At 46.6% G+C, this 121,896-nt stretch overlaps 2 protein-coding genes and 2 long non-coding RNA genes across 6 annotated transcripts; 1 reads left to right on the forward strand and 3 right to left on the reverse strand.

The window, feature by feature from the left end:
- Nucleotides 1-19,331: 19,331 nt before the first annotated feature.
- LOC135580698 (uncharacterized) lies at nt 19,332-30,607 on the reverse strand. 2 transcript variants are annotated; one of them, XM_065077521.1, is made up of 4 exons: nt 30,216-30,607; nt 29,599-30,029; nt 29,061-29,247; nt 19,332-20,281 (listed from the first exon to the last, which is right to left on the reverse strand). In XM_065077521.1, the coding sequence occupies exons 1-4, from the start codon at nt 30,395-30,397 to the stop codon at nt 20,242-20,244; spliced, it is 840 nt and encodes a 279-aa protein (XP_064933593.1). In that variant the 5' UTR covers nt 30,398-30,607; the 3' UTR covers nt 19,332-20,241. The 2 variants fall into 2 exon arrangements, with proteins under 2 accessions (XP_064933593.1, XP_064933594.1); XM_065077522.1 differs by having other exon boundaries at nt 20,054-20,213.
- On the reverse strand, nt 30,515-34,223 carry ZIC3 (Zic family member 3). The gene is made up of 3 exons (XM_005500568.3): nt 32,881-34,223; nt 32,077-32,240; nt 30,515-31,591 (listed from the first exon to the last, which is right to left on the reverse strand). Exons 1-3 carry the CDS (start codon nt 33,923-33,925, stop codon nt 31,409-31,411), a joined length of 1,392 nt encoding a protein of 463 aa, XP_005500625.2. The 5' UTR covers nt 33,926-34,223; the 3' UTR covers nt 30,515-31,408.
- A 1,140-nt stretch (nt 34,224-35,363) lies between these two features.
- On the forward strand, nt 35,364-62,576 carry LOC110357494 (uncharacterized). 2 transcript variants are annotated; one of them, XR_010475633.1, is made up of 5 exons: nt 35,364-35,670; nt 58,132-58,238; nt 59,090-59,226; nt 59,527-59,617; nt 61,461-62,576. It is a non-coding gene; the product is annotated as an uncharacterized LOC110357494 (long non-coding RNA). The 2 variants fall into 2 exon arrangements; XR_010475632.1 differs by lacking the exon at nt 59,527-59,617.
- Nucleotides 46,548-121,017, reverse strand: LOC135580699 (uncharacterized). Its single transcript, XR_010475634.1, has 2 exons — nt 120,796-121,017; nt 46,548-47,853 (listed from the first exon to the last, which is right to left on the reverse strand). It is a non-coding gene; the product is annotated as an uncharacterized LOC135580699 (long non-coding RNA).
- Between the last annotated feature and the right edge of the window lie 879 nt (nt 121,018-121,896).

Raw genomic sequence — 121,896 nt, forward strand, 5'->3', positions numbered from 1 at the left:
TGAAAGTATTGATGTCCAGTCAGGATCAGTCAGCTTGGATCTGACCACATACTATTACTAATCAAGCGAAAGATCCCCCCCAGAAGTTCTTTTAATAGCTTCTGCTTCACATGTGTTACACATCCTAAGGCCTCCATCACAGCACAGCATTCAGCAGGGAGCTGCCACCACACTCAACCCACAACAGGACAGCAAAAGTCATTCTGTTTGAGGCAGAAAAAAAACCCAACATCTGAATTACAAAGCACTTCCAAAGACAGACAATGCAGCAGCTCCCAAGGGTGAGATGGGGCACCAGAGCCCTTTCTGGGTCACAACTACCTATCTGCAGGAGCAAGAGTGACAGTCCCCAGAGCCTTTCCTCAGCAACATCATAACCAGCTCCCCATGGCACTATACCCCAATGTTGCTGCAGCAGTAGAGAATGTTGTCATCTTAGGAAAAACCTGCCACAAAACAAACCAACATGCAGCCCCACAAACCCTGGGCTCTGACTTCTGAACCTGGCCCTGTCACCTCCCTTTATAGAGAGGACAGCCCCATTGTCCTGACCACAGTGCAGCCCCCTCTTGGGTCTCCGAAGTGTCTCCTACCTTCCCTGTTCGGCAGGATCTCAAGGCAGCTGTGCCACCACTGAGGAGGCAATTAGGCCCTTCCTGAACCCTTTCCAGGCTGCTGCCATTGATGTGCCCCACAAATGCATTTTACTTCACTTGCCAAAAACATACAGGAGCTATGAAAGAGGAAGATGTCCTTCAATAGCTCCTAAAATGACTGAAACATAAAGCTGAAGCATAAATTAGGGCAGAGATGGGCTGCTAAGCAAGGGTCCTTTGTCCCTGTTATGATAGAAGAGAAAAAAATAATTGTTGGCTTTCCATCGGCCAGCAGGAACAACTGCTGCAGTGCATTGCCAAAAGGATTAGCACCTCTCTGTACTTCTTTATGGACAGCTCTTATCAACTGTTCTCCAAGTCAGTGTTTCTTTATTGTGGCATGTATCAAAAGAGCACCATTGTTTAGACTGTGCTCCTTATTTCACATCGGAAATGGAAAATGATAGGAACACAAGGGCTCAAAGTTTGGAAGATTAAAAGAAAAACACAATAAAGACAGTCATCTTTGAGCTTACGAGACTCTGACATGTCACAGCTGTAAGCACTGAATCATCTCCCTGGTATACCTTGTGAACCACACTAGACAAAATCTGCAGTGCGTGGCATTGAGCTGTGTCACATTATTTCCCTTACAGGTGACCTAGGAGAGGTTTTCAAAAAATTTATTTCTGTTTACTTTCATTTGTTTCTTTACAACAGATAAAGTCTAAATAATCCTTCCCTCCCTCAAAATCTAGTTCTGTTCTCACTCTGCCATCAATATACTTTATTCCTCAATAGTAGCAGGAACATTAAATACAGCCCCATCCCTCTATATTGGCTGGTCTCACACATATATTGTGATGTTTCACGGCTGAAGAAAGCGCTAGGAACATCAAGCCAAAAATGTATCTTTCCCCCAAGCATTTAAGAGAGCCCAGTATTGACACCTGACTGACAAGCTAAGAGCCCAGCTGTGATGCCTCCTGCCCAACCACCTCCAGTAACAACTTGCACAGGTTCTGCAGCTGCTCACCCTCAGCACACTGCAATGTCTCACCACACTGACCTGCAGGCAAAGCAGCTGCTGTTGCACAGAGCTTTACAGAAGCCCATACATTCAGCTTTTCAACAGCATGAACTACCTCAGGTAGGGTTCTGGACACTAAACAGACAAACCTGCCATTTCTCTTTGGGAAGGGCAGAGGTGGTAACCAGAAAATTTCTGGTTTTGCTTCCAAGCAAGAGACATTTCAGATGTGTCTAAACTCCAACAAGCAGACACAAATCCACTAAACTAGTGCAGCAAGCCCAACATCCAGAACTCCATTTTTTCAACATCTAGGTTTCACCTGGACCTTAAACTTCATTATTTTTGTCTCTATATGAGTATGAGGCAGTATTGGCCTCCTCTCCATCAGAAGGCTCCAAAATACAAGCTTTGAATGCACAGACCAAGACACAGACCATCACAACAGCCCAGCACACAGTCCTCTGAACCCCACCTGCTCCCAATTCAATAGAAACAGGGTGAGCATATCCTAGGCCGCTGCAGCAGGTTTCTAGAAGAAAACATCCTTTCTTGGTATTAAAATTTCCAGCGACAATGAATTCACCACACTCCTCAGCAAGGATTTCCAATGTTAAGCACTCCTAACATGAAAGTTGTACCTTTTTAACCCTGGGTATTCCTGCCTCAGGGAACTGAGCTGCATTATGCCTGTGTTCACAAGATTGAAGAGTCCTCTATTGTAAAATACCTGTTCCCATGTAAGTAGATACAAATCATAAGCACCTAACTGGGCCCTAATTTGACTCTCAGCTGAAAGGGACCCACAAGGATCATCGAGTCTGACTCCTGTCCCTGCATATGACAACCTCACAGTTCACAGCGTGTGTCTGAGGATGTTGCTTGATTCAAAGGTGTCTTATGGTGCTTTACCTTCTCTCATGGCTGCTCTAAGCCCACTGCAGTGCCCTTCTTAGAGAGTGGACACCAGCACCAGGCAGCATTGCAGCAGAAACCAGTGCAGTAATCCCCTATTCTGAACAAATAACCACTGGCTGGTAGCCCTTTCCAAGCATTAAAAACATGTAAAGACCTCAACCATTTACAGACAGACCTTTGTGTCCATACACAAGAGCAGAGAGGCCAGTGGAGTTTACTGGGTTGGCAGGAAGGCACAACTCCTGGCTCTGTTTTCCCAGTGACTAGCATCTCTACTCCTCTCATTTCTGCTGGAGATTAACAAGTTGTGGTTGTCCCTGTTAATGCCCACATGCTCCCCTGGATACAAGCTGCCCACCTCCAGGTCCATGCCTGCTCCCCATCCTGCCACCATGCCCAGATGTTCCCTCCTGCAGCTGCCAGTCCCTGACCTACTCCCAGAGGTGAGATAGTAATCAGGCACAGCCAGCTCTCCCCAGTTGTGTTTGCAGGGGCAGCTGTTGTCTCTCATTATGGGTTTACCCTTGGTCTTATCAGCAATGAATGGGGAATGTAGAAGTACAGATGCACTCGTCCCTCATGTACCACGAAGCAGAAGGTAGGGAGCTGCAATGGAGAAGGGCCCCATTGCTGCTGGGTCACCAGCCCACAGCTGCCCAGGAAGCACAGCAGGACTCCCCCGGGTGACTGGCTGAAGGAGTTCTGAGGGCCAGAACAAAGCCCAGAGCACTAACTATCTAACTGGTAATTACTTTCTGGTGAAGACTCAAAAATGGGTCATTAAAACCATATTAAACTGTTTTCATTAATACAAAAACCTGATTTACATTTTTTTCCCACAGAGCCATTATGTTCCAAACACGCTGCACGGATGATTTGTTTAATCACAACCACATGGAACAGCAATTTTAAGGGCCTGTGACAATCACTTTTTTAACCAGGAAACCTGGTTTGCAATAATTGTCATGTTTTCTGTTAGCCACCCTTCTCACTGCTGTCATAAACCCGCTCCTTTCTAAACACACTGCCTTCCTAGTTGCACATAAAAGCAGCACAATCCACTGATACAATTAATAACACTGAATATTTAGGTCAACGTCAGTTCTATTAATTTTATCTCTCAAAGACTCACACATTTTCTAAACAAGTCTAGCCCTTTGGGGTGTTAAACTGTAATTTGCAGTCTGGTTGTGAGTCCCTATCACATAATAGATCAATTAGGTTGAACACTCTAGTATATTAATCTTATTCACACATAGTAAAGGCAAATATGGCTAATTACTGTATTACAATATTGCCTACTTTTCCCAAATACGTATTAAGGAAAAGAGGAGTTTATTACATTGAACTATCAAATAAAATTATCTTGATATTAAACTGACAGTGAAGATGAATGCCTGTATTAATCCATCTTATTTTTCATAAATCAATAACCATTGGAAGATCTGTTTATCATTACTAATGTGTTGGATCTGCAGAAGAGGCTTTCTCTTTCATATCAGGAACTCAGCATTTCCACTTCAAGCACAGCCCCTCTATCACAACATTCTATGAAACATAATAGAGTGATTTCTTTTGCCGTATCTACCAGCTTTATATTTACACTTTCAGGTTATGAATTAATGGGTATGATTTCAACAATTCAAGAGAAAAGCAGGTGGTGATCCAAACCTATTTTCTATGCCTTTCCCTGTAAGCTCGCATGGCCAGAGGGCTTGTCTCAATGGTGAAATTAACTGAATTCAGTTTTTAAAACTACTAAGTTCATCAAAGATTGGCACAGCATCTAACTGGTCAGTGGAAAAAAGAAAAGTCATGATCAGCATTAAGTTTACCCCAGGCAAGCTGAGGTGAGCCTGAGCAGGGTTTATCCTTGTCTGCATTAACTAATTAGCAGGTACCACCTAACTCATCCATGGGCTTGTAATAAAATGGGCCAAAAAAGTACTGTAAGAAATCACCTAGTCTGCCTCAAGGCAGTGTGAAAAATTAGTTTAGATGTGACTAAATATCCAAGCAGAGACCTAATTCTATTGCCTGTTCTGTCACCAATGTGATTTGTGACCAAGTCACTTCTCTTTCCCCGCTGTGATGATTTCCCCCACCCCTGTCTCATCATTCCCACTCAGGACCCCAGAATGCAGGAATCTCCTCCTCCCACCCATGTGGCACCCACTACAACAGGGCTCAACAGAGCCTGGTGCTCTAGGCATTACTGTAGTCAGATGTTACATGCTATTTTGTAGCAAAGACAGAGCACAGAGGATGACTGTGCTTAGTGCATCCTTAATGTTTCGCAAGTTTGAATCTTCCAGCAAGAGCTTGCAAGCTGTGAATTTGTTAAAATGGAAACCAGGCCAATAAAAATACAGACAAAAATTTAAATGCTCAGACTGCTGCAACAGAAGCCTTGTACAAAACACCTGACAACAAGAGATTAATTTTCCCATATAACAGACAGTAAACTCAGCAAAAATACGTTACTTTAAAAAGGTGCTATTTCCTCTACACTGCTGCAGCATATGGAACAGCTTGGATTGCAGGATCATTCCACAGAACACCACTGAAAACAGGTTCTTCAGCTTTTCTAAGAACATGCAAGCATTTATGCCAAGCACCTACACATCCCAGAAGCCAGTCACCCTGAGGCAGCCTCTACACCACACAAAACATGTTGGCATGTGGTTATTTATATGGTTCCACATACATGCACACTCCCCCATACTGGAAAGAGCCAGAGCCATGGACGGTGCAGGAGCCAAAATGTTGATTTCCTGTCTTCAGCTGACACAATTGGTTTACTATTTGCTATTGGAAACCGCCTTGCTTGGACGTGTTTCCCAGACTTCTTGCATCTCTCCTCCGCAGGCTTCAGGAAGATAGGCTATTCTCAGTTGATCTACAAAATAAAATATTCCATAATTGACTCTGCTGAGAGCTTATGCAGCTGCATGCATTATAAATTATTATTATTATTATTTCTGCCTTGAAAAGCATGATTACAAATTCTGAGGCTACACTTTGTCTTTTCCATGGCTCGACCCATTCCCGGGTAGAACTCCTTCAAATATGTAGCCGTTCATAAGCAAATGTCATTTCTTGATTGGGTCATCAAAGGTCAGGAATACTTTTGGGTTCTCCTCCACAACCCCTGGGCCTCTAACTTCAAATCCTCTCTAGATTTTTTGTCTTTTAACTGCCACGTCTAAGGAATCCATAGCCAGAGAAATCCAGATGTTTGTTACAAAAGATCCAGAAAGCAAATAACGTGGAAAAAAATATCCTATTTGCTTATAGCAGAATCATATGACCTCTGCACTCAATTTACAAGAAGTCAATTATTTAGTTAAATCTGTTCCTGTTGTCTAGAAGGGTGATTTCAGAAAGAAAAATCAGTCTCTCTGTTCTAGAAAACCTGTGCAAAGGACCACTTTTCTCGCCTTGATTGGACCAAACTGTACAAATCAATAGTTTAATTATATCATACGGAGCCAATGCTTGGATTATCACACTGACGGAAGCATGACCAGCAATATGATTATTGTGTTCATTGTGCCAGATGTTCCCAAGGACACAGACTCACCCCATTCAAAACACCAAGACTGGATGCCTGGAGACAGAAAATATTCTCCAGGAGAACCTCCCAGACATGAAAGTGATGTATTTCCTGCTTCCCAGAGACACTTCGACCTGGCAATAACACCCAAGAGTGCACAGTCAGTGCTCAACAAGGACAAAGAGCTGGAAGAAATGCCTGAAGGAGCTGGAGATGACTTATTTCCGTAACTGTTCAGGGTGAAAGGAGTAATCAGCTCTGCCAGAATCATCATTTCAGGCAAGAATGCATGCTCTCTTCAAAGGACAACAACATTTGGGGAGCACCAAAGGCACTCTAGACCCACAGCCACTGGAATAAGGTTTGTTCATGAAACAGTCAAAGAAATTTGAGGCTTGCTAGCTTTTACATTGGCTATATTCATTTGTATATACTTCATCTGTTTTCCTCCGAAATTTGGCACCTTTTGCCTGACACAAGCAGCCCATTCTACAGTAATAAGTTAAGTGAGCCTTGAACTCTGTGACCAGCCAGGTATGAGCACATCCAGCCAGCCTCTGGTCCAGAACAACTCCAAGCAGAGGTTTACAAGCTTGGTACATCTGTTGGAAATTAAGTGGGTTTTGGAACTGCAAATACAAGGTCTTTAAAAATTATTTTTGTGTGCTTTAACAATTAAATCACTTTGATGAAAAATGTTACTAAGTTGCACGTGGCCTGCAAATGTATTTCCCGGTCTTTCCTACTACAGTGTAATTTTTTCAGGGAATACAAGGATTAAATAGGAAAGACATAGGCATATGAATTGTTGCTACTGGACATTCAAACGAGCAGTTTTCAAGATCTGCCTTTGTTCTGCAGAAGTTCTGCACTGCATATTACTTTTAAGTATGCAACTAACCATCAACACAGCAGGACATAATTTTTAAAGACTCCAAAGGAGCCAAGCATGTCAATAATCTGGGAATCAGAAGAAGACTCATACAAAATACACAGGAGATCATGCTGGGGGCAGGGGGGGGTCAAGTATTCTACAGAAGAAAAATTAATGCTCAAAAAGGAGAGATAAACTAACATAATGGTTTGCAACAAACTGTAAGGGTTAATGCTCTCTCCATCCATTAAGCACAAGAAGAGTGTTCTTTTCCTAATGAGTTAACCTCTTATTATTCAAGTTTAATGGGGACATATTTGTTTAACCCTATAGCCTCAGGAGTTAGAATTTCCTGATGTTAATTATATGGTGCATATGCAGAGTCTTTGCAAGCAATGTGAGGTGGCAATTCCTGCCAAACCTTGAGACCAGGAATCACCAGCAAGCCTTGGTCTGCTTGACAGAAGAAACACCCCTGAAGGCTGCAATTTCCTGCAGTTCTTGAAGTCCAAATCTGGCCCTCACTGCAGGGCAGTGGACAACAACCTTAGCACACATCTTACTTCCTAGAGCTAAGTCAGACTTGTGCAAATCAAACAGGTGTGATGATACCAGAAAAGCGCTTCACAAAGAGCAGGGCAACACTGCCTTTCTTTTGTCAGGAAAGGGAGGTGATACAGACAGATTGCACACCCGCGCAGAAATTCCACCTGGGACTTCCTATTTTAATTCAAGAGCATGAGGAAGTGACTGTGCATGCACAGCACACTCTGTTCTGCTAAAACAACCCTACCTGGGTGGTAGTGTTTGGTGGTGGGTTTTGTTGTTGGTTTGTTTTTCCTTTCAAGAGAGATTTGTTTTGTACCAAGCCTCTCAGGAAGAGCAGGACCCACACCATAACAAGATCTCCAGCACCACTACAGAGTGTTGCTTTGAGCAAGAAGCCAACCCAGGGCATTGGGAACCATTAACTACCTCACAGAAAAAGCAGAGGGTACTTGTGGCCTGTATCAGCTCTGGCTCAGGAGAGGTCCTCTCTACCCATATTCCAGCTACTTCATCTAATGGTACTGAACAGGAACAAGAGATGCAAGGGCTTAGGGATGAAGACCATTACCCACCTCTCCTCCAATAACCTGCTGGATAAAATAGGACATATGCCTTCACCTCTCCCATACCTCATGTTATCTGCTTCTGCTTAGTACAGGCACACAACCCTTCACACAGAGCTAGCTTTGTCGAAGCAGACAGGCAAAGTGCAGAGTTCCACATCCACCCATTGCTACCCTTGCAGGTAAACCCTGCTTGACCCTCTGTCCACCCTCTGTGGGCCTGAAGACACAGTTCTTGTGCTTCTAAGGACCTGTAAAACAGGAGAAGGCTCAGCACAGCAAGGTGTTGCAGATATGTGTTTGCAAGGAACCTGTCCTACAGCATGACTACTGCCACTGTACAGCCCACTCACCACTTCATAATAAGACATCCTGAAATGACAGCAAATGTGTTACTGTTAAAATGGGATATCAAGCACAATTGCCTCCAGTACACAAGAACACATGAACTCTGGCCTTCTCTGGATGAGGGAAGAAGCTGTACTTAACCGTCTGGAAACCAGACTGCACCCTGAGGTTGTGTCCTCCTTTGCCATTTTAGACTGCAGACAGGATCACACAGGAAAGCCTGCCAGAATACATTTAGGACTCAAACTTATTTCCCTTCCAATAGATAGAAGGTACACAGACAAGCTCCATCTAATCAAATCATAGAGATGTTACTGGGCCTGGAAAGGTGGGACTCCTCCAGAGTCCCATAAGCAGAGCAGAGCTGCAGGTCCAGTGGCCACCTTCCTGGGATGATCACAAGAAGCCACTGTACTTCCACTTACAGATCAGCCAAGCCTACCATCACCCTACTATTTCCATCTTGCTTTTGGCAACAAATAAATATATCAACAATTAACAGCAAGTAAGAAGACTATTTACACTTCTGTAAGGCACTTCCTCCAAGGAATTTGTTAATGGCACAACGGTCTTCTGAGAGCCCGTTTTGTAGACGGGACACGCCACCACATCCAGAGTGTCTCCTCCGAAGGCCCTGGAACAACCCACCAGCAAGGGGAGGTCAGTGCTGAATACCCATGGCCCACCCAGTAGGCTGCACTTCAGGGAAAAAATGCCAACAGCACAGGCTGTGTCCCCAGTCACCTTCAGGGCAGTAGTTTTCTTCAAAGCCCTCTTCTTGCAAGAGAAGCAGATTCCTTTTTGTTGTGCAACACTGAAAAGACAAGATTTTTGGACTGGTGGGCAGAGTTGAACACCGGGGGAAAGTGGTTATTTCTAAATAACCATACAGCCATGCATGTCTTGTGAACCATGGTTAATTTAATACCCACACATGCTCATTAGAGCCATTTGTGCACCCACTGCAATCAGCTTGTTTACACACTTATCAATGACAACTTTCAGATTATTACTTTAATTAGGAAAACCCCTTCATTCATTCGAATTATATTACCAAAACACTTCCACTTCCATTGAGGGAAAACTATCACTTATGGAAGACAACAAGCTAGTCAGAGCAGCTGCCAGTTGTGATGTGGAGCTCATGCTTTGAGGAGAAAGGTGAAAAACCAGCATCAGATGACTCCACCACAAACAACAGAAGACAAGACTAAAATGAACCTGGTATTTCCCAGGTCCCCTACAGCAGCGTGTTGCAGAAATGTCAGAACTCAGCTCCTGTCCCTGTGTGTGAATCTGGGGTCTCCTCAGGCAGGGCCGGGCAGGACACGGGTGCTGAGCAGGGGCTGCCCATCTGGTGACCTGCTGGTAAATGGAAGTTGAATGTAAATTGACATGATCTTACCACAGTAGTCAAATAATTCCTTACAGGTCTTATTAGACATCGAGTTCACAACAAAACTGCCTGCAAGTCAAAATTATCATCTGATTATCTTCATTTTCAGCTGGAGCAGGACTCAGCTGCAAATGAGCAGCTGATTAACTCCACCAGCATTTCGTAAGTTCCTCGGGTAGTATCTCTCAGTGGCATGATATGTGACATTATTTCCCAGGAGGGGATTTTAACATTGTTACCATTTTATAGAGCTAAAAAGGCTGTGTTAATAAAATGCATAATTGAAATTCACCCATCTTTTCATAGTAAGAAGCTATAAAACTTTTGCACTGTCTGTCCTAAATTTGTTTTGTATTCTACAGCCATAGCTGTTTCCCTAAACAAGTTTTAAACTGACACAAATCAGTGTATTTCTTTAGCAGCTATTTCTTTAAAGGCAGTCAAGTTAATCAAGGTTATGGCATCTGACTACAAAGTATCCTACAGATCACTTTTATACCTTTGCCAAATACTTTCCAAAATGAAGCATGGAATAAGTAACAGATAAAGAACATAAACCTCTGAAAAACACTAAAAAAAATTGTCTATTTTTCCAGCTCACCAATTCTTCTGTGTTTTTTTTTTCCATGTATGGTTCCAATTTTCCAGTATTAATCTCAAAATCCACATTTCCCCACTTCTTTTTGAAAAGTAAAACCTCAGCTAGTGACTCAGAGGAGATTCTCTCACACTCTCAGCAGACTGCAATAACAAGTTGTTGAAAGAAGGAACCTCGTACAAACTGGCATGAACGAAGGCGCCCAGCTCTGGGAGCAGGGGCTGCACAGTCTGTGTATGAGCAGGAGCGCTCCAGCCACCAGTGTCTCTTCAGCCTGATTTTCCTCTGCATTTTCCAAGGTTTGTTCTACATCCTCAAGGACAAAACAAGCCAGAAATCACTCAATTTCCCCCCTACCTCCCCTTTCATTTCAAATTTGTATTCACCTTTAATGCTGACACACAACTCAAAAAGTCAAACTACCAGGGCAAATTGGACACGTTACTGCCCCGAACAACTACAAAACCTCCCCTGATTTTAGCAAGCTCCTGTTTTTCTCCACACAGAGTCATTGCTCCAAAGAATTCACATCCCAAGGGAATGAGCCAGAGCCCTCAGAGCATCAACTTCTGGAGCAAATGACTTTGTATTAATAAGAATCACATCTTCTCTGTACAACCAACCCCTTTCAAAACCTATTTCCAGGTTACTAATAGGTCACCATGGAGTAATTTGTAAATACGTGTCTACACTAATAATTCAGGAGAAGAAGTCCTGAAGAAGCCCACCAGGTCTGTAACAAGGCCCAGAAGAGATGCAGTGCTGCCTTTCAGAGCCATATCTGTCTCCAGGAACTGTCTTAGACCTACAAGCTCTAGCTCATGACCCACACATATCCAAATAAAGTTATTTTCATTTCAAGGCACTCTGTCTCTAGTCACCCATTCCTGGGATCAGGGTTTTGCCCTGTACATACAATTACACAGATATCTATCCCCATCTTAAAGAGGTTTGAGCAGGGGCAGGAAACCTGTGAAGCCTTCTCCCCTCTGCAAGGCAAGGACTTTGCATCCAGCTCTCCCACTTCCAAGCTGCTGTATCTAGAGGAAAAGCCAAGAGCTTCATGAAATGATGGCATGCACTTGCTGATGTTTTATGCCTACGGAGTTCTCAGTAGATGCAGAGCTTATGCAGCTTCTGAAAACTGCTCAATTCTTTGCCTGCCAAGTAGGAGGTGAGAGTTGTCATGACCAAGTCACTGGAGTCTTCTGACAGAACTTCTTCACAAAGTTCACTAATGTAGAGAAAACAGGCCAGGAGCTGTTTTCTGTAGCTTGGAAAGGGTGAGGAAATACCAATCTGAAGACCCTGAAGAGGGGAAGGAAAAAAAAACAAACACATCACACCACCCCACGCAAAAAGACCCACACCACATTCCATAACAGAAGTACCTGAAACAACCTCTACTTGTCCAGCCTGCTTCTCCCAGTGCCAACAAGAGCTCTGCTCTAGACAATTACCTCAAGTGGAAACCATAGCACATGCACTGCAACTGAAGCCACTGGAACTGCCAGGCAGAAATAGAAAGCTACGGGCCAAATTGTGTCACCTTATTCAATGTTCCTTCCCCCACCTCAAGCAAGCATGATCCTGGCCACTCTAACAGCCCGTTTGCTGCTGAGCAGATTCTTGGTCCTTGACACCAGATACCAGGGATTCACAAGCCATGTTTAGACATAGAGATCAGTCTCTAGGCAGGATCACACAAGGGCAGACCAAGCAAAGCAGCCTAGCACTGATGACATCGATAGCAAAGGTACACTGGGAGGAGTGACCCAGCAGGAGAGTAAACCAGCACTGTCACAGCCCTGGCACCAACGCCAAGTGCAGCAGGAAGACTAGGACCCAGTGAGCTGCCCCGGCATGAGAAAGACTCTGGGCACTTGCAGTGCCCCATATGTCACAGCGGAGCAGTGCCGGGGGTAGCAGGGGTGCTGCGATCCCGGGCCAGGGCTGGATAACAATGCAGGGCACAGACAGAGCCAGGGCTGGTCATTAAAGCTTGAATAGGCAGAAAGGAAAAGGAATCTCCTAATCATTTCCTTTAGCCATCTCAGCCCCCCTCCCATCCTTGCCCCCCTCCTGGCCTTTTGAAGATGCTTGCTAATAAGTGTTAACGAGTTTCCTGACAAAGGAGGAGGGGGAGGGGGAAGACACTGGTGAGGAAGAAAAGGGACCAGACAGAGGTCTGTGAATGCCATGGCAGATTCTGGATGTAAGGAATCCCTGAGACAGAACTCCCACCCTTGGCAGGCCCATTTTTTTTTTGCACATCACATACATCTCCTTTCCTTTCTTCCAGTCCATCTGAGACGCCTGCAGCTCACACATACCAGCTCACCACTCTGCTGAGGCTACCACCTTCCTCAATTCCACCATTTGTTTTCTCTCCCTCTGTTTCAGACCTCTCTGATGTGAGCCAGGACACAGCTGTGCACACTGAGCTAACCTGGGCTACTCTGTTTACCCTGTCCTTTCTGCCAGCCACACCAGGAGCACAACTCTCCCAGAGTCCAGACAAAAGACTCACAGAATACTCTGCATTATCCAATCACCTCTACAGCAGCTGCTCCTTCCACCTTGGAGAATCTACCACCTTTGCGAAGTTCACCCCTTGCGGTATTCAATGCCTATATTCCCATTTCTCACATTATTAGTCCTTTGTCTGGAGGAGTTGCACCTCCCTCTAGATGCAGGGTGCTTCTATTCCTCTGCCCCTCTGGGAATCATTCAGTTGATCAGTATTTCATATCACCTTTGCACTGGACCAGAAGCTACAACAGGTTGCAAGAAAGCACAGACTTGAGCCCAGCATCTTGCTCCATGAGAGAATTTATTTCAGCCAGGTTCTGACTTGGCTCTATAATTCAAGCTGTCCAACCCACCTTCTCAGCAGGGAACTGCAGCACCAAAACAGATGCCACAGACCCCAAGGATCACAATCATTTCACTCTCACCTTAAAGAGTGGAGTCTTTCATTGTAAAGCAGCATCTCAGCCCTTTTAGAAGCACCACCAGGATTCCAAGTAAAAGTGCAAAGCATAGTTTGCCTCACCCAAGCCTGTAAGAACAGTCTGAGGCACAAGTTCTTGTAAGCAAAGCCCCCAAGCAGCAAAGCCACCTCTCTAGTGGAACTTTCTGTCTTTTATACAGCCCCATCAAGAAAGCAACCAGCTCATTTCTCCCAGCTGGCCTATCTACTCTCCTACAAATCACTACCTGCTGCACGGGTCCTGTTTGTGACATACAGCTGATTAACTCCTTCCCTGCCAGTCACCAGAGGTTTGGACCAGCTTGTGACTGTCCCCATCTGCATTTTTCTCTTCCCAGTGCCTCTAAGATGATAAAGGTGTCTCCCTGAAACTAGCATATATGGGGCCCTGTCTACAGAAGGAGGTCATCTGGATGTTCACTTCATTTGGCAGATCATTGCCCTTATTTATATTCCTAAATGCAAATCTGAGCTACTAAATGTAAGAAAGGGTTCAGCTTGAAATCTCAGCCCTGAGGAATCTCCCCCACCTGCAACTGTGCACATTGACTACAGACCTCTCCCCATTTCTTGTGCCAGCAGAGAGAAGGCGAAGGCAGACTCACGCCCTGCTGTAACACCATTTGGAGATATTTGTGCCAGCTGAATCCAACCTCAATGGAGCTAGAGAGTAAATGACTTTGACCCACAATTTTGTTTCCCACAAAATACAACCAAGACCATCAACATATGGATATTTCTTAAGGAAGTGATTTTCTGAGAACAATAGTGAACTTAAAGAGACTGACAATGCCTCTCCAGCAGTTTGGCTAGTAGAAGAAGGTTATCAAGTTGTCCCGGGTGGGGAGGAAGTTAACTCTAATCAATTTTTTAATTGCCAGAAAACCATTAATTTAGTATCTAATCAGATCATTGTGTTTTTACTCATTCATGCTCAATTCATCAAGAAAAGCGGTTCATTAATCTGAAGAACTAGGCATAAAATGTATATATTGACTACTCTGCTTTATTGCCAAAGCCTACTGTATTATACTTCAGTTTTATGTGTATTATAATAAAAAGCATGTGTGAATTCTCATATATTAAAACAGTTGTGCATCCGTGTGGTTTGAGTTAATGCTTTTTAAAACACAGTCTCCACATGATGCTATCTGAAAATAGAATCTGCCTATGATAAAATTTTAACTCTTGGGATGTGGTATAACAGCATTTTGTGATAAAAAGGAATTAATTATTGGAAAAGGGACTTTAGCCATGTGCTCAGAAAATATTACAAACAAACAAACAAACACACACCTTCTAAGGAGGCAAAGATCAATTCATTGCCACACAAAACAATCTCACCTCTACCAAGGAGAAGAAAGACTTTAGACGCTAGAGCATGGGGAAAAAATTGTCAGTCCCAGCCAGGCTGAAAGGCTAGAGTGAATTCATCAATAATTAATCTTTGCACCTTACCCAAGTAGGAAAAAAATATTTCAGCCCAGGTACAGGTTAACATTATTGTACAGTTGCATGTGAATACTACACACTGGGAAACTGGAAACGTGCTGTTGGCAAATGGCAGGATTAATCTCTGTATTCTTCGTATATAATGAAGTCTGCAGTTACAGGAGGACTGTGAAACAAACATTTGTTCCCATTTAACTGAATTTATTTATAAAGAGTAAATATCATCAGCAGAGATAAGTATAATATCCAGTTTGTTTTTTTCAGGACACCATCAGAGAGCCAGACCTACTACAAACAATGAAAACAAGATGAAGGTAAACGAAGCTCTAAATATTTGTGCAATATAACATTCACGTTACTTAGGTGCTGAAGAATAGTGCTCATGTCAAATGATGGGTATGATTTTAACCATTTGTATTTCATACTTTTTAGACTAGCTCTGTGTACATCGAGGATGTGCTAATGCAAGAAGCAGTATGTGTACAATGTTATATAAATAGAAGTGATACACCATCTTCATTTGCCTCACTAGTAACAGGTGCCACCATCTATAGTCTTCACCAGAGGTCAAATGCAGCTTTCTTAGAAATACTGAGCTCTATTATGCTAACAGACTTGAATGCAAATGTGTTTTCTGCTAAGGGAAAATCAAAGTCACAGTATGGCCTATTGTTAGAACAAATTACCCAGTCCATTAATTAAAAAAAAAATACACCCAACTATATACACATACTGAGTGACCTGTTGTTTCAATATGGCCAAAATGAATGGTGATGTAAAAACAGTGGTGTAACTCCCCTGGATCTCCAGAAGTGTAACCAGGATGCTTTTGGCCCATTTGTCTAAGGAGAGCAGCACTCTTGGGTGACTGATTTTTAGTGACAATTCTTAAGTAGTTGTCATATTCTGAAGTTACTCACCCTGCCCTCCAGGGACAAGAGGCCAGCTTGAATTAATATTTGTATTCAAGCAGTGGGAGCCTGACTCTGTTGTCCTCCTGCCCTGGGGTACAGAACCAGTCCACTGTCAAATCACCATCTTGATGAGCTTGTTTGGTTGTAGCACCTAGACATTGTAGTCATGGATGTCCTTGAGTCAGGTCTCTGTTTCTCAACTCTCTTTGTGTGTAAAACAAAAAATCCTGCAATGAAGGACCAGAACCTGGAGCTTCCCTTTCCCAGGAGTGACACTTGGGCTTCTGAGTCCACACTGGATCACACTCTGAGGCTCCAGAAGTATTTAGAGGTACCACACTAATGAACTTCTAGCAATCCAGCCATCACACAGTGATAGAAACTGCAGTTCCTGGTGACATTGTGTCAAAGCTTCAGTTTGCTTCAAGTGACTCAAAATGACACTCAGCCATACAAAACACAGTCACCTTCAGAACATTTCTGAGTAGTCCCAAAATAAATAGCTCAGGCCATGCATCCTTTATTTTCAATAGGTAGACTTCATTATTCCACCCAAAAAGCTGCTAAAAGGAACCCAAAGTTTTGTATGGAAAAAGCAGTACAGAAAGTGGGTTACAACCATTAGAAGAATGAGGACCTAATGAAAAATAAGTGTATGGTTCCCCCTGTGACAAGATTTGAGATCTCCAGCAAAACCTGAAAACGCTTCTGCTTACCTCTGCTGCATCATACGTCCCCCAAAACACGTTCCTCTTTTGACCAAATGGGAAATTTTTACTCCTGAACAAATCTAGGGCTGTATCTAATGACACAGCCAAGCAAGCTGAGCACTCCACCCTCCACAGGGCACTTAGAGCAGCCGACGAATATATTAGCAGTATGTTTGCAGGAAGAGGCACAGACAGAAGCTGCCCCTCAGACAAGATTACCAGCTGAGACTCAGCACCGTGCTACATTAACTCTTCCTGACCAAGGCTGTCCTAGTTTAACCAGCTCAGAGTAAACCACAGGACATGGGCCTTTCTCCACATGCCCCGAGGGACTGAGCCAGTACCTAATGGAGACTGCAGTCCATATGAGATCTGCATTCACAGGACCTGAGCTTCCTATGCAGCTATGGGGAAGCAATTACCTTCACCTGATGATTCCCTGCTAGGCTCACACTAGAAAGTCGCATGATGAAAATAAGCCACAGAATATATCCGATGGCTCTGATGGTGTTGCCCTTTTCAGCCTTTCTGGTTGAATCCTGCTCTTATGGTTTGCTGTTCAGAATCAGGATACAAATGTTTTCCGGGTGTGTATTTCAACCATCCAATTGCTATCACTATGTGGCGGGATTCACTGTTCACAGAGCACTGTTATGCAGTGAGTTTGGAGACCTGTATCACAGCACACCGCATCATACCTGAGCAGTGCAGATAAGCTCCATCAAATACCTGGTTTTGTCTTGGTTAATACCTCTATTCAGCAAAGCAGGGGGCATCAGGAGGATTTAAGCATATACATAAAACTAAGAATACATCTAAGAGCTTTACTGAATACGTCTCTTGCAGCCTTGTGATAATAATGTATGTATCTTTGCAGAAACAAAATGTTAATGAGTATTCGTCAGAATCCTTTTTGCTTCACATTAAAAATACTCTTTGTGCAAGTGTTCCCAGGAGAACAAGGAAGAGAAGATGGAGATTTCACAGCTCTCTGAAGGCTTTTATACCGCATTCATCCTATTTTGTCCAACTCAATAGCAGCTTCTGCTGCAACCACAAGTATACGTCACCATCACCACCACCCCCTAAAAAGGCAGATATGGATTCACACTAAAAATGACTATGATGAAGACAAACTTGGCTGAATATCGTCATGTAAAAGAAGGACAGAAAAGACTGAGTGGAGGTTGCAAAAGAAAAACAGTGTATGATCAGAAGTATAGGCACAGAAAAGGAGCAGAAAGCCAAACTGGTTTAAATAAGCTCAATGACAATGTCAGACAGAGATTGCTTTTGGGAGAGGGCTGGCTGAAAGAGGCTCAAAGTGGGAACAATAACTGATTCTTGATGTTTTGCTTACTGCAGTGTCCAGGGGCTGGTGCACCTTCTTGGTGAAGACATAGAATTGCATCAAAGTAATTCGTGTTTTCCCTCTTGCAAGTCAACAATCTGCATGTCCCGAATTTTGACTAACCACCTGATTCAAAAGCAGTGGGGCTCCAGATCTGTGACACGATGACTGAAGTTGAAAACACTGAAGCCAAAGAAAGCCTGCATCTGGACTTCAGGCTCATGCTCACATTTTAACAAGTTTCAATGTAAATCTGAGGCCATTTGGTGTCCTTGACTCCACTGAGTCAAGTTTTACTAGGCAGTCAGTAGTGTGACACCATCCCCCGGCACGCAGCCACATCCTGGGGCTTTTCAGCTCTTCTCAGACATTTGGGTCCCATAAAAAGTGACGTTTGTTAGCCCTGGCTGTCGAGGCTCCCTGGGGAATGCCCTCCACCACCCTTCCCACATCGGGCACCCTGCCCTTTCCAGCTCCCACAGCCACCTTTCAGCACACAGAAAGTCAACAGGCCTTGAATTTCAGGCATTGGGCTTGAATTAATGGCCACAACTTCCTACTAATTCTTCTACGTCACTTGGGGAAATGCACCACCAGAACAAACACTTCCCCAAATATTCCAAGGGCTTTGCAGCATCTCCTGACAGGCACTAAAAATGGGAATGTTTGAAAGGCAAACTGTGCCCTCAGAAAGAGTGGCCACTTTGCTGTGATAATGCTGTGCAGGCAGCGTTTCTCCACACAGCCTTTCATGCAGTCCCAGTGGTGAAGCAGGACACAGATTCCCATTATTAGCATCTCTCCAAAGTACAAAATACAAATTATTGCCTGATAATAATTATTAACTAGGAGAATACTTTGTACTCTAAGATTTTTGTTTCCAATCTTGCATTGCAAAAAGATTTTGAATAATCTCCCAGCCAAAGGAGCAAAGACACAGGTACTAATGTGGCACCAAAAAGTTCTCGTTTGAACCAGGCACAGTTCAGAACCTAAGGGCTGTCACCATGTCACAGTGCAAGCAAAGCCACCAGCCCATGTTGTACATATCTGCTTTTCAAACACAAGGAGTCCTGGCAGTTTGAGTGCAGCCACCACAGAAAGGATTTAGCAGCACTCGTGTTTGCTGTTCCCATCACTCCCCGAAGTCGGGGCTCAGACTTGCAAGGCCTGTCTCCTAACTGCGGGAGCACTGTGCCCTCTCGAGCCCTCCCCACCCCTCCCTCAATACCCTAAACTGACTGATGGAATTAGATTTGTGGAGTGAACTCAGCTGCTTTTGATCTCTATTCAAGGTGCCATCAAGGGATCTTAATAGGTAGTATCTTAGCAAACGCTTTAAGGCCTGAAACCGTCATTAAAGAAACTCCTGATTCTCACACTTGTCTGAAAGAATAGAGGAGCAAGCTGGCTTCAAATACCAGTTGACAGATGGGAAGACATATGGACTATAGGATTGCTGATCTAAAGAGTCAGAGCCATGGTCAGGCTGAGGAAACATACATCTTTATTTTGATGTTGACCTCAAAGGGAAGAGGTCTGAGTCAACAGAAAGGGGAAAGGGCAGAAAATATCACAAGTCTGAGGCCAGGATTGCTTTGAACTTGAGGACACATACACTAAACGGTACCAAGTTGACAAAAAGGCTTCCTGACACTCCGTGTCTACAAATTTAACAGTCTGACCCATATAGCCGCTTGATGCATTTTCAGTAACGAGCCGAGTGAGGATCAGTAACGCTGATGCAATCTCCTGTGGCACCAAAGAAGTTTGTCATTTCTTCCAGCGCCAGCTATTCAGAGAGCCCCAGCACAAAGCGAGGGAGGCACATGGGAGCACTTTGGGTTAAAGCCCCTGTGATCCTTCTGCCAGTCTTTGGAGGGGCTACAAAGTACAGGTTCACCCCGTGACACACATCGGTGGATACTTGCAGACTGTTTCTTCTTGAGTCCCGTATTTGTTTCTGTACTGGCTCTGTATGGAAAAACGTATGAACCCATCCCAACTCATTAACATTGCACATAGCATTTTCTATAAAACTACCCCTGGGACACGTAACTGTATTCCTTTCCAGCACTGAAAAAGTGCTCAGGATAAAGTTTAGACATTTGGAGCCTTCTGCTGAATTTAAATGGCTGTGCAAGGAATCCATGAAACAAATGAAGGCATAGATATCCTATTGTTTCCATAGAAAAAAGCAGGGCCTTTTAGTTCACTGTCTTTCTTCATGTCGTCTTTTTATCACAAGTGTGCACTGATGAAACTACTTTAATGCAGTCTGTTCCAAGAGATTAAATTGAATGTCTGTGTAGAGTTTCAGGGCTCAGCAGCATAGCACGGCAGCTTCGTTTCACATCTCCGGGACACTGGGCAGGCATAAAAATAATTGCAGACTCAGAAACGATCAAGGAATGTATCCCGTCTGCAACAGATGCTGTATTAAAAGGAAAGACAAAAGCCAAAGTGCATAATGAATTTAAAAAGATTTCTTTATCAAACATGTCATTTGTTTGAAGGACTGAATTGCTGGCATCAGATGTGGCAGATCAGCTTGTTACCAAAGTGAAACATGAGGACAGCTACGCAACAGCAATTGATGAGTCAATTGAAATCACTGATGTTGCTCAAATGCGCATCTTCATTTAATATGTCAATGGTCAGAAGTTAACCAAAGACCTGCTGTTTTTGTCACCACAGAAGCAAACCAAAGGCTACAAAATATGGTGTGCTAGCACTGAACCACACAAGCCCTAATGTACATAATGGGAGCTGACACTCCAACTACAGTTGTATGTGAAAAATAATTTCTGACATACCCCCAACAACTAAACTCAGGCTCATGAGCATCAGTGCCTTGTCCATCAAACTGTTCTCTGAGCTGCTTAAAAAGCACAGTATTAAAATGGCATTAGATTACCCAGAAACACAGTCGTCTGTCTAAGGCTGACACCTATTCCTTGTGCTGATTATTTCAGCTTTCTCTTTAAGGGGATGTTGTTGAAGGGAAAGGTTTGCTAAGTACTCAGGTAGAAATACAAATAATGCTTGGTAAAAATATTTTCAGAACTCTTCATCCCTCCAAAACAAAAACTAATCAAAGGGGAAAAAAACAAACAACTTTCTTCCATCCTTCCTAACCATTTCTAGGTTACCTGTGCAGAATTTCTTCGCCTTGGTACAATAAGCCTAAATAAGCTGGTTGAAGTCTTTACAAGGTTGAATTTTCATACTTTTGAAACCCAGAGTGAGAAACCAGCAAGGGTGACTTTATACAAGCCAATTTTCAACAGAAGCACCCAGCTGGATTCTTTCACTCGAGGAAACAGCAAACTGACCAAGAGAGTGTAAAATCTCTCAGGGTCTTTGGGACATATTTTGAAGGTTTTACTGCAGAGAGGCAATTCTCCTCTGAGCTCGGTAAATAAGCCCCTGGCTAAACTTGCTGGGAACACACAGGCAGATTTAACTAGTCAGGAGAGGTTTTCCAAGCGGTTTGCTCTACAGACTGCGCTGCTACAGCTTTTCTCTGCCATGAGATTTCCACCTCCCCTGCTGACAGAGGCAGAGTGGGGTGGGAGATGAGCAGCCTGGGGGTCCCATTGGCAGGGGAAGTCTCTCAGTGTCTAACGAGACAGAGAGAAGGCCCCACGCCCCAGCCCACGACCAGCGTGCAGCCTCCATCCAGATGCAGCACGAAGCCTAGTAAATGCTCTGGGATTTGTTAAAAATGAGGCTTTTCTAATACGCTGAAGATGACAGACCTCAAGTTGTCATATGTTAAAATGGTGCGTACATTCCTTCCTCCAAGTAACCAATAATGGGACAAAAATCCCTGCCAACTCCAGTCTCTCCCTCCTGCCAAGGATTGTTTGAGCTCGGCTCATCCCGAGTGCCCCCATTGGGATCCAGATATAGATTAACACAGTTTTGAAATGCACAAGGGCCACAATCATGCAAGGCTTGATCCAACCCAGACTGGAGTCCGGGGAAAGGTCTGCATTGACGTAAGCGGATAGAGAGCAGCACCATCTCGCCTGCTGCTGAGAAACTAACCCAAGCTGTGGCCTCCGAGAATGGAGGGGAGCGTGGGGGAGCAGGAGGGCAACAACAGCTCCCGGAGGGTCCCTCTGGTCCCAAGCCCGGTGGGCACAAAGCTGACTACAAGAAGCCAGCCTGCTCCTTCCCTCTCGTAGCTTAGGTCTGGATTGCCAGCGGCCACATCCCACAGACCTGGCAGGGGACCAGTGCCCAAACCAGCGATGCCCAAACACCACACCCAGCTGATAACCATGCACAGCTTTATCGTGGGAGCCGAAACTTGTGTATCATGGAGAGTACCTCACCCTGAGCACCACGCGCTGCTTCCCACAGGGCAAATCCCATGCACGTCTCCAGAGACTCGCACACTTTTGTGGGGCTCTGCCTGAACAGCCTGCAAATGCAAAAGGCTCAGCTGGGTGTATTGACACACAGCGACAAGGAGCAGCTCCTCGCTGCTGCACCAGCCTGGCCTCCTTTCACTCCCCTATTCCTCCTTCGCCAACCCACATCTCTTTTGTTCCTCCTTTCCTCATTCCCATGTTTTTGTGCTGCCTTCCCAGGCATCCCCTGCTTTACTCGACAGCCTGTCCTTCCACACTCTTCTCAAAGTTTACTTCTCTGCCACCATTTCTTTGGGAATTGCCGCAGTCACCGCGAGCAAGAATCAAAATGAGGAAATACCAGCCTTGGGGCCCTTTCCCTTTTACAGTCTCTGGTGCTGGTTCAGCGCTAGTAGGAGACTGTACCAAGCGAGGGGGACAGCATTCATGCATGCACTAGCCCCCAGCTTGGGGCCTTCTACTCTATCACAGCAATAAAAAAAACTGCCCATTCAAGTCCTTTGTCTTAAAAGATTTCCATCCTGGCTACAGCAGGCGCAGATTTATTGGTGGGAGCAACTGCAGGAGGAATAGTAAACAGCAGGCGCGTGCGTGCCTATGTGCCAGCGCACGGTGCCTCTACCGAGCGCAGCAGAAACTCGTGACAATCAGGATTAAATATGTGACTAATATAAAACGGGTTTCCTGGTGCATTAAAAAAATAATAATAAAAATAAAATAATTTGGCATCTTCTTTCGTGACACACGCGGCGCAGACAGAGCATTGTGGGGATGCACCGGTGGGGGAGAAGCGAAGGCAAGAGAGACAGCTGACTACACTGGATCTGCAGAATAAGACACCTGCCTTATTATGGACAGGGATGCACAGCGTGGCCTCCGCTCACGTAAGCTAAATTGCACAACCCGTAACTACCGCTGCCCACTACCATCCTATTTTAAAGGCGCAGCCTCACACCCACCACGAGAGCCCGGCCAAGGGGCAGACCCCAGCCTTCCCACCCCAAACTTCGTCCTGCAGCCTCCCAGGCCTTCCGCGGCGGCGCACAGAACACTTCAACACTTGTTGACACTTCAAAATAATACGTTAATAATGATAAAATCAGCAGCCACATCTTTCGTTGACTTCTGTAGGAATTTTGCTGGAGAAAGGATGGCAGGACACGACTTCCAGCACGTTGAGTGACATCTTATACTTTCCAAACCATCCTTATATTTTTCATAACATCTAGCAAGCAAGTTGCTGACAGAAGCAGGATGGTTCTCTGTTTGTTAGGCCAGAATACTTTGTGATTCAGTAGAATACCAAATTTGGTAGAATGCCTTCCACTTTGGTAGAAGATATTACAAACAACTGTGCATTTTAACACGTTTTCGCATTACACATCATTCATTCTGGGGAAGGGGTGGTGATCATTTTCTGCAGACAGCTGGTAATACTTCCAAGAATGAAAATGTTCATCCAAAGATAATGAAAACCAGATATTTAGTAACATTTTCATTTTGCATGTTTAAATATTTATAACTATGTTCATAAAACCACACATTTGCTCTCCTAATGCTATAGTGATTGTGTTTATGAAATGCAGTATTTCTCCAATGCCCCTTCCTTGCGTCAGCTTCTCTGCCGGCCGCGATTTACTCGTGCTGCGGCACTGCCGACTGGATTTTATATAAAAGACTGTCCGAGATTAAGAACAGAAAATTAGTGAGAAGAAGAAAACATATTTTCAGGGCATTAATGTTTCACTGATGCATATGTGATTTTGAACTTTGTAGGGGGCATTTATGCTGGTTTAATTCTTTCATGGCAATTTATTGTCAATCTGAAACGAAACTATTTCTTAATCTACAGTAAAACAATGAAATCTAGAAATATAAGTGTGATAAAACTCAGGTGCTGATCTAAATTATTGTTCTCTCTAGAACATTTTTTCCCCCAGCTTGGATGAAAATTAAATTACAACAAATAATTTTGCTTTAATACTGCTCAAGTTTGTGTTATAAATTTCTAAAAAGCTGATTAAGTGGCCACAGCCTGCAATTGGGAGTATTAGATTTAGCAGGCCCAGATGTCCTCTGATTACAGACATCACGATACAGCTTATGCGGTCTGTTCTGGCATATTAAAGCTTGCCCGCAAGGCCAGGCTTGCAGAGCTCAGCCCTACAGCTCGGGACCCAGCAAAGGTCTCACTGAAATCACTCACAGGATTCCATGGGCCCAGTAAGTCCTTCATCAAATCATAATTTTTAAAATGCCCTGTGCAAACTTGTAATTTCAAAAAAAAAAAAAAGGAACTGGTGGCTACACAGGTTTGGTTTTGTTTTAATTTTCTTGTTATGTTTTTAAACACCTCCAACCTGAGATTTTTGAAAAGGAACTCTTCTGAAATCAAGCCCTCAGCAACATTAAATGGGCACCAACAGAATGGTTTTATTTTAATCTCGGCCCAGTGTCCTCCCAAAGGTACAGGGAGTATCTTCAAGGCGCAGTTTCAGCTCCTTTGGTCCCTTGCCTGCCTTCGCCATCTGCAGCAGCAAAGAACGAAAAGGAAACAGAAAGGAGCAGATCGCAATGCCACATTGGTATCTCATTTTAAAAACTAAAATAGTGGTGCAAAGTCATTAAAGTGAAGCCCTCTACTTACTGCATTAATTTAAAATACTTCTGCAGGCCAAGATTAAAAATTAAATATATATTTTACTGCTGCAGTGTTGCCAGTTCTTACAATGTTATCAATAGCCTCATTTTAAAAAATATAAGTCAAGCTCCAGAATCAGGCAATTGCATGAAAACTCGAGCTCCACTTTAATACACAAGGATACGCTCCTTTGGCCTTAAAAAAAAAAAAAAAGAGAAAAAAATAAAATTACAAAATCTGGCCAGTGAGGTTCATAGGAGAAAAATGAAGAAAATAATACGAATATTTCCACTTTGTTTTTCTTTCTGAATCTTGTCAAATTAAGCAAGTCCATTTCAGGGGTGCCCAGCACACGATTTTTAAATATTTGTGATTTATAGTTTCAGGAAGTTCCTGCGGCATCTTCTTTGTAAGTGAAAATAAATCTTACAGGAAAATGAGTTTTCTGGGGCACATCTGACTCTCCCAGCACCAGGAGCACTTCGACCAGTGAGCGATCAGAGCGCGGTCCTTGCAAACCCTGTGTGCATCACAGGAACTTCAGTCACATCATCTACTGCACAAAGATTTTTCTCTTAAAGACAGTATTTGAATCCAAATTCAAATTTTTCCTATAGTTAAGACTGAGTTTCTCTCACCAATCCCAACACAAGTCTTGCTTTTTACTTAAGGTTATGAATAATTACTGAGAAGCTCAAGTCCATGGATTTATCAGGGTGCTAACGGCAAACAAAAGAAATGTTTATTTGCAGTAAGAACACGGTGAAGTGATGGAAACCCTAAATTTAACTGCATTCTACTAAAACAGGAAAAAAGCTAAGAGAGAACAGCATCATCTTCTTGCAGTAAAAGAATTATGCTATGCAAACTACAGAAAGTGGAAAAAACACTTAAAAAAAAATTGCACTGGAATAATATCTTAGTGAAAGTGAGGAGAAATTTAAAGAAGAAATAAATAAGTAGGTAATTTTATTTAAAGCAAACACTGTATTCACTGCCTCTCCAGCCTTTCTGCCTCTAGCCTTGTTTTCCAAAGTGCTTATTCTCTGTGGCACACAAATGTAGCAAGCCCACGGTTAGGAGCAACCCAAATCCTGACGTTTTCTACCCTGCTGTGACCCTGCCAGCTAAAGGCCACGTCCCAGCCTGGGAATAAAACACAGCAACTCATTTCTGCTCCAAACCCCCACTCCGCCCTGCACTTGCCTGGGCACAGCCCCCTGCACAGCAAAATACTGGGTTCTTTACCCCCCCTTCCGTATCAAACCTTACCCATATTCCACTTTTTCCTGCCCACAGGCCAGTTTCTGCCCGAACATCCGAGATGCTGGAAGCTGGATAGGGTACAGCCCCTCCGAAAGCTTCGGGATCTCTACCCGGCCCCTTGTTCTGCCGTGACAAGTCCCCAAAAAAACTCAGTCTACAAGCCATTTTGTATCTCTGGGACTACCAGAGCCCCAAACCGGGATTATGCAACACTCTGAAAAAGGACAAAACCACGGGAATAGCCCTATTCTGCACATATCCTTTACACTGCTCGGCCATTAAGCCTCTCCCAGCTTCCCCGGCCGCTTCCCATGCTGCAGCACCGCCGGTGACTTTTCCCCTCTCTGAGTTTCCCGGCTGTCCCAGGACAGGGGACCATGCCCAGCATAGGAACGAATCCACAGCCCGAGGGCTGGGTCTCCCTCGGAAGGAACTTCACATATCACGCATTCAACCATTTCAAAGTCGAGCTCTGACAATTTCAAAGCTGCCACTATTGAACAAGTTGCCAAAACAAAAACCTTTTCTTTTTTTTCCCCCAGCCCTTTTTATTGAAGTTTCTTTTCACACAAACAGATTAAATGGAGAAACATTACCAATGTGTTAGCTAGAAAAAACCTACACAGCACACAACCTTCTTTACTGATAATAAAAATTAGCATCTTAATATTAAAATATATCTATGACTCAGACAACTGCCTCCTCTGGTTTCTGCAGAGGGTTTTTCCAAGGCTAGTACAGAACAGATGTCTGTAAAGCCATCCTAAACCGTTTCCTATCAAGTCTGCAGGGCCGGTCCTTGCTTTGCCATTCTCACTCACCAATGGAAGCTCTTACACAAGCATTTTTACTGCCTGCAGTTATGTCCAGGTGAGTAGGCACTTGCAAGACATAGATCGTATTTTTAACCCATACAAATGGCATAGCAAGGTTAACCAAATGGATGTGCAGGTTAATCAGTACAATACAAATAATTTCCTTCTGCATGCTCTACAATAAAATCAGATTTCTGCAAAGAATTTAAAGCTTTCTCTAGTTTTGCCTCTCTAAAACAAGAGTGCACCTCTGCAGAGGTATTTTCTATGTAGTTTGATCATATTAACAGCATAAATAACAGGAATGGTTTATCAAACAGTCATGAAACTTAGGCTCGGCTCAGCAAAAAGAGATGGTGTCAGTGTGTGGTGCTCTTAATGTGGGAACATTATATTAAAAAAAAAAATAAGGTAAACATGATACTACACCCTATCCACTGCTTTGGAGCTTTACAGAGTTACTATAGGAACTTAATTCCTGGAGCCGTAGCACCAAGACACTTGAACAGAACCTGATCAAATGCCTTCAGGACTCTGCTTTCACACTGTGTGCAACCCCCAGCTGCTAATGGCATGCACAAAGCTTGGAAAAAAATATATTATTTTGATAGGATTACACCAGACACAGAGACAGATATGCAAAAACAATGACACCAAAGGCATCGAGATATTCATGGCTCATAAAGCATGGTAGAGAAGGAATGGCTTCAGCTCATCGCCTGTCTCTGCTTAGCACAATGAATCAACATTACCCCTTTCAGAAAACCATCCCAAGTTCTGTTTATTTGGGGACAAATCCACCTAATCCTGCTCATACAAGCAAGCACAGCCACTTCAAGGGAGCTACCAGTCTGGGAGAGGATGTCAGAATACGGCCCCTTTTTGTGAACAGTCCTGGGACTCTTCTGGGGTGCGACACAATATCCATTATTAATGACATACTAAAAGCTGAGCTAATATGGCACCTGCTTTGCCAGCACTGTCCCGCCTTGGATGGCTCTGTCATGCTTTCATCCAAGCTGTGAGCAGAGGGAATGCCCACGAGTCCCTGCCCTGCCAGGCATTGAAAATCGTAACCTGTCTCACCCCAACTCACAAAACCAGCCTCAGAAATCTGGGAAAAAGGCACAATCTTTCCTGCTCGAGGAATCTCCGCATCTCCCTGCAATGGACGAGAACAAGGAACAGAGCCTTTCTGCTTCTTTTTACTGAAAACCCCTTCTTATTTGTCCATGAGACCAGAGGACTCAGCAGCAGGGTGAGATAGCTCCTCCCTGGCCTTTGCTTCTGAGGTTTGGGGTCAGCAGCAGCCGGTGGGGCAGAGGCACAGCATGGACGGCAGCACCCACCAGCACCACGTGCCCTGTTTGGGGGGACACAGCCCTCCTGCCCCACCTCACAGTGCTGGTGCTGACCCCTGTGCTTAGCAAGCATTTCACAGCAAACAGGTCCCCAGCCCTTTTTGCATCCGTCATCCATCCCAAACCATACACACACACCCCCGACTTGCCCCCGCCCCATGCATGCCTCATTTTGGGGTGGGGAAGGGATTGCAGAGTAGCACCTCAGTGGGGTGCAGACAAGAGTTTGCTCCCCTCTTCCCTACACTGGGTGCTAGCCCTGGCTGGATGGGGAGGCCTTAGGGTAGGGGACCAGCTGGCTACACAGGGGAAGTCAAATGATCCAGGATGCTGTTTTCAAGTCCTTAGTATAAACATATCTGGGGCTGCACTGTAAGCTCAAGGAAGAGACTGTAGGGGCAGATGGATGGCTGGTACACCTGCAGGGCCTGAAGGCCTCGGGAACCAGCCAGAGCCACTTCAGGGCTGGGAAGGGCCCCTGCACCCAGTCCCTGGGGGTTCTGTTCCTCCAGGGCCTGGAGCTGCTGCATCCTCCCAGCCGCACTCAGGCGGGGCTCCCCAAGCTGGACAACCCCGTCCACAGCAGAGCCTCACCACTTTAGGACGGTGTTTTGGGAACCGACAGCAGCAGACATCCCCGCGGCACCCGTTCCGGGGCGCTCCACCACGCAGCCCTGCGCACCCGCGGTGCCCTGTGCACCCCGCTCCTCCCCGGTTCCGAGCAAAGCAGTAACGAAACCGAGCCTACCGGCATGTTTCCAAGCCCGGCGCTGTCCAGAGCGACACAGATATGACCCGGGTGGGTGTCCAAGGAAAACCTGACGGCCCCTGGCGGCTCTGCTCCTCCTCACCCGCTGCAGCGCGGGGCGGCCCCTCTCGTCCCCCATGAAAGGCCCGGGCCAGCAGCGCTCGGCGTCCAGCCCCCGGGCTCGGCTCTGTGCACAGTGAGAGAAAGACTTCACAGCATAAAAGAAGCAGAGATCCGTATCTTACGTGGGTACCTCAAAGTTAATTTTAAGGGGCCGGACTGGGCAGGGAGGAGCGGGAAACCTGCCTGCACTGGGCTCAGGGTATTTTTTTTTCCACACACAGCTCCAGAGGCCACGATCCATCTTCCACCCATCTTTTCCTGCCTGATAACCTTTTTCTTTTTTTTTTTTTTTTTTTTTTTTGAGGGAGAAGAGGGTAACAGGGTTGAGTTCTTTAAAGTAATTTTTAAAGCATACAAGGTTTTGTGGGCTGCTTGCCCAAGCAGACCCTGCGGCAAGTTGGAAGGGACAGCCTACCCCATCCTCCCGCAGCGACCCACGTCAAGTTCAAGACGGGTCCGTCTAGGGTCTCTCTCGGTAAGTGGAGGTGCAGAGCCCGTGGTGCAGGTCCATGCCTCCCCCCAGAGCTGAGTTTAAACCGCGGTAAAGTCCCTGCGCTCTGGGAGGGGATGAGGCCAAGGAGTCGCACGCCCGGGCTGGCCACGCTGGAGGGAGTACCGGTCGCACTCTGCCGGGACCGGAGGCCGCCTGCATCCCTGCCAGAGCTCCGGTCGGCCCACTGAGACCACCGGCGTCTCCCAGCAGTCACAGCCACGGAGGTTTGCCGAGGAGGGGGTTTCCTCTGGCTCCCGGAGGCTCCTGAGTGGCGCCGGAGGAGAAGTTTCTCGGCTGAGATGTCTCTGCTCGACCCGTTTACTTTCCTGAGGACAGGGAGGCTTTTCCACATCCTAGTCAGAAGAAAGAGAAAAAAACCAAAAAATGATAACGGAGAAAATCCGGCACACTGTGGATTCACCCCGGGGTCCCCCCGGCAAGCAGGGTGCTGGTGGGGCCGGTCCTGCAAGGCTTGCGCGGCCCCCGCACCCCGCGATGTATGCAGGGGGCGGCGGGCGCTGCGCCGGCGCGGGACTCACCGTCGGGGATCCCCCGTCGAGGCGGCCCCGCTGCCTTCTGCGCTCTTCTCCCTCGGCCGCGCCGCTCCCCGGGCTCCGTGCGCTCGGGAACGTGGCGGGCAAGCGAAGCCGTTGGGCGGCAGAGGGCGGGGACAAAGGGACAGGAGAAAAAGCAGCGGCGAGGAGGAGGCTTTACCCGGCATCGCCAGCCCGAAAACAACGGCCCGGCCGCGGCGGCAGCGCCGAACCGGGGCCCGCGGCAGCACTCGCGGCGGCACCCGCGGCTGCCCCCATCCCCCGGAGGAGGTCAGACCCGGCTCTTTCCAAAACAATAAACTTTTAATGCTAAAGCAGTTATAACCAAAAGCTGTACAGAGTTGGATTTTTTTGTTGTTTGTATTTTTTTTTTGTTAGAAAACAATTTTTTCTCCCCCATAAATATTGTTCAATTCCCGGCACTTCGTATCAATAATTAAATTACGAACGATAAATATGGCATCATGGATATGTATTTACAAAAAAAGTTATTACAAAAAGGCAACTGTTATACTAAACGTCACAATCTGGGTAGAATAAACACCACATCCTCATCCTGAAAAATACTGACCGACCCCATCAGACGAGAATACATTCACAAGTGTAATGCTTGGAGAGAGAGAAGGAGAAAGAGGAGAAGAGCAGAGAAAGAAGCAGCAGGAGAGCTAGAGAGGAAAGTTCAAGACATAACAGGACTTTGGCACGGTTTAAGACTGTAAGTTTAAACAATCACCGCTAAGGCGAAGGAGAATTTTCATCCTCATGTCAACATCCCACCGAAAGAAGGAAAACCAGAACAAATTAAAAATAATTAAAAAAAGTCGGGAGTCGGAGGAAGAGGGACTCGGGCAGGGAGGAAAAAAAAAATATCAAAGAAACAACTGCAACTGCAAAAAAAATGACAACAACAACGACAAAAAAAAAAAGAAATCCAATCCTGAGAAAAGGACATGGCTAGTCCAGCGTCTGGGCTTGCAAAAAATAGTAATAATTATAATATAATAATAAAAGACCCCCCCACTCCAGATCCTGGCAGTTAACTAGGTGTAGCCCTATGCGGTTGTTGGTGTGAAAACTCCATTTCCGTGGGAGCAAGCTGCAGTTGGCTTGGTTTGTCCTTTTTTTTTTCCTCATTCCCAACACATTTGGTCCAGTCTCTGGCCGGGCACCAGCTGCCTTTACACATACCACTCATTAAAATTGGGGGGCAGTCCAGGGTTGTGGCCGGGGTTACTCTGAAGGGCGGCCGGCGGCGTTTTAGTGGAGTCCTTACTGCCAGCAGAGCCCACCGCAGGGGGGGTGGAGGACTCGTACCCCGAACTGGCTGCAGGGGAAGAGTCTGATCCCTGGGATTCGTGCACCTAAAACCAAGAGACAGAGATGGGAGCGAGCCTGGGGTCCTCACCACCCCACTGAGCTGAGTTGGGATGCACCCCCATGCAGCAGGGACACTGGAGTCCAGCGGCTCGGCCTCTGCCCAGCCACTCTGAGCACCAGTAGCAAACGCCTGCCTCGGCTCCTGGCCACTTTGCTGCAGCATCCCGCCATGGGGGGCTGCAGCCACAGGCCAGGTTGCATTTGCATGGCCTTCCAGCACTGACCAGCACTCTGGGAACCGGGCAGTGGTTGCACCAGTGGGAGCACAAAAAGAAACTACGCCATTTCCTCGGGTTGTGCTCCAGCCACGGCTTAAACACTGGGGACAGCTTGGGCCATGCCAGAACCATGGAGCTCTGTGGCAGGCACTGCTCAGCTCTGCCCTGCCCTGGGGAAGCGAGCCCTGAGCACACCAGCGACTGAGCATCCCTGCTCAGGAAGGAAAGGGCTGGGGCGCAGGGGTGATTACCTTCATGTGTTTCCTAAGTGAGCTGGGGTGTGTGTAGGATTTGTCGCACACCTTGCAGATGTAGGGCTTGTCCGAGGTGTGGACGTGCATGTGTTTCTTCCTGTCACTGCTGTTGGCGAAGCGCCTGTCGCAGCCCTCAAACTCGCACTTGAAGGGCTTCTCACCTGTGAAATTTAGAGAGGGTGAAGGAGGGCCTTTCCTCTCTCCATCTCCACCTGCTTCCTTCCAGGACAGCGTCTGCCCCGCTCACCCCACCTTGGTGATGCACAAGCATCCCAAAAAATGAAGAAGGGGAAGATGAACAGCAGGGTTTGTTACATGTTGGAAAAATTCGGGTCAGCCTTTGTTACTTTTAATTCGTCTCCCGCCAGACCCGCGCCGTGCTCCAGCGGGGACAGCGGCTGGGGCGAGCCTGGGGAGGGAGAATACCCGAGATAAATTCAACGGATCAGACAGTTTTACAAGACATATTCAAGGATACAAGCCAAAATACGTTTGCTTTCTGCCTTCCCTGTCTCTTCCCTCCACCCGTGCAGGGAGCTGAAGGGAAGACGGGGCTGAAAATAAAAATACTTTGACAAAAGTATCGCTGATTTAATTAGGAGACATGCCAATCAGGCCTAAAAATAAAATAAAAAGGAGCGGAAATCACCGAAAATGAGATTTCATTAGCATTTCAGTGGTTCGCTCCGCAGAGGCGCGCAGCGGGCCGAGAGCCGCGGCAGCGCCGCGCACCCGCCCGCGCAGCCCCGCGGAGACCCGCGGAAGTCCTATGCCTCGGGGTGGGGGGGCCGCGGGTCTTACCTGTGTGCGTCCGCTTGTGAATCTTGAGGTTCTCGGAGCGGGCAAAGATCTTGCCGCAGCCCGGGAAGGGGCAGGGGAAGGGCTTCTCCCCCGTGTGCACCCGAATGTGGTTCACCAGTTTGTATTTCGCCTTGAAGGACTTGCCTTCCCGCGGACACTCGTCCCAGTAGCAGATATGGTTGTTCTGCTCCGGGCCCCCGACGTGCTCCATGGTGACATGGGTCACCAGTTCGTGCATGGTGCTGAAAGTCCTGTCGCAGCTTTTCTTGGGCCGGCTGAGCTGGCTCTCGTCGAGCCACTTGCAGGACAATTCTTGCTTGATGGGCTGGCGCATGTACCGAAAGAAAGCCCCGGGGCCGTGGTGGTGATGGTGGTGGTGATGGGCCGCCACGTTCATGCCCATATTCATGTTCATGTGGTTGTAGTTGTGGAACTGGGCGCCGGCGTAAGGGTCCGTGCGGGGGCTGGAGACGGCCCGGTAGGGATCCGGCCGTCCGAAGAGGTCCCCGCGCAGCCCCAGGTGCATCTGCCCGTTGTCCACATGCCCATTGGGGGACGTGTGGGTCGGGCTCTGCTCGTGGAGCCCCGGGAAGAGCAGGTAGCCCGGGGTGTCCGGGATGCCGCCGGGGCCGTGCAAGCCGCCGGGCGAGCCGCCGAAAAGCCCGTGTTGCGCCGTACCGGAGGCGGCGTCCGCAATGCCGGAGCCTCGGTTGCGAAAGAGAAAGTCGCGGGTGGAGTTGAAGGCGGCGGCCCCGCCGTAGGAGGGCACCTGGCCGGCGTGGTGGTGGTGATGGTGGTGGTGGCCCAGGGCGCTGGCGTAGCCCGGTGCCTGCGGCGTGAACGCCGAGCTCTGCCCGGCGGCGAGGTCGTGCGGGGCCGCGTTCAGCTTGAAGGCGGCGGCGGCATGCGAGGAGTCCCCGAAGGGGCCCAGCCCCATGCCAGCGGCGGCGGCGTCGCGGCCCGGCATCTCGTGGTGGCGGGGTGCCGCGAAGCCGCCCACTCCGAGCGCCGGGAACTGCGGCCCTCCGTCCAGCAGCATCGTCATGGGCGCGGGGCTGTCGGCGCGGCGGCAGCCTGGCTCCCCCCCCTCCTCCCGCCCGCCCCCAAAAAAGTACAAAACCACCACAAAACGCAACCCCCCGCCCCCCCGCTGCGGGCAGGCGCGGCCCCCGGCCGCGGGCGGGCAGCGAGGCAAACACCCCCCGTCCGACACAAAAACAACAAAAAAAAACAGCCCCAAAAAAGCCACCCGCCCCCAGAGGCGCCCGCCCCCCGCGCCGGGCCGGGCAGGGCGGCGCAGCAGGGCGAGGCGCAGCGCGGCCGCGCTCCCGCTCGGCGCCGTCGGGGCACTGACGGGGCGCCCGCCCGCGCCTCGCACATAAACCAACTCCGGGGCCAGGCCGCGCCGCGCCAATGGGGAGCCGCCGGCCGCCGCGTCACCTGACCCGCCGCCCGCCGTCCCATTGGCGGCGACGAGCTTGATTGGCACGCGCCCCGCTCCGCCGGGGACGCTGATTGGGCGCGGGCGCCTCGCAGGTAAAAGTGTGTGTGTGTGGGGGGGGTGACAGGGACGCACACGGGATGGGACGGGGGGAGCGGCCGGGAGTTTCCCGGGCTGGGTGCTGCCGGGGCCCCAGCGAGCCAAGGGGCACGCAGCACCCCCAGGGGCACGCACGGTGCGTGTCCCTGTGTCCCGTTGCGTGGCCGTGCGCGGAGCCCCCGCTTCCATCACAATCCCCGCCGTGTCCCGCCGAGCCGTGACCCCCCCCACGCCGCTCAGGACGCCCTGGGCGAGGCGGGTGGAAGCGTAAAGCCCCTGCAAAGCCGCCGCGCTGCTGCAAAAATAAAAACCCGTTAAAACCCAAATAGGCGCCTTTGAGGTGGATTTTCTATTTATTTTAAATTTTAATTTAATTTTGATTTTTACTGACTAAACGGGAGGGCAGAACCCTCCCGAGTCGAGCGGGGAGACCCCGTTTCTACCCCGCCGCCCTGCGCAGCTTGCTCGGACCGGGGCGAACTTCGCCGACCCGAGTTCAGCTGCCTCTTTCCTCTCTCGCTCCCCGCGGGGAGGGCGGTGGGGGCAGCGCCAGGCGGCGGGGGGGTCGCACCCCACTCTGCGGGCAGAGGGGCTCCGTCCCCTCCCTCCCCGCCGGCCCGCAGAGCAGGGCTAAGCAGAGCTCGACACGGAGGCTCCTGCGCCGTATTTTTCGTACACTCGTTTGTCTTTTTTTTTCTTCGTCTATTTCTTTCTTTTCCTTTTTTTTTTTCTTTTAAATTTTATTTTGCAAAGGCAACATTCAGCCTTGGAATAATTATCAGTTGCAGACAGCGCTATAAATCCACTCATTTTCTGTTCTGGAAAGCATTTGCAAAGAACTATGGGGAGCAAGAGTGGAAATAAAAGGCAGAAAGAAAGATGGCTGTAATTCTAATATCCTGAGATTTGCTGAGCCCCCAAGTCTGGCTATTGGGCAGGTCTCAGGCTCGCCGCCGGCTCTCTGCAGGAAACGTAAAATCTGATCAAGTTCAGAGACGCATTGAGAGCCCGCTTCAAGCAGCGCTTTATAACCGCGGCCCTTTCACATCGTTCCCCCCAGTCAGCCCCGAGAAAGACTTCGCATTCTTTATTTTAGGTTTTTCAGGGAGGGAAAAAAAGAAAAAAAAAAAAAAGAAAGGAAAAAAAAAGCCACCACCGATATAAAATCTCCCCGAGAGGTAACACCGGTGCCCGTCAAACACTCAAATTTCCCAGGCCACGGCCGCCAAGAGCAGTTCCAAAGTTAGAAGGTGAGTCCCTCGCTGCCGTTAGTGCACGATCGCAAACAGAACAACACTAGGCGGGAGCGGGGGGGGGGACCCACCCAGGGGGGTCGGGGACGCTTTCTCTGCGTGCCTGCGCTACGCCCCGCGGTTCTTGCACGGGACGGGGGGTCCAACAGTAATCCTCTCTGCGGTGCGGCCGGGAGCGAGGGAGCCGGGGCTGGACCGAGGACACCCGGGCACCGACCTGCGGGCCCCGGGGCCGCGCTCCCCACCTACGTTGCTCCGTGGCGGCTCTACCTGCCTGTCTCCGGAGGGCCGCGGCGGGGTAATTAATTACCTCCCGCACGCGTTGCGTTTTATCCGCAACAACCCCCTCCCTAAAAAAAAAAAAAAAAAAAAAAAAAAAAAGGCATAATTCAATTAGCCCGTCAGCTGAGCGCCGGGGAGGGCAGCGCCTCTGAAGTCGCAGACCTGGGGCGACCGAGGGCGACTGACCCCTGCTTGTGCAGGAGGCCTCACGTGTAGCCGGGCGCATTGTCTGTCCTTAATGGGATGCGCCGGGGCCGGGCCGGCAGCGGCGGCGGCGGGAGACGGCAGCGAGTGGGCGCCTCGCTACGATGCCCGCCCAGGTGCCCAACGCTGCGGCTGCCCCGGCCGAGGGGGCGTGAAGTGGGCTTGAGAAACCCTCCGGCCAGAGGAGATAGAACCAGTGTGGCTCTACGGCCGGAGAAGCGCGTAAAAATAAATAACTAAATAAATAAATAAATGGGTTTTTTTTGGTTTAGAAAAATCCCTGCGCGGCGGCGGTAGCGCGGGGCTTTGGGAAAAGCATCCCAGGGAGAGAAGGGGGGGTAAAAAGAAGCGATCGTAGCTTTGGACGAAGCCTCGCCGTTTCGGGGAGGCTTTGGCGGCTTTGCAGCAAGCGGCGCCCGTAGCCCTGCCATGCCGCAGTGTGCTTGAGGATCGGGCTACATCAATTAACCTATAAATCTTTTTTATACGTTTCCCGTTTCTACTCTGCCAACTTTGCCTGGCTGCGTGCGCCCAGCAATATCCGCACGGGTGTACAGGCACTGTTTACACCCGATCCCTTCCTGGCTGGAATTTGCAAGTTCGGGGACCAAAAATGGCATAGAACGCGTTCGGTTTTTTTAAAGGGCATTGTTAGTATGGCCTATGAATTTTTCCCCACCCCGTGCTTTCGTAATTAAAAAAGAAAAAAAATAACATATTTTGTACGTATTTTACCACTTCAGTAAATTCCATTTTATTCAGCGCTATTTCTAGCCAATCTGCATTTATTTTCCAGAGGGGGGGAGCTTCGCATTTCTCTCCTTTAAAAATCTATTTCAGTTGCAAACGTGCAAACAACAGCAACCGGAAAAGCAGTCTCGCAGACTCCCCTTCTGCCGTCGCGCTCCCAACGCGAAGGCGGAGAAAGACCCCCCGCTTTATGTCAAGAACAGATATTCCTGAAATTCTCCTCTACCACTTTTTTTTTTTTTTTTTCCCTTTGGGATTATTTGGGAATTTAACAGTCACAAAATTGCAAAATCCCTGGAAAGACGTGCTGGCTCCTCCGCGCCCGGAGCCCCGCCGGTGCCCGGCTCCCCTGCGTGTCCCGCACGGCGACGGACCCGAACTGCCCCCCGGTGCTGCCCCTCGCCCTGGCCCGGGGGCTCCCTGGACTTAACGCAGCCTCGTCCGAGCGCCCCGGCACGGCGCGGGGAGCCTTGCAAAGGGGAAGATCGCAAGGTCTGGGCCCTACAGCGCAGGGGAAAAAATGGTCCCCAGTGAGTGCCCACTCGTTACGGTAGATTTCGCAGCGGGGAGGGGCCAGGTGAAGTTTCGGCAACGGGTCTGGGAGCGAAGTTCGGCGGCTCCCTTGGTTTCCCCGTCCCTTCCACTGAGAGTGTGGGGAAAAAGCAAAATAAACCCGGATAAAGAGCAAGAAAAAAATCAAATCCCCCGGGGCCAACCTGCGAGCCGGGCGGCGAGGAGAATATTTCATACGCCCTAAATACCTTTTAAACCGCACTGTATCGTGGATAAATGAATATCTCTAACAAGCGTAAAGACAAGTAGTTTTTCTCCTGCCATAAACATATTGCATCTCCAGTGTAATTAAATGCAAACCAGGAGCGAACGAGACATTTCCATTGTAGCTGTCACTCAGCGGAAGGGGAATGACATGTACATTTGAACTTCAGAGATACGGGCTGGAGTAAACAGGTCTGAACTTCGGCAAGGGGAGGGGGTGAGGAATATCAAAGGCCACTCGGAGGCAAACAGAAAGACCTGAGTGGCGAGGACATGTTACGTGCCAGCAGACTCCGTCCTGCAGTCCGGGAAGCCGGGCTGGCACTGGCATCCTCGCCCACGGGCCGAGGTTTGTCGAGTATTTGGTGGTGATGGGGAGATTTCCCAAAAAATGAAAATCGCCGTTCAGCTCCGTGGAAAACACGCGCCGGGCTAGGAAGCGAGTGGGGAAAGCACGAGGACGAGTTAGAGCTGGTGCAGAATTAATGGCTCCGGTCGCGGCCGAGGCAAACCCAGAGGAAGGCGATGGCGGGGGGTCACAGACCCGTGGAATGCCCACGCACCGGGGTGACCCCGGAGAAAGGGGGGAAAAAAACCCTGCAAAGCCGTTAGTACGAGGCGTGGTGCAGACCCGGGAGCAGGCGGAGGAGGAAACCGGACCCTCGGTACCCCGATCCGATAGAGAGTATCCTCGCCCTCCGGCCGCCCCCTTGAAATCTCCCCGCGCCTCCGGGGAGTGAAGGGGGTGGGGGGAAGTGGCGAATATCTCAATCAGCGAGGAGGTGACCTGTGACCCGGAGGGTGGCTCTATTGTCCCGCTCTCGCGGGGGACACAGACTTTAGTCAGCCTTTCTGCGTGACTGAGCCCTGAGGGGCAACCACAAACCCCGGGCTCCGGGGAGGCATCCCGGTCGCGGGAGTCGCTAGCCCGGCGTAAGCTGCCGGGGCAGAGCTGGCCTTTCTCTGGCGTGCCGGGGCCGCTGCCCCCGCGCCCTGGCTGTTTCCGAGCCCGCACCCGGGGTTCGCGGCCCCCTTCTGCCCCGGGCCTTTCTCCGGGGGCCGGGCAGGAGTGGGCAAAGCCTCTCCACCCGACGGCGAGCCAAGGTGTACCATGAGGCCCCGCCGGGTGCCCCCGGCTGTGCTCAAGCCAGGGTTTGACCTGCAGTGAGCACGGCGATGCTTTGATGAGTCGATAGGGATAACAGGAGGCGAAGGGCAGGAAGGGTCTTGCACAGATACCCGGGAGCAACCCCCGCGCCGGTTCTTCAGCTCCCTCGCGAAACCTGCCTGCCCCAATGAGCAGGGTTGAGAGCGGGGCTACCGGAGCCGCCTCCGTCCGTGCGCGCCCGGTGGCGGCTGCCAGCTGGATCTGGAGCGGAGCCGGGCACGAGGCGGCGCTGCGGAGCGGCCCGGCCCGGCCCAGACGGCTGTCAAGACTCCGGGCGGCTCCGGGCACCCCCCGGGGCTGCCCCGCGCCTCTGCCCCGGCACGGCGGGGAGCCCCTCACCCTGCCCCGCAGCCCCGGGAGCACCGCAGAGGACGGAGCAGCCGCGGGACATGCGTGTCCGCCTCCAAATCAACCCAGGTCCAGCCCGTCTCCGGGCCCCAGACGCTGCTAGCAGGCTCGACCGCCTTTCCCCGCCGAACCGCCCCGGGGCCTCGCAGCAGGTGTAAAACCCGGTAACAAGCCCGTTCCCTGAGTACAAATATCCCCGTTTGAACCGGCACACCCAGGGGTCAGAGACAGCGGTCTCTAGCTGCCGGGTGCCAAGCGGAGGGACCTGCCAGGCTGCAGAAGGGCGGCCCCAAGCCCATCCTGAGATCCCCCCCAAAGCCTGCAGTAGGTCCCTGAGACGGCTATAGGGACACCTGCGCTCATGACACTGCGAGCTTCGGTGTGTGCCGGGGCTCCGGCGCTCCCCACTCCGCCGGGAGCCCGGGGAAGGGAATGTTGACTTTCCTCTCGCTTCCAGCGCTTCCTCCCCAGCAATGGGCACAGCCGCGGCCCGGACACGAAGGGTCGTCAGAGGGAGACCCCGTTTCCCGCGGCACCGGGCTGGGAGCTGCGACTGGCCGGGACTCCCCGGAGCGAAGCTGTCTAGTGCCGCCCTCGCGGCGAACTGTGGGGCGGCTCGGTGGAGCAGAGGGCCCTCGGGGGTGGGCCGCAGGTGGGCTGCGGCCGAGGGGTGCCCGGTGCCCGGTCGCCCGGTGCGCCCAGCATCGGCTCCGGCAGCATCATCCCGGCGCATCTACGGGTACACTGGCTCGGGCACCGAGGGTGCTTCCCGTCGACCAGCATCTCCTGGAGATAGGGATAAGATTTCGCTAGCCTCGACGTCGTGTTGGAACAACGTGTTGAACGATTCAAAATCTTTAAAATCTTAAAACGGCAGTGACGCCTTTTCCACCGATCAGCTTTCTGTCAATCCTCCCTCCGGCCACATCACCCACCGACTGTCCCCTCAGCCACCGTCATTTTCCCTAAAATGCCGGGGAGAGAACCAAGCTCCTCTTCGTCCCTCCGGCCCGGGTACCCGTACCCTCCCGACCCCTTTGCGATGATCTGCCCATTCCTTTTTCCTCTTGCTTTTTTAATTCCCGGGAAGACCGGTATCACCGAAAAACTGCGGGGTAGAACCCTTTCCCGCTCCCTTCGCCAACAAGGGGAACGAACTGCTCCAGCGGTGCCTCCAGCCCAGAACCCCAACGGGGTCCGGCCACCTCGGCGAGCCGTGGAAAGGGAGCAGGCTGGGCGGCCACGGCTGCCTGGAGGAACCGGGCTCAGTCCTCCGGCACTTCCGTGGGTTAAAAGCCCCTCAACGGGAGCCATTTTCGCCAGTAAAACCTCGCCCGAAGCCTTGGGGCCAAAGCGGGGTAAACAACAGCAGTGGGGCGTGGGGGGGGAGATCGTGCCCAAATGCCACCCCCGGGCCACGTTTGCACCAAGGCGGTTCACCCTCTGCCTGCGACCGCGAATCTTCGGGGAGAGCCAGCTCCCCTCTTGCTGCCGAAATCCATAGATTGCGGGCCGATAGACACCCCCACGCCGATCTGACCCCCTCGTCCCTATTTTTCCTGTCGAATACCTCTAGACAGCTCGTTTCCTCCGCCGCCCCGCGCAGGCCCCGCGCTGCGGGACGCGGGCGCGCAGGGGGCGCACCCCAACCGCAAGGGGTAGCGGCGGAGCCTCCCCGCCACAATTAACCCCCCCTGTAAAAGGTGTGCTTGCCACGGGGTGAAGGAGTCGATGCCTTTTAAATGACTTTTATTCCCCTGCCCGGAGGATCGGTTCTGTAAGGGGAACCTTGTTGGGCAGAGGAGGGGGCGATCTCTATAGAAAAGGTGCCTCAAGTGATCAATCCCGGAGCGGGTAGTGCCAGAGGGGAGGGAGGGCTTGTGGTAACCTGGGCTTCGATGGGGACTGCACCGAAAAAAAAATAAATAATTAAAAAAAAAAAAAAAAAGAGAGAGAGAAAACAAAACAAAACCAAAAAGCGTCTAAGCAAACAGAAAACTCAATCGCAGCCCCCCATTTACGGCTCCCAGCTGAAAGCAGCTATTTTGCCGTCGTTGTGTTTAAATTCCCTCGGTAGGTCTGCGAGCCCGCGGGGTCGACGGGTGAGGGGTGCGGGCAGGGCTGGCCGCGGGACTTCACGTCCTCTCAAGTTTTCAAAGCCAGAAAACAACCATTTCCCACTACCTTCGCCGGTTCCCCGATAGCTTTCAAGACGTTCACGTTTATTTTAAAAACTATTCTGAGAGCTGTAGTAAATTGCGTTTGCTTGTAGCTACAAAGGAGAAAGTTAAGCATTTGTCTCTGCTGTTGTATAGGCAGCCAGTTGTTTTAATTAAAGGGTGGGGATCCGTGATATATACACCAGATAAAAGCAAATGCACAGAATAAACTAATTAAAACATTGTGTTTGGAACACATTTTATTTCTTTTTTTGATCTTAGTTGTGTTTTAAAGAAATGTCAGCGCACTATAAAGCAACCTTATTTCCCTTATAGTGTGCGGCGCTTTTCAAAGGCTAGTGTGATATATTTTAGAAAAGAAATCCCGCTGTGAAAGCTTGCGTGTCTTCTCTTTACCAAACTAAGCTCTTGTCAATCATGCCAAGGCATATCCAATCACCAAGTCCCTTTTTGGAAAGCAGCTCATCCCGCTGTGCTTTTATATATCACACCGCAGCATGTTTAGATGCATTTTTACTATCACTTCAGGAGCGGTGACTGATGAGAGCGCAGTTACAGTACCGGCTTCCCCAAACGCCGGAGTTGCTAACAATTTGCCTGACTATTGTGTGCGTGTCTTTCTCTCCCTCCTCCCCCTTTCCTGTCTCACGTTGCCTCTATTTGTCATGGACACTAAGATGCAGGAGAGTATCGGGCGGGGGGGTATTAGCTTTCGACGTGCCCATCACCTGCCGGGAACACGGTGACAGGAGGCTCCCAGCCGCGGGGAGGGCAAAGCCCCGGCAGCCTGGGGCTCCCCCCCATGGCACTGGGAAAAAAAAAAATGGGGGCATCCCACCTTGCAATGAACCACCCGCCCCGTGTGTCGGGGCTGCGGGGAGCGGCTGTGCAAAGCCACCAGGTCTGCCCGTCCCGTCGCTCCCGAGCCCCGCGGGGGTCCCACGGCCCGTCGGGGGTCCGGCTCCGGGCGGAGAAGCCCTTTCTGGGGAGGAGTGGAGGGAAAGCCGCGGAGCACGGCGAGGTGTGTGCCAGGGCATGAGGCACAGGGGGGTCAGGAGCGGGTGGCGGTCACCCGGGCTCGTCGCCCTCCCCCGCAGCCGGCCACGCCGACACGGATCTCGACAATACCGCCTGTATTTTCTTTCTCTTTTTAACGCGAAACCCTGAAATCGTTGCACGGGCGCCGCGTTTACCTCTTGATCCCGAGGGCAAGTGAGAAAAAAATAAATAGACAGGTTTTTTTTTCTTTTTGCTAAATTTCTGGAATCTAATTGAAGACAAGTGGCAAATGGTTTTTATTAAAATCCCCCTCCTTTTCCGCCGCCTCCAACTCCGGGTGTTTTCAGACAAACTGTGCAAACCTCTGGCAATGCGCACGTACAAGAAACATTCAACATTTCACCGTTCAGTAATATATTAATATCGCCTGGTTTTGTCTCTCTTCCCAGGCACAAATTTCGGGGACACAGCTGTGCACACAACACATGCACCACACCCCCCCCGCGGTGGGTCCTTTGATGTGACCGTGTCAGAGACCTCAGAAAGGGGAACCGCGAGGGACGGGCAACCGTGATGCCCCTCCGCCTTCCAAGGCGACCTGGGCACAAAGGCTCACGGTGCTCAACCTATTCACAGAGATTCTCGCCCACCAATCTCTTTGCTACATCATTTTATCTCAAAAGATATCTCACCCCTCGTTTGCAAGAAAGGGCTGTAAGTTTTCCCCAGACGCTGAGGTCTCCTCACGGTCCTCGGGCGCATCTGGCCGGACCGGGAGACACGAAACGGTTTTGCCGTTTGCCTTAAAAACCGGACAGATGTGGGCATTATTTTCTATTCTATTTCCCGTTTAACGCACCGGCGGCGGCGGCTGCTGTATCGCAGCCCACCCTAAAACGATGAAAACTAAAGGTGCTAATGAAGTCGGGGCTTACTGGTGCAGGAAAAAAAAAAACAAACAATCAAACAATATATATATATATATGTGTATATAAATATATTATACCCTTAAAATCCATGGCACTTCGGATGCCGGGAGCCACCCGTGCCCTGCAGGAAGAGGCGCTCCAGCACCCGCGCTGCCGCTCCGCGCCCACGGAAAGCCCTTGCGCGGATCCCCTCATCCCCCGCACGACTGGAGAGTCCCCCCCAATCCCAGGACCCCCGGCAGGGCATTTGGTGTATGTGCCAGCAGTGCCCGAACCCCCTGCCCCTCTCAGCTCCCACCCCACCACCAAGGGGTCTGCAGCTTCCAGCCTCATCCCAGTCCTGTTATGTTCCTCCCTCCCATGTGAGCAGTAATTAGCTGTTTTATTTGAACGCTTGGGAGCTTTCCTCCACATCAGGCAGAGCAAAGATTTTACAGGTCCAGCACTTGTCCTGCATTTTCCCCTTTCCCCCCCAAAACTTGTCCCTTTGACCCTCCTCAAAAGCAATACTTTGAGCAGGGTCTCATCCTGTTTGGCCACAGCATCAGGTCACACAAGGGGACCATCCACAGCCCCCAACATGTGCCAGAGCTGCATTCCTGGAAGGCTTCTGCTGAGCCAAGCTGGGCTGTTCCTCCCTCCCCAAAGGGGACTTTCTGGCCCTTCACCTCCAGTCATGGGAGGAAGATTTGGAGCCAGTCCAGGGGCTGGGGTAAGGACCATGCTGAGAGAAGGTGGCTGGAGGGGCAGAGACCTCCCAGCTGGAGGTCAGTCTTTGGGGACAGGAGGCCACTTGGATAGACACATGTCCCAGGGCATTCTCACCCATTTATGACACTGAAGACCCTGACACTGGAGAGCAGAACTCTTATGTGGCACTTGGCAGGCTGGGGCTGAGGGGCAGCACCCCATGCTGAGGCCAAGCCCCTCTTGTATGTTGATGTGAACCACAGACCTGTCTGGAGCCTGGCCACTTGGCCCCACTACCACATGCCTTGACTCAGAAAGATCATCACTATTGCTACTCCCAGGGGCTCTGTACAGACACAACGTAGGGGCTTTGACTGGGGCACCCCAGGGGAGCAGCCCCCATAGCTTTGCTGACAGAAGGGAAAGGGGCTCTGTGGCAAAACTACCCACTGGGATTGCAGCAAAATAGGTACAGCTGCAGGTGCCAAGAAAGCCTCAGCATCACCTGCATGCACCTGCCAAAACAGAAATCACTACCAGGTTTCTGATACAGACAAGACTAACTTAAAATAGTTTTCAAATACTGGGGTTTTCAGAACAGCACTGCTGCTTCATCCCTTTCCCCCCGACTTCTTTGCATTTCTTGAATGTTTACAGGGCACAGAGATACATTTACAGAGGTTTTCTCCTCTAGAAAATGAATTTAGTAATAAAAGGAAAAGGACAGATGCTAGAAATAAGCATGCAAAACTAATCGAAAATCTGGGGATAAAATTCAAGATAACCTCCAGTCCCAAAGCTCCAAGCGGTATACACAACTCAGTGTTAAAATAAGCCACCTCAAATGCATGGACAAAAAAAATCCAGCTCCCCAATCAGAAGTAGAAAACATTATTTCACCAGCCTTCTCCCAAGCTGCCAGCAAGGCCTGTGCCAGGCACCCCTCACCACTGCCATGACCTCCTCCCCACAGTACTCGAAGCGAGAGGTGGTCAAACACGAGGCCTAAGAGAATGGAATTTCACTTCCCAACACTAACTGTGCTATTGATCTCTCTAAATGGTAGGATTTGGACCTTAAGGTCTTTAGTTCATTTTTCAGTGGGAAAGGTTTTTCCAGCTTTCCCTTGGTGCCACTCTGGGGAAGGGAAGCAGCTCCTGAGTGTGGCTGGCAGGAGCACACCCTTCCCATCTTGGAGCAGCATCAACCACTACATGAGTTACTTGCAGATTTGTATCAACCCCACTCACAGAGAAACACCCAAGCTGCCCTAGCAGGGAAACATCCAGGAGAGACACAGCAAAGTCCAAAATCAGTGGTTAAATACCTTTGAAAAAGTCTCCACTTCAAATACTTCAGGGTAATCTTGATGCAAGTCCAGCCAAATTAGTGAGTTGGAGTCACGCTGAAGGTGCAGCCATCCCCTTGCTGTCCCAAGTGGTGGCATTCAGAAAACATTGCATTTTCCTATCACACACACTACAAAAACCTACCCATGAGAGACAAGCCCGGGCTTAACTTGTTCAAGTCAGTGATGCTCCTCACCTGCTGACAGCTAAATCAGCACCAAGGTGCTGTGCAGGTGTGAAATGCTGAGGCATTAGCAGCATGGGGCTGATTTGGTTGCTGTAGACCGAGCCCAGGGTCAGAGCCTTGGCAGAGGTAGATCTCCCAGCCACACACTGCCACTGAGCTGAGATGGTTTGTGCCCATCAGCTTTAATGAGTAATCAGCTGGAGGACAGCAGGCAAAATTGTAGCCTGGTATTTGGAGACATGGGAAGCCTTACACTGTAAATCATATCAATTTTTCATTTTCAACATATGCATGTTAGATTGATTAATTCTTAAGTGTAGATTTTTGTTGCTGGAAATTATTTTACACACTTTTAATATGAAGACAGGAAACTAAAAGCTCCCAAATCCGTCTGTCTGGAAGAGCGTGTCAAGGAACAACACACAAATGGCTACTTCAGCTTTCTTCTCCATGGGGTGCAAAATTATTTGGGGTCCTCAAATCCTTGCTAGGAAGATAATAATGTATAAATAAAGTGCATGGCCTGAGCTCTTCAGCAGTTCCTAACTCTTGCTGATATTGACAGCAACCAGATGCATAAATACCTTTGGAAACAGGGTCTTGGGGCCCAGAACATGAGGCTGTGTGTGCTCTCAGCCCACCAAACTGGATGAGTTTTTTGGAGGTGCAGATGTTGGCACCATTTAGCTGATATTTTGCAGATGCTGCTGGAAAGTTCTGACATACTTCTTCATAAATTCAATATAATTTTGTATTTGTTATTGAACTCAAGACAGTAGACAGAAAAATTATATAGGTTGGAAAGTTTTCAGGGTATGAAAGCAGATGATAGCCAGATCAGCTGTGATATCACTATGATAATATATGTCATTGTAATAACTTCCACCTTGAGAATTAGGAGCTGCATAAAATAACAGCAGAAAATTTATGTTTAGAATATAAACTCAGCATCAAGTTCTTGCTGTAGCTGCTGCAAAACTGCACCCAAATCTCACCACAGGAATAGTACTATTGTTTTTAATGGATTACATTTTATTAGATTTTGAAGAGTGTTCACATCATAAAATGCATGCAGGAAGTACTGTGTATGTAAAACACAGCCACATTAATTATGAAAGCTAGTAAATGAATCATACATTACTGCAAATATATTATGCATTGCTTACATCGCTTTTCCGTGGCATGTTTTCACGACAGAAAGAGAAGCTAGAAAGGAAGGCTGGAAAAGAAAAAATAACATTAGTTGAGGAGGCAAGAAGAAAGAGGAAAAGTACAGAGGGAAGTTGTGATACTGGCATGACCTTATTTTTACGTGAAGCCAAACTAATTGCCCTTGTGATGTTTGAGTACCTGGGCACTGCAAACCCGGGACTCAAAAAGAACTCACAGGGTGATTTTTCTGACAGTTACGTATGATTTTGATGACTGATTATTATGGCCTATCTCACAGAGCTTCATTAGAGCTCACAGATTTCTCTGCTTTTCACAAAATTACTTTTCGTGCCTATTTGCAGATTTTAGCAAAGAGTTGGTGGTGTACTGTATGTGGAGAGCGAACTGGCTTTTTAAGACGATAACTTATTTCCTGCCAAATTTGCTTTAAGAAACCACTTCAGTTCTATGCATGAGACTTCGTGTTGCTTTGATTTATTATCCAGGATATAAATGGAGAGCTGTCTGGTTATAGTGGAATTCAGAGCAAAATTAATTTTTTCTCCTACAGGGTGAACATAGCCATTTCATGCAGCTGATAAACATTATCTTGTCCGTAAAACTCTTGCTGTATATTTGTATATCAGGCAGGGAGGGGAGGCATACCATGAGCCTATGCAGATAATAGTGGTTTGGCTCAACTCGCAGCCAAATCGTGATGCGACGTAAGGCTGCTGATCCATTTTATTGTAAAAACTGCAGAACAGGCTCCTTCAGTAGAGGAAAACACAAACCCTCTGGCACCTGCAAGCTCGATCTCTCACCCCTCGCTCGGGTTTGTGCTGACGTGGAGCTGATGCAAGGAAGGCAGAGCTAATGCTGGCGAGCTGGGCTTTTCTTCTGGCAGCTTTCTCTCCTAAGCAAGAGGTATTTTCCAAGTTGGTTATCGCATTGCTTGCGTTCCCCCTGAACCTGCCAGGCTTTTTGATGTCTGCTGGTGGACCGGGGTCAGGGCTGCGCATCCAGAACCTCAGCTCTGCTCCCGGGCACAGCGCTGTTGGCCTTCCTCCTCCTGTGGTTTTTGGAGGGGGCCCTCTCTCTCATCAGCATCACACTGCTGCTGGCACATGACTGGTCTCATTTGTCTTCAAGGCTCCAGTGCAAACTGCAAGAGAAAACAGAATATGCACTTGGTATTGCATTAAAACCTTGCTGGGTTCTGCCCAGGCAGTGGGAAACCAATCTGGCAGTGCATTCCCTAAAATAATCTACACGGAATTTTAAGAAGGATGTTATTTTAGGTTCAATTTGGCACACATATGTTTAACTGAAAGAGCTGCTCCACCCTGTCCCTGCTCAGCACTCGCCTCCATGCCACGCCACTGTAAAATACTGCAGGGACAGGTTTATTAAACCTTACCCAAGACTTTCACCTTTTTTGTATATTGAAAGGACCTTTCCATTAAACAACTCATGTTAACAACCCTATGGAGATGTCCACTGATTTTTACTCGAGAAAAATCTTTGAAAGAAGGAAACTTGAAACAGGGAGTGTGGGTGAGCTAAGCCCAAGGAGGAGGAATGTTGACAGTAGACAAAAAGGCAGGTGCTTGCTGTTGGCAACTTTTCTGATAACTACAGCAAACAGCACTGTTCAATAACCTGTTTCGCATAGCCAAGGGACTAAGACTGTTCTTGCACCTCGTATACACAAATAGCTCAGAGAAGTATTAAAGCTTTGATGTCAGGTCTTATTGACCTCCAAGTCTGAATAACCAAGAAAGCCAGTTTTGTACTCATTTCAGTGTTAGACCTCACATCACCTCTCTGAGATTAAATAATGGAAAAAGGTTGGTTGGAAGTGACTTCTGGAGGTCTTGAGTCCAACCTCCCACCCCAAAGCAGGGCTAATGTTAACACCAAATTATAATAAGCCTTACAGTATGCAATCTGGAAAAGTCATGAAGGAATTACGTCTCAGTCCCTCTCCCCAAGAGACTTTGGTGAGATCTTTCACATCAAATTCTACCTTTGGCTCACTTTTGGCTGGATAAACTATTCTAGGGAAGTCTCAGGGACTGTTCTGAGCACAGAACTGGATTTTGCGCAGACTATAAAGATTTTGCTGCTCCAAGTACGATTCACCATCCATTCTTAAAACCTCAAACACTGATGTGTCTGTCCTGGAGAAGGACACCGTGTTTAAATGGTTTGGACTGGGAAAGGGCCAGAGCCTACTGAAATCTGTCTCCGTTGATCCTGGTGGGTTTTGGACCAGATCCTGAAGGAGAAGGATAGGGCCAAAACTCGTGGTGTGTTTTGTACTTGGAAGTGCTCCCTCTTTGTGCCAGGCTGTCACACAGCCCCTGGCAGTGGTAGGACACAGCCCGGGTCCCCGCACAGCCTGCCCTGGCAACAGAAATAAAAGAAGAAGAAAGAGCAAATAAAAGAAGAGAAGAATAAAGAGTAAATAAAAATCGTTGGACATTGCAAACAGACCAGGGAAATGAAAACCTTGGGGATGTGTCATTTCCATTTGACAAACCCCTTCCTCCTTGTCCATATTCAGCTCTTGCTCCCAAATCTTTCAGTGTCATCCATGCCAGAGAATGGCTGCAATGCCAACACTTCAAATTTAGGGACTTAGGATCAGGGTGGGAAGCTCAGTGGAGTGACTCTGGGGCCTGTGGGACTCTGCAGAGCATTTATTTTCCTTGGGACGCAAATCTGTCCTGCTTACCCTGGTCAGCTGGAGAAATCCACCCAATGGGGGATCAGTTTGGTGCCCTTTAATACCATGTGGCTCACGTTAAGTTATTCACATCATAAGGAAAAATGCTGGGGTGTTCGTGGCAGGCAGAGACCAGGCGATGGCTGGCACATTGAGCACCGGAGAGGTGGGCACGTGGGCTGGCGTCAGGCTCCATCCCTCCTCGCCCCAGGAGGCTCCGGCACAGAACCAGAGCTCTGCTCCCTTCTGCCTTATATTTCCACCACCTTAGAGCCAGTAAGAATAATAAAGCCTTTGGACGATTTCCGCTAGCTCCAGGCAATCTGGAACCTTTGCCAAAGAATTACATAGAGGCAGTATTAAAAAACAGGGTTGTCTCCAAAGTCTTTTAAATACAGAGGTTGCAATCGGCATCATTCCTGGCAGGCAGGCAGGGAGACCGACCTGCCCATCAGGGCCCCATTTTGCGACTTACAGAGCCTGTCAGGAAAGATCGATAGTTGGCATGGTAACAAGCTCATTTCCCAAGAATAGAGCTCCTTTTTATTAAATTTGGCTGCCTATTGATCAGTTCCTGATCCACGTATCAAAACATGACAAGCACTTAATGAATCGCAGATTTTTATTGAAGCAAATAAAAAAAATGCTACTATCACGAGGCCGCTGGGGGCTGCTGCCTGCTTCCGAAGGCGGCTGTGGCCAGAGCCGGGCACAGCGCAGGGGTGGAAAACAAACACAAACATAACCTACTCATATGGCTACTTCAAGACCTCTTTTCCCCTGCCATGAATGTCTCTTAGATCAGCATCCCCAGTAAGCAGGTTTTTTTCCGCATGGGGTTTTGTCCCTCCTCCCCACTCACTCTCCATGGCTCTCCGCTCTCTGTTAATACACAGTGAAGCTGTGCCGTCCCTCCCCACAGCTCCGAGCCCTCCAAAGCCAGCAGTTTCCCAGAGGCTGCTCTTTGGACATTCAAACTTTTCCCTCCTCAGTGAGCTTCCCAGTTCCTGACACATCTGCAACCCATGCCATGCTGCAATGAAGTGATCAATATGGTCAGCCCATGCAGATTTGTTGATATCATCTCTAAAGTTTGTGTTAAATTTATTTACCTTGGTCTTCCCAAGCAAAGCTGTTTGCTTTCCATCTTTGAGCACGTGGCCACAGCCAGGCAGCAGCTTGGCCAGCTCTTGCAGCAGCCTGACATCCCTCCCTTTGCCATCCTGGGGGTCCCTACTCCTCATATTTGCCATCCCGAAGGGTGGGTAGCTCTGGTGTGGCACAGTACAAAACCCCCAGCATTTCCACAGATGAGATACAGCCCATCAGGAAGATGATATGCCTATTCAAATTGCTTTAACATGCATTTACATGAGAGATAATAACAGCTCCAAAGGCTTCTTCCAGCCTATTAAATAATACTCTCTTAAAATAGTGTCTGAATTCATGCTGAAATGACAGACTATAATAATCCAGTCATATCTATTCAGCATATACAGCGGACTGTAGATGCTTAGAAAAATTGCAAGATGTATTTATTTACATGATATGGTATATGATAAACGATTTTTTCAGGTCATCTCCTGTGTCTGGTCTGATACAGAGAAGTTGCTGCAAGAGGTCTCTCTATCTTCCACTGTCAGATATTTTAAGAGGAGAGAAAATAACCTGACCACACACAGAGATGTGTTAAATCTTCCAAAAATCAAATGGTTCTGCAAACTATTATAAAAATTTCAGACACACACTAAATACCCCAGCCATGCCCCTACACACCCTGGGGGCAGCTGCTGCATCATAACCAATCAATTAATGGTGAAGGCCACCATTTCAAGCAGTTTCAGTTAAGGAAGTTCTTAAAAAAAAAAAAAAAAAAAGCCAAAACTTTTAACAAATCAATGCACAGATTTCAAAAGGGCTCAGGTTTTATGGTCAGGAAACATGTAAGACTTTGCTTGGCACCTGGGGAGTCTGAACCCCTCTTCCACTGTCTCCGCAAAGAGCAGGACCCCAATGCAATGAACCGCAAGACAGGTGATGGTGTTCCACTGAGGGTGAAGGAGCTTTCTTCCTAAACCCTTCATCACTGTGTGCCACATGGTACCAACCCACAGCGACACATGGCAGTCCCTGACACGGGGATTTGTGTATCTTCATAGTGTCTATCCCCTCTCCAACCATGACAGTTCTGCTCTGCACCACCAAAGCTGAACAAAGGCAACTCCTCCTTGAGTCACTGAACACAGAGCAACTCGTGAGGCATCTTAAAACCTTCAGCAGATTAAGCATCATGCAGCGATATCACCATACACACTATGCAGCCAACAATAGTCAATTTGTTTTACAGGTGGGAAGCAGAGGCCAAATGGTTTATCTGCTGATCCTTCACCATGGATAGGACTCAAAAATCATAGACGCTCAATAATGTGCTTGGTGTACTTTGCATGACCATACCTATATATACACTGCAGGGTGCACTGCTATTGCTCATGTTCCTACAGGACCATCACCATACATCATCTGGGCTTGCTGATGTTGCTTGAGCACCAGTCTGAAAGGTCACAAGAAGACAGGACAGGAAGCAGCAGTTGGGCTTTTGAGAGAAAGCGATGCCTAGAGAGCAGAGCTGAGCAGCCCTCACAGTAGCTGGGGATGACAGAGTGCCCCAGGTCTGCAAAGTCGCTGACATTCTCCTCTTAGACTCAGAGCGAAGGATGAACTTTGTCATCACATTACTCATGTTTTTTCCAGATGCTCAAAGAACAGGAAGAAATCAGGTTAAATCAGTAAGTAAGTGGACAAGAGCGATTCTCTTTGTCATCAGCTCCCTCCAAGGGCAATTTTGGAGAAGAAAGGAGAGAGCTGCCTTGTCCTTTTGAAAGCTTATGAAATCCTGCCAACATTTCCACAGAAAGAGCATCACTTTCCTATTTGACCTCTATTTCAGACTGTGCTCCTTGCCTTGTGTATTCCCCTCCTGAGAACATTCAACCCAGACAAAGCTACTTAAACAGCCCAAACACCTGAACATAGCAAAACAGAAACACTGCCAGGTGTATCTGGAGATACATCAAGCCCATCATGTCATTCAGCTGCTCCTGAAGTCTGACTCTAGAACTCCAGATTGGACTTAGGCATTTGGTTGTGGAGCAGCGGCCATGGATTGCCTTGAGACTGAAGAGCTGAGCTCAAGGTAGAGCCTGGGAGCAGGATGAGACCTACAAACTGGAAGTGTTTTTTCTCCACACAGTCCCTAGCTACCTGGTGGCAGCCCCTGACAGTCACAGAGCCGAAATTCAGCCAAAACAGCTCAGCGATCCTCAGGTGGAGAGCTATGGCAAAAACCTAAGTATTTCCCCTTTTCCCCAAGATGATTAAAATTAAGTCAGTAAGGGTGGCACTTTCTGATTACAAATTAACCTCCAATTATTCAAGCTGCCAATAAAAATTCCTAAGGAAAGCAAGCAGTGGTGTATGTTTGTGGGAATCGGCCATTTGCCACTTTGGACTGTTTTTTGCCAGAACAGTGGGATTTCAACAGAGCCCTGCACTTCATGTCGGTGGGGGGCACAGTGATGCCCACCAGCTCGCTGCTGCTGTGAGGGGCTGGGAAAACCCCCCAAACCTACAAACCCACTGCAGAGCATCCTCATTCCCCTCTAAACTTTCTAGGGCAGGTAAATGCAGCAACAGGAGAGCAGAGCCAATGTTCTTAACAGCCTGATTGCACACTAGGGTTTAATTTAAGTTAGAAATAACATCGCTCTTTCTCATCTAGATCATATTAGGATTTTGAAAGGGCAGTCACGCAACTTCCCCCCGGCAGTTGTGGCAGAACCGCGCTCGGAAATGAATGGAGCTCGTGGAAGCATTCAGGACCGAACAATCGGATTTATAATTAGGCCTAAAAAGGGAAGAACGCTGAATAAAAGCAGCACAGCCAGTTTTAGAAGAAAAGGAAGTTCTGGATGGAATTCATTGGGGTAGAGCACTGAAGTGGAAATGGAAAGTGTTCAAAGATAAATGAGTTTAGGCCTAAGAGTTTGCTTGACATCTAGAAAATGTACTAGGAACACAGTGTCAAGAAAAGCTAACGTGAATAACAAAGAAACACAAGAAGTGAGAGAAGATAGGAAAGAGCCATAAAACTTTGGGACAACAAAGAGTTGCAATTATACAGGGAAATGTAATGAAGTGTAAAAAATCATAATGAAAGCAAAGATAGAGAATGAAAGGATGATTGCATATTTGCTTAATGCACATCAGAGAAGTGTCAAAGACATGGGGAACAAGAGGTCACTAAATGAGAAAATAAAGCCTCAGAGGAAAGGCACTGAATTTATTGCTTTAAATACAGATTTATTTGCCTGGGATTTACCACTTGAGGGTCAATGACAGATGCAAGCAACAGAAATGTTTTCCTAAAGGAGAGGAAAAATTTCTGAAGGCAATGGAGCTTTTTTTCTTAGACAACTGATCCAGTAATGCAGCCTAACCCACCAGCAAAACACTGGAATCTAATGGGGTCTCATAAACAGAGGGAAAACTCAGTCTAACTGGCCCCCAAGTACAAGAGGATTAACTTTTGCTTATTGACACCATCCTTTACTGGCATCAGGAGTCCTGTCTCAGAGTAGCTTACCTTTGCAGGTCATCTGCATGAGAGAGGGGGGGCCCCCTGTGAACCCTGATGGGAATAGCCCCCTTTTCCTGATTTTTCTGACAGGATGGTGCCCAAAATACCTGCCACATCCCACTTACCACTTTCCAATACCCTTGCATCATGGGAGCTGCATACAGTAGATTAATGCCATGGCCCACAAGACTTTCTTACCAGGTCCAGATCAGCAGGACAAAGTGTGATGAAAACCATCCCAGGTTCTCCCACACAGTGTCCTATAGGCTTTGCTACCTCCAGCACCTCTGTGTTTATCAAAAGGCCAACTCAAGGTTTCCCAGATCCGGGGAAAATTGAGCTTTGCTGCTGAACGAAATACAGACCAAACTCTGCTACCTGATGTCCTGCTTTCAGCTGGGATAGAGTTAATTTATTTTCTAGTAGCTGGTGTGGTGCTGCGTTTTGGATTTAGTATGAGAAGAATGTTAATGATAGACTGATGCTGGGTAGTCAAGAACTTTTCAGCTTCCCATGGTCTGCCAGGTACACGATCAGCTGTGAGGGAGCAAAGCCAGGCCAGCTGACCCAAGCCAGCCAAAGGGGGATTCCTGACCATATGACATCATGTTCAGTATATAAACTGGATTTGGCTGGGTGGCAAATACTACTGCTTGGGAATGAATGGGCTATTGGGTTGTGAGTGGTGAGAAATTGCATTGTGCATCACTTGTTTTGTATATTCTATTATGACTGTTACTGTTTTCTCTTCCTTTGCTGTCCTATTAAACCATTCTTATCTCAATGCATGAGTTTTTCCCTTTCCGATTCTCTCCCTCATCCTACTTGGTGGGATAATGAGTGAGTGGCTGCGTGGTCCTAGTTGCTGGTTGTTGTTAAACTACAACACCTGAGAATATACCCCTTCTCAGCACAAGGCACAGCCATGGCTGTGCATTTATAAAAAACTGTGGCCATTTTTTTAATCCAGCAGAAGAAAAAAGCTCCTTCTGTGGAATGGTGTCACCAGACATCCTCTCCCACACCCTGGGGACCTGCAGGGCTTCAAATACTTTTTCTGCCCTGGAATAGTAAATGGCCATGGGCTGGGGATTTCACTTTGCTGGGGCAGCTAGGAGACGACAGCACTGAGGAAAGGTGCCAGCACCATGCCAGCAACAGGGCAGTTCCTAAAAACACTGCACGGGGCAGGAATCAGAAGCTAATGGAGAACACGGCTCAGACCACTCCATCGCAAGTATTAAATAGAAGCAGTGGATGGGACATGAGAGGAATGAGTCCTCACCTTATCTATATGTCCCAGCAGTGGAAGCCTGTGTGGGGACTGGATCACCCCAGCTGAGAGGTCAGGATTCATATGGAAACATGGCATGTTGCTGGGCTGGCCTCTCCAGGGCTTGGTGCCTACAGAAGAGGGGCTGAGGAGCATCTGACAGCCTGCAGCAGCCTGGGACGTCCATGGAAAAAGGGGTGGAACAAGGCTGCCAAGTGCATTTTTCCCTCAAAAACTCCATAAACACCAGAATGACATCCTGTGAGCGGGATCCTACTGATGCAGTTAGCAATCAAGCGATATCTAGACAATTAGTTGTTTAATTTAGGACTAATTTTGTCCCACCAGTTTAAATTAACCCCCCCAATAGAATAATTTCCTCACAACCATAATTTTGTTACAAGCTTTTCACTAATCCAGTCGCAACTTCTATAGTATTATTTGGCTGCTGATTGAGACTCCAGTAACCACAGGGGTTCGTGTGCATTGTCTCATTTCTGATAAAAAAAACGTAAAATGAGTCCAATTAAAAATTCTTTTAGTACTGTCTAATATGTGAAACTCCCTAAAGTCAGGACAGAAACATCATCATTCCAGCCACGCAGCCTGTCTGCGGGTGACAGCAGAAGCTACATGCTAATGTCAGCCATACGTAAGTGTCTGTCTGTCTGTCTAGATGTCTGTCGCAATAATATATTTAAAGAGAATTGCCGGGATGGAAGTATTCATGCTTGAAAATATTTGTCTATGACTTTGGGGAATTTTCTCTGGAGTATTTTGGATTGGCTTCAAGTCTGTTTCAGCTCCTTGAAGTCTTATTCAAAGCAACCTGGGCTGTGATGCAAATATTCAGCACATGGCAATTCCCTACAAATCTCATATTCATAGCAAGAAATGGAAGAAAGAGAAACCCAGTGGTGGAAAGGTCTTGTGGCAGTAATGACACACACAGCATTGTCAGATGGGGAAGCTTCAGCACAGAGATGCACTAATTTGGAGGGGAAAAAGTAATAGAAAGCAGTGGGAATTTTAAAGTGAACTGAAGTGCTAAAAATTGCACTTTTTTCAAGTCAACGTAATCAATCCTGACAGAATTTTTTCAGGCACATTGAAGTATAGAAGGGAGGTGACAGAAATCCCTTGACATAAACACAACAAAGGAGCCAAAAGAGAAAGTAAAAATTAATCTAGGCTGTATAATAGAAATAATAAAGCCAACGGGATCGGTTGCCCCCTTCTCTGCAAGCAAAAGCCCCAAGATGTGGAAGGGCAGCTTCAGCCTTGGGGGAAGAGGGTTTCCCTCTTCACTCCACTTCTGAATTTGGGCCAAACGTGGTAAATGTTTCTGGAGAAAAACAAACAGAAAAAGAGTGTATTTTAACAAAATAGAAACATTTTGCATGGACATTTCAGAGACAAATGCTCCTACTTCCCATTTTAAGGCTGGATTTGCATTTTAAAATAACATTACCCCAGGTGAGAAACAGGAAAAAGGTTTAGATGAACCTGGGGATGAACCACAATGCTTTGTTTCTCCTTCTTGTCTTTGCCACACACCCTTTGAGCATGTTGTGCTGGGCTCAAAGGTGGTCTCTAGATTAAAAAACAAAACCAAAAAAACCACAACAACAACAAAACACCGTGAATTTTCGAGCTATTCCCACACAATGCTGCTGGGAGGAGGACGGGGGCTGTGCCTTTGCCCCCGCTCTGTACACAGCACGACAGTGCCCTGGCACCTCCATCCACAGCAGGGGCACGTGAAGTCTTGGTCACTGCCTTATTGAAAGAAGACAGCATCTGCATCCTGCCATTTCCAGCGCACTCAGTTCTTAATTAAGCTCTCATTAAGAAGCATACCTGCAGTGGCTGAATGCCAGCACAGTACAGTGGCAAGGAGCCTGGCTTCCTTCTCTGGCTTCACCATATAGGCAGGAGACAGAACTGAGCAATGCCAGAATTTCTATTCTGTGCTATAATTTAACATTTTGAAATACACTTTCTGTGCAACTCAGGGACAAGGCAAGATCCAGAAATTACCCCAAAATAAACACAAACAAGAAAATATCTCTTGGGGATACCCAACTGTTCCCACACAGGAGACATAGAGCACTGAGAGCTGGTAAAACACAAGCCCAAGGGGATTCCCACTCATTTTCGTTTTCCATATTTTCCTGTTCATGCTTTCAGGGTAATTAATCTGTTTCTGCTAAACAGACTGTCTCTGACAAATCTGCCTTTTTTTCAGTAAAACCCTATTCTGCCAGAAAACGTAGAAGGTGAGCATGACAGAAAAATCAATATTCCCAACCTGAGCTGAGCACAGGGCAGTTGTCATACCTGAGGATGACTGTACAGACAGAGAATAAGTGGTTGTGCCCTTTTGTGCCCCCTTATGCTGAGCTGATAAACTTGGGAATTACAACTTTTCCACCTCAACAACACGTTTTTCTGGTGTCTTTGTTTCTACCCAGTTTCTACCCCAGGTTAAACACATCAAGGCTTCCTTGCTCAGATATGAACATTGAGCAACTTCTGCCTTCAGAGAGGGTCAGGAAGGCTTACCTTCACACAGTGCCATCGCTCCTCTTGCCTGCTACCCAAGTGATCTGAGCAGATCTCTCATTTTGTCACTACAGCTCTTCCTTTTGTGTCCTCAGCTAAAAGGAATTAACTTCTACTAGGCAGCCGATGAGGCCCAGGTTGGTAATTATGGGTTCAGAGCTTCACGCTACCATTTCCATACATCTCAGCCAACAAGCATAAGAAGTGCCCAAGAAGTGCTGTCTTTCTTGCCATGCAGGGAGGCAATCGAGTCCAAGGAAAGGAGTACATCAGAGATCGGTGGAGATGAGGGGAAAGCAACAGGAGCAACATGTGAGCCAGGCACCTAGGACCTGTATACAGGGGGTATGTACATAGCAGGCAACTATACCAGTCTGATTTTGGGGTGCCACTGGGTGCTAGAATACCCTAAAATCTGGCAGAATTTAATCCCAATTCAAATTAAGAGCAGCCACACCGAGCTGCATGGGGCTGTGCAGCTTTGCTGGCTCAAGACCTGGGTGTTGAGAAGAGGCAGCGGAGCTGGAAATGCAAGGTCAGAGCAGTTCAGCCCCATATTCAGAGGGACTCCAATCCTAGTCCTTGTTGAAATTAGTCTTTGCTTGGATACGTATAAATAAATCCAGGACACTGCTTGCGTAACAGTAACATTTTGCAGTATCTGGCATTTGCCGCTAGTTGAAGGCTAAGCAAACCATGCTTCAGTGGAGCATAAAATTGCTTTTCCTTTGGAACAAGCAGGGCATTGTAGTAATAGGCAAAACTGTACATTGTGTTAACGGCTGTATTTTCACATTATTGATTTACATTGTGTAATGCCATGCAAGACCTGCTTTCAATGATATGTGCATCTGTCGTATCACAATAACTGCAAAAGGCTGGGTGCTGCTAGGAAAATGAAGCGCTGGGGATCCCCGGGCATATTCACATCCATGTGCCCATCATGCGGAGGTGATGATTAGGGGGATGTTGTGGTAATGAGCAGGTCCCAAGCGTGCACTATGTAAATCAAGGCTGCTCGGGTCAGCTTCCACCTACTGTGCACATCCAACTTTTTCAGCCTGCTTGCTCTTCTGACAAGGAGAACGTATGGAAATGGCTTCCCCTTGGCAGCTCCCCTCAGCTATACGTGTTTCAAGGCATCCGAGATGGATGGGCTGCAATTGTTTTTTCCTCTCCTTTCCAACTCTGCGCAGCTCTGGCATGGCACTCTCTACAAGGATCACCAGCCACTGGGTGAAAGCAAGCAGAGCAGTATGAGAGAGAGACATTCAAGATGAGTGAGGGTTTGTTGCAGGAAATGTCATCACTAAATACACCTTTAAATAAGAGGGTAAGTACTCCACAGATACAGTATTTAGAATCTAAGAGAATTCACCTCAAATATGCACTAATAAAGTGTTGATATCAGTGTGAAACATTTTTTAAAATCACTGTCTAGTTAATGCAAAATTTGGTTTTATATCATCTAGCCTGGTAAATCTGGTAAGCTTTCATTTATCTATAATATCTGATTTCATTGCTTACATTGGCTCCAGGTGCTATGTATAATATCAAGGAATATTAAAATAATATTTTTCTTCGTTTTTATTTGGTTATTTCTAAACAGACTAAATTGTCTCTTTGCTTAAAGAGGAAGGACAGTACCAGATCCCACTTGCCAGACCAAGAATTCAGCAGTCAGGCTCCAATTCCTTCCTCAGCTACAGACTTTCTGGCCTCAGGCAAGTCACTTGGTCTCTTGTGCATCATCCCCTCCAACTGCAAAGGGACCAGGCTCTTTTCTGGAGGACACTGAGAGCAGCAGCCTGGTAATATCTAAGGGCTCAGCCACCCAGAGCTTGCAGAGGGCCATGGGACACCAGGACAGATAGACTGCCCTAAAACCAAACATCACCTAAATATTTGTCTAGAATGTGCCAGATTTAATAATCAAAGGTGTTTGTTGTTTTCTTTGTTTGTTTCTTTTGTCAGCAGGTAATGACAATCTGGAATATTTAAATATTCCAAAGAATATGGTCTAAGAATCACTTTGCCAGCACCTTATGGGGGAGACACAATTCCAGAAAATTACTTCCAATCCCAGCTGCTTACTACAATGCACAATCATTTTTTAAAGCTCAGACCAACGCGCTGCCTATCTCCTGCCTGTCTCTGCTTCAATGCATTCATATCCCCCATGTGCTTGTCACATTACTGAAATGGAAAACCAGGGTTAAATGGCAGCTCTCCTTCTCAGTTCACCTTTAACTGGAAATTAGGGGGTTTTATTCCTTCCTTCCAGAGTTCTTTTTTTTTTTTACTCTCTTCCAGTCTTAATCTCTTAGTTTCAATTGAAAAAGTGGGGGACATTTTACCAAATTCATATCTCACATGGCCTAAGATAAAAATCAAAGATGCAACATAATCACTGCTGCCATGGCCCAAAAGAAACCATTTAAGCTAAGGAAAGTTTTCACTCTTGATGTTTTCTTTACTAATTGTTCTAGTGCATTTGCATTGATTTGAGTCTGCTCTATTCTCCAGACCTAAAAGTCATTAATGATCAAGAGTTTAACATTGTATGTTGTTTTAAATGCTAGTTGTGTAATCAACAGCCAACAGAAGCAATGCAACTCTGAACTTGGGTCTCAGAAGGTAAAAGTCTTTTGAGTTTGTCTTTAAATACTGAGATAAATCCCGTTAGCTTTCTCCACACCATCAAAGCATTTGGATAGCATAAAGCAACTGAATACATAAAAATGTATCTAAACACCTTGTAAATCCCTACACAGAGCTGTTGCCGACACTACTTTTAACCCTAGGAAAACATTTCACCAATTACTGATCAAATACAATACAGCTAAATTTCACCGCCAGCACATCATTTTGATAATGGGTATGGAAATTATCCATTCAATAGCTATTCAGAAATAACTTAGAAAGATTGGTTTTCAGATACTTCTGAGAATCCTAGAATAATCCCCTATAATCACCGTGGTGAGACTCCACCAACATTTTTCCCTTTGAAAAAGGCTGTTTGGGGCAAGAGCGTTGGTGGTCTCTGCCCGTCCTCCGACGGATGCGTTCAAACAATATATCTGAAATCACCAGCACTTTGCAGACAGAGGACTGAGGGGTTTCATATTCTTATATGGCTCAGTCAAGAAAGTCTGCCAGCGAGGGAGAGACTTTAGCTCTCCCCGATCAGCTTGGTTTCTCAGGTGCGCCTCAGCAACTTGTCAATATAGATTTTCTCCCTTTCTCACAAGGCAAACTTGCGTCAATTTCTATGCAGGCTCTGGAAGGAAAAACAAACAAACAAACAAGCAAAAACCCAACAAAACCAAACAAACTAAAACCAGCCAAACAAACAGCACTGCCACAAAACAAAATACCTAAAATAAGGAATAACTACACTTTGCACTTCCCTGTTACTCTGTGCCAGTTGCTAAATGAAGCCCAGGAGTATTTTAAAATGTTTCAATTTTATGATTTTTCTTGCTTCTTGGTATGAGGCTGAAATGATTAATTCTTTCTTCTTTGGGGGAAGATACTATTTTCTGACTTACTTTATTGCTTTAACAGATGTAAGATTTGGCCTTTCTTGCCTCACTAGAAGAGACAAAGCCAGGGGGCTGTTGGATGAGAAATGCTTCCCTTCTCCAAGAGTCGCTGGACATAAGCATAACAACAAGAAACCCCAGATAATTCTAAAGCTTTCCTTTCCCCTCCAGTAACTCAGCTTTTGCTTCCTTACAGATTTTATACTGCACAGGTACCACAGAGTCTTTTAGACAAGGAGAACAACATTCCTCTGTATTTGCATATAAAACCCTCCAGGAACCCTGTACCCTTGTGCTCCCCCTTGCTACCCCACAGCAGAGGCAGAGGTGTCCCAGCTCCCTGACCTGTCCCTCACCCTGACCATGGTGGCTGTCCCAAAAGGGAGACACAACCTGCCAATCTAAAGCAAAGGGCAACTACTGGCCAGCAGCACCCTTCCCCCCATCCCAGGGCCCGACTGCTTATTTCTCTGGGTAATCATGCAAAGGGTTATTTGGGGGCTTAAAAATCTCCCCTGGGAAGCCCAATCAAAGACAGCAGCCCTGGCTTTCACCCAACAGGTGAGAACTGCAAACACCCACATGGGTTATCTGCATCACTAGTCTCTGCAGCATTTTGCCACCATTCCAGAGCAAAGAGAAATGGGTCACCCACTGAGGCACCAGCCCAGGGGAAGGCTGCGGCACCACCAGGACCCATGTGCTCCCAGTCCATGCTAAAATGGTTAAGTCATCCTGTGCCTAACTCTGGCACTAAACCGTCCCTTATAACCTCATCTATATATCTTTTAAACCCCTCCAGGGATGGTGACTCCACCACTTCCCTGTGCAGCCTGTTCCAGAGCTCCACAACCCTTTCCATGAAGAAATTTTTCCTAATGTCCAGTTTAGGGAAAAAAGGGCTACATGTGGGTAACCCTTAGAGCAGGCTGGGCAGCATTCGGGGCAGCCCTGCTGTAGTTTTTTTTTGTATCTGCTTTACCTTCAATACAACATTATTGATATTTCCAGTCTGGTATTTAACAACTCTCATTCATTCCCACTTTTCTCTTCCCTTCCACTTCATTCTCTTTGTTGCTCTGTAATAGGGGAGGCAACAGGGCACATATTTCTGCAGAATAAAGCATTATCATCCTAATTATAGTTTCCTGGTGTTTTCTTCACTTTTACCATTTTATTAAAAACAATTAGCTGAGAGGAACCATCTTTTTTAATCTCTACCCTATTGTTCTCATCTCTCTCTGAATCCAAGGAGGTCTTTTTCAGAGGCTATTTTATTCATAATTACATATATTGCAACAACTGCTCAAAAAGTGAGCCCAGAAATGATTCTGACAATCCTTTCCTAGCAGGCTTGGTTCTGTTGCCTCTGAAGCATGCAATGTTAACAATTTAATAAAATGTATGTGAAAACAAGGGCTTATTTTCAACAGTCTGTGTAAATGATGGATGTGGCCATTCCATGAGCATTAGTCTAATGGGTTGAGGAGGACCTGGAGTCAGGCAAAATGAGGAGCCAAAGACTTTTGTTTTGCTGCCAGACTTGGCTCCCCCAACTCTTCTCAACCTGGCTGCAGGCAGGTGTGACTGTGAGGATAACACAGCAAGGGATGGGGACTTTACAAGACAAAGATCCCAGCTCCACCCATTTGCACTCAAAATCTACAGGACTTTGTTACTGGTGTAAACTGGGGGAAGGCTGACCCCATGGTCTAGTTTGGCCCTGATGCTCCAAGCCTGATTTAAGCACACACCACTCTAGCTTGAAAGATGCCTGCTGGATTTTTTACATATGTACAATTCTTATTCCAAAGCTTCCCTCTCAGTTCTGTTTACCCTGATTTTTTAATTTAAACTAGTACAGCCGCAGCACTACAATTTTTAATTTGAAAGAGGTTTTTAAAAATGGTTTTATTTTTTACACTGGGGAAAACTTTCAAATGTATCATAGTCAGTCAATTGGCTCTTCACATTTTTTTCAAGCTTCCCCTCCATCACCTTTGTTAATTACCCACCATTTGAACAAGGGTCTTCTCCTGCCTTGATCCTGCCGTGAAATCATGATGCTATATTTGTCTTTCTAACATCAAAGTCACTTCCATGGTCACCAACTGTGATGTCATAAACACATTTTTAATGGCTTGTTTACAGCAGGGAACAGAAGGAGAATGGAGATTATGGGTAGAAGGAAACTCTTATCGATACACAACAGTTTTAAGCACAACTGTGAGGCTGAAGCATGCAAAAAACTTGAGGCAAAAAAAAAATTCCTTGCTGAAACGGTTTCTCTTCTGAAGTGCATCCCAGCACAAAAATCCCTCTTTGAGTTACTAGCAAACAAGCAATCCCAACAGATTACTATTGTGTCAATCAGCCCAGACTTGTGCAAGGTGCTTGGAAGGCAGTAAATCCCTGTCCTAATCCATCCAACTCACTGTGTAAATGAACACACATAATACATCCTCAGTGACTCCTGCCTGGGCAGGACACAGTGGGATCTGTGCACCGTTGCCCTATATAGTTTTACATGTCTTGGGTCACAAGAAGAATCAGAATTCCCTCAAGAGACATTTCAGTGTCCTTTCTTTGTCCACTGATGGCTCTAGGACCCCGTATCTGGTCCTCCCTCTATATGGAGGGCTACCAGCTTGAGCTTGGGCCACAGCAATATCAAGGTCCATCAGGCTGTGCGACCCCACAGCCTAGCATAGCTCCTCAACAAGCCCAAAGTAACGTGGACTCCTGGCCAGCTCTCTGCTTTGGTCTCAAGGTTGGGACATAGACAGCTGAAACAGCAGGGCTGTCCATGTTCTTCAGTTAAAGTACACAGAAAAGCCCCACATGTCCGGCATTTCTCCCTCACATGGCACAGCACAGAGATGGTCTAACAGGAGTTCACCAACACATCTGGTCTCTTTTGGTGCCACTTCTATATGTCTTGCCTTTCTTGGTTACCTATAGCTCAAAGTCAGCATCAACTGTTGATTTCCAGTGTCTCCTCAAGCCAACCCTACTTAGGTGCTGCCCATTCTCAATAGATTGAGTGGAGCCAGACACACTCCATATTGGAGGTCGGATGAGGCAGGGCCTGATGCAGCACGTCTTGTCCCACCCCAGGGCAGATATAAGCTGCTTCAGCCCTAGCCAGTCACAGCTCAGGAGAGGGTGGGGAAACCAAGTCATTCATCATTTCTTTTAGAGGTAATGTGGATATTTCCTGTGGCCTCCAGAGGTCAATTGTTTGTTCAGGCATTGGGTAAGCATCATCTTTTCAGGTGGCAGGACACTGACACGGAACTCAGCACTGCTCTTCCATCCTGGAGGCCATTTGAGAGAGCCCAGCTGATGATTTTATGATAGCCATGGAAGATCCCTGCGAGATAGAAATTGCTGTGGTCAGCTGAATAAATCAACACTGAGCACAGCTCTTCAATGTAGGGAAACATAAAACTTTCCTGCTACCTTCTTGGGGAATGTCAGGAATGATCAGAGAAGGGCCAACACACTCCCGGGTCAGCAAAGGAGCTGCAGCAGTGTCTGCTTGGCAAGGGTTTCCCAAAACTGGGGTCCTGCTCAGCTGCAGAGTGTCCCTGTGTGCCAGGACCAGGACTGGCCCAATGGTACCCCCTGAGTAAGCTGAGCTCTGCATAACCTGCCGGCTCCCTCTGCACTCAGCCTCTTTCAAGCCAAATCCTCAAGTAAAATTCAATCTCAGAGCCTGCAGGAGGAAGGATTGGGGATACTTGAAAACAGGGAGCCATCCCTGGCTATTAGCTGTCTTAAAGGCGTCACGATTCATTCCTGTACATATACTCCAAGGAGATTATCTCCCTCCCCTATCCAAAGAAAACACAAGAGAGGAAAAAAAAAAACAACCACTAAATGATGAAATTCCTAAATCCTCATCCCAAGAGAAGAATCAATGTAGCTCTTTTCCCAGTCCAACACTGGGAGCTCCCCAGTAGGAGATCCTATTGTACATTGACCATCAGCAAGGGCACATCCTTCAGCGAGCTCTTTACCAGAGCCAGTGCGGTCCCTGGCACAGGGGAGCTGGGATTTCACATCACTGAGGTATGGAACAAGCAAACCACCATTTTGCTGCAGTCCCACAGCAGGAATAAAATGGTGGCAGAGATGAAAACTGCCAGATCAAACACAATCCAGTTGTCTGTCACCACCTGCAGCTCTTCTCCGCCTTACATGTAACGCTGAATTCTTAATCAGGTTAATATTTGATTTCTGGGTGCTTAAACAAACAAAAAAGACACCACACAAATATAACAAAAAAATTATAATACTATAACAAATTATTAACGTTGCAGCCACAAAGTAAAGAGACACAAACTATCAACGTTAGAATTTACATTTCTCTCAGAAAATGGCAAGTCCTCAGCTCTGGTGTTTATTCACATAGGTGACTGGCTCACCCAAAGTCACCAAGAACAGCTAACTGTACACACGTTTAACATACAAAAGGCTCAATCTCATTTCTAGTGTCTTTAGAGAAATGTTACAGTGGCTGAGAAAGGCAAAAGTGTTCATTTAATTGCTCTTAAACAGCCTCCTCCCCCCTTCCTCATGTTACATCAAATTGCTGCTTAAACAGCAACGGTTGGAAAGTCACTCCTGGAGGATGGCAGGGAAGCAGGCAGGCACAGGCTTTCCAGGGAGGACAGTTAATACAGATCAGATAGGAGAGAGTTTGCTCTTTTTCTTTGTGATTTGCACATTTCTTCTGCTCACACACATGGTAAACTCAGCCTAAAGATGACCCTGAGTGCTAGAACAAGTCCCAGGTCCTTGGGACTGGGACAGACACAGATTCCTCATGAGAGACCAGCAACAAAATGAAATTAATTTCTGTCCATGGAGAATCCTGCTCTGTATTCAGCTTTGAGTTTAAATAACAATTTTGATCTACCATGGATTATTACAAACAACTTAGTTTTCTAACCAGAAAGAAGCAGTGTAACAGCTAACAGCAGGTCTTCTTAACTATATAGATTACCTTTAAAATTAAAGCATAGATGGTCTCTTTAGAGCCCGGAGCACACTTAAGATTCCTTATTTATTTATTTCAAATCCACTGACTGGAACAAAATATTTATTGACTCACAGTTTTTAAGCAGTTTGGTTTGTATAGGCTGTAGATCTGCTGCATTCTGCTCTCCTAACACATATTTCAGTAGTGGAACACACTTCTGCTAGGTTCTGTTTAACAATTACATTTTACCTTCATTTCTAAATACCTGAATAACCAAATGTTGCAAAATGAATTGATGAAGCAATTTTTAAAGGTTTTTGACTTATTTGTAAGACATCTGTTGGTAATAGTTTATGTCATATATATTTTTACATCTCATAGTTGAACCATTACAGAAAAATAAATCCACAGACTGCACAAACAGCTCAAGACTGACTGAATGGATAGGGAAAAAGAAATTAAAAAGCCACCATGCTTTACTGAAAATCCTTGACTGACCAGGTGAAGCATCCATCATGCAAGGAGTCACTGTACTCAGTCCAGTATTCTATTTCAGACAACCACCAGCATCTAAATCTTACATCTTTTCAGCTTCCCATCTAGTAAAAAGCACTATATAAAACGCTCAGGAAAAGCAACAGACCTGATCTTTTCTGCATTTTAATCAAGAGCAGCCTTTTGTTGGGTTCAGTAGAGTCAAAACCAGATTTTAGAGCAGCTCTTTGGATGTCCCAGAAACAGGCACAGAAAACTCTCCCCCCTTCCCCAATACCCCTACATGTGCCCAGCCCCGACACCAGCAGGAAGTGCAAAGAAAGGGAGATTCCATCACCAGCATTGCCACTTTTAGGGTAAAGATGATTTTCCTTAAACACAAGCCTCGAGACAGGGGGAAAAGTTCAAGATGGATCATTTCACAGCATTATCTCTGCTGGAGAAGGTACAATGTGAGCTGACGGGGACTTTTCACAGGCGAGAATTAGGAGCAGTGCTTTTTCATTGCTTGATCTCGCAGACTACAAAAGCCCAGTCTTGCAAAGGGCAGGCATTGCCACTGTATAATAGTCCAAGTTTAGCCTAAAACATAAATGGAGCCTATACAGTGTTAAACAGGGAAGATGGTTCTGATGTATTGTGTTCCTGCATTTCTTTTTTTCAAAATACAGCAGAAATTCCAAATAGAACAGGAGATCTGAGCAACTCGTGCCCATGTAGAAAAATGGCTTGTAGGTATTTGCCACAGTTTTCAACAGTGGAGTAAAACCTGGCTGGAAAGTGAATTTGCACAAAACAATTTAAAGACACTAATGGAATTTTGTCTTTAATATTAATCAATCCTAAGAGAAAAAAACATCAGCAGAGGTGCACACCAACAGGATGGGCCATATGTGGCTGTACCTTCACCAGCAGCAGAGCCTCTCAGAGGGGTTTATGAGGAGATCTGAGTCCAGCTAAAGAGCCAGCAGGATTTCCCTCAAACTGGGCCTGACATAGCCACTTGCCAGCCATATTCATCCAGATATTCACACTAGAAGACCCCTCATTTCCTTCTATATGCTGCTGGTTTTGGCTCTCCCTAATTTTTGCATCATTTCCATAACATCCCTAAATGAATCTGTTGGACTTTTAACATTAACTTGGGCTTCCTGACCCAGCTTGCTTTAAGGATTTCAGGGAAAAGAGAAATCAGACAAAAGGAAATTCTGGCACCAAGAAGCTCTTCTGCAGAAAATATCACACAGTTGGGTTATTAGCCCAAATTCCTTACCTCTCGCCCCAAAGACCCTCACGGTGCTTTGGGAGTGAAGGCTGGCAGAGGTGAAAAGGAAGGCAGGAGGCACAGCAGTCATCTAGGAGCAGGAAAAGTTGTCCCACGACCCATCCAGCAGGTACCAGGTCTTACTTCCATTTTGTTATTTATCTTAACACAATATACCCACATGCATATACCTGCAAAGTGCTGGGGGAAGGACGTGCTTTGAGGAGAGGTTTGCAGAGGAAACAGAGATAGAGAGAGATAGAAGGTGTCCCAGGGGGAGGTTATCAGTCATTAGCATCACCCACAGGTGAAAACTACTGTTCATCCTGATTTTCTGTCTCCAAATGCTATGAAGACATGGAGAAGAAGATGCTATTGTATTAAAATATTTTACAATAACATGATGGACCATCAGGTTATTAAATAGGACATTTGGTGTAACAAAAACAGGCGAAGTTTCAGTGGAGTGTTATGCTGTAAGAAATAAGTAAGAAGGGATGATGAAAATTCTCCCATATATTGAGCAGCACCAGCAAATTCCCATTAGTGGGCAGATGGGCATTTACACTGCACTCTGGGAGAGCGGTTGGATGGGCAAAACTCAGTGGCCAAAAAAAAAGAACACCAAAAAAACCCACCAAAAAACCAACCAACCAACCAATCAAGCAACCAAATTTAAAAACTCCCAAAGCAACAACAAACACACACAAGAAAACCCAAGCCAAATAAAAAAACAACAAGCACCAAACAAAAAAACCCCAAACCAAACCAAAACCAGCCTCTGATTTCAAAGGCAGAAGGGTTAACCCCTAAGTTATTAAATTAATAGGAACCATGAAGGAAAATACCAAATGTCTTTGCTTTGGCTCACTGTGTTTTTTCTGAGAAGGCTGCAAAAGGGTATTTGTTGGGAGAAACAGTTTATGCTGCTGCTGGAGGTGGCCATCTGGGATGCTGAGATTAGTATTTTAGATTTCTATTATCTGAAACTCCACTGGCAGACTCCGTAAAAAGGAGTTTATAAATTCTGTAGTGGGGTTTAAGTAAAACTATTTTATCTAGGGACTAAGAAATATGTGTAATTACCGTAGGTGGATAATGCTTTTCATTGCCATTCACCAAAATTAGTTTACCAGATATTATTCCTAAGAGGTATAATTAAAATCAACATAAAATCCAGAACACAGTGAAAATAAAACATTAGGAGATAATGTCTTTAAAATTACTAGACCAAAGAGTCCTCTGCACTGCAGTACAAGCATAATCACTCTCCAGCTAGTAGTGTTTGTTTTCCCTGTACAGAGATGCTTTGAACTCCCAGGCTTCTCAGGCAAGCTGTTACTTTGCAGCCCATTGTAAGAAGCAGTTATTTAATAACACTCCAAATTAAACTCTTTCTCTAAAAAGCAAATGAGAGAACTTTATGGAATCCAGGGTCTCGACACCACATTTGGTCTCAGCATTATTTCCTAAATTCCCATCGAAAGCAGACTGGAAACCTCAGCTTTCTTTTTGGCAGGACCCATGTACCTGTCATTAACTCCTGCCCCGGGAAAAATGTCCAGGGATGTAAACGGGACTCATGCCAGGGGGAAAAAACAAACGTTAAATCCCACACTGAGTAGCAGGAGGGGCATTTTAGAGCCAGGTACTTGCACCAGATGTTTAATCCTGTTTTCTGCTCATACAGAATGCTTAACCTGATGCTAGATGCCACCTCTCATTATGAATGTCTGGCCATCCTTGTTAATGAAAGACTTTGTTTTCTTTTTGCAAATGTTATTAAGCAAAGAACAAACTGATTGTCTAAATTGATTAAGCAGATTCATTCCAGTGAAAAATTTATTATTTGCCTAGTTCATTTCATCAAATCAATTCAGAGGAAAAATGCTTCATGAATTAAACTAATCACAAATATATATTTTAAAAGCCAGCCGTTACTGGCAGGATACAGTTAGTGCAGTCAATCACTAGGACAATAACTGAATTTTAAAGCAGCATCTCACATTTCTTCTCAGAGCCTTCTTTGCCTTTTCCTTCAGAAAACTGCTGTTTGGGGGCCAAACTCTGCCTCTGTTTAGTTCCATACATTCTCATTAAACTTCTATGGGTGCTCAGAAGTCATTCTTGGGGGAAAAAACCCATAATATTCAACTGGCATTTCCTATAAAATAGCAATCATACATTAATTAGAAAGCTAACTCTGATAGATTAATAAGAATTTCTGAGTGCTTCAGTACAAGCTCCTGCAAAACACATATTTTAAAAAATAAAATGTCATTAATTTATTAGACTCAACACACACATTCATTAGGCTCACTCACATCACAGTCAGAGAAGGTTTATTGTGTAATCTTTTGCAGGACACAAATGGAAAAGTCAGCCTGGAATGCTAATATCCAATTCAGTTAAAAAGAAAGATCAACCATCACATTTATATTTCTCCAGCTAATTATAGACAGAATTTGGGTTTTTTTTGAATGGATATGTGTGCACAGACACACACTTATTTTATAGATTTTTTTTTCCTACAAAGATAACTTTGCAACCATCATTCAAGAAAAATCTTTTGTTATCATCCACATCTTTGTAAATACATTTGCCACAGATGGCTCGCTAAAAGCACCAGGGTCTCACTTAACAGTTGATCTAGTAAAAATAATTCTCCAAGTTTTTCTTCGTTATACGATTTGAGCCCATTGCTGCCAGGATCCCCTCTCCGTGCGGCCATAACTCCTGTACCATTAACAAGGGTTAAGCAAACACATTACGAGCACATGGTGCATTGTACAGGCTGGAGATACCTCTACCACATTTCCATCCCAGTCTCAGGTTAACAATTTGGAATAACATTGCTCTGCCAAGCACTCACATTCAGTACCACAGCCCTTTGATGATGCCAGTTTCAAGTAGCTCTAAATTTCCCTGTCTTCAGCTGAACTTCCCGAGAGCAATTTGGCTGGCACCCATGGTTCAACACACAGGAACATGTACATGAAAAAACACTTTATAATGGCAGCTGACTGGTCTCCTCTTCCTTTTTCAGTAGCTTTTCCTAAAATCAAGGGGGAATTTTGCCTCTGCCCATTGTGCCACTGAGGGCTGAATTTGTGGGTGGATGCTCGGTGGCACAGCCAGTGCCTCGGCACCCACGCTTGCCATTGGGTAGGCCTGGGGAAGTTAAACAAGAGAAGATTTTACAACAGCCCAGTGTGAGAGCAAAAGCTATAAACACTGTAGCATGAGCAATAATTTAAAAGCACGTGGCACAGACAATAACAGCAAAGCTCAAAAAGCTCACCGCTAACACGGTAAAAGAAACCTCATACACAGAACAGCATTACAAAAAGAATTTAGTGCTTTGAAAGACACAGTAATGACAGCTCTGAAGACTTCATTCCTCCCCTTACCCTTGGAGGAGGGGTCCTCCATCCCCATCCATGGCAGCATCACGTCATGGGGGTGCTGGGTGGGAGGGAAAGGCTCTCCCCCAGCCATGGCTTCACCTGGAGCCCCTAGACCACCTCCCTGTCCCCCTTCACTGGGCATTTACCACAGACCCTCCACTGAGCAGAGCTGCAAAAAAGCAGCAGAGATGGGCTGGTGATGCTGAGATGAGGCTGAAGCCCATCAGGGTTCACCATGGGGCTCCCTGCCAGGTCGTGGGGACCACTGGGGAGGTACCCACCCCAGCAGCACCCTCCAGCACCCCATGAGCTGCCTGCAACGAGTGATACAGGACCCTGCCACCATTGCCCATTGCCGAGCATGCCACCGAGGCATTTGTGAGCCTGTTCTTTGGATAGGCAAATGTTTTGATTAGGGACTTTGAAAAGACAGTAAGCAATGACAGTTGAGTTAAAAAAAAACAAAAACAAAAACAAAAAAACAAAAACCACAACCAATCAAACAAAAAAACCCATAACAAAAAAACACTCCAAATAACAGAGATTTCTTTCAAAACCCTTGTCTGCTACATCGTGCTAAACACCCACAATACATATTTACGCTGTCACTTGTGTTTTCCCCATCTTGTACTGAACTGGACTATATAATATCTGTTAAATGGTTTCTTGCATTGCATCCCTGTGGGCTCAAAGGATCCAGAGAAAATCAGGCCTGGGTCCATTTTTTTTTCCTTCTGTTTTGTTTTTTTTTGGTTTGCTTTTTTTTTTTTCTCTATTTCACACTTTTTAAAGTTATTCCCACAATGTCGCATGGCTTGGCTTCTGCCTCTGGTTTATGGGTTCAAAGTTAGCAAAGCAGAGGGACATGGACAGTGACAGAGAAGCAGCTCAGAAGAAAGAGCCTCATCTCCTTTGGAAACCAAACTGAAATGTCCCATGGCAAGAGACAAGCTGTGGCCTAAAGACCCTAAGACTTAAGGAGCTGTTCATTTTTAAAAATAAACTGGGGGAGGTGACAACATCAGAGGCAAATTCCACTTCATAGAGCAAATACTGAAGCAGATGGAAACAAGCATCAGCAACACGCCCACCCTGGGCTGCCTGGGACCCTGTCTGGGCAGTGTCCCACAACACATCAGGTCCATCAGACCTGCTCCAAGAAGGGTGATGCGACGGGAGGTTTCAGTCATAGGCTGGAGCTCACCATTCCCATCACAAGAATGGCTGCTGCCAGGAGATGCTGAAGGCCGTAACAGGTATTTGATGCAATTCCCTGCCCTCCATCACTTCAAATTCAAATCTCAGGTCACTGGAAGAAAAGCAGATTTATTTGGGAATGTGCAAGTAGCTACCTAACCAGTTGCCCAGTGACATACATGCTTGACTACTTAACTGCTCTGAGCAAAAGGATCTTTACTAGGTTTTTTCATTTTAAAACCTGTGTATTCGCCATTCTGATTCTTTTTAGTATCCCAGGGAATAGAAAACACTTTTCAAATCACATTTGACTGCTAAGCCAGCCTCCCCCTCCTTATGGCATCAAGGTCCGGGGTGTTTTTTGGTAAGGTGGGAAGGCTGGAGCCCCTGGCAAGCAGCACCCAGGGCAGAGTGGAGATGCTGAGATGCCAGGTAAGAGCTCTGCCAGCTCCTACTGCGCCGGCTGACAAAACCTGCTGCCATCTGAGGAGCAACACAAATTGGAACTGACAGAGAAATGTGACAAATTCATTATTAATGGCACAACTATTTTTTTTTAATACGTAGAAGGCTGTACTAGATTAATAAAAACAGGTTTTTATACTCTTATCCGACAGCTGCGATGGTGTGTGATCTCTAGAAAAAGCGAGCGTTACCGATGCCATCTCTGGCTCTGGCTGGCATCGGGATGCTGTGGCGGATTCAGCAGGGACAGGATTTCTCTCCAGGACATTGCAACTCCTGCACGCTCCAGAAGGTCAGGCGGGCTGACTCTGTGGCAGGGGGAAGCACTCACACAAAAGGTCAGCGTGCCGTGGAAACCCGCACACAGCTCCTCCTCAGGGGGCTGCAAACCTCTGGGTGTTCCCTAGCATCTGCCTTGTTTTATCTCAGCCTACAGTGGGTTTTAAGGGAGCTTGTGGTTTTGTTTTTTTATTTCAATAAAGAGCAACCTGGGGGATGTATCAGGGGCAGAGGGATGTGCTCACTCCAGCTGACCCATTTGCAAATCAAAGCTACAGCAGCACACAGGTGGATTTCTGTCTCTCTCTCTCCACCTACCTGTACATGCAAACACACATCCACACACATGCAAGCTCTCAAGCAATCTATATCTCAGTGTATATATATGTATACCTACATTTAAACACATATATATTTACTTTTATTTTTACTCCAGGTATTTTTACTCCGGATGTACAAACAAGACCCATCAGTATGTAATATATATACTTCATTTAACATCTCATTAGCATTTATACCCTCTACCTCTGCTATTTTGTTTTACTTGTTCTCTTCAGAGGAAAGAAAAAACATTGTCAGGGAAAAATATTTCAAGCAAGTATTGAAAAGGATGAATAATTAAGCAAAATTCTTATTCTTGCCTTATTCTTGCCCCCTTTAAATCTAAATGTTGTTGAAGTGCACAGGCTACTTACAAATGACCCTACACAGTTTCAGAGGAAATATGTGGCCACAGAGAAATACCACTTGACTTTCCAGATTTTCCTGTTAGAAAAGACACTGGTTTATTTCTTTAGAAATGACTATTCTCATAACTGGCTGCTTGTTTTCAGTCTCCTTATCATTTTGTGAAACTCTACTGCACATAACAGATGCAGGTGACCTTACCCCTTCTGCCTTCCCCGCAGCCAGTACTAAAGGTCTTGGCATCGCCTGGCTCACACATAGCATCCCCACACAGCATCCCCATACAACATCCCCATACAGCATCCCCACACAGCGTCCCCACACAACATCCCCACACAACATCCCCACACAACATCCCCACACAGCGTCCCCACACAGCATCCCCACACAGCATCCCCACACAGCACCCCCACACAGCATCCCCACACAGCACCCCCACACAGCATCCCCACACAACATCCCATGAGTCCTGGGGCTTGGAGGACAAGACAGGTTTCTGCCAACCTTGCTACAGACACAAGGCTGAAGCCTGGAGCTCCCCAGGACAAAACCAGGGCAGGGAATGTGACTCTTAGAAAAACAAATGTGACACCAGGTTTCAGCAAACATGGTCCAGCCATGAAAATGTTGCCATGCAAACTGGACCCTGCATCCCCCGTCTTTAAGAGGGGGAATCCACCTGTGCACTGGGATAACCGTGGGGTACGCTTGGTCGAGCATGGCAGCTCCCAAGAGCAACCAGAGGCTTCCCAGGGGGATGTGGAGCAATAAAGCATGTGGCATGCTGTCACCACAGGGGAAAAGGGACAATGATGCCTCCTGTGAGAATTGCAGTTTGCAGGATTTGAGGGGGAGCAGGCAGCAAAGCCACTGCAGGGCCAGCTCCAGGGATGTCAGGGTGAAGTTTAGCGTGGGAATGAGCCACCGATGCACATTGTCACCTGCTGCCCTGCCAGGACTCCAGAATGGAAGGGAGTGCTCCTGCCCCAGGGAGTCCACAGGCAAGCCCCCTGCACATCTCATGGGGCAGGAAAGGCCAGTTCTCAGAGCCTGCTCTGTACCAACAGCTCCTGCCATACAATAAACAGCAAATTCCACATATTCTAAGTAAAAGCTCCCACAGGAAACTACTTCCCTGAATGTCTTAAGTTGAACTTAACACAAAAAAAGACACACTTCAGATAGATGGTCCTGAGAGCGAAGGGTACCTACATCCCCGTGGAGGTGCGAGTCCTTTCCTGTGGCTCCTGCCACATGGGTGCCAGCACCATTGTAAAGCCCCAGTGTGGCCCAAAACAGCCTGGAAGGCCACAGTGCATCTCCAGTTTGCCTCGACGCCACCCTCTCCATGGGTTCTCCAAGCTAACTATGGGGCATGGTGCACTGGCCACTGGGACAGTCCCCTCCAGACCACGGCAATCATGTACCCAGCAAGAGGGGACCTATAAACATGTCCCATGAGTGGGTGTCAGTCACACCACATGGTGAGATGGCCAGGACAGAGAAGCCTCCTTGGTCCTCAGCAGCTGAATTAAAAACCAAAGGGCGATGGCAGCAGAGCAGCGGCGTTGGGATCCTTTGAGTCGGTGGCAGTCAGCTATTAGCACACAAAAGCGATGCCGAGCAGGCAAGCGGGACAAAAGGGATGTGGGGCAGCCAGACAAGAGAGACAGAGGGTGGAGGGAGACAAGAATGGGAGAGGAGCCTTGCAGACAAGAAGGAGGAGAGTGAGACACGCAAGCACACAAAAATCAGAGAAAGGGAAAGACAAGGGGATAACAAGGGGGGAAGGGACCACATGGGGAAGGGTGTTCCTCACCTGGCCCACGGCCACTCTCCTCGCCCAGTGCTGCTCCTCTCACTCTCTGCTTGCCCCATGCAAGGACACTAGAGCAGAGGACCATGCCTTTGGGTTGAACCCCCAAATCTGATAGGATTTTTCCACTCACCCAGGTTTTGCATTGCTACCAGTGAGGCTCTGATCAGCAGATTTTCAAAAGGATCTGGAGTAACTGGGTGTGTTTCTCACCAACAGCCATATTACTCATCCCTATTCCCAAATATGTGCCTTGAATGATACCACAGCTACTAGCATCCGCCTGCCAAACCAAGAGCTGTTCCTAGTTGATGCCAGCTTATGGTCAGACATGGATCAGCCAGGGCAAACAAGCAAGAATTACTACTCTTGAGCCCAGGGAACATAAGATATGGCTGCCTCGCTCAGCCTCACCCCCCTGAGCCCCCAGCCTACAAAAGGAGCCTAAAAATCCTTCTCCACTTGGTATGTTTTTCCTTTACAAGCACCCCATCAAATGGGGGAGCCTGGGGGGAGATGCTCCCCTCCCTCCTGCAGCCAAGTGGCCCCAGTAGCCTTGCCAATATTTTAGGAACAGTGTGGCAGAAGAGCAACAAAACTCCAAAGGAAAGGTCCACATCAGAAGACGCTGTGGAGCTAAAACACACATCAGCTTTATTTTCCCAATAATGGTCCTATAAAGGATGGAGTAAACGACAGAACAAATGGAAAACTCTCATCTTTCTTGAGGATATTTGAAAAGCTCTCGTGTTTCTAGTGTTTCATAAAACAAGAAAGTCAGAAATGCAAACCACATTTTTAAACTATGAACTTTCAGGGAATTCAATAAAAACGCATTTTTCTAACTGAAAACATTTCTTTATCTTCAGGAATGAAAAATAACACCAGTAGCTAAAGTGTCTCAGGCTGGCAGCACTCTCAGCTTCGTCTTCGAGCTCCAGTACCCTTCACACAACGCAGCAGCCAGCACTCGCCCCGCTTCCCTTCTTATCCCATCTGCCTGCCTGATTCCAAACTATTTTCAATACAATCTTTTTTAAAAATTATTTTTAAATTAATTTTCAAGACTATCATCTTTTTATTAGGACTTTTCTAATATTATTTCTTTCTTTTTCCAGAACACCAGCCCTCTGGCATCCCATCTCTAAAATAAGTGTCATCACTTTTCTTTCTAAGGCCACTGTTGCACATTTGGCCACATATCTCCTGGTTACCAGCACCACCATGAGAGTTGATTTCACAGAAAGTCCCATTTCTCCTCTGTATGTGCTGGTTGCTGCAACCTGCATCATCCAAACAAGATGCAGCACCAGACTGGTCCTTCTTGGGTCACAGTTTTCCAAAGCAAAGAAAATATCTGAGATGACCAAAACCTGGATGAAAGTAACCGAAACTGAGTTCTGACTTCTCCAGCTCTCCTTGTTCAAGTCTTTCCATGCCAGTGAGAAAACGGCTCATGTAAAAAAAAGACAGAGAGAGAGAGAGAGAGAGAGAGAGGGAGGGGAAAACAAAAAAAAGAAAAGGATGGGAACTCCTTGGACTGATCAGGAATTACTTACATGCACGTTCATAGCCTAAAACAGGGATCACTGAGCAGTTAAACCTTGACTTCGGCTACAGCCTAGCTGGAATAAGGATTCCATTTCCAAACACTAACTTGCACATGGTTATTTATTTCATAAAGCTGGGGCCATCGTCATCTCTGGCTTTCCAATAGGACTAAAGCAGACAGTTTGTGGGTTCAGGCATCAAAATGTCCACAACACCTTTAAAATGTTTTTTAAAGAACCCAGATATAGTTGTTAGGTTTCAAATGTGCAAAGTGTTAACCTCCCCACAAAAGCAACTTGAAAGAAAGCACCAGTATTGAGAGTAATTCAGTTCATATGCGTTGAGATAGCTGTGGGAGACAAAATATTTTAGAAAACTGCTGCCCAGTATCTTTTACAATTTCAATTTTCTTCTCCTACAGAATTATGAGGTCTAATCCAAGGATAAGCTGCACAATGTCAGGCAGAAACCAGCAGCAGGAAAAGAGGGAGAAAGCAAAGACCCCCACTCATACACCCACATGCACATGTGCTGGTGCAACATGTTTCAGGTGAGGGGGAATTCGTCCCTTCAGCAGAGATACTTTCTGCATAGGCTCCGTAGTTTGTACTTTAATTTTTTTATCCTTGCCTTTTGGCTTCCAACACTAAACATTATGGGAATGCTACCATTGGGTAATTTGGTAGCTAAGATAAGTGATGCAATTTGAAATAGGAGAGAAGACTAGGATCATTTGGATGTGAGAGTAGATCAGGGGAAGGGAAGATGGGTTACGTTTTGGGAAAGCAATAGGGATATGGTTAATGTTGCCTCTAGGCTAATTCCAACATATTTTTCCTCCTTTGTATTTGATCCTGTGCAACTCAGGATAACCAGAAACACACCAACTGGATTCTCCCCATGCAGAGTTTAGGTGCATGACTTCAGATGCAAAAACTTCTTCCTTGCCCAGACCATGCCAGGGGAGCCAATACCTAAGCAGCATGGGAACATCTCCACATTCAAATCTTTCCCAAATTCTGTCAGGATACTCCGAGTCTTTGTGATCTAACCGAACGTATGTCATGCTTCCTCAAGTTAATAACATATGTCCCAGGAAAGACAGCTCTTGAGGTCAGGGTTTTCTTGGTTGGTTGGTTGGTTGTTTTTTTACTGTTGTCTTATCTCTCCCTGTTTGGAAGGGGTGGGGGAGTCCGAGAGCAGCCCCCAGAGCCACTTGCCCGGTCACCTCTCACCCACCTCCTTGGGCAGCAGCCCTGCAGCCCCGTGTCTGCGAGAGCTCTGTTCATCTTACACAAGTGTCCCTTGAATAAGAAAAAATAAACAGAAGAAGCAAACATACGACTCTCCTTAGCACAAAACCTCCCCACCTCCTCCTCGCCCCTTTTTTTTTTTTTGTATTATTATTATTTTTTTCCTCCTCCTCTGGCGACATAAAAAGAGGCTACGTCTGCCCCTGTTGAATGTAAATGCCTTTGAAGTGGAACTAATCATTTCAAGGATAGTTTGCGTTGTCCTAACAACGCAGCTGAATTGCGAAGCCCCGCTTTTTGTTGAAGATATGTTTTCTTTCTTTCAGCCCAACCTGAGGATGATATACTGCTTTCACGCTCTGTCCTCCCGCATCGTAAATCTCCGCTGCCGCCTTCCCCAGCCCGAACTCCCACTCCACGCCAGCGGGGGACCGGCTGCAGCCCCCGCCCCGGGCTGGGCTGGACCGGGCCGAGCCCCGGCCGCGGCACTGCTGGGCAGCACAGTCCTGGAGCGGGGCAGGGGGCGCGCTGCTGAGCGGCCCCTGCGTCCGTAAAGGGGGTGCAGACCCTCAGCAACAGGCCCTGCACCCCTCTCCGTGCCCGCCCCGGGCACCCCTCCATCCATCTCCCCTTGGGTATCCTTCATCCCCCGCCCCAGGCATCCTGCATCCCTCTCCGAGCATCTCTCTCCGGGCGCTGCGGGCACTCCCCGGCTGCCGCCTGACCTGGCCCCGTAGCTCCCGTTAATGCCATTAGTGACAGAGGTCGAGTTTCAATCGGGGCTCGGTGACACTGCGGGGCTGCAGCGGGTGGTTCGGAAATTCAGGTCAAGTGGTGCAGACTACGGTTTCATGGTCAAGGCTACCGGGAGGCAACCTCGGAAATGCTTCACTGGATGGACAGACAGACAGACAGACGGATGCACACAGCCAGCAGTCGGTCAGGGAGCAGACAGTGGACACCCCCAGGGCTTCTGTCCAGTGGCACAGCTTTTCTAACCCCCCTCCCCCTAGCTCTTCTGGGCTTGGATGTTTTCCCCACCAGGTCCCATTCCTGGCCAGGATCTCTGCGGTGGGGCAAGTTCTGGGTTAACTCCCCCACCGCGGGCATTTGCCATCTGACAACTCAGGTTTTTTTTAAGAACACAGAAACATATTTTATTTACTGCCTCCTATAAATTATTTACTAGCCAGGCTGAGGTAATTCCATTAAAGCCGCATGGTTTGCTTATACCAAATAGTTATCTGGGGACCGCTTCTTTTGCTTTTCTTTTTTTTGCCATTGTAAAGCCACACAGTTGCCAGAGACCAGGCAAAGAGGGGGTCAGGAGGAACCAACTGCTGGAAAAATGGGCCTCAGGAAGCAGCACAGGAACAGAAAGGGAAGAAACAGCTTTGCCCCCTCTGTTTACGAGGCCCTGCAAGCACAGAAACAGCTGCCCTCTGAGTGGGAGCCAGCAGTGGGGCTGGGAACAGCCCTGGTTCATCCCTCCTTGCCCCTGAACTGAACTAAAGATGGAGCAGCAACACTCTCCACCATGCTGGCCTTGGGACAGCCCTGTTGAGATGTCACCCTAGGAAGCCTTACCCCCACCGCCCCCACTCCCAGAGCCACAGTGGGACATCACCAAGCACTACAGTCCCCAGTGCTGGGGTGTATGGGCAGGTGAATGGGCTTGGAGACAGCCCTGAGCAATTCCCCCACTTCAGTGCCCCCCGAGAACACAGCTCTGCCTGCTCCAGCCCCATCTGCTCACATGGACACCCAAACCCCCAGGCTCAGCACCTCTGGCCACTGCTCCTGATAGCTCAGCAGTTGGGGACAGGATGGCACCCACAGTCCCCATGCTCATCCCTCCCTCACAGCAAAGCAGCCCACCATAGGCCCTCACAAGTGCAGCTCAGAGAACATAAGCACCCAAACCTGTGTATGGTCCCCAGGAGGGAAAGAAAAGCGATGCGAAAGAGTGAGATAAAGGAAAATTTCAGGTGACTATCAAGAAAATGTTTACTCTCAAAAAGTGCTATATTACAATCATTCCCAGTCTATTAGCATCTTCCCCTAGAAGAAACTCCCAGTTTCCTGTTTTAAAGTAGAAGGTGTGAGGATTAAAGAGGTCACCTCTCCCTATCTAAAGTATTTTTCCCCACCATGTGCAGGGGTGTTTGCTAGAAAAGAAGCAGAGGACTTGGTCCTGCAGCTCTAAAAGTACAAGTCTGAGAAAAGCAAGGTGTGAAGAAGTTGGAAAGCAAACTGCTGACTCCAAACATGCAGCGCTGCCTCTGGCTGAGATGCAAGATCTATGAACCACTGAAGTGTTTATATTTATTTAAACAAATAACTCAGTTGTGCACAGGTATCTTTATTGCAGCTGAAGTTCTCTGCATTCCCTGTCTGTTACCTTCTAGTCCACGAATCCTCTCATTCCCCTCAAGCTAACACAGGGCCTGTAAGGAAAGGAGCAGAAATTGCAGTTGGCTGTGTCACCACCAGAGAGATGTAATAATGTTTCTAATAAGTGAATTAAATATTTTAAATTGCTTTAATTCCTTCAAGAAAACACTTCACTTTCACATGGATTTGGTCACACTTTGTTGCCATAGTCTTGGCTCAAGAACATTAATAAATTCTTTATATTGCATTTTATGTATAAAGCATGGAAAACCTGTTTCAGTGTATATTAGACCAAGGTGTTGCTGATTAAACATGGATACACCAACTTCTGGGAGGCCAGAACCTGAATGCTGAAGATCCAGCCCAGATGTAGCAGATGCCTGCCAGCCCTCCCCATGCTGTCCCACCACCCTGACAGCAGAAAGGCAGGAGAGATCCTGTTACAGGGACTGGGGTTTTTGTGATTTCTCTGAGCTTTACAGTAGCCTCAGAGCAGCTGAGCAGCAGATGCTTCACCATTTCACCTTGGTAGGCAGATACGCCCCAGCCATAAGTGCTGCCTGGCTGCATGTGTCGTCTCACAGGACTTTTCAATGCTTTTAAAAGTCAGATTTAATAGCAGTATTTATAGAGCAGACAGCAAGCAGGCAGTCTTTCCACGTCAGCTCCTCCAGGTCCTCTCAGACATGAGCTGCCACACTGGAGGCTGAGATTTTCCCTCTAAGAGGACAGCCTGTGGAAGCGCATCCCGTCTTTCCCCATCCGCAGCAGCCACTGCCTGATGTTCATGAGAGACCCAGGGATGCTAGGTGGGGTTCTTATCTTGGGAATGTGACTTCATGTCTCCTGAATCCAAAGGTAAGCTTAGAAATTACACAGCTCTTTCTGAAGAATGCATTTTATCCTTTTAAAGGCTTCTGTTTTTTTTGATCCTGCAGATCACGTTTTTGACCCTAAAAGCAGGAATTCTTATATAAGGTCCAGAACTTTAGGGTGACTCTCAACAAACCTCAAACACTGGGAGCATCATAAGTCATTTCTCAAGTATCATCACAAGAAACCAGGTTTCTCTCTTTTATTGAATATATTTGTGACATTTGCGACTGCTGGTGACAGACAGAGAATACACTCAGGATTTGTGATGGTGCAAACCAGAAATATTTGCATTGATCTAGGGGTTAGATACAAAGCTCCATGAAATCAGCAGTTCCAGCTGACTTCGGTGGCCTCCACTGAGCAGTTAGAACCATTCACAACTGCAAGCAGGCTGGCAGGATTTGCACGAATGTTCACATCATCAGAGGGACATGCTTGAGACCCGGGCTGTGAACAAACACAGAGTTTGAGCCAAGGGACATGTGCCTCCCCTGCTATAATCAGGTGCGATACTGTGTGCACCCCTGGCTCCAGGGCTGTTGGACATGCTTGCAACAGCACCAGATCACGTACTAAGCTTCCTAAAATAATATACTTGAACACAAGTTACCTTTGCTTTCATTTAAAAGAAACCTATTTTTTCATGCCTTAATTAAGTACTTTGATTTTTGTAGCCACATCACCTTGGTAACTATGAAAATTGTTTATGAGAACTGGTAAACCCGCTACTCTTTAATAAATGCCTTACTCAGTTACAGAACAAGTGCTTTATGATACCAAACAAAAATGTTCAGGAGTTGCCAAAATATTTGACTATTTCATTTAGCATGTTCCCTCTATGTCTTGAAAACACACAAAAAGCAGCCACTTGTAAAATACAAAACACTGATGTAAAATATGCATACATTTGGCAACATGTGCTTTTGTTTTTCCTTTTTCCAAATCAACTTTTCCAAAACTATCCTGCAGGGAGTTTGCAATTCTCACCCAGCCTTGGTCAGCTCTTAGTTTACTGAGTTAAGACAGAAAAGAGGCAGCAACAAAAAACCCCACCCCAAAATGCAAAAGCCTGCACTTGAAGTGTCCTGGGATAAATTTTAGAGGTTTGTAAGACGAAAGAGTGCAAACAGCATGTAGCATGAGAAAGGCTTAATGCTCAAAGAAACACCCTTGAAAATTAATACGTCTGTTGGAGCTGCAAAAGCTCCTTTAGTTGCAGCTTGCCTGCATTAACACTTTTGGACAGCCTTGCGCCTCTGAGACCCAACAGAGCAAATATTCCAGATACATTTTCTTTATGATGCTCCAGACTGTCAGTCTTTACACCGCACCAAGAGTAGATTCTCTTAAAAAAAAATACAATGTGAATCTCGGTAAGCAAATTAAGAAAAAATAAAATCTGAAAACAAAATAACAAACAAAACCCCAAACCTAAAAAAGAAATGTTTTTTTCTACTTTAAATATGGCTAGATTCTGATCAGCGATAGTGATCCAGGACACAAGTCTTCGAGGCATGTTATACAGTGAAATGTCACTGCAGCAGACTATGAAGACATTGCTTGGGTTGTTTTTTTATGCTACGAAAGACTTAACTAGATCTCAGCTCTTAAAGAGTGATGTTCATTCTCCGATTAGAAGAGCTGCTGAATCAAAGTCAAAACGTTTTAAGTGCAGTGGAAGGAGAGTCCCAGCCGATCACAAACACAATCCACTCTCCTGGATAACATGTATTAAGCGATAACACACACGCAGCGATGCAGCTGGGTGCTGCCTGCTCCTGCGGGCAGCCTCTCGTCTCCCTGCCTGTTCTTTTGGCTCCCCCACTCCTGCTCTTTCCTGACAAAGCAGTTTGTAGCACCAAGCTGCAGTGAGACACTTGAAATTTCACTGGTATTTTATATATATATATATATATATTTCTCCTCATTCAAACAGTCCCAGCTTGAGATAGCTCTGTGTATTACTACGCCTGTCAGGGAAATGAGGAGAATAATACAGGCTAAAAGGCCAGGCTGCTCCTGGTTGAGTTTGTGGCAGGGAGGACAAAGGGGCTGGCAGGGGGTGAAGGGCACATGGCCCAGCATTTCCACTCATCTACCTACCTACGTGTCTAATTGCTGGTGAAAAAGGCTGCAGCAAGGCGGCTCCAGGCTGGCTGAAATGGGGGAGCTTTGAAGTTGCCTGCATTGGTTTCACCCCGCACCTCTAACAACATGGGTGGACACATCCTCAGGGCACGTTCTGCCTGCACTGCACCACTGCAGCTACTACAGAATCGCAGAATAGTTTGGGTTGGAAGGGACCTTCAAAGCTCATCTAATCCCACCCCTGCCATGAGCAGGGACATTTTCACCAGATCAGGTTGCTCAGAGCCCAGTCCAGAGCTGGGTGTGCAGCCCAGTAGCCAGAGACGTTTTCATGAAAAATGCTGCACTTGCTTAGGTACCACTGAGCTGAGATGCCGTGATCCCACCACCAGAGACCCAACATCTGCAGCCCTCCTCTTCCCTTCCCTCCTGGGTCACGGGGAGGGTTCAGGACCAGTCTCTTAACTGTTAGAATTACAGCCCATGTGTTTCAAGCACTTTTGTACCTGAGAAATTAGTGCCTGAGTTAACTGATTAGGTCACTCTGAACCATACCAGAGTGTCATCTGCACAGGATTGCCTTGATGTCCTCCATATTTACTCATTTCTTTAATTCTCTATTACAATTGTACACTAAAGAATTTTCCAATTAAAATAATTTACATAAGCCAATGTGGCTTAGTGTAAACAATTAGCGTGATGTTATTGCATGAACATGTGTAATTAATCCACAGATTCTCCTAAAGACTATTGTATTAAGAAAGATGCTGAGAGCTTCCTTAGTTTCCTGTTTGTGCTGTTGAGATGAGAGCGGCGGTGGTGCTGGAGCACATGTACGCTCCATCCTGACAGCACACACGCACACACCCTGCCCTTCGTTCTGCATAGGTAGCCGGTGTTTTATGCTCTAGGATTCACCTCCCAGAACAGTAGGCTGACAGAAAAAAAAATCACATCACTGACTAACCTTTAACACTGTCAGTCTATTTGTTCTTCTTCCAAATTGAAAATTACAAGCCAAATTGTATTAAAGTACCCTTCACAAATATTTTCAAAAGGTGAAACAAAGATCAAAGCAATATACAACACAGCTTCCTAATTTTGCTTTGTTTTATTTGTTTTATTCAAGCATCAGAGGGGCATTGGGAGGCAGATTGTGATGATTTTTAATGATTCTGTCATTCCAGTGCTATCCCAAATCTTTCTTTGCATTTTATTTTTAAATGTTTTCTATTATGGGGCAACAAAGAGCTATTCATTCTGCCTAGCATAAACCTTAGTTTTGATTAAGCACTTCTGGTAACCATTTAGGGTGCTAAAATCTATCATTGCATTTAATTATCCTTGTTTTTTTATAGTCTTCTTTATTGCTCATTAAATTACTAAAGATGCTCTGCAGTTTGTTTTTAAGGAAGGAAACAGCAAGCAACATATGCTGGTGAAAGGTTGCTCAGGTTTCCGCAGCATCTGAAGCTGTCAGCATAAATTCACTGATTTTGTTTTATCAAAGGATAAGCAGCTCTTGTAAAACCCTGGCACATTGGTCACCAAAGTAATAGTCACATAAAAGAGCCCTTTAAGGTAGTAGGTTTGGTGAGCAGCGTTATTCCAGGGTTCAAAACAGTTGGAGAAACATTTCTCTTATTCAAAGCTGAGCAAATTATTTTGGCTGTGAACATGGATGTGAAGGCATTTGTTTTTCCTGGGTCAAGCCATCTTGGCACCTTTTGCAAGTAATGGTACAAGATACGCAACACACCTGGGTGTGTGACCAGAGGCTCCCCCACCCTTCAGAGCTGAGCTGCCACGGAGGCAGCCAGAAGACATGTACTGGTTGGAGACCTTGAAGATGCCCAAGCACTGGAAATACTGGCCGCTGTTCCTGCACAAGCATCCTGTGCTTGTCCCTGCTGCCAACTGTAGCCCCAGTGGCCCCTAGTTTGACCAAAATGCATAGTTCTTACCCTATATCACAGACATAAGTGGTGACCTTTCGGACAAAAAACGCACTAAAAAAAACCTCACAGTTAATTTTTATTGCTGTAACTCATCTATAACTTACTTCCCTCATAAACTCCTGATGCTCACTGCTCATTACTTCCTCCTGGCTTCCTTGCGCTGAGACTCTGCTGCCCTCAGCGATGCTGTGGCTGGATGCGTATGGGGCCAAGGAGCATTTGCTCCTCCTACATGTGCTGCTTCGTCACCCTAGGATGCCACAGCAAGGATGGCTGTGTTAGAACTGTGCATTGCTCGGGGAAAGCTCGCAGCCAAACAAGGGGGATTTTTCAGTCTCACAGTAATAACAGACTGAGCAAAGCCACAAACCCCCAATAAGTTCTTCACAGACAACATCCATCACGGCACATGCTCTGCCCCAACAGGCAGTCTCTGCACCCATGGGATGTCCTGCCTCAGCCCAAAAGCCACGTGCACCACAGGAGACTGAAACACCTGGGATATCCCTTTGAAAATCAGCAGTCAATACACACCCTCACCCCTTTCACTTCCCTTCCCTCTTAGAATTAATTTTATAGTTTAAACTCACGTTCCCTACCGAGAAACACAAAATCTTCCCCGTGCTACATGAAGGCTGACACCAGCAGCATTTAGCATCCTCCCAGCCTCCTCCAGCTGCCCCAAAATCCAGGCTTCTCTCCTGTCCCATCCAATGTGGGGGCAACAGCATTTTGGCAGCACAGTGTTGTCTGGGTCATCAGGCTTTGCTTTGCATCAGGCTTTGCAGCTTTGTGAGCCTCAAAACCAATGTGTGCTCCTTTTCTGACTTTTTTGTCATTCCTTCATCTAGTCTGTCAAGTTAGGGGAAAACTGACGATCATAACGGATGTAGTTATATTAATTCAGTAATAAGATTACAAGCCGATGCTGGGACAGAGCAGTGGTTTTATCTCTGTTTGGTTATTTTATGTAAAATTGAAGCCACATTGGTATTTAAACATTATATTACACTGTGTTTTTATAATCTCAAATGAAAGCTGTTCAGTTAATTCTCTGAGCTTCATTATGTTCTCAAATTCCCTTTAAACTGTTCTTATTCTGAACTATATTTACTTAACTCTGAAACCATGAGCAGCCCATGTGAATACAGCAGGGATTTCCCCTGTTCACAAATTTATGCACTCTACCTTTTATCAGCTTAGCAAATAACATGGCTCAAAGGTTTTACAGGTTTCCACCTTCTCAGCTGTTACCTTTTTGCATGAGTTTGCCTTAGTTTTCTATTTAAGCCACCTTCTAGGCATATTCCAAGTCTCAGCAGCTGGCACTTGAAGCTTCCATGGGGCAGGATCTGCTGCAATTTTCGGAGCCCCATGCTTCTGGAGCTCTGTGTGCCACCAGCGCAGGAGGACATCGCCTTCCTGAACAGGAGGCTCTCAGGACGGTGGGTATGTGAGATGCCAGGGGTGGTGTTGGCAACATCTTCCCCACGGGCTCTTTTAAATTTAGTTTTTCAGATGCTGGACCAAATACGGCCAAACCCTGCCATCCTCATCCAGGCAAAATGCCTTCCCTTTTCTTGTGTCTCTGAAATCAGCCATGCATAAATAAATATTTTCCCATCTCTGCCGTCAAAACATTTTGACTGAGCAATGAGAACATCATCTGAACTGTGATGTCCATCACCTCAGTGTTCCACCATGTGCCAACAGATGCCCTTTTACACCTCCTGCAGGGCAGAGATGTTGCTACCAGGGCTACACAGGAGGTAGAGATGATGTGACCAGGGCTGCAGAGAAGGCCACCCTGAACAGCCCAGCTGAAGTGGGTCCAGAGGGACCAAGTCCCACTGGCTTCAACACACCCCATGGCAGCGGGGCAGGTGCCAGCACAGGGATGCTCAGCTCGTGCTGTGGTGCCCTCTGTCACCACTGAGCACATCTCCTGTGCCAGTGAAACATCAGAAAGTAGCAAACCCAAGCTCGGAACAGAAGAAAGTGGGGAGACAGGAAAACATCGTTAATTGCCATGCAAGGCTGACCCACGTCTGGCCTGTGACTGCAAAACCAAACCAAAGACTGTTCTGAATGGCCCTACTCTACTCCTCTCCCTTTGGACCTCGTGTCTTCAGAGCCTGAGCCCACCTTCAGGGCCTGAAAGGCACAACAAAACAATTAGCCATGCTCCATAAAGCTGCTCCATATGGTCTCCCACAGCTCTTCCCAGCACCTGGAGGACACCAAAAGCTGGGCTGGCAAGACCCAAGCACAGATTGTCCCACCAACTGCAGTGGTGAATGTCGACATGGCAAAGGGTCCAAGATGACACCTCCAAAGGTGGGAGTACCAGGCAGCCAGAGCTCCATTCCTTTAATCAAGGCACCAGCAACGAATCACAAAACTTGGGTAAGAGGGTTTAGGGGCAGTACTGAGCAACCCCACAGTCATGTCCCCACCAGATATCTCTGCGGCTCTAGAAGGTGAGCCAACAACTCTTGCACGATGTTCTGGCATTGCCACCTCAGCAAGCAGCACTGGGAAGCAAAGCCACATCACTTGAAGGAAGGAGGGGCGGAGGCACAAGAAAGAGAATATTAATAGGCAATTACTGTCAGGAGCGCACATGTTGGAGAAGTGATTGGTGCTCTCTTCTCTAGAAAGCTTCCCTTTCCATCTCCACTCCTAGCCATCCTTTGGCAAAACCAGGCAGGGAAGCACAAACCTCCCAAGTGCTGCTCAACCACCAGCAACAGAGGCAGGAACCCACCTTCCCTGGGGACTGTCCCCTTCGCCAGCTACATCTCAGCTCCCTGTGCCCCAAACCACCCCCCCGAGAGGCTGCTCTCCACAGGTTGGGGCTCCCTGAGATCGCAACGGGAAGGGAAGAGCTGCCAGCAGAGACACCAGGGGTGTTGGTCTGGAGCTGGTGCTCCAAGACTAAGTGTGGAGATCAGACCAGGGATGGGCTGCAGGGGTGGTAGAGCTGCACAGTGATGCTGGTGTGCCACAGCCATGCATGAGCTGAAACAGCACAGCTGCTGTTTTATCTATGTCTTAAACAGCTCCTTCTCCATCACAATTGCTGTGCTGCGTTGCCACGCTTGGATGGGCAGGAGCAGAATGTTGAGGCTCTATTTAGCCAAACACAGCCTTCGGAGGATGGCTCCTGCAGGTGGAAGGGAGCGTTTTGCAATGATGCAGTCAGGGTCTTAGCAGGGATTGAGGCATTTTAACAGCTCTTGGAAACTCCTGACTGAAATACAGTGTCATTGCCGTGGTGCTTCCCTGATGCAAACAGCCACTCATTCAGATGGCATTCCCAGAAAGAGCCTCTGCATCCTTGCCCATGCTGAATTTTGCAAGTTGAGAGTTCCTGCCATTGTGCCAGAGACACAGTGTGATCATGAGGGGATACAATCCCAATGCACTGATGCATGGTAATGTTCAGCAGATGTAGGCAGCACCAGCAAACTGCTTGTCCTGTCTGATCTCAGCCCCACTGCTCCTCAGAGAGAAGCTGAATCAGAGCCCTCCACTTGGCTGGCCACTACAAAGAGAAAATGAAGAAGATTTACAAAAGATTATCAGTATTTTCAAGATTTTTCACTCTCCCCAGGGCGTCCTCTCCCTTTTGCAATGGAAATGGGGTGGGTCTCTCACGCCCACAGGACTTTGGGAATGGGACACTGAGCAAAACCCCAGAAGGCTCACAGCAAAACTCCAAGCATTGGCATCATGCAAAGGAAATGGGCTTCTAGTGTGTAACATTTCCCTCTGCACCAGCACCAATCACTATCATGGCCATAAACTCTGTTCCATCATGGCTCAGGAGAAGATGGGTGGAAGGATAAAGAGCTTTGCAGAGAGGCTCTCTTTCCTTTCAGTAACATGGACAGAACGGGAGGAAATTTCCAGGTTGGATTGTGGCACAGAGCATCCTGTACACCTCTGATTATGAGAGAAAGGGATTTGGTGCTCCAGACAAGCAAGAAGTAAATGCCAGTATTTTTTTTCCCCTAATGGCATTGCTGGCACTTTCCCTGCCCTAAATAAAAATATTTTAAAATCGTTTCACTTGGGCAAGAAAAAGATCCAAACATCAAGGGAGGCAATAGAAAGCCGAGAGGGGGAAGCAGGGGAAGCAGCATCACTGCTGTCGGAGCCACATGAGCTGCTCCTGGGAGCTGGAAAAAACCTTCCCCACATCGCTGCCTTCTGCACCACAGACAGACAAACTGCACTGCTCCACGCCCGATCAGCGAACGAAGAGTAATCTCCCTTCTCAAGAATGTTTGCCTGCTAATCGCAATGCATTATCAGCTAAAGCAGTTTCATAATGAAGCAATAAGACCAAATGAAGTTGATGTTATCATAGGATAATTGGCCATGTCAGGCAGCCAGATGCCTCAAGGCAAAAGCAAAAGCTGTTTAACATACCAGGAAGGTCAATCAGCAGATAATGTCCATTTCCTCTGAATTTATTGCCACTATATTGGCCATTTCATTGAAGGAGCTTTCAACAATCTCATCCCTGGTGGTATGTATATATACTCATACTCATATTAAAAATGCCCCAGGGTTCTAACAGCATCTAAGAATTTATCCAGCTTTTAAAAATGAAAGGTGAGACAGTCTGACTAGGGGCTCAGAGAAGACAAGCTCTGAGCAAGCAGTAATTATTACAGGAGGGATCGACAAATCAGGCTTCTGAAAGTCTCGTCTCGATGAAAACTTCAGGTAACCAATGTAATACTGCAGTACCAGCCATCAAAACAAATGCAAGTTGTGCACTGAAATCTGCTGCCAGATGGTCACGGCAAGAGAGAAGTTCCTGCCCCTAATCCAGTGCCTGCACCCGAGGCTGCTGCACACAGAGCTGTGAGGAGTGGGGAAAGTGGTTGGCATCACCCTTGCCCCATCCTGACACCCAGCAGACATACAATACCTCTGGAGACAGTGGCCCCCATCCCAGCAAGGTGAGCCCATCAGCACTTGCAGTGAGGACATGGGGACACAGGACTCACTGGGCTGAGGTCTGGGCTGCACCACCTGCAGAATTGGCTCTTGCTAAAATCATACTTCTTATGCACATGCATCACCCCACAGCTCTTCCCTCCTCCAGGCTTTAAATTGGTGGTTACCACCACCTGAGAAGCCCCCGGGTAAACCCCTCCCATCTCCTGGTCTCCTCCAGTGGGTGGGCAGAGCCAGGGCTGCACTTTGCAATTACACACTCCAGCACAGAGCAATTCACTTGGAAACAGGTACACATGAGAAAAAGAGACAGCACAGCCAAAAACCAGGCTTTGTGTAGTCAAACGAGACATCCGATCAGATTAAACAGCTCTAACCATTCAGACAAGAGCCATGTTTCCTCCAACCCAGATAAAAGGGAGGCTGTTTCACTGAATGCCTGGCTGGCACTTTACAGCAAAGAAAATAAGAGCAATAATATCTTTCCAGAAGAAGCATGAAGCAGGACACACTCCCCAGCCAGCTCTACAAAAGGAAGAAACTGAGGCAGGGAGAAATTACTTGCAAAAACACTAGGGAAGATAAGAGTATGTCCCAGCCTGCTTCAAGGCCGTTCCTCAATATCGATATCATTAAGCACGGTCACGTCCCTACACAGTACTTATTAATAAGAGCTGGTCATCTCCCTTCTCATCTGAAAATAAAGTGGTATCTCTTGGAGATGTTCATATACTGGAATACAGAGGGAAATTTGCATGTTCCTAGAGGCTTTTCCAGTAACCAGTGGAGAAGACATGGCTAAACCTCTCCACAGCAAGACAGACAAAAGAAAAGGTTAAGGCTAAGGAACGGTCTATACTCAGATGGATGATCCTAGAAGGTGGGGAATGCTACAGTCCAGAAAAGTCCACCAAGGGTCCCAGGGAACTGAGCAAAGAACCCAGAGCCAAACACTCCCTCTTTCAGCTGCAGTGCCCAGCACAGGAGAAGGCACTGTGGCTCCATGTCTTTCCCATGCAACAGCTGCAAGCACCCTTCTCAAAGCCCTGGTAGCAGTAGCTCCTGTTGGCCTCCTATAGAAATTCTGACCCTGCTGAGGAATCCTGCACAAACTCTCTCTGACAAAACAGACATCTGCTACCATGAGGCTGGACAGCCAGTGCCCAAAGGCCAGCTCCAGGCAGCCCCCAAGGGGCTGTGCAAGGCAGAAATAGGATTTCTCACAGCAGAGGCCAGCAAAAAGGCTGCTCCAACCCAGGAGGCTGATGGACCCCTGTGCCTTTTCCATCCATACACATTATTTTTTCCTTCCTGACATCCTGAGTGATCCAGAAACTCTTCTAAAGCAGCATAGGGGCTCTAATTCAGCATGGAAGTTTGATCTTCTCATTGTATTAGGGATTTATACACCGAGTTAGTAATGCCCCGTTAATGCAGGCCGCTTTTTCCTTGGCAGGCTCTGTAAGCTGCTCACAGCAGACAAGGTCATAACATGTCTCCTTATCATTGCTGTATGTTCTGTATCCCAGGTCCAGCTTTTATTGCATGTCATCCAGCAGGGAGACTGAATGCACCTGCCAACCTCTTGCCTTCTCAAAGGATTCCCGTTCCCAAGTCTCGTGGCAGAAGCACAACCCCTGGGTTGCCTTTGAAGACATTGCTGCATGTCTGGGTTTAAACTTCTGGTCAGGCACGGTCCTTGGTGCAAACCATACTCTAAACATCACTTGCAGTTTCCATCCTGGCTCACAGGGCCTCACTGTCTCCATCCTCCACCACACTACACACTGCACATCCTCACTAGAGCTCCAGCCCAGCAAAAGCATGAAGATCCTCCTTGTAAGAGGTACCCAACCTCCACCCACCCCAGGGCTGGGAGTTGCATTGAGGTGCTCCAATAAAAACAACTATAATCAAACCTGTTCACTTGTATATAGCCCTTGTTTTTGCGTCTGTGGTGGCTGGTTGGCCCTGCTTAAGTCCACCTTCCCAGTGGTGTCATAAATGCATGAACATGAGGCATTTCAAACCAGACACAGTTCCTGTGCCATTTCCAACCACTGCCAGTCAAACTAGATGGAAATCAGTAAGGATGGGCTGGCTCTCCTCTCCTCATTAGTCATTTCTAGTCTGACACAATACACATCAGGCAAGCAAATAACTTAATGCAAGCAGCCAGGGCAGAAACACAAACACTGCATGGTCCTGCTCAGCCTAAGCAAATGTATTAATATATCAAATAAATTAGTAAAATGAATGGGCTAGCCCAAGAGAAGGGAAAGGGCAAAGAAGAGAGAACACCTGCTCTCAACTATACCTCCAAATCTGTCCACAGGCTCCCCTCTGAGCCTACCTTTGCCCATTGAAGGCCACACAACATGCACCAAGGAGGGCACAACACAAGGACTACAAGCTCAGCCACCCACCTCAGAGGGCAGTTTCCTGTGTAAAGTCCTGCTGGCAGCTGGACATTGTTTTTCAGCTTGGCTTCAGGAGTTGCCATCATTTCACGGGAGCAGAGCCCTGCACTCCTCTTAAATTAGTCACCTCTGGGTCACCCTGCTCGGTTTCACCCCATGACATTGTCTGTCTGAAGGGCAGATGTCGCATGTGGGAAATTTTCCAGATTTCCAGTAGAGGGAAGGTGACATTATTTATTTTTTTCCTTGGGAAAACAATCAAGTTTAATGGGGAAAAATAAGTCTAAATGTTTGGTCCAGAAGCAGTTTCTCACCAACACACTCCAAGTACAGAAAATAATGACAAAGGCAGGGAGCAACCATTCTGTCACAGCTGCATTACCGGCTCCCAGCCGGCCCCCTGCGTTAACTACATACATTCACTTTATGAAATCACCACTGCAAGCTATAAATGATGCATGAAAATTAAATGAGAGAACTCCAACCAAGGCATGAACCCCTGGCCACATGGCTGGGTCGGGCTCTGGGAGGGCAGCAGAGGGGCAGACAAAACAGAAGCAGAGGGAGAGCCCCACACATTGGGGAAACCAAAACAACATCCCAGCACTCTGCTTTTGAAAGCCAAATCTGCCTTTGAGCATCTGTTTGAAAGGTATAAACACCCCAGAACAAGGGGAAAATCAGGCTTTATCCAAAGCACAAGGTATGTTTAAGGACACTTCCTCAAAGCTGAGATTAATTTTAAGAAAAAGCATTTTCCATGTCTATGAGCTCATTTACACGTATCAAAACCCTGGCACAGCCATGCAGCAGCAAGTGGGGATGGCACGCAGGACCCAGGGGATGGCATACAGGACATAAAGGATGGCAGACAGGACCAAGCCTGGGTCATACTCTTCCCCAGACACTGTCTAGCTAAGACTTAAAGACTGTGCATGGGCTTAGCCTCTGCCCCATCACTCCCGCTCCTTCTTCTTGACAGCCATAGGCATTTCTATTACAGTGCTGCACATAAAAGCATGAATGGGGGACAGACATTTCTAGAGGAAGACTGTCATTCTAACCAGTTCACAGCTGTCCGGCTATTAGAAATAACCTGGACTTTCAGGGCAACTCTTCCAAAACTAGCGGTTGCACCTGGAATCTTACCCACAAAAGCCTGGGATTCCTTCCACAAGTGCAGCTCCAAACGAAGCCAACAGTCTGTTCTCCCATAACATCTGCAAAACCAAATTGCTCTAATTGCTCTAGATGCAACAGCCAAACCTTAGACCCTAATCTGGCTGCCTAATACTCTTGCTTGGTTGAAAACAACTCTTGTGAAAGCAACCAGCTGGGACAGAGCTTATCAGACAGCAGCACAGAGCAGAGCAGGTCTCACCCCACAGCCCAAGCCCAGGGGACCCTGCGGGGATCCCTGTGCAGGAGACAGGGGCTGTTGCTAACCCCTGCTGACCTCCAAAACTCCTCTCCCTGTGGCCATAATGAACTCTCCAAACTCCCTGCCTGGGCACCTGCTTTTAAAGGGTAAAGGGTAATGTTTGACTCATTTCCTAAAACGTACACGTCTCTCTGGCCAGCCTGGCATGGGATGACCGCTGCAGGGCTGGTCCCACCAGCTCCTCTTCGCCTCCTGCACTCATCCGGCCAAAGGATGCAGGAGGGAAAACTCCATTTCTCCCCACACGTACAAGCTGTGTCTGGAAGAAGCAGTCACAGCACTCAGCTGGATCCCTAGAAAAATGTCATAACACAAACAACAAATACCCACCATCATAATTTAAGATTCCTGCTAACTGCATAACATGGGGCACGGCCAAGCATTCACAGCCAAAGTTGTGGTGCCTGGAGTTACACATCCAAATAAAGAGCCGGACTGCCAGGGCGCTGCCCATGTGGGCGCCCATCAATAACGGGAGCTGCAAATTAACAGAAGACAAAACACCAGGAGAAAATGTGCGCACATCCAAACAGCGAGGCTGCTTGTTTAAATGCCAAAATACTGACGTAGGTACCAGCTTTAAAAATTCCTTAACCTTTTCGTTGTAAACGTTAAATAAACCAACTGCATCCAAAATACTTGACGCACAAGAAGACAGCTACATGTATCTACTACAAAGAGGGGTGAATTGTTAATAAACCCCTCCAGGTGGATATTAGGGCTTTTATAATCAGTGATACTTTCTACACAAAATACATTCTTATGAGAAAAGTATTTAGGAACTAGCAAATATAATTTTTTTTAACCTCCAAAATATTCAGTGTTCTTTAAGCATTCCAGGTAATATGCAGGTGAATTATCTGGAAAATAATCAGTTGCCAAGATATTCAACAAATTTTGATTTTGGTACTTTTTTTTTCCCGTGAAAAACAGAATAAACTCTTAGCAAACTCTAACTCACAGAAAAGGAATCCTATTGATGAAACAGATAGCTTTCTGACTACATTTTTAATAATCCATAAAATGTGCTGAGCAGAAAAAAAGCAACCCAGAATCACAAACCAGAGTCTCATCTTGGGAAGTATATTAAAACCAGACAGACAGATACATGCCAGCTTCATTCTTGTGTCTCTTCAGAAATGATTTTGACTTCCTTAAGCTTTCACAGTGCTCTTTTGCCTCCACCTCAGTCTCCAACCAGCATATGCTGTCACCTCGGTCACACCACAAGCCCTATTCCAGTGCATTTGTTCTCAGCTGACACGACACATCCCGACATTCAGAAAACACAGCCTGCCTTCAAAAAAAATGTTCTTCTCTCATTGAACACAAGGCAGCTTTAGGAAGAGAAGTGCCATAGTTTACTGGATCATCAGGAGGGAAGTATGCAGAGGCCCAAGCACTGGAGGTGCTTGGCCTCCTCTCTTGAGCTGTCCCAGGGTTTGCTGTCCCAAGTGCCACTTCCCCAATTCCCGTCAGCCTGGCTGCCTGGGGTGCTGTCAGGGCAGTCGAGGGTTTCTGGAAGCTGACTTGGAATTTGCTGTGTATGATTTCTGAATACCGCTTTCATATAAGAAATTCAATCTGATATTTATTATTTTCACTATTATTAATATTTCTATTATTCTTTGATAATAATGACAATAACAATAATAATAAAAACAATTTGAGTCACCTCTGTTTATCACTGTCCCCTTGGTCATTGCAAAATCCTAGATGTGAGGATAAAGGATTTAACAGTGATCCAGCAACACTCACTGCGGAAATGCACACTGTCCCAGGGCTCGTCTTCCATTCCCAGCACCCATGGAGAGAGCTGGGCCACCCCAAACATGTTTCTGAAATAAGCTTTGAAAGACATTCAGAAAAGTGGTGTTGTACAGAGCCCCGGAACTGTACAAATCTGTCAACAAGTACTAGAACTTTCCTCCTGGCTATAAACACAAGCACTTTGCTTAGGTGCTGGGCTCCCTGTATGGCTAAAGGACAGTGCCTCCGTGTTTTGGGCTACACTCATGTTCCTAAATTAATGGCCCTTGCAAAGCACCTTCCATACACCTCTGCCTCCCTCCTTTGACAGCAGAAATAGATCCCCTGCAAAATCGGGAGGTGCAACCCCAGGAGATCTGCGGTATCTGCAGGACCTAAGAGCCCACTCAGCACACTCACCCCTCTGCGGGCACCCCTGCCCAAACTCCCTCGTGTGTGTGCGCCCCCACCGATCCCTCGGGAGGGTGGGCAGGCACCCACAACCCAAGGGTGTTTTTACCACCCCCCCGCCGCTGCCACCAGGCTCTCAACCCCGGCAGGAGCCCGCGGCCGGACCCAGCGCGGCGCCGTTCATTAGCAGACGCCCCCGCCACCTTAATATGCAAAGTAGCGAGTCCGCTAATCGCTACAAATCGGTTCTTTCTATAATTGTCCTCCCGGGGCAAAAATAGCGGCGGGGGCCCCACGTTGTGGGGAGGGGGGAGAAGAAGGAGCGAGCGGGACGCGCTTCCCGAAAACGGCGTTTGGAGGAAGGGAAAAGCAGCCGGAATCCGCGGCCGCCGGGGCCCGACCCGACGGGGAGTCCCGCGACCCCAGGAGCACGGCGGGGCTGGAGGTGGCGCCGGTTCCGATGGGCTTTACCGGGCGCCGCCCGCAGGTGCTGCCCGCAGGTCTGGCAGCGCCCGGGACGGAGGGGTGGAAAGAGGCACTTCCCACCGCGAACATCCCCCGCGGGGCCGGGCCGAGCCATGCCGTGCCGGTAGGCTGGAGGGAGCATGTTGGACTGCCTCAGCTTTTGGACTCCTGTACGTGGCTGCCCACACATGAAAAGCAGCTTCCCTAAATCCCAGTTCTAGGATTAACTGTCCCTGAAGTGGGGTAGCGGGCACCCGGGACAGCCAGTTCCTGCTGTGCAGGAGCAGAGGGACAGTAAACCCATCACAGCCCTGCTGGGAGCTTCATCGCTGGATGGACAACACGGGAAAAGTTGCACAGAGCTGCACGTGACAATGCCAGCACCGAAGGACGAGCAAGGATGGCTTTAGGGGCTGTCTGCCACTCACAGATTCAAGTCCTGATGCAGCAGACCCACGGCTTTTTACCTTTCACAGACACAGTCGGAGCCCAGCTGTCCATGGGGGCTTTTATCTCACACTATAATAGGACACAGGTAGGGCGCTCAGGTCAGCTCTGGCTAAAGGTGTTGCCTTCCAAGTGATCCTTTTTAATGTGGCAGCCACCCATTTCAGTGCTGTTTGGTTGGGTTTCATGGGGCTGGCTTGTTTGGTTTTGTTTTGTTTTTCTTCAAAGGTAGCTTTTGCCAAGAAAACATTAGCAAGCAGGATTTGTACCTACAGGCTTAAACTAGGGGCATTTAAAAAAGAAATAAATCAAAGTGTAAATATGCTATCACGCAGACCTAGGGCCTGATCCTGCAGAGATTTACTCCTGAGAATAATCCTTACTCAGGCAACTGCAGCAGTGCCTTTGAACTCAGCCAGACCACCTGGGAGAGCGGGGAGCATCTCATAAATACCCAATGACAAGAGACTCACACCCTAGGCTGCCTTAGCTGAGGTGTAAAGAAATTTGGAGAAGGTATTACCTCCGTGGAGTTCTCCTGACTTCTGGGAGCAATGGTGACTTCTGGTGTTATCTCAGTCTGCCATCAGAGACATCAGAGAGGTCCTCAGCCCTGGGTCCTTCTGTGCAGACAGATCCTACACCTGCAGCTCAGGAGCTGCCAGATTTCCATTCTGTTTTCCATGGCCTTGATGCCTTTCTGGTGCTTTCATTCCACAGTTCCTTTCTTCATAAAGAAAATAGTTTGGTAGATGGAAAAAAAAGCTTCCTTACAGCTTTTCAGTGAGAAGAGAATGATTGTCCCTCATGATCCCCCAGAGAGTCCCTTCCTAACTGAGATCCTTAGCTAGATAGGTGACTCTCAAGCAGAACAAGATAGTACTGGGCATCCCCATGACACACCATTGCTTCTGCTATTGCTTACAAATGCAAAAACAGATTCAAGGCTCTCTGATTCTCCTTTTTGTGATTCCCACAAGACACATTCAGATTTACTAGAGAGAGGAAACAGAGATCATGCTGTACAGAATAAAGTTTCATAGATTTAGTTTCATAGATTAATAATTCCAGGTGATCCACCAAGACCTGTCCTCAGTGCAGTGAAAAACAAAGACAAGTGGGACTCTGGTGAGAAAGGAGTTTGTTCCAGGGGTTGGCAGAAATTCCCAATAGCAATGACCTGCAGCCTTAGACATCTCCTGCAAAGCTGAGCCTTTGCCCACCTGCAGATTAAGGAAGAGATGAAGGTGTCTCAGCTTCGGTTCCTCTGCTCTGGAGCTTACAATGGGACAGGGCTGTTGGGAGACTGTGTTGCTGTAGCCCTGTCTGTGATTCATTGTCAAAATTCTGGTTGACAAGCTCTTGAGAGAACATGAAGAACATCTAATCAGGATGCTTGTTAGCTGGAATTGTCAGGTCAGCTGCTAGGTGTTCAATCAATTATGTGAGTCAGTCTCTGCCAGTCCAGAGGATGTTTTTCCTTCCGCACAGAAAGTCAAGGAGAGCCAGATAACACAACACCTTTATGGACTCAAAAGTCCCAGCTGCTGAAGACAGTCAATGGTACAACATTATGGAAAATAAATGAAGTGCTCCAGAAAACAAATATCCATGTCTTCCTGCTTCCCACAACCAGTTTACATCGTAGAATTCATCGATACAAAGTTGTTGTCAACCTGAAAAAAAAAAGTCTTTGTTCTAAAGCTTGCATTTTTTTCTTTCATATTTTGGGTGAAACACACCCCGCTGCCTGTGCTGAGGCTCCGTGCTGGATTATCCTGCCCTTGCTGCCCAGGCGGGAGCAGGGAGAGCTCTGCATGGGGACCCAGCACAGGGTGTGTGCTGGGGAGCTGTGGGCAGAGAGCAGCAGAGCAACTGTGCCCTGCATCCAAAGAACAAATATTCTGACCTAGAACAGCACCCCTGGGTGTAACCTTTATGTTTCTTTGATATTAATTTTTCTTGATCTCGGCATTTCCTTCTTCTTCAGCTTTGAGTCTGATGATGCATACATACCAACTTCTACTTTGGCTTCCAGGTAGAATTACAAATATATCTCCTTGCAAAATTATCCAGTCTGGAAACAAGTTTTAGTTTAACAGGAAAAGATTTCTATTTATTTTTCTTCTCCCTGGTCCCAGTGATGATAATTCTGTATTTGTTCCAGAGCGAGTTACTTGCAATCAGGCCTGTTGTCCCTCAGTACAGATTTGCTCTCCACAAAAGAACACTTCCACATTGTTCAAAGTGTGGGTTCATCACCTTCACTATTAGCAGTGCAGGCAGGAGCGAGCTCCGCTGTGCACACCAGTGTGTGACAAGGAAAGAACAAAATAAAAAAGAAACACTATTCTCATCTTATTCTGAAAGCTTCATTGTTAACCAATAATTAGCAATCAGAGGCTTAGAAAAATAATAGAAAGGTGGAAGAAATATATCCTGGGAAAAGAGCACCATGGGGTTGGGGGCTGCTGCCTTGCTTGGGGTGGTGGGGAAGTTTAGGGAACCGCATCTCTGCCACCAGCAGCAGAGCTCAGCTTCAAACCCTGGCTCTTCTTCTGCCCAGCAATACAGTGGCCGGGCATTATGTACTCTCTCATGTGACCTTTCAAGATCTCTGAAATCAATGCAGCACAAAGCCTGTGGTTTGCTACAGCAGAGTGCATGCTGAAATCTCCAGTCAGGCTTTGCTAGAGGGTCTGTTTTGGAGTCTCTGACAAAGCTCAGAGTTGGCCAAGAATGATGAGTCCTTATATATCATGTCCAGCTTGTACTCCAGGTTGATCTTATTTATGACTTGGATTGCCTTCTCTCTGAACTACAGCTTTAGGAAGGACGGCGATAATTTCTGTCCACAGGCCATATGATTTGGCAAGATCAAAATCTCCTACTTTGTTTTGCAAGAGTCCAGTGGTTTCACATCAAACCTGTTGAGCCTTTTTCTCGAAAGAAGCCATATTTTTTTCCTTGCTTGGTCTGACACCAGAAAGTGAAGGAGGACATGTAGTACCATCCAAAACAAAGCATAATAGTGGAGCAGGGAGATGTTCAGCACAGCAGGTTCACAAACATCGCTGCACAATGTCTTCATGCAGGCAGAAAGTGGAACTATTTCTGGGCTAAGAAGAAGGGGAAATATAATGTAAGGCTGGCTCACCCTTGCCCATAAGATGCTTTCATACCACCAGTGTTTTTATATGCACAACATTGGCAAGAGCCAGGGCAAAAATTTGCTTCTCTATTAGGCAGAGCAAGGACCTGGCACATACAAGTTTGCTAATATGATCTATTTTTACACTTCAAATTTTTGTCAGGACACAACATGAGGCCAGTAGACAATAGGAAGTCCCAGAGTTGTTTCCTGCAAGTATAGCACATCAGAGCAAATCCAGCAAGATTCTTGGATCTCGCAGCCAAGAAGAGTTTAACCTACTGCGCAAAACTGGTGCACAGCAAAGCTCACAGCTGCCTTCAGTCCTTGCACCCATGGCCCACCCTGCACGCCCACCCCTCTCTATGTGAGAAGTCCTGCACACACAGCTCAGCCCCAGACATTACGGCAGTTGTACGCTGGAAAAAAGCTGCTCCTCTGCATGGGAAGGCAACTGAGCAGTGGAGAGGCCATGCAAAATTATTTGTAAAGTTTTCTCTGTCCCTAAGGACCCCATCCCTTTTAAGACAGTGGCTCCTCTTGGAGCCAAAGCTGATGAAGTCTCCTGGGTCAAGCCTACATCTTGCTGTACTACATACCAGACTGAAAAGTCAGAAGGTCTAGTACAAGCTTTAAAACCCCCTGCTAAAGAAGCCAGGGATGCAGTGATACTTTTTACTACCCAAGGCACTTAGAAATGCCCAGTTATTGCATACATTTGTAAGGAGAGGAAATTAAATCCAGATTCCACCTTCAGCTTAGGAACTCTTAAACTACCAGTCCTTTCTGGCACTCACAGTGTCTCTAGGAATGCTGCACTGCCCCAACAATGGGGAAAATACCAACATTTGCTAAGGAACCTGTTCTTTGTACCTCATCTCCTTGGAAGGCTGAACTTCTCTGTTGGTTCTTCGTACCCTTTCCCATTTACAAGAAACAACTCATAGCCATTCGAGAAACAAAAGCAATGCCACTGTGTGATTTACATGACCAAACGCAACCAAATGAAGGTGAATTTCAACTCTAGAGTGTAATTTTGATTTAGAGGACATCAGCCATCTCAGAGGAATTAAAAAAAAAAAAAAAGTAGCAGCCTGCTTTTAAATATCCCAAGAGAAGAAGTGGAACAAACCTCATCAAGTAAATAATATGCTTAGCCTCAGTTTTAATTTAAACCATATTTTAGTGTCCCAGCATAGCAGGAATTCCATAACATCATTCCAGCTCACATCATTGCTACAAATATTTCTGTTCACATTTGACATGCAGCTATATGGCACTTGTGTTAACAACTTCTGTACTAGGAGACGGCTGGGAGGAAAAAAAAGTGTAATCTTCACAAAGCTGTTTATTTTGATTATTACTTCTAATTCAGTTAAAATTCAATATCTAAATTTGAAATGGCTATTGCAGTCATCAAAAGTATAGTTTTACCAGCAAACCAATAACCATAGCACAACTGTTCACTGAGAACGAATGGCAAGAAACGACCGCTCAAATTGACAATCCTAACACGCCATAAAAAGTCATGGAGACAGGTTACATAGACGTACAAAGACCACTAAAATATCCAAAATAGAGAAAGAAAAATATTTTGTAAGATTGACAAGTATTTCAAGGCAGAAAGCTTGGCTTTATCCTCATTTGGATAAATAAGAGCAATGCACCAGCCTGCAGTGTAACAAGGAACACAGGTCCAGGAGGAAATCAGCATCTTTGGCCAGACTCCCGAGTTGGAAAGCGGAGCTCCAGAAACACCCTCTGCAGTGTCTTGCAGGCTGCATGGGAGCATAGATCAGAACATTAGTGTGCACAAGGTGAATTCATGAATGGGAACAGGCCCGTCACAGGTACTGGCAGCTAATAAGCCCTGTTAAAGCAATTTAAATCTCAAAGAGATTGCCCCCACTCACCAGGCAGCACAGACACACAACAGGGGTTTGGTGCCAGAGGAGCAGAAAGTACGTGCCAAAAATGGACTGGGAGCAAGCATGCGTCACTTCAACTTGATGGTATTTCTCCAAAACTCCTCTCCAGCTGGCTTAGAGATAAATCTCAAGTCACTGGACCAAATTAACTGCACCAGAGAAGAAGAAACACCTTCTGGAAGTATCTGTGTTGTTTCAAAAGTCTAGATTATATCAGTGTCCAACATTGCCTAGCTCTGAATACACAAAGGCACTTAGGGAAGTGATGCCCAGTGAAAAAATCACTGAAAATTATGGGTAGAGGATAAAGGAAAAAAGATAAACCATTCAATACTCAACTGTCAGGTCGCTAAAGAACAATGCAGGCAGAGATAAAAGAGAAAAGGTTGAAAGCTTTCAAAGTGAAGAGGAAGAACGCATTATTTGTGTTTAGTTAACTAGATAAAAAGCACACTGGACATACATATATGATTTTCAGCTGGGGAGACCTGACAGACCAATAAGTCTCAGAAAAAAAGGAAGAGCAGACGAGTCACCCCCAGGAGCAGCACCCACCGGCACAGGGTGCAGCACTGGAGCAACTTGGGTGGGAAATAGGTGTGTGGGGTGGCTGTGGCTGTGTGGATGGTTGGATCAAAAAGCTGGGGACACTGGTCTCCGAAGAATCGTGTTCTTGTTTGGGGGTTTTAAATACTTGTCACCAGTGGAAACACAGGAGACCACGGCAATGCTGGCAGCCCACTGAAGCGCTTTATCTGGAAACAGTGCAGCAAACACAAGGAAGATATTTCACTTCACTTGGGAGCATCTCTCCGTCCTTCACAAAGACACGTCTTCTCTGGCATGTTTGGTTGTCCAGATACAATCCAGCTCCAAGTAAAAAGCCATGGTCCTTCTGTTAGATGCAAAACTATGAGGGGGCTGCAGCATGAGGGATGTAAGAGGGCCATCACCAGCCAGAGCTGCTCCCTGATTTCCTACAAGATCTAGGTGAAGGTAATTAGAATGCAAGTTTTGTACAATTTGTTTATATTTTATATACTTACATATATGATAGAATTATACACATATATATTGCTTTCATGCTCATTCTTATCCCATTTCCTTTGTTTGTTTGTTTTAAAGAGATTTATGGATTTGTCCTCACAGCAGCGTAAGTCCCTGGATACGTTGAGTTTTCTGTGGCTCAGACAGGCTTTTTAAACTTCTGCGAGATAATTGGCACAGGAGTTTACTTGGCTAAATCAGAGACAGATTTTCAAAGGCTGAAATGGCAGCGAAGCACCAAACTCCCATCGGCGTTCAGACACTCGCCTCTCCTTAATCACTGCAGTACTTTGGAAAGCAGAAAGCTTTGTCACAGCTGCACTGTGGTCTCCTCTGTACTCTGGGCAATAAAGGATATTACATTTACATCCAGTCTTTTAAAATGAAACAAAACAAACAAACAAACAAAAGTTTCAATTTGGGCTGAGGAACGTTGTTAGTTTACTGTCTGACTTCTGGAACCTCTCTGATTATGACCAGGAATGGCAGCAGCAGCCAAGGGCTCATTGCTGCTGCCACAGAGCCACATGTAAAAGCCACAGGGTAGCCTTGTTTGGAGCTAAAACTCTACCCCATTTTTGCAAAACATCAGCCCATCTGTTCCTCACCTGAACTTCTAATCCTGTTTGGAACTGACTCCATGACAACCAGATTCAACAGGAGAAATACAGCACGGGCACCTTGATTCCAGTGTGATAAGGAGCTTTTCTGCCCAGTTTGGCTTATACTTAATTGATACCAAGGTGCTCTCTTGAAGGAGGCTGGCAACAACCTCTGGGAGACGCAGAGATTCAGGTTCCCAAAGGTTCTCCCAGCCACACACAAAAGGGGTAACTTTGGTGTCTTTTGGACTTGCTCAGTTGCCTACAGCAGTGGATGCTCAGCTTGGCACTGTGCCAAAACCCACCTGTTTAACTTTCAGTCTGCAGGCTCTCATCTAGCACAAGTCATGGGCAAGACATACAGAAGTCATTGCATTTCTCAAAGATCCTCGCTTTGCTCTCCTGCCAGTTCCACTGTGTTTGTGAACCACAGCTGCCCAGCAGGCAAACCAGGGAGCTCTGCAGAAGGTGGGAGCTGCAGAGAACCCACGAGAGTGGCTGGGCACAGAAATGGCTCTAAGTGATAGTGTCTTGGGAGCGGGACTAGGAAATCACAGACTGATCTGCTCAGTTGCCACACTACAAAACCAGCAATGATTTACTGCTGCTCCACCCCACCAGATGTAAAGTCATTTCACTTCCCTCCTCAGAAGCTCACACTCTCCATTTTGTGGTGCCCAGAGTGTCCCTCGGGCCTCACATCAGCAGGGACAGAAAATATTTTGCTTCCAAGAACTAGTGAAAAATCCCCTCAAAAAGACCCAAAACAAAACCAAACAAAAACAACAAAACAAAACAAACAAACAAAACCCCACAACGTTAACCAAAGGAAATACAGAGCTGTTTCTCGAGAACACTGGAAGGAGTGGATGGGTCTCCCCTGGGGGCCCCCAGTCAGCATGTGCAAACTGAAGGCCAGGGAGACCCCCATTCCAGAGAGTTCTGCCAGCCCCACAGTTCATGTCAGGATCCCGTTTCACCTTCCCCAGCATTCCTCACCAGCTTTCTTTTCCTCTCTTCCTCCTGCTGCCTTAACCACCACTTCCCCTCTATGTTTGGACTTCAGTAAAACAAGAATTTTCAGTTGAATCATAAATTCATCAGATACGTGGTTTTGGTCACCCTGAAACTATTAGCTAGTCTGGGTCAGATTTGTCAAATAGTTTTGGCTGGAAACTATGCGTTCAAGGGTGGGAGGGGGGATAAAGTTGCTTCACGGTTGAGGCAAGCAACTCACAGATGGAGGCCATGCACTCATCCTCCTCTCTCAGGGCATTTTTGGAGCTTAAGAAAGTAGAGCAGGTCTTTTGGGAGGCCAGGAAGCCAAGAGCAGGATTTCTGGAGAGCCTGGGATCAGGTAAAGGGCAGATCTGTGCATATCCCACACCTGAGGTGAGGCTGCTTAGCAAGCAAACCTTCATGTTGGAAGAACTCCAGGTGCTACCAAAAGCTTTAAGAGCCATGCGGAGAATGAAAGGAGCAGGACTGTGCCTGGGTGAGGAGGGCAGGAGTCTGGGAGGTGGAAACATACACCCCCATCCCTGGTTAATGAAGCGGTTTATTACTGACACGAGAGGTGACGAGAGCCCGCGAAGAGGGCACTTCCTCAAGACACCCTTTTCAGACCACTGTCAACAAAAAACTCAAAGCTACCAAGAGCTGAAGAAAGAAAAACATAAAATTGCCTGACTCATAAGCACATGAAGCTGTGTGAGAAAAGTGGGATTGGTTACATCAGTAGCCTCTCATTTTAAACTAGATCTCCCAATTCCAAGAAGATTAATAAGATAAGTGATTGGTGTCATGAACCAGCCCAGAAGGTATCTGGTGTCCCACATCCCTAGAAAAAGCCTGTAAGTTTGTATTGACAGTACAGTTGTCAAGAAGCAAAATCACATGCAAAGAAATAAAAGCCAACACCAAAACTGATGCTTTATCTCCATCTGCCTCCAGTCTCCACCATTTTCCCATGCACCAGAGAGCAAAGGATTGTCCACACCACACACCTTGCAGCGTGGTTTCTGTGATCCCCTAAGCTATGCTGCCTCGGGGATCAGCAATGCACCTCATACTGCTGTTGAAGCTAGAAATAACAGCAACTTATCTGAGTGCTTCCCAGGAAAACGACCTTTAGGACAACGTAACAAGTATGAGCAGCCAGCACAAGAGCATTGCACTTGCCTCTACCTAGCAGCCGTGTCAAAACCTCATTGATTTTCACTACTGATGCGAGGGTGGATCATAAAACCATCCAGGCTTTCCCATCCTATGTGGGCACCCAACATGCTGGGGAGTCTGCAGGAAGCAGGGAATATCCCTGTAGATATTGTGTTTGTGCCTTCCAAGGCACAGCAAGACCACTCCCCAGCCCATCCTGGTGTCCTCGAGCCCCCATGATTTCCACAGAAAGAGGACTTCCCAAGGCAGGTAGATTCAGCTCTGGGGTGATGTATCCCCAACACATCCCACCCCGTGGTGGGGGGACCCGCATCTGTTTGGCAGCCTTGCAACCCTCATGAGATGTGGCTGCAACACAAGGGACTCCAATGCTCTCCCTGAAAGCCAGTGCTGTGGGGTTACCTGCAAAGGGTCTCGTTTTATTCTCTAAAAGAAAAGAGAAAGGTTAAAACAACCTCTACGGTAAGGAGCAGTAACATTGTCTTGACCCCGGGATTTCTGACACGAGAGGAAGATATTCAGGATATGGCCAATGTTGGTTTTGTTTTGTAAGACCTTGATCTGCTCCTTTTCTGCTGACAACATCGATGGGAGAGTTTCATACCATGTATCTGGGCTGTAGGAGTCTGGAAAGTTACTGACTTGAAGAGAGAAAACGCTGAAATCCACAGAAAAGTGAAGGGAAGACGCAGGGAGAAGAGGCACATTTTGCTAATTTATTTTTTTTTACATTGCAACAGCTGTGCTTACATGAAAAGGGTCATTAACTGAAGATGCACAGGGTACCAGCATGTCTACTGAGGCTTTATACAATTTGGGAGATCACTGCAGAGCACAATGCAGGATCATTTAAAATTCACAAACAAATCCTATAAAATACCTTTGTAGGTATTTTAATGGTCCAAAACAAGTACTGTGTACTACTCGATAGGTGCAATTTTTCCTTTTTACTAAATTCCATACGTAAAAATCAATCTGTTCTTTTTTAAAACAGAGACTTTTTTTTACTACGCTATTTTAAAAGAATAAAGACAGCTCCCACTGAGATGTCTGTTTAAAAGTTCAGTACATTCTGCTGCCTTATTTTATCTAGCAATGATGAACTAAAAGAACACTGAAAATTCAATCATGATGGCAATAATATTTGAAAAGGCTATAAAAAAAGAATGATTAAGGTGGTAAGAAACATCTTTTGCTGAAATTCTGAACTCTGTATTTCTGTTTCATTACATGAAAAATAATACAGGCCCTATGCAGAAAATGTGTTTGGTGTACCACTTTGATGGGGAAAAAAACCCAGCCTTTTAAAAGCATGGTAAATGAAAGGTGATTTTTAAAAAAACACACAGGTATTTACATAGAGCCATTTACTCAGCATTCGGAATCGTGCCATTCCCTCTCTATAGTTTAGCCATCTCTTGGATAGTTTGCATAAGTATGCATTTATTTACTAATCTTCAAAGAGTCCCCATTTTTTCTAGCTTTCCACTGTAGTCATTAGAGGTCACAACCCTGTAGGAAATATGGGCTGCCATGGTAACACAAAATGTCTGCTACAGGCTTAGTGTAATTCCTCCCTAATAGAAAAACAACAGCAGCAAATCCTGCCTTTGATAAATGGGCTTATATGTTGTAAGAAGCCGCTACCTAGAAAGGTGTCTATCACTTCAAAACGGCTCTAAATGAAATAAATGTTATATTTTTTTTCTTAAAAAAAAAAGAAAACAAACTCACACATTCAACATGATTAAAGAAAAAAAAAGCTACTAATGTACACAAAGCAGAACGCAGAATTAATCTGGTGACCAATGTGCAACGTCTCGTTAAATACAGTGGGCGAAGTTTGTAAGGCACCCGTCAAAGAAAGCCCAGCTCTACTCAACAACAAGTGTCTGCTAAGCACTTCTAACAGCATTCCTGGCAAACCTTGCTCAGAATCAGGAAAAAGGCTGCATTTTCATGTGTTTGAAAAAGCAAAATTCAGAGGGAGACAGTCAACCCTCTGAGTGCAGCAAGGTAGCCTGGACTTCCCCACTTGGAAATTCCTGGGGAAAAAAAATAGCATCTGGTTCCAATAGTTAACTGGTGTTTGAGAGGGGGTAAAAGAAAGAAAGAAAGAAAAAGAGGGTCTGTTTGATGTGGTGGTCCGTGGGCATGACCGGCATTTCGGTGAAATCCTGCCTTCCCAAGAGGCCGGGTCCCGATGTGGCCGGCTGTCTGGCTCACCTGGGTGGGTATTTCGGGAGGGCTCCGTCCACCCCTCACACTTGCACTCAACATCAACTTATGCTTCGAGTCCTGTCTGTGGCTCCCAAAGGCTCCTGTCTCCTCTCCTGCCTCCCTCCTGCAAAGCACACACATGAAGGACTGGTTTTCTTTACTGCATTAACCAGGGTTTTCCCCAGAATGTGGATTTCATGCCGATTTCTATACTGTCTCAGTCTTTTTCAAATATTTGGCAGCTGCTGATGGGGTACCCTGCCATCCTGTACCACCATCGGGGTGCTGCTTGGAGGGGATACACCGGCAGCGGGGCTGCAGCAATGCAGAGCCTCCCCACAGCCAAATCCTGTTTCTCATTCTCTTTTGTTTACATTCCTCCAGCCAGTTTTCAATCCAGAGAGCAGCAGTCATATCTCCACCAATTCAAATTAATTTATCAATTAAGCTATTGCATTACATCTACTCTGTTCACACCATTTGCTTTTTTTATTTTTAGAGGGCTTAATTTTGCCTGATAAAACATTTCTCCTCTAAACACTTGTAATTTGTTGTTTCTTTGTATTTACAGTTAATACACCCATCTTTTCGATAGGCGCCCTACACCAAGACAGGAAATCTGAATTTCTTGAGGTCTGCAGCACTTTGCAGCAACAGGAAGGCTGCCAAATCCCATCTGCCTGGGATGCCCCTCTGGAGGAGCCTCTCCAACAGGGAACAAGAGTCTTCTAATCCTGCTCTCCAAGATTTCACACCACCACTCCAGCGAGGAAAGTCAGACCCCAAGAGTCACCATAACCAAGTCAAGACGTGAACCCCCATGATTTCCCACCATGGGGTCCCCCGAGAGCCCACGGCCAAGGATTCGCTGCCTGCGACAGACTCTTTTCTCTTTTTTGTCAACCCCAACAGCAAATTTCTAGGGTGGTTGGAAAACAGACCCTCACCTACTGCGAGCCTGATAATGAGGAACAGCATTTTGGGCAAGGATCTAATCCACAGCAGAAAGCCAAGCTCCATTTATTGAGCCTGCTGCTATCCCACAGCAGCCTTTCATAGTGTTTTACACCAGTTCCACACACAAAGCAGAAATGCTAAAAAATCTCTCTGCCTGCACCCTTTCTGATTCCTTCCATTAAGGCAGTAGTGATTTTTATCTTCTTTCTCCTTCACCACCACTTTGAAATTTTAAGTGTCAGAAGATATTTCAGATTTGCCCCCTCTTTCCCACCTGCCCAGTTTGGGTTATGAGATACTCTGTGCTTTCAGCCTGTGTCAAAGAAAAGCGATTGAAAGTGCAATTAATACCTCTGGGTGTTAATTCATCTTCCTTTACGTTAATCCAAAAAAGCAACTTGGCGTGGAAAGTTCTGCTTTGCCTATAATATTGTCCCCAGATACTGCTGTGAACATCCCAATGCTGACAGTTAAGAAACAGGTCCTTTTCATACCCATCTCTGTATCATCTGGGGATCAAAATGAGTGCTCACTCAAAAGCACCTTGATGAGTCACTATTGTAGCTGAAAGGTGGCACATTTTCAGGTATGGGTGGACTATTCCACTCAGGTAAAGTGAGTGAACTGGTTACATCCACAACAGGAACCAAGGAATGTCCCCAAACACAGTTCTCCAGACAGTGTCCCCAAGTCCCTGTGTTGACTCCTTATGAGCTGTCTCCAGCTGCTTTCTGCTTCTCCCCAGAATGCAACTCCTTCTCGGTACCTGCTCATACCATCCCCAGACACAAGTGGCTTCTGCACCACAACACCAAGCCCCATGTTAGAGACCTGTGCTCCCAGTGCTGCCTTTGGGTCAAATATTTACCAGCCTTATCTTACCAAGAGAAACTCCTTACAGTCACTATGCGTAGCGGGAACAAACCCACAACACTATTTTGCTTTAGTGAGACCTTTACAGGGCCACACCGGCTACCACCGGCATCCTCCTCAGCCCCTCCAGAAACTCACAGCAATGACAAGCACCACCAGAAGTCCCTTGCTGAGCCTGTGAAACAGCTGGACCACATGTGCTAGAGCTCTCCACAGTCCCTTTGCTGCCCAGACAGAGCCCGGCAGGCTGGAAGGGGCTCTTGTCCACCCTGGTCCTTGCACAGGCAGTGGCCCCAGCACCATGATGGGCAGAGGAGCAGCACACTGTCTCTCAGACCTCCTTCCTGCCCTAGCATTGAGGAGTTTTCACTAGAAACCTCAATATTTTTTCCTACAGACTGGTGCCACCAAGCAGCAGTGTGGGAGGCTTTCTCCTCTGCCCCATCAAACAAGAGAGCAGAAGGCATTTGCCACGTTGCATCTCAACTCCTACCACTGCCAAGGTCTCCCCTGGGAGGAAAAGTAAAACATTTCGGCACTCTGCACCATTTTTTTATGTATTGTCCTCTGAAAGAGGAAGATCTGGAGCAAATTTCACTAGCATAATTAATTCCACACCGCTGATGAGAATAAATGCACTTCTGTGCCACCTCATCTTGCAGCCAACGGGGAGCTCCTTGCATCTCTATCCAGCTCCCAGCATCTCCATCCAGCTCTCAGCTGACTCCTGCATCCACATGCAGCAGACAGCAGCCAGAGCCACCACATGGGTTGGAGACAACCCCAGGGGACCTGAGCTCTGCAAACCAATGAATGAATTACCCTCCTCTATTGACAAAGTTTGATTATACCCACAGCTGATGTAATATTGGTAACGTATGAGGAAATACAAGAGAATCCAAATCGCTTCCACAAACTCCTCCCTTCCCAGCAAGCTGCCACGTGGCATCGCGTGGCTTCCACCAGCGCCACCGTCCCACCGCAAGACTCCAATGCAGTGCAAATTAGCAAGGCAGGCAACCGCTGTAAAGAGGAAGGCTGCTGCCTCTCAAAATGTACTCAGGTAATTCATTTTGACAAGTGTAGCTTGGTTTTAATCATCGATAATTTTTCTGAGCAAAGCATCTTTGGGTAAGTGGGCTGTAGTCTACTTTGTAAAAGTAATGAAGTTGGAGCAATAGGAGGGCTTGCTGTAGCGTTCTGCTATTAATCAGTGCTAATAAATGTGGAAAAATCACTGTTTTGTGTATGTAAGTTATGGAATTTGTAGATAAGCAAAGTGTAAATGAGCGAGGTTTGGTGTAGACGAGGTACTTCCACTTTGTGTCGAGAAGAGATAATAACAACCTGCTTTACTGTCTTTTCCAATACTATATTTGTTAGTTGGGTTGTTTGAGCTCAGCATTTACAACAAAGAGCTCGGCTGCTCCCTGGAGAGTGGGCAATCTGGTTTGTAGTCACTGAGGAAACTGGGAGGAAGCTGCTGCATTTTGGGCAACCAGAAGGAAATACCGTGTAGCCAAACTATGGTTAAGTCCAGACAAGCCACCTTCATTAGATCATCATGACCACGATTTGTTTCCATGCATACAGCACCAGTAGTGTTTGTTATCAACTAATCTTCAACCCAAGATACCAGAAAAGCCTTCTGCTGGGCACAGGCCACTCATGGTGCAAAATAAACACACAATAACTTTAACATACCCACAACCCTCCAGAAATCAGATGACCACAGTGAAGCAGATGGTGAGACACACGCAGAATAACCCCTTGATGTGACATGTGCTACAAGTTTCACTCCTGCACACCACAATAACCACCCCATAGCTGCAGGAGCAAGAGAGGTGGTGTCTGTCCCTGTCCCACCACAACAGCACCCCCTGAGCATCTCCTGTACACCCACAAATGCCATGATTGGTGCGAAAGAGTAGTCCCTTCACTCATCCACTGGTCACTATGAAGCAGTTCCTTCGCCAGGCACTGACATCCTTTTCCTCCCATGATCTTACAAAGCTCCAGGACCCACCAGCATCCCAAGGGGCAAACCTACTCACCAACTTAGCTACGGTAATACCAGAGCAGCAGTTCTTCCCATTTCCACACAGGAAGTGACGAACACCAGTTCACCCCGGTACTGGTTTAGCAGCACCATCCACAGACACAGCCACGGAGGGAATAGTAACACTGGTGTTGAGCCAAGAGAGAATTTCTGCACCTTTTGTAATGAAAAGTACATGTGACTTGGTTTCCCCAGCAGCTGTTGACTTCAAAGAGGTAGTTTTTCTCCCAAGTTTGCTTTAAGGCACCCAGGGCAGGGAGCAAAGGGGTTTGGGTAGCCAACATAAAACAAGAGGAGCAGCATTTGGGGCAACTAACATCTCAAAGGTCTGTCAGTGAAGCCCTGGCACAAGTTATGCTGCCAAGAGGCCATGAACATCATTAAAATGAGCACAACCACTGTTTTTAGTTAGATATTTTAAAATTAAAGCAACCTTTTCTACCAACAGTAAGGATATTTTGCTGTATTTTTATCTACCATTTTGAAGGCGTCTGCACCAAGTCATTTCTTTAAATTTCTATCTTTGTTAATGCAAAATGTTATTTCAGCCACATCAAAATATCTGGAGAATGTCAGCTGACATTTCTGCTTGCGAGTGCGTTTGGGGAGCATTTATACATTTATTTGCCTGGAAGAAATATAGTTTTAACTGACTCTCAAGTCACTCAGTTTTCACAAGATATTATCAAAACACAGGATAGGAATCTCGGCACAAAGCTCAGAAGGAAACCAGAGCAGGTTTATACTATAGGAACTGATCTCATCTATCAAATCAGATCTGCACGTAACAGCCCGACTCATCACTGTGCCATTCATATTTCTTTGCATCGTTTTACTCTTTGGGGAGCAGGGAAAAAGGGCCACTTTTTCAAAGAACAATAAGAGAGCCCAGCCACAAAAGGCTCCTCCCAATGTAAGTAAGTTATTTCGCCTGGGAAAGCCCTTTTTTTCCAGCAAAGCAGGTTGGAGAGGAGAGGCGGACTCTTCCTCGGGAGAGAAAAGGCCGTCTTGTGCATGGGCTGCTCCCCATTGTGCTGGTGTGTAGGTTTACATGGTCACCATCACAGGGCAAGAGCCCCTGGTTAGGGCAGAGCCCCCCCAGCCCCATTGGGCTAGGGGCACCCAATGGTGGGGAAATGGAGGCAGCGGGAGCATCTACAAGGGAGCAGCCGCTTCACCACACAGCCCTCCATCATTTCTGACACAAAAGAAGAAAATACAGTGTTGCATCGAGCTCTTTTTCAACCAAAAGTGGTGTTTGTTTTGTTTTGGTATTTTTTTAATAATAATCTTCCAGTCCATTCAATCACATTTTACTTCTTGGGGTGGAAAAAGTAAATGTGAAATTACCTTTTCTTGCTCTGAGGACTAGCCATCACATTTACCAGTTTCACTATGAGATGGCAGAGGGCATTTTCTTGCTCTGAAATCCAAGCGGTTTTGCTATGACTACCACCTCCCAGTGCCCCCACCAAAAAAAGGTGGTGGGGGGGGTGGGAAATCACCTGTAAAAAATTAGGTAACGGAGTGTGAAAGGTCTCTGCCATTCAGGAAATACTTCCCGCTGGATTTAATTACAGATTGCAACTAAACACCCACCCCACACACCCCCTCTTTTTTTTTTTTTTGGGAACTTCAGACTTACAATAACACAACATTTATTGAACGTACTATCCTTGCAGCAGCAGTACCAGTAGAAAGCCCAGAGAACCCCGTTGTTTACAATCAACTTTCAAAATATACTTTGTTCACTAGATTAACGAGAGTTTTATGGAGAAAGCACATTGTGTCCGCCTGCATTAGGAAGCGGTGATTGCGGAAAGCAGAGCCTGCGCGGCTGCAGGGAGCGGTGCCGGAGAGCTGCTCAGGTCCCATCGCCGCGCTGGCAGCAACGCTCCCCATCCTCTCCCCAGCCACATCCTGGGGACAATCTGCATTTTACAGCCCCCGCAAACTCCCTCCCTGCTCAGCAGCTCGCACAGATACTGGCTTCAGCGAGTCCCTCTCACATTTGGTCTAAATTGGGTATTTTTTTTCCCCTCTCAGTATCGCAGCTAAGATGAGCGGTCCTGATACAAGAGTATTAAATGTCAAACGAGCAAAAAACAACGTGCAAAGCCAACGCAACTCTGCATTTAATTTAGGCAGTGTCAAAGCAAGGAGCAGAAAGGAATGATGGTGGGTTTTTTTCTTTGCACATTTTTATAAAACCACCAAATGCAGCTAGTATTTGAGGCTTCTGTCCTAACTAGCTTGATAGAAATCATTTCTTCCCTTATTCCCTATCAATATTAGGTTAATCAGTGGTAAGCAAAACAACATACCATATCTGCCTACATTTGAGTCTCTAATTATATGTGGCAATATTAAAACTGTTCCTCTTTTGGGCATTTAATTTGCCTGCTTTGGAACGAGACATTAGGATTTTATTTCTAAATGCATTGATTAAATTGTGTTTCTGCTTCTGCAGCCAGAAATACAGACGATTTCCTCTATGCGTAGGTAATGAAGCATCCAGCGCCCTGGAATTCATTTAAAAATTTGTATTCCATCCTAATTATCCCCAGTCGTTGTGCATAATAAAACAATTTGTTATAGATCAAATACTGTACATACGGATACCCTGAATTAGTACTGAGCGTGTCGCTTAAACTCACAAAAGGGAAGAAAACTCAGAGCCCAGGCAAAAATCTGCTCCCTGGAAGGTGTTTTCCTGTCGGTGCTATGGGGTAATTTAGAGGATCTGCCAATATTTAGGAATCTCTGGCTTGACTTTTTCTAGTTTTTATGAGCTGAAGAACAGCAGCAGGGTCACTGCAGAGATTAAGTTTCCTTTCTGCACTAACGTTAGGGAGGGAGACGGAGGGAGAGACACGGCAAGTAAGTGCCCTGCTGTACCCTGAAAATTAAAATACAGCTGGATTACTACTCTAATGATGCACTTTGCCAGCTCTTACAGGCTTCACAGCTTCCCAACACGCACCCACGGGCACAGAGAACTTGTGCCCTCAGCATTTAACCAAACAGGGAGCTGGAAATGGTTTGCTTGGCTTTTTGCTTCTTGGTTTGCTTTTTAACACAACAAAAAAACTGCTCCCGTTCATGCAGAGCACACTGGAAATCAGCAGCAAATTCATCTGCTGGTGTGTCCATCTGGAGTGAAGGGGGATTCAGCAAAATGGCAAAAGCAGCAGAGTAGCACGAAGGCAGATTTTTTTCCCCTCCTTCGTGCTCCAAGCAACAGAAATTCGGGTGGCAACTCCCTCCACAGCGCAGCATCCAAAGGAGGAGGACGGGTCCTCCCGTCCTTTATAAAGCACACACACATGGGATAAGGAAAAATAAAATCAGAGGCATTTGTAATAGCCAACGTTCAAACTTTTTTTCCCATAGGTTATAATTGCAAATCAAGGGGGGAAATCTGATTTCAAATTCTACCTGCACATTTTATACGTTTACGCTTTCGATTAATCCGAGTTGCATTGGAGCAAAAGAGGTAATGTTTACCTCCTTGCCCCTGAAATGAAGAAAGAATACCTTATTCTGCAATTATAGCACAATACAGAACGTTTCCTATTTTTCTTTTATTTTTCCGCCTCCCTCTGATTCCCTCAAGAAAAAAAAAATCAGATTGCAAGTCTATTGCAGAGTAAAACACTATTCATCGCAAAAAGGGAATTTAGGTGATAAATCAGCTTTCTGTAGACAGTGATTGAAGAGGTTCATGTTCATATTTGAACGGGTTTTCCTTATCTACACATTTTTGTTAACCGGTTTAATAAATTATGATGGACCTTTAAAAGCCAATCGGAGCTGTACAGATTTATGATCAGCCAAACAGCGCAGCAGAAGGCAAAGGAACAATATTTTACTGCTTTCAATAGGAGGATTATTTTTATTATTATTATTATTGATTGTATCAAAAGAATAGCTGAAGTCTAAATTTTTTTAGTGGTTATTTTTTGAAGTAAATTGCAGAAACAGAAGGAAACTGTTTAAATCCAGAAACTATTTTGAACAAGTTATCTGGAAAAGATAAATTAGCATGGTATAGTAACACAGACTTGAAGCACAAAGTAATTTAAAACTGCTACAAAACTGGAAGATGAAAATTGGATATCCAACAAATGACTTTTTCAGCTAAATTACTCTGACTACTTTATGGTATTTTAAGTCTCTCTTCTTCTTTGCACACTTTCTCATAAAGCACTTGCAACCAAAACAGCAACAACTTCTCATTTCTTGCAAGGCAGCTGGTGGGATCAAAATACAGTTTCTTAAAGCATCAAACAAACAAGGTTCGTGCCCTGCAGATTCGAAGGTGTTGTTAATAAATGGTGGGCAGATAAGGCAACTGTATCCTTTTGGGAGATCCCAAATGGATAGTATTTTATTAATATCAAGTCAATTATATTTTAAAAGTAAATTTCACAATTGTGTATGAATAGTTTTATTTAGGTACCTGCTGCATTTAACATTATTGCTGAAATTTTAAACAGATATGTTGATTTAAAAAAAAAATTTAGATCCATAGAAAATAGAAACTAATTAGCCACATGTATCAAAATTATTAATGTAATCTCAGCTATTCAGTTGCCTTGCATTATGTAATATACGACCCAATAAATTAGGTAACATAACAAAACTAAAAATAAGGCTTAGGTCTCAGTACAAATTAAACTATAAAACATTATATTCAGTACTTGAAAACATCTCATCTTTCATTTCTGAATTATAATTTAAAAACCAATAAGGGTGGCTTCATAAAATAAGGAAAATAAACTTGTTCCGATTTGGTGTGAAAAACAATTGAAGCTGACAATTTTATGAAAGGACTTTGTACAAGCAGAGCTACAAAGGCACAAATAAAAGCTTGCGATTACAAAATAGGTATAATCATCCAACTGGCGTTTTACATGCTAGATACTTGTAAAAAAAAATAATAATAAAGGATTATAAACATGCACTGTGCACCATAAAACCGAGAAGGAAAACCCCCCAGACTGGAGAACACAATTGCTCTGCGTCCTTCCTACACTGCAGCCATTCACACCAAGTAGTCTTTTAACCAAATCTGTCTATAGGATGGGGCTGGAAACTGGGTGAAATATATGTTTGTTCTGCTCTTTCATCCCTTTCCCACAGCAGTGGGAGAAGAGAAACTTCGACGTCATGTTAGTCACAGGGCGGATTTCTTTCCAATGCCTGTGCCTTGTCCCGACCACGACGCTGGGCTGAGAGATGCATGAATGAGGCTGTTTGTAATTAAAGCTGCTTTCCCGAATGGAGAGAGGGGGCTAATGCTGTCCCTACCTGTGCTATTTCATCCCACCACCAGCTATGGAGAAATCCTATTACACCCAGAAAGGGGGTAAATGCAGCCAAAAGGAAAATTCAGTCTGTCTTTAAAAGTGGTAACAGAGGCAATAGCGAATGCTGCAGAAAACGGAGACAGCGCTGTGAGATTAATATCATCAAATGAAACTGCTGCTTATTCTCTAAAGCATCACTCCTGAATTAAGAAAGTCCACAGAACCCAACTCAACATTTCAAAAACTCTCCAAACCTTAAAAAAATTAACTGATAAATGTTAACAAACAAAAGACCAAAACAAATCCCCAGAGCAGCCTCCCCAGCTGAACCAAAGTGTCACATCAGCACAGTGAAAATACTGGAAATTTGCAGAAACTTTGAGGAGATTATTGTTGTTTAATAACTACACTAAGTGAGAACGCAACAGTATAAACCATCGCAATTTCTATATGTAAACTACCAAAACCAGCATAACTTTTTTTTTTTTTCTTTTTAATACCTTGGTGCCCCCTTTTGGTCTATTCAGTTCAAGGCAATTTTCCCCATTTAAAAGTTTAATTGTAAAAATACAGTAACTTTTCACTGCTGAAGTCTTAATCAAGATTCACACGGCTGCTCCACATACAGTGCCGGTCCACTGTCCCTGCTACTGATTTAACCCCTGTGAAGACGCACAAGTTACAAATAAGGTCAAAGGAAGGGGCTGTTTTCCATTAGAAATATTGCCCCGGCACAAAATCCTGCTTTATACAGTTATCTTGATAGATGGGAGGAAAAAAATTTCAAAAGAAGAAAGAAACATATTTAAAAAACCCGTTCATTACCTTTGCTACAGTACGTGCAATGGGGGAAGGCTGAGGCTGGTGTGAGGATGATAACTTTGCCCTGCTATATTTGTGCATGCAACATTGAGGAGAGAAAAGCTCCCAAGTGAGCAGGAGTCTCTGCTCAGGTCCAGCTTCTCGGTGGACCATGTGCTGCTCATATTAGCATCACACCCAAACCTCACCAAGCAAGCTTTAAGAAGAAGAAAGCAAAGTTTGATATATATTAATTAGACAAAGAAAGAAAAAAATCTCATCCTGACGACTTTCACATTGCGGCACTAGTAATTATGCCACAGAAACAAGATCTTTCCACGTTCAACATCACTGTGTGAAGACGAGCTTATTTCCAGCAGGGATATTGAGTCCTGCCATCTGAAGGGCCAATCAAGTGTGAAGTACAGTATAGTTTTAGACTCAATTGAAAGGAAAAAGCTTGACTACTAGTTCATAGCATGACAACTTTCATGGATTAGCTCAGACCCTATTCTACTCTGTGAAAGGGTATCACAGCATGAAGACAGTTTTCAATGCACTAAACTTTAATAGCTGAGTGGGGGAGCCAAAGCTTCCTTTTGGTCTCTATAGAAACAGTATAGCCAAAATTTGAGGCAAAATTAAGATTCTTGGGTTTCAGTCCTGTATTTACCCTCCAAGATCTCTATTCACAAAAAGTCTTCAGACTTTATATATGTGTACATACATAATTATATAGATAATTTCACATATGCTTGTGCGTGCCGTTTTTCCAGTGTTAGGTGAAGTGAGTTAAACCTGATTAACTAACTCCTCAGAGCCTCACCACTGCTCCCCAGTGTCCCCAGAGCCCTGGGAGGAAGCAGTGGATGCAGAGAGGCACCTGAGGAGGCATCACCAGCACTCACAGGCATTTTTCCTCCCATCCCAGCTGCAAAGCAGTGCACCCTACATGTCCCTTTCCCTGAAAGCCCTCATGCCATTAGCATCCTCCAGAAAGCCAGAGATTTTGTTTAGGCAGCAGCTCCCAGAGCAAGGCACCAAGCACCTCCTTAGGGAACGCTGTGTTTTGCTGTTGATGCCAGAGGTTGATGGAAACTTAACGTGCAAGGAGCAGTGGCAGAGGAGCAACAGCATTCGACCCAGCAAGAGAAGTTCTCCGTTTGTTTCTTAAGAAAAGCATGCTCGTGAAGAAATTAAACATTGAGAACAAGGGGAAAAACACAAACGCGCGACAAACTCTTTCCCCGCTCCTCTTCTCCAGCCCGCGTGGAGGGTGCAGGTGGGTTCCTGCAGGTGTTGTGCCCACGGGACCAACCTGTGTCACGCTGAACATACACCTTGCTCGTGGGCGCTGAGAAAACAGTGCCAACTTCTATGCAGCATTAACCTCGTTTCTTGTTTCACACTTGACCGTGCATTCGCTAACTGCAGTTAGCATTATCCCTATATTATCCCAGTAGACATTATCCCTATATGCTGACACACACGCAAACACATTTTCTATTCCCACCTCCCACATGTCCTCTCTTCTTAGTCCTTCCATCCCTGCTGTGGGGTACCAGGGCTGGGCATCCCCTGGGATGCAGCCGGGAGGGATGTTACCTGCAGGTACCCACGCCGCGCTTTCCACCCGCTCTATTCAGGTTTGACACCTGCGTCTGGGCAGTGGTGAGGGCGATCTGTCTCCCTCGGCAAACTTGGCTGGGCCACAGATGCCTTCCCCCTCCTCTCCTCCCCTCACCGCTGGGATGTATGGGTGCCTCCTATGGAGAGTCTACATTTCACTATAATGCTGCTACCCTCCCTTTGTGGAGCACTAATCCTGAGCCACCAGAGCCAGAAACTTGCCTTGCATGGCCAAAGAAGAGATTCCCACCCCCTCCCCTTTTTTGGGTTTGAAGTTAATCCAGCTCTGGGCAGGGTCTCCCCGCAGCGTCCCCCCCATCAGAGCCATGAATCCCTGTACAGGCAGTGGGTTTTGATGGGAATCTGCTGCACAGGCAGGGTAACCTGAAGGGTGCTGACACCCTGGACCAGCTCTCCTTGACCATGCAAGGAACCAGGATCAGCCCAAATCCATCAGGGAGCTACTGTGGGAGCACATGCTTTGCTGCAAGGGTTGCATGTGGAGGGGTTGCGCTGCCAGGGCTGCCCTGTTCATCTCTCCTGAGGCTCCCTGGCATGCTGTCCCCATGCTCATGGATCAAGAGGGTCACAGAGAACCTGACATCACCCTCCAGGTCTTAGCCCAGCAGCATCCCAGCAAGATTCAAGCCTCCTCAAAAGGACAAGAAAAGCCCAACTTCACCCATCATCTCTGAGACAAGCATCGTCCAGACCCTTTCCTGAATATGCTCCATTGTGCACATTTGCTAAAGAAGTTCTGCAAAGGAAAATTTTGAATAAAAAGTGTTCCTACTCACAAGGAAATAGAGGTTTCATGTTACCTCATCGACCCAGCATGGTTCACAAAGCTGCTTAACACCCTTTCTTCTCCATCTCAGAGTCACAATGTCCTGGACCAGCAGCTTCACCACCCTTTTAACACACTTTCCAGAGAGACACAAAGAGCTGCTTGGTGCAAAACACTCTCCTCCTTCAGGAGCCTTTGTCCAGCTGTTCCCAGGTGAAAAGTAAGGTCCTGGGGTCACAAAGAGCAGCCAAAACCAACAGACACCTGATAATCTTAATAAATCTGAATCA

The sequence above is a fragment of the Columba livia genome, chromosome 12 (assembly GCF_036013475.1).
Source record: "Columba livia isolate bColLiv1 breed racing homer chromosome 12, bColLiv1.pat.W.v2, whole genome shotgun sequence".
In the NCBI taxonomy this organism is placed as follows: domain Eukaryota; kingdom Metazoa; phylum Chordata; class Aves; order Columbiformes; family Columbidae; genus Columba; species Columba livia.

Excerpts from the sequence above, each read along its gene's own strand:
- LOC135580698 (XM_065077521.1), bottom strand. The coding sequence starts at position 30,397 with ATGCCGGGTAAAGCCTCCTCCTCGCCGCTGCTTTTTCTCCTGTCCCTT. Across the intron at positions 29,248-29,598 it reads GGTCGCTGCGGGAGGATGGG|AGCCGAGCCCGGGGGCTGGA; the intron begins GTAGGCTGTCCC and ends CACTGTGCACAG. Across the intron at positions 20,282-29,060 it reads CCGGGCTTGGAAACATGCCG|CATCTGTTGCAGACGGGATA; the intron begins GTAGGCTCGGTT and ends CTTTTAATACAG.
- ZIC3 (XM_005500568.3), bottom strand. The coding sequence starts at position 33,925 with ATGACGATGCTGCTGGACGGAGGGCCGCAGTTCCCGGCGCTCGGAGTG. Across the intron at positions 32,241-32,880 it reads TCACAAGCGGACGCACACAG|GTGAGAAGCCCTTCAAGTGC; the intron begins GTAAGACCCGCG and ends TAAATTTCACAG. Across the intron at positions 31,592-32,076 it reads CACTTAGGAAACACATGAAG|GTGCACGAATCCCAGGGATC; the intron begins GTAATCACCCCT and ends TCTTGGTTTTAG.